The 144179-nt window shown below is 36.4% G+C and overlaps 1 long non-coding RNA gene and 1 pseudogene across 1 annotated transcript; both read right to left on the bottom strand.

Moving 5' to 3' along the window:
• Positions 1 to 13318: 13318 nt before the first annotated feature.
• On the bottom strand, positions 13319 to 14054 carry LOC102961940 (annotated as a pseudogene).
• A 71085-nt stretch (positions 14055 to 85139) lies between these two features.
• On the bottom strand, positions 85140 to 132708 carry LOC122230986. Its single transcript, XR_006208054.1, has 3 exons — positions 132609 to 132708; positions 122909 to 122951; positions 85140 to 85506 (listed from the first exon to the last, which is right to left on the bottom strand). It is a non-coding gene; the product is annotated as an uncharacterized LOC122230986 (long non-coding RNA).
• Between the last annotated feature and the right edge of the window lie 11471 nt (positions 132709 to 144179).

Here is a 144179-nt window from a genome sequence, read left to right as displayed (position 1 = left end):
CACAAAGCTCTTTGCTACATGAAAACCTAAACTCTTGATCTTTGGAGAACTAACCCATGAATTTCACCCTTATCTAAACAGGATTAGGAAGGAATAGTTATTGTCCTCAGGGATGAAACAGAAATAGAATGTTATCAGTGTAACTTCACTCTAGTAGCTTAAACATGTCAGGCAACACAGTACCTTTATGTAGTGTACAAACCTTGTTAATTACTTGCATTATCTTGTTATCCGGGTTTCATAATAGGTAGTGGATAAATTATAATTGGCACATCCTTAAAGACTATAGATTAAGGAATAAACACACTAGAAAAAAATGTATCTCTACTGATTGCCTTCAAAATCCTCAATAGATGTAGTCAAGAAATGACTTAAAAACCTTCCCTCTGACAGTAATGGATCATTTGTCAGTTGTTACTGTAAAGTGATGATAGAGTTATTGTGTAGTGAAGTACTTAGCACCCAATTCTTCTTTTTTTCTTTTTTTTTCAGCTATTTATACCTTGGCAATCATTCTAGGGAAGAATGGGAATTGGCACTGAAACAGAGACTCCTAACGCCTTCAAGGAAAAGTCTATTTTATTCTGAAATCATTTTCAATGACTAGCACATATCCAACAATACATACTGGAGATCAACAATTCTGTGACAAAATTTCATATCTAACAATCTAAGACTAGGATGAACTCCTGCTGGTTTCTTTTCAGGAACCACAACAGAGTAAAAGAAGCCACAGAACTATACTGAGATACTTACTCTTCAAAGCATTTTGCATTGCAACAATATTGTAGTTGTTTTTCAAATACTGACAGGTGAACCTTTAAAATTGCAAATAAAGTTTCTTTTGTAAGTCTGATCCAAACTTTGTCCTTTAGTAAGGAAGTTCTCATTATTTCTTACATACATAGAATTTGTAATAGGGAAAAATTGGTTAGGTTCTTTAATATTATTTTCTTCTAATATTTCTTCAATAATTTTATACATGTATAGTGAAACTTTAATGTTATAAATTTAATTCTCTTATCTATAACATATCACACAATATTATCTAACAGTTAATAATTTGATTTTTTTTCTCATGAGGTAACCTAGGTTTGCAGGTTTGAAATGTACCTCCCAAAACATAATTTAACCACAAGGGTAGACGGATCCAAACACATTCACATAACACATGTATGGGTACATTCAGATCTTCTAAGAAAATAGGGAATGACAATTCCAAATGGGACACAAGCCCTGTATCTCTGAACTGAATCTAAATATCGATGTTTTAAAGTGACTTAAGTTAAATGACAGAACCAAACTTAACACCTATGTAAGCATTCATGTCAACTGAGGATTCCCACTGGCTTATGAAAGATATTTCAGTGAATATGCCATGTTTCACCTGACTCCTAAACACTGAAATTACACTCTAAGGAGATATGGCAGTTCTTTCTCAAGGCCTAAAATTATTTTTTTTTAAATTCTAGGCAAAATGCTAATCTTTTGGGAATTCTCCAAACCAAATGGATTTTAAATTTCAGTACCTAAAAAATTGATATTTAGCCTCAGGGGAAAAAGTACAAACTAAACAAGCTGCCTCTGAATATATACATGTTACTCAGAGACAGAATCTACAAATAACATACTAAAGTCATTTTGCTCAATAAAAGATGGGAAACTTCCCAAATAAAATTAACACAGCTTTGATACCCAAACTTTACAAATATAGCACAAGAAAGAAGATAGTGGAGTAATTTCATTAAAAAATACAGACATGAACACCTTAAAAAATATCATACAACTCTAATCTGAAAATGTACTAAGTAGATAGCACACCATAATCCAATAGAAGAGATTTAAAAATATAGATATGTGCCTCAAAATTAGGAAATCAATTCAGAGAACACATTATCGATATTTCAAAAGTTTAAAAATATATAATTATCTCAATAAATGTTATTAAACAAATACATATTTCAATAAAGTGTTAAGCTTTAATATCAATCCTGGTTATTTTTTAAATCCTTAAGAGGATTAAAAAAGGGAAAAAAAATCTTTAAAATTATGATGCATATCTGGCCAAAATCCAACTGTAGTCTTAACAAATACATATTAAAGTAGTTATAACAAATGGAACAAAGCAAGGTTGCTATCACCACCACTAAGACTAAAAATACTCTAGCCAAAGGAATATATAAAAAAGGGGGAAATGTGATAGAAGTTGTAATTATCCAAAAAGAAGACAAAACTCTCATTATTTGTACATGATGCTATTGTTAACTTAAAAAAAAATCCCACAAAATGATTAAATAACTGATAAAACATATGAGTTTATTATGTTTATTTTTTTTAAATATAGGAATCAGTACATCTTTCATGTACTCAAATAGTCCACTAGAACACTTTTTAGAAATCAATCACAAAATAATATCATAATAACATATAAAACTATTTGCAGTAACTTTAACAAAAAAAATTAATCAGAAACTTAAAAAAGAATAGGGAAATACTATTCCTGAATAGAAGCATAGAATATTTTAAGACCATAATTCTCATCAAAATAATTTAGAGAAAACTTAAGAGGCATTTAACAAAAACTAAAACTTACGTGCTATATATAGAAGAGTGACCAGGATATTTTTGAGACAGAGAAGTGTTGCTTGGCTTCTGTATTTCAAATGACAAAAAACTAATTTTAAACATGAACAAGAGGGGCGCCTGGGTGGCTCAGTCGGTTAAGCGGCCGACTTCGGCTCAGGTCATGATCTCGCAGTCCGTGAGTTCAAGCCCCTCGTCGGGCTCTGTGCTGACAGCTCAGAGCCTGGAGCCTGTTTCAGATTCTGTGTCTCCCTCTCTCTCTGACCCTCCCCCCTTCATGCTCTGTCTCTCTCTGTCTCAAAAATAAATAAACGTTAAAAAAAAAAATTAAAAAAAGAAAAAAAAAACATGAACAAGAAAAAAAATGCCTGCTACTATTACTACTACCCAATACTCTATTGTCACTCCTAGCCAATGCAGGAAGAACAAAAATGAGAAATAAACACTGGAAATAAAGATTAAATTGTGTCACTATTTGTCTATGTTACGATTGTTCTGCTATAAAATCCACAAGAATCATCTGGAAAACTATTATAACTAGTAACATTTTGTAGTATGTTAGTAAGACAAAAATTTGACAGGAAAAGTTTAATAGTTTCCTATACACAAAAGAATAAACCGACAACAGAATATATAATGAGAAGGAAAAAAAAACCCACAAAAGCAAAGAAAACCCATAAATAAAGAAAAATAATCCTTCAAGATGAGTGAAAACAGTAATAGTCTTTTCTGCTAGAAGTAAAATTTTTCATGAAACTCAAGTAAATAAAAGAGTATTTTATTAGCTGGGAATGGAAAAAAATAGATAATGAAATAAAACAGTGATTTCGGAAATGAATCTACATATTAGGAGAATATATTCTATAAAAAGATGAAATTTCAAATCAAAGTGAGGCCATGTAATTAATAAACAGTATTGGATCATTTGGGAAAAAAAGAAAGTAGAGAGCTCTACTTCACATCATGCACTCAAGTAAATTATAGCATATCAAAAATTTCAATGTAAAACATGTATAAAATACTGGAAAAGCTATAGAAAAATATTTGTACAATCTTATAAAAGGAAAGATACAAAGCCTAGGAATAACAAAAAAATGAGATTTGATAAAATTTTAAACAACTATATGTTAAAATGTACCATAAATAAAGTTAAAAGACAATACTATTCAAGGACCGTTTGGCAAACTATAGCCCATGAAATGGCTGCTGATTTGTGTAAATAAAGCTTTACTGGAAGGCGGCAGCACCGACTCATTTACATATTATCTATGGCTGCTGTCCTAGTACAAGAACAGACTTGAGTATTGTCACCAGGCTCAGACAGCCCACAACCCCTAAAATGTTGCCAATCCTTCATCTAGGAGAAAATATTTGTAACATACCCGACAGACAAAAGATTTCTATTTCAACTGACCACTAAAATAAGCTGTCAACCACACAAAGCTGAGTTTACTAATTATAGCACCAAAGGAAAATACTTCCTTGAGAGAGTCTTGGTAGTATCAGAAACTGGCAGTGAAGGGAGGATATGTACAGGGTTTTGAACTCTGGTTTCTAGTGATTAAAGGCAAGTCTTTCAGTAAAGACATCTGACTGTAATAGAAAATAATACCAGTACTAATACTAATAATATAACAATCTTATTAAAGTATAATAGGCATAAGATAAACTACCCATATTTGAAAAAGACAATTTGATGTTTTGACATATGTATACACCTATGATACCATAACCGTAATCAAATAGTGAATAAATATATCCTCCCCAGAAGATTCCTCCTGCTCCTCCCTGCAAAATTCCTTCTCCCTAGTCAGTCACAAGGGATGTCACCGTATTAGTTTAGATCTACATTAATTTGTCTTGGCAATGTTTTGTAGTTTCAAACAGCAGTCTTTTATCATTACCTATGATGTTAGCTGTATGTTTTTCATAGACATTTATCACATTAGAAAGTCCCTTTTACTCCTAATTTTCTCAGAGTTTTTCATCAGGAATAGAACTTGGATTTTATCAAATCTATTTTTTCTGTATCTACTTACATGACCATATGCTACATATAATATCTGAAAGAGCAATCTTATTTGTCAGAAACTATCCTACTGACCATGATCGTCAAAAAAGTGGTAAAATATCGACTTCCTGTAAATGTCAGTAATGAAAAGTCTATTCAGTTCATACAATTTAACTACGACCAATGTCTGTCCATTGAGTCTAAGACAGAGCAATACTACAGTATAAATTTACTCTCTCCTTACTTCAATCATTCATTCCTGTTACAATTTTTAAACGTATTGAAACAAGAAAAGAAAGAGAGGGAGAGATAGAGAGACAAGGGGACAAGGAAATCAGGAGGATGAAAACAATCTAATGAAATATAAGCAATGCACAGAAAAAATTTAAATATCCAATTACATGTGCAAATATGCTCATTATAAATAATTACTTGTTGGAATGTCTTTCTAATTTTTTTATTATGTTTCATAAATCTATTCATTCTCATGCCAACACTGCATTGCTATATTTATTTTCTCTTTTAAATTATTTATTTTAATACAAAGTAACATAAATTCCCTTTATTTGTCCTTCAGAAAAACTTTTGGCTATTTTTCTTGTATATTTTTGTAAATAAGGTTTAAAATTTTTAAGTAATTATGTATTTTACTATATTTTAAATTTATTTTATTTTATTTTATTTTATTTTAATCTTAATTTTTGAGGGTGAATGAGAGTGCACAAGCAGGGGAAAGGCAGAGAGAGAGGGAAAAGAGTCTTAAGCAGACTCACTCAGCTCAGAGCCCAACTCGGGGCTGGATTCAATGACTGACTGAGTCACCCAGGCCCCCCTTCTGTGTTTTAAATTTTAAAATTCCATAATGTGGATGTATGCCATAACCATTTTTATTATTTCCACCAGAGTAGAAATTAAGTATCCATTAGTGGTGGTGAAGTAGATACTTAATCCTATTAGTCACTTTCATTCACTAAGAATTTCCTGCATCTGGGCTTTATTTAAGAGTATCACAACAGTTGAGCGGTGCCTGGGTAGTTCAGTCAGTTAAGCATTGGACCCTTGACTTCGGCTTAGGTCATAATCTCACGGTTTGTGAGTTTGAGCCCCACATTAGGCTCTTTGCTGACAGCGCAGAGCCTGCTTGGGAATCTCTCTCTGCCCTCCCCCTGCTCGTGTGCACTCTCTCTCTCTCAAAATAAATAAACTTAAAAAATATTTTTTAGAAAAAGCATCACAACAGTTGAATGATGGTATCTCTGGGTAGTGATTTTTAGTCTAAGCAAAAGAGGTAAGGCAACCTACTGACTCAGCAAAAACAACAAAGAGCACAACACACAAAGAGCCTAATCACAAATTCATTTTGGCAAGAGAATTCAGTAAATATTCAATAGCCAGGAGTGCAGAAAATAAAATCCAGGTTAATTATACAAACCATCCATAACTCACAGATCTAATACATCTTAAATACCAAATAAATACAACATTAAAAAAATAATATAAAAACTTATATAGAGATAGTTTGAACACCTGAAAGAGATTTGGAAATGTCGAAATGTCTGAAGATGATAGATTTGTTCATTCCCAATCTGTCAATGATTCTACTACATACACTCCTTCCTTCAGAGACTCTCCAGGAATAACTATGTTTCAGTCTTACTTATCAATTACATGGTTTCTAAATCTATATATATCTAGTCTAATATTTCCTGGACTATGCAGGTCATAGTCTATAGAACCTAAAACACTGTTTTATCATCAAACCATCTCTTCCACCTTGCCTGGCATGCTTACTGTTACTGACTCACTCCTTTTACATGGGATAATACTAGTGTTATATCTTTTTTTTTTCAACCACTTCTTTTGTTGTCCTTATCTTTCTCAAATCTTTACCTTTCTATCATTTCCAAAATCATGAGCTGCTTTCAGTCATAAAATAGCAACTATTCAGTGAGCATCTAATACATATTAAGTTTCGAATCTCATCCTGAAAAGTAGACATTATCCTCCACTTACGGAATAAGACACTGAAACGCATGGAAGTTGTTGTTCACCCTTCTCCCCTAAAATCACCTTTAGCTAGTACATGGCTTAGCTGGGATTTAGACCAACATCTGTCCAAACTCATGACGCCCCCAATTTAACTACACTCTATGTTTCCAAACTCTTTTCCAAGCACAAATAAACCAATAACAAAAGCCAGTTTATCTAAATGCTCTTGATACGATCCTTTCCCATGAAAGAAATCCAGCTTATTTTTCAGTCATTATTTACTCATAATTTATACTTTCCCCAAATTGTCCCACTCTTACTTAAGTGCATGTATGTGAATTTTGTGATCTCCACAGTTTGCAAGCAAATATATATCATTCGTTAATTTAACAATATGTGTTGATTTATGTGCTGAGTTCCTGTTATTATTCTCAGTCCCTTTAATTCACAACTCTATTATTTATCTCCTTAATGCAAGTTTTCTTAATATGCCCCAAAACAAGCCTCGAGATCATCTATACTAAGCACTCCAAAAATCATCTGGAATTCAGGAGTATCGTCTCTTTACGGTTGCAGTCCTTGCATGCACGTACTCAGTTTATAGAGATGTGTCCATCCATTCATTGTGTTTATGGTGCCTCCCTTACCCATCACTATGGATGGGATGCCAGCCTAGAGCTCTCCGTGGTACCTGATGCAGTAGTCAATGAGTGAATGCTTATATCTCACTTACCTTAGCTACATGCTCTGGAAAAAAAGGTGAGAATCAGGTCATTCATACATGCAGAGGATGGCTGAACACAGGAAAAAAATGTTTTATCTTAATTATATAGGTGAATGAAGCCAGAAGGTGGCATACTAGAATGTAAAGGACATAGGGTCTTAAATGCATTAGTGTCTATCTACAATCAAGCCTGATATTCTGATCACCAAAACAGGGCAGGATTAGAGGACCACAATACTCAAATGTAAAAATACCCTCCAGTACACATAAGACAGAATCAAGATTGGCACGGAGTTAAAATATGAATGAGGTGGCTACTCTTGGGAGGCTTTCAACAAATGTTCATTAATTGAATAAATGCCTATAAGATTGTTCCTTTTTAGTGTCAATGCTGTGATTCTGTCTATACAGAAATGGGATGGTGTAGAGTTGAAGGGAATTTTGTTCTCCATACATCATCCATGCACTTTATCTCAGACTTACAGTGATTTGATCATATACAACCCAATAAAATTCCTATTGTCGTGTAATAAAATAGCATATTATAAATAACTTTATTAATGTTGTATGATTTATAAAGAAAATGCAATATTCTGGTCTTATTAAATGTAAGCAAATTCACCAAAATATCAATAGGGTATGTAATTAAAAGAAATAGCTGGCTTGCTTGATTTTGTTTATGTTAAGCAATAAAAATAATAAAAATATGAACATAGTCTTATTCTAAGAAATATTAAAATCCTAATAACCGTCTGGTATTTTGCTCATGCTCTAACATATCCTTTTAGTACTTTACTCTTCAGCAAAAATTGCAGTTTCCAAAGACAAAAATCTAATTGCATAGTGTTAAATCTGCTTTCTTCCAAACACTTCAAAAAATGAAAACAAATGAAAATCACTTTAATGTACGTAACTAAAAAGTAGCTGCTTTTGCATTCTCACAAAGCACTATTAATTTCAAACAAAAGTTTTACCTCTTTCTGTTGCTAAACCACCAGTATTTTATTTTGTACTTAACTTATTTTCTTTAATGCACTTTTTGAAATTCAGCATAACATCTTTAAAATAGTAATCATTTTTCTTTATGGTGACTAAAGTTAAAAGCTGCTCCACTGTTGTGCTAATTCTTTTGTTTTTCTCCCCAGCAGCATCAGTGAGCACTGGGCACCAAGCTAGGAAGTTGGTTACAAAAATCACAGTCACGAAAGATCCCATTTATTAAACAATGATTCTAGATTGCAAGGTATCTTCTGATCGCAAATATTGGCTTGCCCAAATATTTATTGCCTTTAGTTAAGATAGTTTTCCATCATAATCTATAAAAATCAGATAAGAACCCACTTGAAATTCTCTTTACTGGACTTAATCAGCTTGGGCAGTTATTATTCAACCATTCTTACTATACTGATAAGTCATGTTAACATTTTCGTAAAAGTGAGGATGATGACTGAGATGCTAAAACAGCCCTGATAAGGCATTGTCTTCCTTTTGAATTAATTGATATAATTGAATATTAGTTTCAGTTGTACAGTATAAAGATTCAATATTTGTGTATATTGCGAAATGATCACCATAATTAGTTAACATCCATCACCATACATACAAGTGTTTTTCCTGTGATGAGAATTTTTAAGATATACTCTCTTAGTAACTTTCAAACATACAATACAGTATTATTAACTATACCCTTTCTTTAGTATATTAACTATACTCTTTCTATAGAGAGACATTCATCCTGAGTGTGTGGTTGAAATAAGGGATACACCAATAACTGCAGTGGAACAACTGGTAAAGCAAGGCTTTAAGGATCCAGCGAATGACAAGTGGGGCAATTTGTCACAGCAGTAAGATGGATCTGGAACAGCCCAGGCCAACAGCCTTGCACACAGCAAGCACTCTATTGTAGCAAGGGCTTTAAGCAGATCAGGAAGTCAAGAGGCAAATGTGAGAGGAGGAAGATCAGCCCCAGGCACAAGTATGGAGTAGATACATTTTTGCTCAGTTTCAGAACTCTACACCTCATTTGTTTCTCCGGATGTTTTGGCGCAACCTTATTCCTGCCTCGGGCATTCAATCCTAAAATGTGCATCTGGTTTCCTCAAATATCCTCAGGGCCACTCTCACCTTACTTCCATTTCATCTTTCTACCTAGAAAATTCAAAGTATATTATCTCCTAACACATATCAAAAAATTGTCTCCTAACCTCTATTTTGCATTCTTTGATTTCACTTATCTACACATGAAAGCAGTTCTATACCACATTCACTCTAAAATGCTAATGGCTGGGGGTAAAAAAAAAAAAAAAAAAAAAGAAAGATTATTCCACTCAGGAAGATTTACATTTTTAAAGCTGTCTGTAACTTAACCAACGTTTTCATGTGAAATTTCAGGAGGCATAGTGTTAAAAGTGAGGATGATTTTTTTTTTTTTAACATTCCAGAGCCATTGCAATGTTTGCTATTCAGATCATTGTTTTCTCCACCTTACTATCAAGGGCTGTTTCTTCTACTGAAAACAGCTGTAATCATAAACCAAATATAATCCCCATCCATACACAGTATAGGAGAGACTATTAATAATTTGTCTGTTGTTCTCAGACACTTATAAATACAAACGTAAAAATATTTGTGCCTGTCTCCTAATACCTTACTCCTCAATGTGATGGTCAACTCCTAGGTACATCATCCATTAGGGATTTACTGAGGAACCTGCAACTTCTACAGGGTTATGTACCCCAGACACATTTTTTTTTAAAAAAGGGATCTAACATAAAGAAACTTAGAGGGGCACCTGGGTGGCTCAGTTGGTTAAGCTTCTGACTTCAATTCCGGTTATGACCTTGCAGTCAACTCCGGTTATGACTGAGCCCTGCATCAGGCTCTGTGCTGACAGACAAGAGCCTGGAGCCTGCTTCAGATTCTGTGTCTCCCTCTCTCTCTGTTCCTCCCCCACTTGCCTCTGTCTCCCCCTCTGTCTCTCTCTCTCTCAAAAATAAAGATTTAAGGGGCGCCTGGGTGGCTCAGTCGGTTAAGCGTCCGGCTTCGGCTCAGGTCATGATCTCGCGGTCTGTGGGTTCGAGCCCCGCGTCAGGCTCTGTGCTGACAGCTCAGAGCCTGGAGCCTGTTTCGGATTCTATGTCTCCCTCTTCCTCTGACCCTCCCCTGTTCATGCTCTCTCTTTCTCTGTCTCAAAAATAAATAAATATTTAAAAAAATAATAATAATAAAAAAAAATAAATAAAGATTTAAAAAAAATTTTTTTATAGGAACTTAGACTATTTTGGTGAAGAAAAAAATGTAAAAGAAAAATTTCACTTAAATGTCAACTTAAGTCATAACAAATATGAATATGTGAACTACTGTGGACTAATAATCTGTGCACAGATTTTCCCTTATATGCTAAAGTGTTCTTGATAGTTTATTATTGACCTTAGGAAAGTTAGAAATTCTAGGATCATGAGGAAGCCTACTTCTTCAATGATGACTCTTTTTCAACTGGCATAACCATTTCTTTATCTTATCCCTGGAAAAATTAACTACTCTTGATTATTTTCAAATGTAGAACAAAATCTAGGAAAATAAGCATCAAGATAAATAATAATATAATGGGTCCAACTCATTAAGTGAAATAAGAATCTGAGGCTATAGAGACTCTAATTAATGGAAATGTACTTCTTTATAGTAAAATGGTAACTAATAAATATAGCATAAATGACGTTAGAAAAGCATCTATGATGGTCAAAACTAATAGGTAAAATTTTGGCGAGGAACTGCTAATTTACATGGTCTCAAAAATGTTTCCCATAAGTTACAAGGGGAAAATTACTAACTTTGCAGTAAAGAACCTGGCCAATTCCACCTTAATTATGTGATCAAAGTCAACAATAATGTTAGGAAAAACCAGCATCATACACCTCCTGATATACACTGAGAACAACATAGTATCTCTTTACTGATACTACTGACAAGAATATGTACCTGAATCTAATCATGATAAAAGATGAAACAAACCTAATAGCAATAACTGGTACTCTTCAAAAATATCAAGGTCAAGTAAGCAAAGAAAAGAGGAGGAACTTTCCCCAATTTATGAAAACTAATGGAACATAAAAATAAATGCAATGCATGATTTAATCCTGGAATAGAAAAAAAATGCATATAAAACATTACCGGAACAATTGACAAAATTTGAGTACAGACTATGGATTAGATAACAATACTGCATCATTGTCAAGTTTTCTGATTTTGACAACTGCAACTTTTGTAAGAGAATGTCCTTGTTCTCAGGAAACACACACTGAAATATTTAGGAAAAAAGACACTGTGCCTACAACTTACTCTCACATGGTTCACATAAAACAATCTCAATTTATATATATGATAAAGTGAGACAAAATGTAAACACTTAGTAAATCTGGGTAAAAGGTATCTGGGAAATGCTGATACTTTTCTTTCAAATTATCTGTATGTTTGAAATTGAATAAAAATATTTTTTTAAAAATTTTCACAAATAAATATCCCAGCCCAGTTGATATCATCAATTCTATCATCAAACGTTTATAAAGGATAAAGTAAATAAAATAAATAGGAAATATCACCAAGCATACAGAAACTTTTCAGCAAACATAACTTATTTTACTAGGTTAATATAATCTTGATATTACAACACTGAAAAAGACATTATAAGAAATTTACTGACTTATATCCCTCGTAAACACAGACACACAAGACTTTACCAAAATACAAGTTGAATCCATCAATATATAGAAAGGATAATACATCATGAGCAAGTAGATTTTATATTAGGAATGCAAGGTTAATTTAACATTCAAAAATCAACATAATTCACCATGTTAGAATAAATTTTTTAAAAATAAGTTCATCTCAATAGGTGCAGGAAAAACATTTGACAAGATTCAATTATATAATCATGATAGAAAAATCTTTAGCAAGCTATCAGTAGAAGGGAAATTCACTGATCTGATAGAGGAAATTCACTGATACACAAAAAAACTATAGCTCCAGACTTTATGATAAAATACAAATCAATCTCAGTGTAGGTTGAACAAAAACTATGGCAGTGTTAAATTTCTTAGTAATATTTTGGAGTTCCTAAGTATCTCCCGCCAGTTAAAAATTACGCCATCTGTTGTAACAATTGATGTTATTAAAGCCAACAGACATAAGAAAAATTCAAATTCTGCCTCAGTTCACTGCTATCTTTCTCCATGAAACCCTAGAGAAAATACATACAAAGAGCATTCAAAAAGAAAAGGAAAATAGTATTTTACTAATTACAACCGCTTTTTATTTTTTATTTTTTTATTTTTTTTTTAACGTTTATTTATTTTTGAGACAGAGAGAGACAGAGCATGAACGGGGGAGGGTCAGAGAGAGAGAGACACAGAATCTGAAACAGGCTCCAGGCTCTGAGCTGTCAGCACAGAGCCCGAGGCGGGGCTTGAACTCACTGACCACGAGATCATGACCTGAGCTGAAGTCAGCCGCTTAACCAACTGAGCCACCCAGGCGCCCCTACAACCGCTTTTTAGATTTAGGTTTCAAAATAAAGAATTTTGGTTAACTGAGATGGTATTTCTCATAAGAAAGTTAAACCCAAAAGTCTTCAATGTAACCAATGATCTTCCTAATTATCCATATTCCCTCCCTATCTCATTCCCTACCACTACCCTTTCCATGTTTAAACCAATAGTCTTGGATAATAAGATGAGAAAATTTACTTGCTCCTTTTGTATTATAGCTGAATAGGCAACTTGCTCTTAAATATATTGATAAGTAGGGTTTTAGAGCGTTTCCAAAGTAGTGATTATCAAACAGGGGTTTTGATATTAAAAGACTATATTAAAAGCCCATATTAAAAGACTTTTGAAGAGTCATGGAATACTGAAAAGTTATTTAAAAATCCAGTTTCAGAGTTTCAACTGACTTTTACATTTTTCTTTTCTTTTTATTTTTGGATGTCTGATCTTATTTATTACTCTTAGAAAAGCTCATTTTTGACTGGACTCAGGCTCAGAGATAGAATCTCTCAGAGAGGATAGTCTCTGTCTCTTGGCAATCTATTTCTGGCATTTTTCTTTGGTCCCCTTCATTGTCTTCACCAAAAGTTTTGCATATTCTGCAGCTTCTTCCTTATTTTTCTTAGTACACTGCTTTTTTTTTTTTTTTCAGAGCAACACTGATATTTGTGATAGAGGAACAACAAGACACTAAACCTTGGGCACTCTTGTTCTTATCTGCTTTGTTTAGGGGCTCTCTCACAACATATCAGAAGACATCATCTTCTCTAGAGAGACTGAAAAGTCTGTGGATTCTGCTAGCTCTTTTGGGCCCAGGCAACAAGGCACAGTAGTATCCATGAGTCCAGGAATATCCTTCTCCCCCTTTCTAACAATGACCAAATTGAGAACACTGAGATTGGCATCCACAACCTCATACAGATCTGTGCTTTCTTTCCCCCAGTCCTCCTTAGTCTGTAGCAGGAATGCCCCTTCTCAGCAGCAGGTGGAAAAGACCATGGGTCAAGACTCCCTGCTTCATGTGGAAGCCTTGTTTGCTATTGCCACCACTGGTTCGGACCATGTAACTCTTCCATTCTTCACCCAGAGCAACAGCAGCACCTTCTGTGGCCATATGCTTCTCATAGAAGGTACGGAGTTTGCATTCATCATCCACTTCAATGAGTTTCTGGCAGCCAGCAGCTGGGAAAGAGATGTTCAGCTTCATCCTAAAGCAGCATACCATCTCCTAGGTGCGACGACAAAGAAGTATCTTTTTTTTTAACTAACCCTACCTACACCCAATGTGGGACTTAAACTACAACCCTGAGATCAAGAGGTGCATGCTCTACCTACTGAGCCAGCAAGGTTCCCCTAGCAAATGGTTCTTTTATATTTTTTTCAAACACTTGAGCCGCCCAAAATGTATCATGCTGGTGCCTCTTTCCCAACTGGCTTTCTCCCAACTTTACAAAAGAAAGACCTACAGCTCATGCATCCCGAACTGTGCTATGGTGAACTTGCTCCAAGTTCTAAGAACCACCAAGGCAGCTGGGGAACAATTCCAAAAGAAGATGCTGATAAAATAAAGAAAATGAATGGAAATGAATGCATTTCCAAAACAGGTAGTTACTGATTATTTGCTTAAAACAAAATGGGGTGGGGGGCAGGAAATGCCCTAAATCTATCAACTGGTAAATCATTAAAAATAATTTTTTTATGGTAGTTGAGTCTGTGATCCTTAGCAGATAAAGAAGAAGTTCAAAGTGACTGTTTTATTCATATCCACTTTTTATGAAGTGCTTTCAATATTTATATTAATAAAAAAGAAAAATAGGATAGAAGTGATACTGAACTATCTCATTCTAATAATATATTATTATTCAGCTAGGGATACATAAATTAACTGAAAAAAGTCCAACATATCATTTAAATGGATTTTTATTTAAAAAAAAATTTAAGTTTATGTTCTTTTGATTATTTTGAACTTGTAATCAGTGCAATGATAATTCAAGATTTTGACCACTTAAACACTTACTAATCATAAGAAAGACAAATTTAATTTATATACATAGTTTTAATGTGTAAAATATATTAGTGCAATCAATCAAGCATAAATACGTTTAACATTAAGGTAAAATTATGTAAGAGGAATAAAAATAACATCACAGGGAAAAATAAGTAAAATTTCTGTTAAAGAATACTCATGTTTATTTTTTAAACAATATAAGTATTTTTTTTTATATTGTGAATTTCAATTTTATTTTTTTATTTTTTTTAATTTATTTTTTAATATATGAAATTTACCGTCAAATTGGTTTCCATACAACACCCAGTGCTCATCCCAAAAGGTGCCCTCCTCAATACCCATCACCCACCCTACCCTCCCTCCCACCCCCCATCAACCCTCAGTTTGTTCTCAGTTTTTAACAGTCTCTTATGCTTTGGCTCTCTCCCACTCTAACCTCTTTTTTTTTTTTTTTTCCTTCCCCTCCCCCATGGGTTTCTGTTACGTTTCTCAGGATCCACATAAGAGTGAAACCATATGGTATCTGTCTTTCTCTGTATGGCTTATTTCACTTAGCATCACACTCTCCAGTTCCATCCACGTTGCTACAAAAGGCCATATTTCATTTTTTCTCATTGCCACGTAGTATTCCATTGTGTATATAAACCACAATTTCTTTATCCATTCATCAGTTGATGGACATTTAGGCTCTTTCCATAATTTGGCTATTGTTGAGAGTGCTGCTATAAACATTGGGGAACAATATAAGTATTAAATTGCTATTGCATTTATTTTTCATTGGACATTTTTAAAAGGATAATACGATAGTTTTCTTTTTAAATGCCAACATTTGCAACATGCTGAAAGCTGCATCTTTATTATTTTTTTTTAACAAACCAAACATATTAATCCTCATCACCTATTTTACCAATCCCACCACCCACATTCCTTCTGGTAACCATCAGTTTGTTCTCTACAGTTAGAAGTCTGTTTCTTGGTTTGTCTCTCTCTTTTTTTTTTCCTTAGATCATTTGTTTTGTTTCTGAAATTCCACATATGAATGAAATCAAATGGTATTTGTCTTTTTCTGACTTATTTCACTTAATATTATACTCTCCAGATACATCCATGTCATTGCAAATGGCAAGTTTTCATTCTTTTTGTGGCTGAATAATATTCCATTGTATCTGTATATACCACCTCTTTATCCATTCATCAATCAATGGACACGGGCTGCTTTTGTATCTTGGCAATTGTAAATTATGCTGCTATAGACATAAGGATGCATGTATCCCTTTGAATTAGTGTTTTTGTATTCTTTAGGCAAATACCTAGTAATGTGATGCTGGATCATAAGGTACGTCTATTTTTAACATTTTGTGGAACCTCCACACTGTTTTACAGAGTGGCTATACCAGTTTGCATTCCCATCAGTTGCCAGATGGTTCCCCTTTCTCCACATTCTCACCAACACCTGTTGTTTCCTGTGTTGTTGATTTTAGCCATTCTGACAGGTTTGTGTTGTGGTTTTGATTTACATTTTCCTGATTTTGAGTGATGATGAGTATCTTTCCATATATCCATTGGTCACCTGGATGTCTTTTTTGGAAAAAAGGGTCTGTTCATTTCTTCTGCCCATTTTTAATTAGACCATTTGTTTTTTGGATGTTGAGTTATATAAGTTATTTATATATTTTGGATACTAACCCTTTATTGGATGTCATTTGCAAGAATCTTCTCCCATTCTATAGGATACCTTTTAGTTTGTTGATTGTTTCCTTTACTGTGCAGAAGCTTTTTATTTTGATGTAGTCCCAATAGTTTATTTTTGCTTTTATTCTCCTTGTCTCAGGAGACATATCTAGAAAAAAGGTTGCTACAGCTGATGTCAGAGAGATTATTGCCTGTTGTCTCTTCTAGGATTTTTATTGGTTCAGGTCTCACATTTAGGTCTATAATCCATTTTGACTGTTTGTGTACAGTGTAAGAAAGTGGTCCAGTTTCGTGCTTCTGCATGTAGCTGTCTAGTTTTCCCAACACCATTTGATGAATAGACTTTTTCCCACTGGATATTATTTCCCACTTTGAATCGCAAAGATTAATTGGCCTTATAATTACGGGTTTATTTCTGGATTTCCTATTCTGTTTCATGAATCTATGTGTCTATTTTGTACCATATACCAAACTGTTTGGTTGCTACAGCTTTGTAATATAACCTGAAGTCTGGAGTTGCGATGCTGCAGCTTTGCTTTTCTTTTTCAAGGCTGATGCAGCTGTTCAGGGTCTTTTGTTGTATTTGTACTCAGCTCATACAAACTCTAGGATTATTTGTTCTAGTTCTATAAAAAAATGCTGTTGGTATTTTGATAGGAATTTCATTACATGTGTAAATTGCTTCGGCCAGTGATAGTTACATCTTAAATGGCAACTTAGGTGTGAAAATATGATTTTTCAAAATTTCTTATAAGGGCTACACAAAAATCTTGAGAATTATTAGTCCAAAAAGTAGCAGGCTAAAATTTGGAGAGACAGATTTTCCTTTTTAAATATGGGAATATCTGTATCTAGAGCTCATCTATAGAAACTCTGAGTAATTAACTGTGAGAATTTATAAGTATTTGTACTCAATAATCAGATCAATATTAAGGGAAGCTTATAGTATTTTTTTTTAAGTCTGGTGTGATTTTTCAAGTGTTTAACAATAGAGAGCATTGCACTAAATAACCACGGAGAGAAAATTTCAACATCCATCAAATATAGGGGAAATTTTAAAGATTTGCAAAGATGAGTCAGCAACTTTCCAGTCATCAACATAGATTAATTTGATACCTTTTGTACAAACAGCATAAAACAAGTAGGAACACTGTCTCCACACCTCTATTCATCATTGACTATGATCGCTGATTCACAACCTCTCAATGAATTCATTAAAATTCCTGCTTTGGGGGCACCTGGGTGGCTCAGTCAGTTGAGTGTCTGACTTCAGCTCAGGTAATGATCTCATGGTCTGTGAGTTTGAGCCCCACATCGGGCTCTGTGCTGACAGCCCCGAGACTGGAGCCTGCTTCAGATTCTGTCTCCCTCTCTACTCCTCCCCCACTCACACTCTGTCTCCTTCTCTCTCTCAAAAATAAACATTAAAAAAATTTTTAATTCCTGTTGTTTTTTTTAAAGAGGGAGGTGTTTAAATAATTTTACACTGCTTTACTTTTCTGATCATCTTTACAGAAATAAGAGTATATCTCACCTGCTAGTTTCCTTAGGTAGAGAAGTGGTAAAGACACACTACAATCTGTTAAAGTTCTACTAGAACACATCCTAGAAAATGTAATAATTTGGGTACAGCAATAAAATGTACACATTGTGAAGTCATTTACAGAATTGGAGAGATCCTTATTCCAATTCATATTAATAAAATTTCATTTTTCAATTACACATATAATCAAGCACTGACAAATTAATATTGAGGGGGGAATTAAAATGAAGAGTGGAATGGGCTCCTTATACCTAGTCTAAAATATTTACCTTATGATTTTCTAGTTAGCTATTTGAATAAGTATCATTTCCTTAGGCTTAACTCATATCTTTTTTATTTAACACTATTATGTTGTGATGATAAATTTAAAAAGTAGACTTTTTTTTCTTTTGGTTCAAACATGTTCATGACAAATAATCCATATGGAAAGAATGTCTTGAGCCCACATATATTATGAATAAGCTTTATAAGAATTGTGCCATGAATATTCAATGCCCCTAAATTAGTAAGTTAGCTATTATGAAGTCAAATACTAAAACAAAAGCTGCTGAATGCTGTCAAATTGGTGTCATCAGCCTGAAGGACCAAAATTAACTTATGTATCACACACATACATTTTTACGTTGTCAAGAAATGACTGAGTATTAACAAAAACACATTTTCATTATGCATATAAGGTAGATCAGAAGTTGATCCTTTGATATTAAGATATTAATGAAGTTATTCTACCTTTGCCTTTGCAAAATTGCTTTGCTAGAAAACTAAATAAGGAAAGAATGTAGATCCCTAGAAAATGGGGGCACTTACTTCTTAAAATTCAACTCTTTCAATCAAATGTCAGTAAATTCTGAAAGCAAAGTTGGGTGGGAGGATCTTTGTTTTTACTTCTCAAAACAATCTCCCTTTGGTTATTCTCTTGGTGCACGCCAATATTGTCACAGTTTATACGCTTCGGGAGCTAAAAGGATCTCATCAGGGGCAATAAATAGCCTTTGAAAGGCAGGCTTCTACTTGGACTGCCTCTCCTAAACTGGAGTTTCTTTCTCTCTCTCTTTCTCTCTCTCTCTCTCTCTCTCTCTCTCTCTCTTTTTCCTTTTGAGAAAGAGAGAGAGGATGCAAGTGAGCAAGGGGAAGAGACAGAAGGAGAGACAGAATCCCACAAGGGGCAGAGAGAGAGACAGAGACAGACAGACAGAGAGACAGAGACAGAGAGATGCAGGGCTCAAACTCACCTGACATAGGGCTTGAACTCACGAACCATGACATCATGACCCGATGATAGAAGTCGGATGCTTAACTGACTGAGCCACACAGGCACCCCTCTTTTTCTCTCTTTAAAAAGAAAAAGTTCATAAATGATTGGCCAACGTTAAAATGCTAATATATTCAAATAACATAAAACATATATTACATATAACATTATGGTAAGAAACAGAAATTTTTTAAAAGAAAAATAAACAATCTTCTAGAAATATACTTCATTGTAGCAAAGAGTTAAACATTGTTTACAATTCCCTAAATTCTAGAATGTGCTTAATTTGAATAATGTTTGATTTCTTGCTCCCATCAAAGTGAATTTTTTCAAGCTTCACAACTGCCCTTCCCTTCTCTGGGAGGGAGCCTATTGATATACTATACTATGTTCTTGGTGACTTTTCACCTGCTTCTTCCATCATTGTTAACATTAACTTCTTTCTACTAAGATCAAGAAGAGTTCATTCCCGCATAAAGTTAGGGATCCAAAGGACAGTCTTAAACATTCAGTTGTTTTACGGCCACTATGTTCAATAATTGATCAGGGATTGCCTGGACTTGGTTGGGTGAGACTAGAGTTGATTGGTACTTCTCAGCATCCTACTCTGCTAATTACAAAGTTGGTTCTCTGAATGGAGCCTAGACATTTCGACTCTCTCCTCAGTCAGAACAGGCCCAGTGGGGCCTTCCCATCTTTAGTCTCAGAGAGCCATCATTCCTCTTTGTGATTCAAGTATTTTAATTTTTTTAATGTTTATTTATTTTTGAAAGACAGAGAGTGCAAGCAGGGGAGAAGCAGAGAGAGAGGTAGACACAGAATCTGAGGCAGGCTCTAGGTTCTGAGCCGTCAGCACAGAGCCCGACATGGGGCTCGAACTCACAAACTGTGAGATCATGACCTGGGCCAAAGTCAGCCGCTTAACCAACTGAGCCACCCAGGGGCCCCAATGATTCAAGTACTTTAATCCCTGTGTCCCAAAGTCTAGGGAAAAAAAAATCCCACGATCCTCATTGGCTCCTTCAAGAAGTCTCTGATCAAATAGGGTTTTCATTGGCCATTCCAGAATTCCAAAGTTTCTCAAGCAGCCATGCAACTGACGAAACCCCAGGACTCTTAATACCTTAAATACATACACATTTTTCAGATATTCTAGCAATGCAGAGTTTTTTCACATTGGCCAGTTCAGCTAGTGTCGCAAACTTAGTATTATTTTTCCAGTTTACTTCTGATCTTTAGAAGTTTGTAGAGAAGGGTGCCTGGGTGGTTCAGGTGGTTGAGCATCTGGCTTCAGCTCAGGTCATGATCTCACCATTCCTGAGTTCAAGCCCCACGTCAGGCTCTGTGGTGACAGCTCAGAGCCTGGAGCCTGTTTCAGATTCTGTGTCTCCCTCTCTGTCTCTGCCCCTCCCCAACTCATGCTCTGTCTCTCTCTCTCAAAAATGAATAAACATTAATTTTTTTAAAAAAAGTATGTAGAGAAATTAAAGTTTTAAAAATATTTTTATTATTATTCCTTTATGATCTAGATCTATTCAGATATAAATGTAAGTAACAAAATAATCCTCAGGAGTAAATTATCTTCTCAATTTTTTTCTCTCCACTAAGAGAAGAAGATTTAAAAAAAAGCAAGGAATTTTGATTTTCTCAGGAAACTGGGACAAATAGTTCAACATAAATTCTATGAAATTAAACCTGCAAAATTTCAATTTTAGTCAGCAAATGTAAGCACTTATCCCTGTGTCTTTACCTACTGCATGATGGCTTTGATTGTAAGAGTTACATGCCAAGGTCCCTAGATTACAGAACAACAATAAAGGCTACCATGAATATTGATCTGCTCAGACCTGAAGGCAATGAAATTTATTTTGCCTACACCAGAAACTTGTTCTCCTCTGCTTTCTGGTGCTGGAAATAGTCTTTCTGGAAATAGTCACCCAAGTGCTCTACCTTAAAAACTTTTATCTCAACCCTACCTAAAAAAAAAAAATTCTTTTCTATACTGAATCTCCAACTCTCCATTAAAAGCTTGTTTGGGTACATTTTGGTCACTCAATATCTCAAAGAAGATAAAAAGGACTGCACATAGTTGTGCTGGTCATTTGAATTAAATTTCACGAGAGATTATTCTTTGAAAATAAGTAAACAATATGCAATTCGGTTAACAAACACAGAACAACTCTGGAAATGGTTAAGCCCAATGCCTCTAATCAGATGAACAGATCAGTGTGACAAGTAATTGAGCTGGAAGTCAATATTTAGGATTTGGGTAAGAGGGGCAGGTAAGACCTAGAGAATGTGAGAATTGCAAGCTGGTATGGGAAAACCGAAAAAAAAAAAGAGAATTGATAAGAGTATATCAGGAAGTACAGGTTCTAATAAGAAGGAGGAATAAGAGACAGCACAGGGTTAAATTTTAGAGTGAAAAGCAAGGCAGAAACCTAGTCATTTGATCATGTCAAATGACAAGTTGTATTAGCAAAATGTTTAGCTGCAGGTAACAGAAAATTCCAATTATTAGAGGCTTAAACAAATGAGTTGCTTTTTCTCACATAAAAGTCAAGATATGAAGAGTTTACCTTCTCCATTCACTAAAACTACCCTTAATCCAGTGTGTTATTTATTGCTCTGCTCTTGTATTACAATACAAGGGCCATCTTGTATTGGCTCTCATTCATACATGTGTTACGCAGTGGTTGACTGTGAGATGCCATTGCAGCTCCAGACAACATGTCCACATTTAAAGCCAGACAAGTGGGTTATGTGTTGTACTTGGTTAATATATCACTTTGGATTGCAAAAACCTTCCCAGAAAACCCTAGCATAAATCCATGTACATCTCATTGGACAGAACTACCATGAGGCAACTCCCTTAGGTATAAGGGAAGGGGGAAAAAGCATGTTCTGCTGTGCTATGTATTTCTTGAACATAAACTAGCCAATACATGCTTGGTAAATAATGCAATAATGTCATTATAAAGGAATATATATCTATTGTTTCATGTAGAACTTTTCTTACGCAAAAGGAGGCCAGACCAGCAGCAATAATACATATTATATTAATTGAACGATGCAGTTTTTCACATTTTAACATTTCTGAAACCAACAAAGTTTATCATTGTTTAGATAAGGTAAACTCATCACAAATTGCCATTGCTTTTGCATACATACGCAAGCTTGGTCATAATAACATATATTATCATATATTCAAAAGAATACTATATTGTTGCTACTACATGCCAAGCAATATAACTAAAGGCATGACAAAGTGCAAAACTCCTCAAAATCAATGGAAGACATTTCAAAACAATCAGGGACTGGTATGACTGATATATCTATTAATCATGTAAAACTATCATTAAGATAGAAACCACCACTTTGTCAGAAATTTAATACTGATTTTGAACAGAGGCTGTTTAACATCTATCTAGTAACACATGATTCAGTGAAGATAAAGTAAAAACTATAAATTAGTCAAAGAGAAAAATATGAGCCTCAAAACTTGTAAGTTAGTTACTTGGAAGAAAACCTCCAAGTTTTTAAGTTTTTAAGAAATGCTACAATGCTCTTAATGGCATAAGCTACTGTATGTGCAAAAATATGGAGGATTTTGCTAAGTTGAAAGTGATACAAAAGAGTTGACCTCCAAATATGAAAAAGTTTTAGCAATTTTTACCAGTTTTCTTTAATTATAATTTTTAGTTTTAGGTATGTACAAGAGTGATTATTTTTACAGTCTTTGACCAAATAAGTCTAAAAGAATTCTTTCAAAGAGTAAACATCATTCTAATTTGAAAATAAACCATTGCTTCATTGCTTAAATAGCATGTATCACTCTTATTAGTACATAAAATAATGGAGTACCTTCTCTTACAGTAAAAGCATCTTAATGAATTTGAAATAATCAGCAGGAAAGTGGGGAGAAAACCTTCAGGTTGGCAACTGTACTGGAATCAGGAACCTTCCTTCATAATTTTAAGAAAATTAAAAATGAGCTCCACATGAGGTAGCCCCTCTCCAGGGGCATTCAACCAAGGCTTGAATGACTCTAGTCCCAAAGGAGGCTGTGCTACCTTCCGTAGTTTTGCCAACAGCAGCCACACTAGCTCAAAGCGTCCCTTCCATTTGCTTTACCCTGCACCTGCTACTTTTGGCCTGGCTGGAGTGTTGCCAGTATCTTTTCTCTGCTGTTTTTGTAAATTTTTAATATTCCCTATGGTAGCTTCTGTTCACTTCTGGTTTTCAGGAATACACTTGATTTGTGACTACTGACCTTGAACCTGCAACCCTACTAAATTCCCTTATTCTTTGTTCATAATTCATTTGTGCATCATTTTGGAATTTCTATATAAACAATCACTTAATCTGCAATGATTAAAGTTTTATCTCTTCAATCCCAACCCTTATAATAGTTGTTTTTTCATTACTATACTAAATAAAACTAAGCATAACTATAATTAAAAGCTGTAAAAGTGTAATTTTGCCTTGTTCCTAAACTCAGTGAGACAGTTTTCATTATTTCACCATGTATAAAGTTTTATTTTTGCATTAGTTTCAATTATTTGATTTCTTCAATTATAAGAAAATTCTTTTCTATTTTTACTGCCTATAAATTTATTTATTTATTTATTTATTTATTTAATAAATGTGTTCAAATATCTTCCTAATGTTTCAGCATCTATAGCAACATTACTCTGTTCATTTCTAATACTGATAATATGTTCCTTTTTTTTTTTTTCCTTCTTTGGTCTCAGTAGACATTTGTCAACTCCTTTAGCCTTTTTAAAGAACAACTTTTTAGCCTCGTTTATTGTTTCTGGTACAGGTTGCCATTCAATTTCTTTAATTTCTGCTCTTTTATCATTTCCTTCTGCTTTCTTCAGATTTTTTTTCTTGTTCTTTTCTCTGAATTCTTTAAATGGATGCTCAGCTAATTACTTTCAGCTTGTTTTCTTTTTCTAACAATGTGCTTTTAAGTCCATAAGCTGCCTCTAAACTCAGCTAGAACTATACCCTACAAGACAAATACAAATGCAGAGAAGGAGGGCTTTTGACTCCAACATTCCTTGAGGATTTGTCTTTGTTTTGTTTTTCTTTTTGATGTCAAAGTCTGCAATGACCTTGACTCCATGCAGTACTAACTTCTCTTTATATTTTCTTGACCCTGCAGTTTGGGACATATTTTTTTGATACAGTTCCTTTTTTTAAATGTGGTGATGCTGGTGTCTCCTGGTCTTCTGACTCACTTCTCTGCCTCCTTTGGGAATTCTCAAGTCACCTCTGCTTGACTTCTAAATGTCAGAGAGCCCAGTGCTCATTCTTAGACTCTTTATTTTTAAAAAATATTTTGTCCCTAGGTTACTTTCTCTAGTCTCATGATTTGGAATATCATCTCTATCCTGATGAGTCCCACACTTTTCTCTCCTATAATCCCATGCCTGTATTTTTTTTCCAGAAAAAAAAATTGGATATATAACAGACATATCCTAAAGAAAAATCTTGATGTCTTTCCACCTACCTCCACTAAGCCTGTTTCTCCCCCATACTGGTAAGTGGTACCACCAGTCTCCCAATTCTTCAGGCCAAAAGCCCATGAATTATCTTTACTCATCTCTTAACAGCATTCACTCCAAAGTATACATGCTCTCACATATGTATACATATACACATGCACACAAACACAAACCTTGTAATGCATTGACAAATCCTATCAATTCAACTTCCAAGGCTCATATGTATATTCCATGGTTCCCACAAGTATCATAGCTCAAGCCATCATTACCTATTGAGTAAAATATCAAAGAGCCTCCTAACTGGTTTCTATGTTCCCTTGCTTGTTTCTCTATAATCCACCCACCAAAAACTCAGAGTGATTTTTATAATATAATGACGTAAGTCAAATTATATTATCGTTCTGTTTAAAACCTTTCAGGGAACACCCACTGCACCAGAATAAAATCTAAATTTCTTCACCTGGATTGGCAGGCCCCATACAACTTGGGCCATGCCTACCTGTCTGACCTATCCAGCCTCACACTTCATTCTCACCCAGTGTGTTCTAGCCTTCTACTGTTCCCTGAACACTCTAGTACCTTCACTAGCTGCTTCCTCTGCCTGAATGCTCTTACCCAAAGACTTTGTGGGGCTAGTTCCTTCTCTTCTTTTAGCTCTTCATTTATGCTACTCTTTCAGAGCAGGAGGCCAACCTAATTTAACCCCAGAGTCACTTGATCATATTAGTCAATTATAATTTTGTGAAAAACACTTCATATCTATCTTATTATATACCTGTTTGCCTGTCTTTTCCCGAATTTAACCATTCTGCAAACAAAGATATTGTCTATCTTTGTTTCCTGCTTTTTCCCCAACATCTAGAAAAGTGCCTGTTACATAATGAGAACTTAATAAATTAATGAAAAAAAACCTGAATCCTTGAGACAAAAACAAACAAACAAACAAAATTAAGATTAGTTCCTAAAGTAGCTCAGAGGAACCACTGGATTAATATAGTTATTTTAATTCCAGAGTGATTTGAAGACTCAGAGTAAACCAGAAAGCTGAAACTTGTGGCCCCTGACACAAAATCACCTTTAGTGACTGCTGTTTGGGAGCACTGCCAAAGGCAATTTAAAAGAAGACCCTGAATCAACCTCAGTTTCCATCATGAAATATCCATAAATGCCCTTCAGCTCCTCCTTTAATTCTTATAAAACATGCAAACAAGAACACTTAAGCTCTCTTTTGGGAAACTGTTAAAAATGACTTAATTAGGAAATTTATTTTTTCTTTCTCTTTTAAAACTTTTTGTGTATGCTCTGGTTTTGTTTCTTCTCTCATTCTATAATAATACTTTTCAGTGGCTGATCTCATTCCTCTGAAAGGTTAAAGTTTCTCTGCTGGGCTGGGGAAAATTAGCCTGGGACAGGGGCATCTAGACAAGAGGTCAGGTGACTTCTGCCCTGAATCTGCTAGGGTGTGAAGGTGTCATCACACTTCATTTGATCTCAGTGCAGAGAACAGCAGGTGGGGCACAGAAAAGTTCCGGAAGCTGCCTTTGGCCAGAATGCCCAGCATGGACTGGCCACCTACACAGTGCAGGGCAGAGTGGGAACAGGAGAAGCCTGACCACTGTGACCACTGCTATTTCTATTTGTCCCTTCCCTTGAAAGGGAAGCTTTAAGAAAACCCTTTGGCTGGAAATGAATAATGATCAAGAATCAACTTAAGAGACTGATTATATGAAATTTTTATTCTTCCTCTGGACCAATTCAAATGAATTAGGACTAAGAAAAAGCTGCCTGAGACTTTTTACTAGGCCTATTGAGTCCTGTCTCCCAAACAGCCATGGCCAGATGGCAATGCAAGTCAGCTGGGTATTTTATTAAAGAAGGCCACTGCCAATGCCATCGGTGCTTTCATGGTAAGCAAGAACCTCTTAAAGTGTTTCAATAGATAGAACCTTTATGCCAATTAAAATTGCATTCAGATGATTATGCTTCCAAAAATTGTTTTTACTAAACTGAATCTCCTCTTTTAGAAGCAGAAATTAAATATGTGAGAGTATCACCAGTTCTTCATTTTTTTACTTACAGAACTGAAGAACTAAAATTATCGACTGTGATCTTTCCAGAGCAAGGTCACTTCTGCCCTTGTTAAATTTTCTCTTTTCACAAGGTCAAGGTCCAGAGTGACTGACCTGCTACAATCTCCAAAGGGCCATAAGCTGTGGAAGCTGCCCAGTGTCCTCCCTCATGCTCTTTGCGCAAGACGTACTAGAAGCCCATTCAAACTGGCTTACATTCCAAAGTGGAAATTCGATGTAATGGTACAGAATTTTATTACTTATTATGGTACAGGACCTCAGGACAAGTAAAGCCAGGGACTTAGACCGGCTCCCAGTCTCTTCACTCTGTTCCACTTTCCTGTCTGCTGAGTTCTTCCCACTCTTTGTCTTTCTGCAAACTGACTTCCTCTGCTTCTCCAGTCACCTGGATGGACACAGAGGCTTATACTGAAGTTTCTTCTACAATTAGGTGTTTATATTTAAGTTTTTATAAGAGCTATCTTCTAGAAACAAACAAACAAACAAAAGAAGAATAATTATAAACCTGAGCTCAGCTATATAATAATAGCAAACACAAGTACTGGGATCCCTCCAGATTATCTAAAATACCACAAAGTTGAGTTAGGGGCTCAGAAGCAGTGGCTTCTAAATCGGGTTCACTTACTTCAGGGATTTTCAAGATGATGAACTGAAATGTTGGAGAAAAATATTGAAACTATAACTTTTATTTTTATCCTATTAATACTTCTATGTTTTTTATGTCACATAATGTACATAGGACCGTTTTAACGAGTTCATTTTGTTTTTCAGGTTAAGGAGTTCTCTTTTTATTACATCTACAGCTTTAATGATAAAGAACTAGAAATTGGACTAACATCTGGCCTGTCCCAAACCACAATGAACAAAGAATCAAGTTCTAAAAATAAAGTACCAACAGTTAATTTTAACGCAGGCATTTTATGGAACACTGACCACTAGTCCTATTATGGATTTTATGCAGAATGCTCAGTGTTCCAAATATCTTTAGAAACTTTATTTTGTAACTTTTCAATCCGTTAATGATCTTCAGTTCCACATTGCTGAACTGGAGACATTCAGTTCTATTGACTTTGAATACTGCCTGTTGTTTCTCTGACATTAAATGCAGACCTGGGACCCCCAACACAATTTTACAGAAGAGCTGCCAATGGTAAACGTCTATAATTTATCTATAAAGAGAAAGAACTTTAAGAAGGCAACAATTGCTATTGATTAATCCCTTCATAATTTGTCTTCAAATTAGAAGTTGTTATGTTTCACATTAAGATGACACATTTGAGTGGGAAAATTGAGGTTATTTTTTTTTTTTTTTGTAATGGAGAAGAGGATTCATTTTCAAAATGGACCTGAAGCAGTCTTGTTGATTAGCATAATAATAGGAAGGCCGTGAAGTCTCAAAGATCATATTAAACTTCTACAATAAAACCAGAAATCAAAGCATTATCAGTCTCTATACTTTGCAAGGAAAAAGGTGAGCCACCAGTTATATGGAATCAATGGGCAAATTAATGTTCCTATAGAACATTCATAGTTTGTGTGCATGAGGGTGTGTGAGTTTTTCTTTTTCTTCATTACTTGACCGTGATCCATGTGAAATGGATCTGTGAGTACATCTGTAACAATATTGCTGGTACTTCAATAAATATAAATAAGACAAATTAAATCAAGTAAAAATTTAATCCAAAAAAAAATGGAATTTGTCCTGCATCCTGAAGGTTTAGCACTTTGTGGGAACTCAATAAATATTAAATCAGGGTCACAAGATTCAAGGCTTATTGAATCATAAGGAAAAACTAATTTCAAAGTCCTAGGCTATCTATAAAGGACCCCCTACTTCCAGGCTCTGAATTCCAATTTTAAGGTCTCTAGCAGGTATGCTTTAACAGATAATGCTTACAGCAGCCTGCATAGGGAGAGATATTATTTGTGAGGTAAAGAAGCATAAAACCTTACAGAATATAATGAATGAAAATCTTGCACCGTACCAGGTAGCAAATAAATGAAGCAGATTAAAGACCCCAGGAATGAAACAACTCATCACATCAATTGCTAAATAATTTTCTTTACTCCCAAATTGTAAAAATAATTTGAAAACTAATCAAATATTAAGCCAAGTTCCAAAAATTTAAGAGGTGAATTTAGGCTCATGTGGGCTAGAATTTCTAGAAGCCAAACCAGTGAGCACAGATTAGCTCAGGACAATCTTTCTCCACACCCTTCTGGAGTTTTCCATGAAAAAAACAGGTTTACCTAATAAACCTAGCTTTTATAATTAGCATTTTTATGTATAAAATTGCTCAAGAACATCTTGCATACTTTCAAGTTGCTTCTAGGCAAGTTCCATAAGGACCTTAAATAAGACCAGTTTCCTATTAAAGAACAGGTACTTAATGATCTGATGTAAAGAAACAATGTCATTTAGTTGATAAGTAACTTGACCATGTCATTTAAATTCTCTGGTCCTCAATTCCCTCACCAATAAAATGGGAATGATAACACTGATGTCAAAAGGTTCATGTGCAGATTAAGAGAGAAAGTAAATGAGGAACCTATATGGCAGAGGCATAGAATAAAGAAATTAAATCTAAAAGAACCCCATATGGTTCTCCAGATAGAACAAAACAGGCCCTAGAAGCCTTGGCTGCTCTGTTGGCCAGCTGCAGAATGCTGGAGTGTATGAGTTCTAAATAGTGCTGGGCTACTGGATTCCTCCTCCAGTTCCCATCATAAACAAAAGTAAGATTTTGGAGGGACTCTGGGATGGCTTCAGAAGCTTCTGTTATGCAGAGCACTCATTCATAAGACTCATACTCAGATATGCTTTACAGCTTCCTAAGGAAGTCAACACCACATTCAGGACTTTGATCCTGAATAATCAAAGAAATGATCCAAAGAAAGGTCTTTGATAGATGAGGCAATTCTGCCCCATCCACAAAGATTTAGATGACCTCAACTATTTTTTAACCCTGAGGACATTTTTTGCCAGTAGAAATTGTCAAGGCCTAGCTTGAAGATGGTTTCTGTCAAACATCTGATGATACCACAGACAAAGGTACGCCTACCTACCACCAAAAATCATAATGTATTCTGCATCTCTTTCTAAACACATCTCAATCTACCTTATGGTATATTTATTTGTATATTTGTGATACTGCTCGTATTAATCAGCTATTGCCATCATAATGCTGGATAAAAACAACCTTAAATCTCAGTGACTTATAACCATAACCACTGATTTATCTCCTTTATGGTTTTTTGGGGTTTTTTTGTTGTTGTTGTTGTTTTTTTACCATTCTCCTATGACCAGCGGCTTCCAGGTGCACATCCCTCTCATGGTGGGTCACAATAGTACAAGAAGGCAAGCCAAACTACACAAACACATTTGAAACCTCTGTTGCATCATGCCCACTGACGTTCCAGTGGTTAAAATAGTCAAGCCCATTCAATGGGGTCATGGTATATATTACACATATACTAGTGAGCACTAGGCACGAAGACAAAGGAGTAAAACATTGGGAACAATTATCCAGTGCCATATTATGCATAGTGTAGGACCAGCTCTATCTTGCCAAATATATGGTGTTCACTTCTATAGTCTAAAAGCCTAATTAAGTACTCAGTTCACAGTTAAATACTGAAAACTCAAAGCAACCCCGTTCTTAACACAGTGCTTGGCATTCAAGAGACACACAACCAGTATTTGCTGAATTCATTTCTCAATGAAAAAGAGTCCATGACTTATATGTAATTTTTGCATAATCCTTTAATGCACATCAGCCACTGAATGGGAACTTCTCTACAGTTTGTGTCCTTCCTGAAGCCAAAATATCTGACCCCAAAACTCAGTCAACACCATTTCAACATCCCAAAACTGTGGACTCTGAAAACCAGGTGGTATCTGGAGTGATTTAAAAAAGACAAGCATCTCTATTAAATGCACTAGAGTTAGTTCAGTCGTTAATTCTGTGATTAGACAAAGCAGCACACTACATAAAGAAGAGAGACCATATTTACTTTTTACCTTTCCTATAAATGGACCTTAGCACCAAGTCAGATCTGCTCCTCTAGAGACCATTCTATTTTGCTTTTCTCATTTTTATTTTAAAATTTCCTTTAGGGAGTAAAGTCTACAATATCTGAAAAGCTGACTTATTTTGATGAGTGGAAAAGAAACTGTTGACTCTTCACCTGCTGACTGTATCCATGGAAAAAGAAGTTTTACTCAATTTCTCAGAGCATTTAGATTACTCACTCTGAGGCTATATCAACAGTGCAAAACTTATTCCTCTGTCTCTTGCCTATATAATGACAGTGAAGTTTCAACTACAAAGGTGCCTCAAGGCCCACTGATTATTTAATCAGCTCCTGGAAAATAATTTCCGTACGTGACAAGGGCATCAACAATCCTCGTGAGTCGGCTGCATTTACTTCATCCTTCACCTTGTCTACTGTCTCCTCGTATTACTCCCCTGCAGGGGCGGATTCAGGCTTTGTGGAGCTTAAGATGTACATAATTGGGGAGAAAGCCCTTTAAAGAAAAAAACTATACAATTACAACATTAGATTAAAATGTTCTTGTAAGTAAGGGACCCTAAAAACTTAAGCTTCATTAGCTTTAGGATTAATCCACCTATGTTTCTCTTATGCAGGATTTCCAGATAAAATACATGATACTCAGTTAAGTTTGAATTTAACTTTGAATTTAAACAACATAAAATTTTTATTATGTATGTACAGTCTTTGAGACATATTTATACTAAAACAATAATTTATTGTTTATATGAAATTCCAATTTTAACTAGATAGCCTCTATTTTTGTTTACTAAGTCTGGCAACTCTGTTTAAAAATGGAAATAAAGGGGGCGTCCGGGTGGCTCAGTCAGTTAAGCATCCGACTTCGGCTCAGGTCATGATTTCACAGTTCGTGGGTTTGAGCCCCACATCAGGCTCTGTGCTGACAGAATAGGGAATATAGTCGATGATGTCATAATAGTGTTGTCTGGTAATGGTAGCTACATTTGTGTGAGCACAGCATAACATATAGTGAAACTGAACCATTATTTTATACACCCGAGACTAATGTAACATTGTGTGTCAACTGTACTCAAAAAACAAACAAAAAAGCCCCTTCCCTACATACCAAGATTCTTTATTTTTGAGATCTAACCGCAGGTAAATTACTAAGGAAGACCTAAAGTCAGTATTAAACATAATTTGAGAATAATCTTATAATCTGAGTTCCTATGCTATTTTTGAATAGGTTTTGGGAAACTGAAAGTGTTTGGTATTTGTTCTCATACTGACCAGAAAACGAAAATTGTCAGATAAATGAGGTAAGGGACTGTGGTTTTATGAACTGTATTATAACTGAAGAATGACGCTTTTCAGGGATGAATCATGTGCATTACAGTTTGTGTATTCAGATACAGATAGTGAACATTTAACTCTGAAAAAACGACACCCAATACATTTCCAAAATTATTAACAGGACCAACAAATTATTGAAATAAATAAAAAGTTCAATACCTACTTCCAAAGTAACAACTTTGAAGAAAATACATACTTTATTTATAAACTCTACTAGTTTTTTTTTAAAGGCTTATCTTCTGTAATTAAAAATTATTTTGTCTTCATATACAAATGGGAAAAATAAAAATACCTATTTCATTGAGGTGCTGTAGGGATTAAATGAAAATGTATTTTTAAAGCACAGCATAATGACGGTGATACAGTGAGCATTCAATAGATGTTTCCTATTATTTTCACTACACATCAAAAAAGTTCCAAAACATATTTAAAAAGGAAATATTCTTTTCTTTCCTTTCTCTTCCTTTTTTCTTATGTCTCTGTCCACATGCTTTATTTTCAATTATTTAAGAGTTGTTAATACAAATTTAGACCATTTTAAATAGAGAAACCAAAAATTTTGTACTTCATGAATATTTTCATAAAGCTCACAAAGTTACCTATCTCAGAATCCTAGTAATAATGTAGCTACATTTCCATTACACAACACTCTCATTGCAATGTGAATCAAGATGATTTCAAAAATTGCTGGTGCTAAATAAGTAAGATATTGTTTAAAAGTGTGACCTTAAAATGAAGTGAAATATATGTCTCCATAACTTTTTTCCATTGCTATTAGCTCTGCCCTCTGCAGAAGCACCCCATCTCTCTTCCATAGAATAGTCTAATATAATCTTCCTTTTGGCAGCTCTCCAAGTATCTAAAAATGTCTTTTCAGTAACTGTCCACATCAAGTCATTTCTTCTCCAGTTTAGTTCACTTTATTTTATAAAATATTGAGAACCTAGAATGTACCAGGAGCAATTCCTCATGCTAAAAACAAAAATTAAAAAATATAACACAAGCCCTGACTGCCAACAGTTCAGTTTAATGGAAAGACAGATTTTACTTTATTTTTTTTATGTTTATTTATTTATTTTGAGGGAGGGGGGGCAGAATGAGAGGGAAAGAATCCCAAGCAGGCCCCACAATGTCAGCATGGAGCCCGACAGGCTGGAACCCATGAACCACGAGATCACGACCTGAGCCAAAACCAAGAGTCAGATGCTTAACTGATGGAGCCACCGGGTGCCCCAGGAAGACCGATTTTAAAAGAGACAAAAATGTAAACAAAATAAAATTATGGAACTAGTGGAGTCTTTGGAATGAAGGGCACCTGGCCTTATCATCCTTCTTAATCACACCTTCTCAACCCTTCACTTTCCTTAGGACCTTCATTTTCACTATCCTCCAGCAGGAGGTTGCTTCTCAACCAGGGTGATTTTGCCTCACAGGGGACATTTGGCAATGTCTACAGATATTTTTTGTTGTCATGCTGGGTCCGAGAGGGGGTGCTGAAGATTCTCCTGGCATCTAGTGGGTAGAGGCCAGAGATACTACTAATCATCTACAATGCACAGGACAGCTGCTCCCTCAAAATATCAACAGTGCCAAAATTGAGAAACCTTGCTTAGCCTTTTTACCACCTTCATAAAATGTGGAATCCTGGTAAAAACACAAAATTCCAGATTGGTCTGACCAGTTTAGCTACAGAGCAACCTTTATATCCCTTAGTCCACAGTTCACACCTGAATTAATTAGCCTAAAATAAAATATTTTTTTGATAGTCACATGGTTGGCTCTTAAGAAAGTGAGAGTCATGGAACACTTGGCTGGCTCAGTCAGTAGAATACGCAGCTCTTGATCTCAGGGGTTGTGAGTTCAAGCCCACACTGGGCCTGGAGCCTACTCTAGAAAAAAAACAAAAAGTTTATACAAAATGAGAGTCAGCTAAAACTACCATGCTAATCAGTTTTTCCCCTATAAATTTTATTTTGTTGGTTTTAACCTATATTCTAGACTACTGATAAGTTTCTAGTCTAAACTTAGCTATTTTCAAGTTTTATATACCTGTTCTTTACATCTTTACCAAAATATTGGCAAAAATATCAAGAAGACTAAGCCTCATATCATTAAACTGCAAATATACCGTGAGAGATTGAAACTGGTCAATTAACACTGCAAAAGACTTTGAATAAGTTATTAGGAGTCACTATATGCCCACGGCATTTACACTAGCTCCCCAAAACAATGCTGAGGGAGTAGACTGTGTTAAACCCACTTATGAGTCAAGGACACTGGGGGTATTGTGAGGCTAAGGGACACGCCCAAGGGCACACGGCAGCAAATGGGAAGGAGAGATTTTGATACCACCTCCCTATGTCTGCGAACTTCATGAATATGCTTTCTATTATAGCATTTTAAATTTTTTTTTTAACGTTTATTTATTTTTGAGACAGAGAGACACAGCATGAACAGGGGAGGGGCAGAGAGAGAGGGAGACACAGAATCGGAAGCAAGCTCCAGGCTCTGAACCATCAGCCCAGAGCCCGACGCGGGGCTCGACTCACGGACCGCGAGATCGTGACCTGAGCTGAAGTCGGACGCTTACCGACTGAGCCACCCAGGCGCCCCATATTATAGCATTTTAAAAAACAACAACATCGGCTAGCTGCCATTACTGAGTACCTACAACAAACTTTTCCCTATTGTAGCTACTCCTCACAACAGTCCCATGAGGCAGATATTATTACATTCACGTTACAGATATGGAGACACCTGTGGCTTAGCAGAGCTGTGATCGGCCCAAAGGCAACTGACCACTTAAGAATCAGACCCAGAATTCATACATCATCCATGTGGCTCTAACACTGCCATTTGCCCCCCACCAGGGGCCACAAATCCACCCCACTACACTGTCAGCTAGCCCTTACCTTCCTTGTGTACACAAAGGTACGTCCTGGAAAAGCTTTGCTAAAGGCTTTCTTAGAACAGCAGTACCCTTTGCTTCTTCTTATTGAGACTCATCATACTCACCTATTTGGGAAGAATTTTCATTTATGGGAGCAATTAGGAAAAACAACCAGAGAAAACTATAGAAGTAGTCAATTCCTCACTTAAAATTATTAAAAATTATAGTATAAGGCACCCGGGTGGCTCAGTCACTTAAACATCCTACTCTTGATTTTGGCTCAGGTCATGATCTTGTGGTTTGTGAGATCGAGCCCCATGTGAGGCTTGTGATTCTCTCTCCTTCCCTCTCTCTCTGCCAGCCTCCCCCCGACCCCTCAAAATAAATAAACCAAAAAATTAAAGTAAAAAAATTAAATTACGGTAAAGGCTACCAATTTCTGTACGTTGCTTAACTTTGGTGAGACTTTACCTCTCCCCAGGAAAAAAAAAAAAGTAAAATATTTTCTGCTTTTAAATGTCCTACACTTACAGCTATGCATTAGAAAAAGGTAAAATTGTTTATGTCTAATTAAAATGATGCCTTAAAAATACAGACCAACATAGGGCCTGGGTGGCTCAGTAAGTTAAACGTGCAACTCTTGGTATGGGCTTAGGTCATGATCTCATGGTTCATGAGACGGAGCCCACGTCAGGCTGCGCACTGACTACACAGTGCCTGCTTGGGACTCTCTCTCTCTCTCTCTCTGCCCCTCCCCTACTCGCTCTTTCTCTCTCGAAATAAATAAACTTAAAAAAATACAGACCAAACATACGTTTAAAAATGAAGTTTAAAAAAGTAGGTAAGCAAATATTGCAAAATACTAATATACTTTAATATACTTGACACAAATATTTTTATTTCTACCTTTACTATGGATGAAACTTCTCATAATGAAAAGTAAAACAAAATACAAAGTTTACAATTTGATAGTGCTTGTTTCCCTCTAGAAAGTAATTTTTCTTTCACATATTTTCATCATTTATTAATGGTAGTTCGATATAATTTACTCCAAAATATTTTTCTCATATGTAATTCTTAAAAATCATTAGATCTCAACTTTTAAAAGATAATCAGAATCCCAATCAAATCCTCACTGCAGTCAAAGCATAAAATCTGTCAGTTTTACTTTCCAGCCTTACTAACCATGCTGCCTTTGAGTAGAGTATTAAATTCATATTTGATTTATTATCAAATGCAGGGTGCTTCAATTTCATTTTAGATCCCTCACATTTAAACAACATTTAACAGAGCTGAAAGCTGCTGCTGAGGTTGACAAGTGTTAGTGTAACAAGTAAATGAGGCAACCGGCATTTTTACACGTATGAATTATTTGGCAGTATTATGAGTCAGTCTTACCCTGAAATGATAATTACTGAGTGAGCTGTAAGTCAAGTGAACTACTCCTGCAGTGAGTTCAGAAAAGAGGTGAGGGGGAAAAAAAAAAGAACCTACCTTTCAGTCTTTTTTAAACCTTTCCAAATCTTGTATTTTCTTTAAAAAGGAAGCACTGCCAAAAATTATTGAAAGAATCAGACACCTTCATAACTATTTCATCATTGTAGGCTTGTCCAGATGGCAGCAAGATGTCTGCGGTTGATTCCCTTGCCTCAAACATGTGAGGCAGAGAGTAAGTTTTCACAGAGCCCTGAAATAGGCACTAGCAGAGAAACAGCTATTAGCCAACAATACACTGTGACTTGATTACTTCCCAAGACCAAATAGCAAATGGAATCTCATTCCAATAGAGTGTCAAAATTACTGTGTGAGCACTAGAGAGCAATGACTCCGTTCTTAACAGGGGAGAGGTGATTTGAAAAAAGCACTTCATGCAAATAATAACCATCATTACTTAAGTGTTCACTATGCTAAAACCCTTTATATACAATAACTGCTATCATCCTCACCACCATTTGTAGTAGCTAATTTTATATATCAATTTGACGGGACAACAAGGTATCCAGATATTTGACCAAACGTTATTCTGCACCTTTTTGTGAGGAAGTGTTTGGAGGATATTAACATTTAAATTGACAGACCGAGCAAAGCAGATTGCTTTCCCTAACGTGGGTGGGCCCCATCCAATCAAAGGCCAAAATAGAACAAAAAAACTGACTGTTCACCAAGTAAGAGAGAATTCCTCTTCCCTGACAGCCTTCAAACTGGCACATTAGCTTTTTCTTGATTTTGGACTCAAATTGAAACACTGGTTTTTCCTGGGTTTTGAGCCTGTCAGCCTTCCAACTAGAACTATACTGTCAGCCCCCCTGGGTCCCCAGCTTGCTGACTGCAGATTAGGGGACTTGTTAGCCTCCATAATCACGTGAGCCAATTATCTATAATAAATTACTATACTCTTAAGTGTATATATACATCCTATTTATTCTGTTTTTCTGGAGAACACGGACAAATATACAATTTTATGGAGTAGTATATTTATCTACATTTTCAGTTAAGAAAACTTAGGTATGGAGAGCATATATATATTACTTTTCCAAGGTTTCTTCCTCTGCTAGAAGCTCCTGAAACACAAGTGTTTTTGTCTGTGTCACTTACTGATCTGTCCTAAGTGCCTAGGATAATGTGTCACATTGCTAAATCTGTTAACTAAGTAAATTCCAGTGGAGAGTGGCAGAGCCCAGGCTTGAAATCCTGTCTGGGTGCTACCCAGATCCATTCTTTTACTTTCTATAATAAACCAGCTTTTAAAATTCCTTGGTAGTTTCTGAAGGCAGGCTTTTAAAGAATAGTCCTTAAAAGAATATTACTAGACTATTTGAGCTCAGTTCTAAAATTATTAATTCCTAAAAGATGATAGAATCAGGACCCAAAAAGATCCCAAAAGGTGGAACAATGGACTCGCAAGATGAAATTTAATTAGAAAAAATGTGGAATCCTTTCTTTCATTCCAAACAGCAACTAAACTTATATGGATGTCAAAGGCTTAGCTTACCAAGAATATAAATAAAAAAGTCCCAGTAGGATTAATTGACAGGGAGCTTGATATAAATCAACACTGAGTAGTGGGTGCCAAAAGAGCTAATGCAGTTCTTGGCTGCATTAATAGAATATTTTGTCCAGATCAAGGGAAATAATAATTCCATTCTATCACCTCTATATCAAACCACATCTAAGCCACACTCTTCAAGAAGGGAGGTAAACTGGAATACATTCAAAGGGAAGTCATCAAAAAAGATGAGAAGAAACAAAGCCATGTTATGCAAAGATTAGTTGAAGAGGCAAAAGATGTTGTCAGAAGAGAAAATTCTACAAATATCTCAGATGCTTTCAAAACTTGTAAGGCTGTCACATCTAAAGATATTAGAATTTTTCCCCTGACTGGCCCCAGAAGATGGACTTTGACCTAATAAATGCAAAGTTAATGCTACAATAAACTACCTCAATTTTCCAAAAGTGAGATGGCTAATATCATGGACATAGTTAAGTTCTTAATTTCTGGTTGACAAATCTATAATTTGTATTTAGTTGGCAGCTAAGCTTTAGATGGATTGTTGAAGTAGAAGCCCCTTATGCTTCCTTCCAGACATAAATGCCATGATGCCCAAGTAGGATACGAAAGGGGAAGAATCAAGGTGCTCAAAATGAATGAAATAGGAGAAAATATTTGCAAACCACATACTTGATAAAGGGTTAGTATTCAAAATATATAAGGAACCTACACAATTTAACAGCAATCAAACAAATAATCCAATTAAAAAATTGTCAAGGGACCTGACAAGATATTCACATGGCCAACAGGTACATGGCAAGGTACACAACATCACTAATCATGTGGGAAATGTACATCAAAATCACAATGAGTTATCGCCTCACACCAATTAGAATGGCTATCGTCAAAAAGAAGAGGTAGAAAGTGTTGGCGAGGATATGGAGAAAAGGGAACGCGCATGTACTGCTGGCTCAAAAGTAGATGGGTGTAACCACATTGGAAAACAGTATGGAGGTTCTGTAAAAAAGTAAAAGTAGAACTACCATACCAGTCAGCAAATTTGACTTTTGGGAATATATACAAAGGTAACAAAAACACTAACTTGAAAAAATATCTGCATTATTTACAATAGCCAAGACATGATAGCAACCTAAGTATCCATGAATAGATGAATAAAAAAGCTGTGGTATATACATACACAATGGAATATTACTCAGCCATGAAAAATGAGAAATTCTATCATTTGCAACATGGATAGAATTTGAAGTCATTGTGCTAAGTGAAATAAGTCAGAGAAAGACAAATACTATATAATCTCACTTATATGTGGAATCTAAAAAGGGAAAAAAAACTCAGAAAAAGAGATCAGATTTGTGGTTGCCAGAGGTGGGTATGGGGGAGGAGGAATCAGAGGAAAGCAGTCAAAAGGTATAAACTTGCAATTAGATAAGTAAGTACTGGAGATGTAATGTACAGCGTTATGACTATAGCTAACACTGCTGTATGATATATAGGTAAGTTGTTAAAAGAGTAAGTCCTAAGTGTTTTCTTCCAAAGAAAAGTGGTTTTATACACACACACACACACACACACACACACACACACACACACACACACACTGGAGTATTATTCAACCATATAAAACAAAGAAACCCTGCCAAATCTAAAAGTATGGATGGACATTGAGAGCACTACGTTAAAAGAAATAAATCAGACAGAAAAAGACAAATATTGTATGATATCACTTACATGTGAAATCTTTAAAAATCAAACTCCTAGAAACAGAGAACAGATTGCAGGTTGCCAGGGGTAAAGGTGCAGTATGGGAGAAGTGGGGGACATGGGGGAAGGTGGTCAAAAAGGGTATATAAACTTCTAGTTATAAGATGAATAAGTCCTGGGAATGTAACATACAGAATGGTGACTATAGTTAATAATACTATATTGTATGTTTGAAAGTTGCTAAGAGTAGATTTTTAAAGTTCTCACCACACACACACATACACAAGTCTAACTATGTAAGGTAGATAGGTATATTAACTAACCTTAGTGTGATAATCATTTTATAATATATATGTATATGAAATCAGGGCATGTACACGTTAAAGTTATACAGTGTTGTATGCCAATTATATCTCAATTAAGCTGGGAGGGAAAAAAAGAACAATAATGCTCCCATCACAAGATTCAAAAAAATAATAGTAAGATGGTCAGGACGAGGAGGAAATAAACCAAAATCTATTGTATACTTAACACTGCCAGCATTGTTTAGGGAGCTTCTAGTTAAATTTTTAAAGGAATCTTCCTAATATGATGTGAAAATTCTTATTTCCACTTCAGAGAGGAAAAGAACTGTAGCTCTGGGAAGTTAAGTAACTCATTCATTGTCATAGATAGGTAGATAGATGAGTATAGTTTCCTATGACTCCAGAGTTCTTTCACCTAAAAGGGAAAACTGGTTTGACTCTTGTCCACACTTTTCAGTTGCTTTTATCAAATCATTAGTGATCCCTTCTAAAGGGAGTTTCTTGGTGCGGATATCTATGCAGCAACAATATCTATGCTGATATCTATGCAATGGAATGTGTTTCCATGGGAGACTGTGAGGGTCCCCTGCTTTAGAGATAACAGTTTGCCTCACACCATTTAGGACCCTCCAGATTTTGATCCACATGCGTATTAAAATAAAAGAGCAATGATACTACAAGAGTATCTGAATATGGCCACCCTTTAAATTATTACATCTAAGTTTTGTATAAAATATAAAAGATTCTATATAACCTATTTCTGATAGTATTATCAAAGGAAGTTTCATTCCAAAGAATTCCCAAGAAGAATATGATTCAGAATCTTCCCCTCTTCAATAATTCTGTTGATTTAATAAGCTACTATATTCAGTTATTCTAAGTTCTAAAAATACCTTCAGACTACATTCAAAACCCTCCAGTGGCTTCCTGCATCCCTTGAAATAAAAGAAAACTGTCTTGAAATGGCCAGCATGGCATTACACAACCATTCTTCTGCCTTCTATGACCTCACCTTTGTCTACTCTCCCCCTTTCTGCTCAATTCCAGTCACACTGGCCTCTTGGCTGGTTGTCAAACAGTTCCTACCTCTGAGCACTTTCAGTTCTACTGCCCACAATGCTCATCCTCAAAGAGCTGAATGGTGAGCTTCCTCACCTTCTTAGGGTCTTGAATCAAATGCCACCTTCTCAATAAAGGCTTCTTTGACAGCCTACATAAAGTTACAACACCTCTACCTTAAACTCCCGATCACCCTTACTTTATGTTTTTCTTCAGAAATTACCATAATTTATATTCTATATCCTTTATTTGTTTTGGTTATTATATCTTCCCCCGCACCAAGCACATTAGTTCCATGAGGATAAGGAACACTTTTATTCACTGCTACACCCAGAGCTATAAATGCTTGTCGAATGAATGAATGAATGAATGAATGAATAAGTAGCAGTAACTTTTATGCAGTAATTATTTTTAATTAATCTCATGTAGCTCTACTACATAAAAATTGTATAACACACTGTATGTATTTACTCTCTCTAAAAACATCTCTGTTAGCATTAGGTAAAGACCCCTCTAAAAAGTGTTTTTAAAACAGTAAAATATCTATTAAAAATGTAGTAGTTTCTCTGAAATTCACGATAAAAAAAATAACAGAAATTTTCTATATGCATAAATAACATGATAACAGAGAAAGATGATGGCTTTCTGTTAAAAACATTGCTAAGAGATAGACAGATTGGGGGCGCCTGGGTGGCTCAGTCGGTTGAGTATCCGACTTTGGCTCAGGTCATGATCTCGTGGTTCATGAGTTCAAGCCCTGCGTCGGGCTCTGTGCTGATGGCTCGGAGCCTGGAGCCTGCTTCAGATTCTGTGTCTCCCTCTCTCTCTGCCCCTCCCCCACTCTCACTTTGTCTCACTCTGTCTCTCAAAAATAAATAAATGTAAAAAAAAAGTGTTAAAAAAAAGATATAGACAGATTGGATAATGCATATTTATTTACACTTCCGGATCATAGTCTTTTCAAAGAATGAAAAATAAAAAATGTCTTCCTACTCACTCCTAACCATTGATGTGTCCTCAGAAATATCTCCACCAACACAATAAACTGCATTTACAAATCCCTCTACATAGAGCCCTGCACCAGGTATGAGGGATATAAGGGAAGCAAGCACATAAAGAAGGTCCTGCCCTGGAAGGGCTTCTGATTGTAACTGACAGAAAAGGAGAGGAGAAATTGATAATGACCAGCTGCTCTCTTAGAATCAGCAGAAATACTGCCAACACTCTTAGAGATGAATGATACCAAGAAATCTGAAAGGTTTTAATTGAATAATTGAGAAGAGATTACAACTGGATAAAACACATTGCATCAGTTATAACTTGTTCTCCATTGTTAGCTATTTTCTCTAGTGCCTCTGAAGGATTAATAAGGTTATCAAGACAGAGTATCACAATTGGTAAGTGTTTTAACCCTTATTGTGACCTGCCTGCCAGCAACTGTGAAACTTTAATAGTATCTAAATTGTTTAGAGATGGAACATGTCACTGATTTATATCCAAGTACCCTATTTGATTCTTTTATTCCCCATGACTAAAGAATTTGACAATATTTTTGATTGGTGTCACTGCAGTGATAATATTTGATGCTGCAGTATTCTGAAGGTCGATTTTACATAATTTTCAGCTCTCTACTTTTAAATCTCTCACTTAGTCATACTTTTAGATCTTCATCTGAAATTCTCACCTTCTCAAGTTCATTTCCTAGTCAATCTAGTTATAGAAAGCAAATGCTTAAAACACGATTCAATAATGCCAAGGCAGACATATTGGATTTAAATTCCATCCGCTTCGACATGGAAATATCAGAAATGCAATTTAGAATCAACACACATTCCTTTGTTCATGAATTTAAGTATGCATTTTTTTCTTACATTTTCAAAGACTAAGTTGAATTATGCCAACAAACTGAACTTTTACTACTTTATGCTGTTTCTTAAAATATGAATCATCTGAGAAAAAGATCATGAGTATTTTACCCCTTTATGACTTGGAATGAGAATCAAAGGTTGACTTTTGTTTAATGTATTCTAGATATCCTGTATCTAGCAAACTACAGTTCCAGGAATTTAAAGATACAACTAAAGCTGTGGGGAGAGAAAAGCCAGCCATTGCTGCTTACCGCCACCTGTCAGGGAACTTTACGCTGCCAGCAGATATCTACCCTCCCCCTATTAACGATGCTTGTAGAGATAAATGCAACATGAGCTACAAAGGTAATAGATACTGCATTTTAGTAAGGTTTTAATGGACATAGACATTTCAACGAAGCTATAATAGGTGACAGCTTAAATTCAGTAGCTAAGAAAACCTTCAATTAAGATTTATAAGGCCAGCTTCTGGAAGCAAATATAAAATGATGGTTGGACACGGTAAAAAAAAGTGAAATGACTGATGGTCCCAGTGGTTTGTAACTAACACTAATTCTAACTTAGGTGATTTAATAAAAACCCCAACTCTGGAGAACTTTGTAGCTCTGTGTCACAGGAGATAGAGAGGAACAACCTTGAAATTGCTCAGTCTGGATCAGAGAGTTAACAAACGCCAGGCTTTTATCCTGGGTGATGAATACCAATATTACAGTGTCCCTCTAGCTTCTGATGATCAGGAACCATTACTCCCAGCAGTAGAAAGGCCCAACAGAGTTCCAGTCTCATCCCCTATAATGTCAAACAGGCCTCAAACCCTGTTCCTTAACCTGTCTCAATCAAAAGCAGGTTCATAAATGCCTATGCAGTCACCTATAAAGATAACATTCCTCTGGATCCAGGTTAGAATCAATGCTGTTAAACTTTATCAATGCTGATAAACACCTAAAGGAGATGACCACAGCCTGGCTCAAAGACCATTTACAGTGCACTGACAACAACATTCGCCATACAAGGAGGTCCATATGCTGCTACAGCTGGGAGGTCACCAGGGAAAACATAATATATAAGCTTTTATTATAATCATGTTGAACAGGCAGCCTTTATTTTAACAGAAAAAGGCTACTATCAAGGGAACAAAGTAACCATAAGAACGAAGCAATAGAAAAATACTGAAAAAAAATCTGTGTACTAATTCCTACTATTATCAAGCTAGTCTAGAATTTTCTTCGTGTTATCTGAGTCATAGAATCTCTTATTTAGAAGGACACTAATAACGATCTAGTTCAAAGGCATTTTCAATCTTAATAAGTCTATGAACTAAAATGACTTAAACCCATTTGTCATCTTATGACTTTCTACTGCCAAGGTACGGTTTCTTTCAAGAAAAGAAACCTCATTTTAGAGGGCTGCAGAGAAGATAGCACAGCTACATAAGACAAAGAATAAGACAAAAAATGTTAAATTATTATTTTTTATTTCACCTCAAAAAGTTATTAGAGTTAGATGTTGGAATTATAGAGCTTAATTTAGGCAGAAATTAGAATGAATAAACAGGGTAACATGTAGGTACTCAATATATTTTCATATGTAAAATTAATATAAAAAGATACATTTTTGTTATGGAAATAATCTGATAATGAAGGCCACATATTTAGCAAATGCTACTGATCCACTTTTTTTTTTAATTTTTTTTTAACGTTTATTAATTTTGAGACAGAGAGAGACAGAGCATGAACAGGGGAGGGGCAGAGAGAGAGGGAGACACAGAATCAGAAGCAGGCTCCAGGCTCTGAGCCATCAGCCCAGAGCCCGACGCGGGGCTCAAACTCACGGACCGTGAGATCGTGACCTGAGCTGAAGTCGGACGCTTAACCGACTGAGCCACCCAGGCGCCCCTGATCCACTTTTTTTTTACTCAACAAATGCAAATTCAACACATTTCCTACCTTACAGTGCCATATACAATCTTCTCTCATAGCAGAACATTGTATCGTAGTTGTTTATTTACAGACTAATTCCTGTGTTAGTCTATAAACTTGCCAAAGGCAGAGATTATTCTTCAACTATTTCTATATTGCAGGACCTGAAGAAGTACCTTTAACATAGCAGGAACATATAAATGTTTTTTGAATGAGTAAGAGATACATGAAAAAATGAACAGAAGTCAGGAACTAGGCTTTCATCCAAACCAAATTACTTCTCAAAGGCCCCACCTCCTGATGATGCCATCACACTGTGGGTTAGAGCTTCAGTATCAATTTACAGGAAACACATTCAATCATGACAGTTGGTAAGACATGAACATAAAAGTATGGTCATAGAGAAAGAAAAATATTTTGATAATGATACAAAAGACATGTAATGAGAGCATTAAGAGCAGCAAACAAGCCCAGGGAAAGGAACATAGAAGATTTTATATATTCTTTTTTATTCATTCAACATATATTTATCAAGTATCGATATACACAGGCACTGTTTAAGATGCTAGAAATGCCATGCTGAACACTAGTTTCTGCTCTTGCGGAGGAGTTGAGATAATATTACCTATGATTTATGAATATTATCTATGAATGTATACTTACAGCCTCTCTTTTTCTCTCCCCCCCCCCCCACTCCCCTCTCTGTCTCTCAATTCCCTCCTTTGGAAATGAGATGGAGATGTGAGAAAGAGAACTAAATTCAAAATTTTTTGTGCCAAAGTCAAAACTTGGGGAAAACATTTTTTTTAATTTATTTTTTTACTTTAATTCCAGTGTGGTTAATATACAACACTCTATTAGTTTCAGGTGTACAATGCAGTGATCCAGCAGATCCATATATCAGTCAGTGCTCATCAGGACAAGGGTACTTCTAATCCTCATCAGCTATTTCATCCACCTCCCTACCCACCTCCCCTCTGGTAACCATCTGTTCTGTATAGTTAATTGTCTGTTTTTCAGTTTGTCTCTTTTCCTTTCCCTTTGTTTTGTTTCTTAAGTTTTACATATGAGTGAAATCATATTGTATTTGTCTTTCTCTGACTGGCTTTTTTCGTGTAGCATTATACTCTCTAGATCCATCTATGTGGGTGCAAATGACAAGATTTCATCCTTTATTATGGCTGGATAATATTCCAGTGTGTGTGTGTGTGTGTGTGTGTGTGTGTGTGTGTGTGTGTGTGTGTCTCATAACTTCTTTATTCATCTATTGATGAATACTTGGGCTACTTCCAGAGTTTGGTTATTATAAATAATGCTGCAATAAACATAGGGGTGTATGTATCCCTTAGAATTAATGTTTTCATATTCTTTGGGTAAATACCCAGTAGTGCAATTACTGAATTGTAGGGCATTTCAACAGTGGCTGCACAAGCTTGTATTCCCACCAGCAGTGCACAAGCGTTCCTTTTTCTACACATCTTCACTAACACTTGCTGTTTCTTGAATTTTTTTTTATTTTAGCCATTTGACAGGTGTGAGGTGATATCTCATTGTGGTTTTGATTTGCATTTAAAATTTGGGGATATCTTGGAGCACCTGGGTGGCTCAGGCAGTTGAACGTCTGACTTCAGCTCACGTCATGATCTCATAGTTCATGGGTATGAGCCCCATGTTGGCTCTGAGTTGACAGCTCAGAGCCTGGAGCCTGCTTCAGATTCTGTGTCTCCCTCTCTCTTGCCCTCCTCTGCTCACACTCTGTCTCTCTCTCTCTCTCTCTCTCTCTCTCTCTCTCTCTCTCTCAAATAAATAAACATCAAAACATTTTAATAAAATAAAATAAAATTTGGTAAAATCTTAAAGACGATCCCTTTTGCTCCATATCTAACCCAATATTTTTTTAAGTTTTTTTTTTTAATTTTATTTATTTTGAGAGGGAAAGAGAGAGCATGTGAGCAAATGTGGGAGGGCAGAGAGAGAGAGGGAGACACAGAATCCCAAGCAGGCTTTGCATTATCAGCATAGAGCTCAATGCAGGGCTAAACCCCACTAACCATGAGATCACAGGTTGAGCCAAAATCAAGATTTGGATGTTTAATCAACTGAGCCATCCCGGTGCCCCTTTAACCCAATATTTTCAGTCTCAGTAGCACTGAGTAGTGTTGTTTCTAAACACTAGACATTAAATCCCACAGGATTATGAAAAGAGAGAGAAGTGGAAATATGTAGATTATTTTCTCAAGGTAGTCTTAGTGATGAACTGAACTGAAGAAAGAAAAGGACGATGCCTTGATTTTTGGCTCCAGTAACCTGGTGGATACCGATGTCATGGTAAGATGGGGACAACTGGGGAGTGGCCTAAGAAAACAATGGTTCCACTGGCTAAGATAAGAAATAAATAGGAAAAGCAGATTTATGACAAGGAAACAATTTTAGTTTCAGGCATGTGAAAGATGAGGTAAATTGATATTTCCATATGGAATGTTCCAGTATACAATCTGGAACAATAGGTGCTCTTGAGCCCATGATACCAACTTAGGGATTTTCTACTTACAGGCTACATTTGAAGCCATTGGGGCAGATAAGATTGCCCAGGAGAAACGAAATGAGAGAAATGAAATGATGTGAGAAATGAAAGTTAGACTTAGGAGATGCCAGTTCTTGGGAATGAACAGAAAGAAGAAAACAAATGAAATTGAAGAGGCTCATTCAGAGAAGTATGGAGTCACTGAAGAAATGTCATGGAAGTTAAGAGAAGACAAACTTCTAAGAACAAAGGCTTGGTTGGCATCACGGAATACTGGGACAAGCCACATAATACAAGAACCCAAAGCATCCGTTTGACTCTTCAATTAAAGGGCCAGTGGTGATTTAAATAAAGAGAGATAGTTGAAGAGAGAGTGAATGATGTTAAAAGAAGTTTGAATTCAAACAGGAGAAAATAAGGGCTATACAGGAGCATTTAATATGAACGTTTTAAAGAGTATCGCTGAAATGTGAAATGCTTTTCAAAGCAAACATTTTAAATATAATTTTCTAGTAATAACTTGGATCTTTTAAATTCCTTATCAGTAGTATTTTTCAAGTTATTTTCATAATTAAATGCATGTTGGAAAATTCTATTTTACATAAGAGGGTTTTCTTTTTCATTCTTTTTTTTCTTCTCTTTGTCAATTTATCATAACACAAGAAGCTTTTGGAAAACAAATCTATCTACTCACAGAAAAGTTGAGGCAGAGTAAATAATGCCAATCATAAAAAAAATTACATATAGTTGCAAACTATCAACTGTGGAAAGATACATAGCTGTAACTAACAGTGATGGACATTTTAGTTCCTAATAGCTGCTGTTGAAGTAGTCCAAAAAAATTTTTTAATGTAAATAACATCTCCTTTAAAGATAAGTTAATATTACAAAGAAGCAGATTTAAAATTCTTTTCCCAGGCTCTGTGCTTAAATTGCCATCACAAGACAATTTTCTACCATAAGCAACTGGCTCAATGCTGACAATTTAAATTACCTTTTCATTTACAGAAGTGTTTGATTTTGTTCTAATTAAAAACCTTCCTTACTTTATAAACTCATTATTTGTTCATTTTGTCTAAGTATATACATTTCTACTTTCATGCTATGGAGTTTTAGTTACTATGCAATTTTTTATCAGATATTACTTACTGTTCAGTTTCAGGCAAAATTAGAGTGAAAGTTAGCAATAATAACAATGAATTAACGAACCATGAAATTGGTGCATCGAAATAAATTGCACTAATTTGGCTTAAGGTTTGAATACTGCCAAATGAATCCTCTTAATACAAACTATAAAATAATAAAAAGCTTCATTTTTGACACTGCTCATAAATATAAGGATTCATTCTTTGGAAATGAAGTGATGTAATAAAATACAATACAAATTGTAGACAAGGAAATGAGGTTTGGTATTTGGGGAAACCTCAAGGAGAGCCAGGACCCTCTAAAAGCAGGTCAGGCCCTTCCAGTTTACCATCAGTGAGGGCAGTGACCCCATAAGGGGAGATCCATCCACTTCCAAGTAAACCCTCAGAAGACACTCACCAAACACACATACAAAAATGCTCACTCGTCCTTGCTGACCATTGTAGAAACAAAGTTTGATTTAAATTGTCACCAAAGTGAAATGCCCTCTCCCTCCTGTGTGTTTGTTTTGAAGGGTGTTAATGAGGCCTCTGGGAAAGTCTGTGGCTGCTGGACCTGTATTTGTCTCACAGATAAATAACTAATTTCATTTCTTCAGGATTACCATGTCTATACTGTTCTAGAATGTGTCATTATTGTAAGATGTACTCTGCATTTTTCAAGAGAATAAAAATGTCTCGTGTAGATATAGCACATTTTTTCCCCTTTAAAAACACATAAAATGTGATGCTGAAACCATCTGTTCCTGCTGCCTTTACTGATTTTAAATCAGCTCTAACCCATTCAGTCTCCTCAGATGTTAAATTACCAGCTACCATTCTATGTCTCCATCCTTCAAGCTAGGGTCATATAATTGATTCCATTTTCAAGCCTGGATTGATATTTAAACCAGTTCAGTCATGTGGGGAATATACTTTAATGTTTAAAAATGATATAATGTGAATTTATCCTAGGCTGTAGGATAAGTTGAACTGATTTCACATAACTCTCCAGAGCATTCCTTCCAGCATTATTAGTAAAGAGAGACTGCTGGGACATCACCTGGGCTTGCCAAATACATGGCACATGATTTATAACAATTCAGCTGCTTCCCAAATATGGCTATGTCTCACACTCACCTGGCAAGCTATTTTAAAAGAGCTCCTAATATACGGGGCTATTTAAAATTGCCCTAGTCTACACCTACTGGTTAAGAATCTCCAGAATTCTGCCTTTTAAAAATATTCACTGAAGATTCCAGTGCTACTAACCCAGAAACAGTCTCTTACTTCTCTAGGCTAATGGGAGAGTATTCTTAGGAACTTGCAAGGAGGAAATGCATCCACATAATCGGAGATCTTGAGGTTATTTTAAAGAACTTTGGAACTAAAATACAAAATTATCATTGAATAGAAGAGGAAACTGAGGACAAAAGAAGCTGAATGACTTTTTTATGTTAATAAACCTAGCTAATAGCCAAATGGATCATTAGAACTCAAGTCTGGTGGGTGAACTGAACTGTCAAAAGCAAATAAGTTAGTTGAAATAACAGCAATAATGGTTGGCTCTCTTGATTTTTTTGGTTATTTTCCAGTTAATGGAGTTCATTGCTCTATATCCAGTTGTCAAGATAATTTTAACTTAAACTGTGAATGAAATCACTTGATAAGAACCCTTCAAGTTAAGGGGTTCCTGGCTGGCTCAGCTGGAAGACCATGTGACTTTTGATCTTGGAGTTGTGAGTTCGAGTCCCATGTAGGGTGTAATTGATTTATTGTAAATAAATCAATACATAAATAAATAAACTGATACAAAAAAGAACTTATTTAACTTTTTCAAGTTAAAACTCAAAATTTTTAAAGGATAAAATGACATTGATAAATTATTGTTTTTTTCTACAGCAATTAAAACTGAATGCTTTTGAAAAAAATTGAAGAACCTCATAAGGTTTTCCATGGTGGTTGTACCTATTTATTTATTTTTTAATGTTTATTTATTTTTGAGACAGAGAGAGACAGCATGAGAAGGGGAAGGGTAGACAGAGACAAACACAGAATCCAAAGCAGGCTTCAGGCTCTGAACTGTTTGCACAGAGCCTGACACAGGGCTCGAACTCATGAGCCATGAGATCATGACCTGAGCTGAAGTTGTACGCTTAACCAACTGAGTCACCCAGGCACCCCGGTGGTTGAACCAATTTAAATATTCGCCAACAGGGCACAAGGGTGCCCTTTTCTCCAAATCTTTGCCAACATATGTCTTTTTGATGATAGCCATTCTAACGGTATGAAGTGATATGTCATAGTAGTTTTGATTTGCATTTTCCTGATGATTAGTGATGATGAGTGCCTTTTCATGTATCTGTGGACCATTTATATGTCTTTTTTGGAAAAACATCTATTCAGCTCCTTGGCTCATTTCTTAAACTGTTTGGGTTTGGGAAGTTGTTGCTGTTGTTGTTTGCTACTGAGTTGTATGAGTTTTTAAAATCACTTGGTACATTATTTTGTACATTAGCCCCTCATCAGATAAATGATTTGCAATTATTTTTTCCCATTCTATAGGTTGCCTTTTCATTTTTTTGATGGTTACTTTTGCTGTGCAAAAGCTTTTTACTTTGATAATAACTAGTCCCACTTACTAATTTTTGGTTTTGTTACTTACGTTTTTGGTGTTATAACCAAAAATTCATTGCCAAAATGATTATCAAGGTGTTTTTCTCCTTTGTTTTCTTCTATGTGTCTTATGGTTTAAAGTCTTCTTTTTAAGTCTTTAATATACTTTGAGTTCATTTCTGTGAGTAATGTAAGATGGATTATCCAGTTTTCCAGCACTATCCTTTCCCCACTGAGTATCGTTGGCTCCTTTGTCAAATATCAGTTGACCATAAATGTGGAGGTTTGTTTGATGGCATAACTTTGTAGTATTATTTGAAATAAGGATGTGTGATGCCTCCGGCTTTGTTCCTTCTCAAGACTGCTTTGGCTATTTGGGGTCTTTGGTGGTTCCATACAGATTTTAGAACTTTTTATATATATTTCTATGAGAAATGTCATTGGAATTTTTACAGCAACTGCAGTGAATCTATAGATGGCTTTGGGTATTTGGGACATTTTAACATCAATCCCACTTCTCAGTATATATCCGAAGGAAATAAAATCCCATATTCACTGCAGCATTATTCACAATGGCTAAGATATGGAAACAATCTAAGTGTCCATTAGTAGATGAATGGGTGAAGAAGATGTGAAAGAGAATATAGATGACATAGATATAGACAGATAGATATAGATAGATAGATATAGATGATATATAATGAAATATTATTCAGCCAGGAAAAAGAAGGAACTTTTGCCATTCTGCCATTTGGGACAACATGGATGGAACTTGATGGTATTATGCTAAGTGAAACAAGTCACAAAGAGAAACACAAATACTGTATGATATCACTTTTACATGAAATGTTTAAAAAACCAAACTCAAAGAAACAGAAAAGATTGGTGGTTGCCAAAGGTGGGAGCAAGGCATGGGGGAAATGGATGAAGATGGTCAAATGGTACAAACTTCCAGTTGTAAGATGAATAAGTCTTGGGGGTATAATGTACAGCATGGTGACTACAGTTAATAATACTGTATATTGTATATTTGAAAGTTGTATATTGTATATTGTATATTTGAAAGTATATTTGAAAGTTGGTAAGAGAGCAGATTTTAAGAGTTCCCACCACACACACAAAAATATAATTATCTGAGGTGATGGATATATTAGTTAACCTTATTTTGTTAATCATTTTGTAATATATACACATATAAAATCACTTCATTATATATTTTAAACCTACACAATGTTATACATCAATTATATCCCAACTGAAGAAAGACTGAGTGCCTCGGGAACATACTGCTATTAGGGTCCTAAAGACAAATCAGGAGTTGACACCAGATGCTCCCTGCTCCTCAACCCTACTTTATAAAGAGTTACTCTGGCTGGCATCTGATTCATCTTCCAACTAATTACCTGTCCTGCTTTTGGCCCACCTCTACCTCACACTATCATGAATTGAACTCAGAGGTAAAAGAGAGATGAGAAAACTAGACAGCATTGTAAGGCGTGACCTTGACCAGAAGTAAAAAAATTTTTCCCAGAGGAAGTGAAAATATATGAGAGTCTTAATATGAGAATATTATTCCCAGCATGCCCTTATACATTTACTTTGGCCAAACAAAAGGAGGTTTGCCCCAGAGCTTGCTACAGCTTTATAGAGGAAAGGAGCTTTGCATGGCACATAATGATGCCGGGACATAGGGAAAAAGGAGGTGAGTGTCAAGTCTCTCCTATTTCATATTGTAAAAAACATGCAATTTTTAAATATATTTTTAAGTAGGCCACCATAAAAGTGCTATATAACTGCTTAAAACTATTAATAGCAAAAAGATCAGTGACTATAATATGAATGTCTTTAACTAAAGAGCAATTCTGCTAATTTTGCTATTAGAATCAAGGACAATTATATACAACCAGGTGTGCTGAAGACTATTTTTTCCTTCAATATCTGAAGGTGTGTATCAAGGGACTTTAATAATGACATATTTTAATGAAGTAAGAAGCTCTAAAATAAGTAAGTGATTTTCACCTGTAATAGCATGGTATGTTGAAACTATATCCAATAACATTCACTTCAAACTATTTCTATGGAAACCTTATACTTCAAATCACAACAAAGTTACTTTTTCTAAAAACATCTCCTTGGGCACTACATGCATTAATTTTCAAATGATTCCTTTTACTTGCCTACTTAGATTCCATCCTATAAACATCATCTGGAGTATGCTGATAAAACATGGCATTGTGTTTTAGACATGTCAAATTTTGCATGATCAAATATAAAAGCACTCAGTACAGTTTTAACCTGTTTAATCATTATTTTATATAATTTAAAAACTTATTACTAGATTTTATACTGCTTTCTGATTTCTCTTTATCTCATATATATTTGCTGGCCCCAAATTATATTATTTCTTTTACTAATGTCTGTATGCACAGCCACTAAAATATAGATGTAAATGTGAAAAAAAAAAAAAAGCATAAAAGGTGTGGTTCTAAGTAGGGCTCGTGTCTCACTCGTATCCAGAACACTCTACCTGCAGTTTCTGCTGCAATGCCTTGCAAACATTAGATGCTCAAATAGATTTATTGAATAAATAACTAAGCTTTCAAACAATGCTCTACCAAAGCTTCAGGAAGAAATTACTTTCCCAGCATGCAAAATAGATAATGACACCCAAAGACCAAAATTCTAGTCCACATAATCCAGAGCCTGGGTCTGTTTATTTCCAAAGCTCGTGCTATTTATGACTTTTCTTTTTTGCCTTGAGGAGATCTTCTTAGTGAATCTAAAATATAAAGCATAAAATATTATTCTTCTTTTACCCTCCTGTATTTTGCTGTGACACAGCCCTCTGTTGTGTCATATTATATAAAGGGTCAACTCAACTGAAATCATCCATGAAATTTCTGTGTATCTTTAGATAAGTCACTTAGTCTATCTGAGCCAGTTCCTTAACTTGTTCTTATTTTTCACCAATGAAATATGATGCTTGAAGTAAACAACCAGTTTTAAAATTCTACAAAAATTATTAAGTAGAGAGGTTAGTGCTACAACTAGGTTAAAAAAATATAAAACAAGCAAACAAGGAGAACTATTTTTATAACATGTCTAGAAATAGAGTCATATTTCTTATCAGGCAGTTTTCAATCACCAATAGTCCAATTACTACTAAGTTTCTTCCAACACAATAAGTAATTTCCCTTTCTTCCTACTCTCAACAGGAAGGAGCTGCCATTAGTTAACAGGGTTTAAAACGTTGCACAAAAATATGGACTTGTTAATACCTTGGTATATATCAAATGAAACGTTTTCACAGAAAGTTATTTTATAGAAAAAAAGAAAAAAGGAAATGGAAAAATGAATATAAATTGTCACTGGATACAAGCATGAATTTAATTCCATTAAATTATGACCCCTCTATGAATATATTTCTAACAAGCAAAGCTTCATTTTGTTGCCACTGTTAAAATCCAAGAATTCACCAAGATCTCATGTGCCCACCACTGGTGCAATAAATAATCAAGTGTGTATTTCATCTCTGCGCATGACTAATTTAAATATATAACAATTTCTAACAAAATAAGAAAAAGTAAAATGATAAGAATGGCCTTTTTTAAAATTTCTCGGTGTCCTCCAAAGAGAAGGCTTCCCTAAGAGCTCATCTTTCTAAAATGTTTTCCTATAGCCTCTGGTTATTTATCCCAAATTACATTAACTAACAGAGGATTTCTATAGGCATACATCATTTCACTGTGTTTCACTTTTATTGTGTGTCAGAGGTATTACATTCTTTACAAATTGTAGGTCTGTGGCAACCCTGCATGAAACAAGTCTATTGACACCATTTTCCCAACAGTATTCACTCACTTCATATCTCTCTGTCACACTTTGGTAATTCTCATAATATTGCAAACTTTTTCAATATTATTATATTTGCCATAGTGATCTGTGACCAGTGATCTTTGATGTTATCTCGTAATTGTTTTGGGGCACCATGAACCGTGCCCATGGAAGACAGCAACCTAACTGATAAACGCTGTGTGTGTTCCGACTGCTCCACTGACCAGCTGTCCCCCATCTCTCTCCCTCTCCTCAGGCATAACTATTCCCTGAAACACAGCAATATTGAAATTAGGACAGTTGATAACCCTACAATGGCCTCTAAGTGTTCAAGTGAAAGGAAGGGTCTCACATCTCTCACTTTAAATCAAAAGCTAAAAAAGATTAAGCTTAGCGAGAAAGGTATGTCAAAAGTGGAGACAGGCCAAAAACTAGGCCTCTTCTGCCAGTGAGCCAAAGTGTGAATGCAAAGGCAGAGTTCTTGAAAGAAATGTAAAAGTGCTACTCCAGTGAACACATGAATGATAACGGGGCAAAACAGCCCATTGCTAATATGGGGGAGGTGTTAGTGGTCTGGATAGAAGATCAAGCCTTAAACCAAAGCCTAATCCAGAGCACGGCCCTAACTCTTAAATTCTATAAAGGCTGAGAGACGTTAAGGAAGCTGTAGAAGAAAAGTTTGAAGTTAGAAGAACTGGCTCATGAGGCTTAAGGAAAGAAGCCATCTCCAGAATATAAAAGTGCAAGGTGAAGCAGCGAGTGATGATGTAGAAGTTGCAGCAAGTTATCCAAAAGATCTGGCTAAGATCATGAATGAAGATGACTATACTAAACAACAGATTCTCGATGTAGATGAAACAGCCTGCTTTTGGAAGAAGATGCCATCTAGGGCTTTCATAGCCAGAGAAGGAAAATCAATATGCGGCTTCAAAAGTTCAAAGGACAGATTTACTCTCTTGTTAGGGGCTAATGTAGCAGAGAAATTTAAGTTGAAGCCAGTGGTCATTTACTATTCCAAAATTCCTAGGGCCCTTAAGAATTACACCAAATCTACTCTGCCTGTGCTCTCTAAGTGGACCAAAGCCTGGATGACAGCACATCTGTTTACAACATGGCTTACTGAATATTTTAAGCTCACTGTTGAGAACTACTGCTCAGAAAAAAAAAAAAAATCCTGTCGAAATATTACTGCTCATTGACAATGTACTTGGTCACCCAAAAATTCCAATGGAGATATACAATGAGACTAATATTTTCACACCTGCTACCAAAACATCTATTCTGAAGCCCAGGGATCAGTGAGTCATTTTGACCTCCCAGTCTTATTATTTAAGAAATACATTTCATAAGGCTATAGTTATTCCTCTGATGGATCTGAACAAAGTAAAGTAAAACTTTCTGGGGCACCTGGATGGTTCAGTCAATTAAGCGTCCGACTCTTGGTTTCGGCTCAGGTCATGATCTCATGGTTCGTGAGTTCAAGCCCCACATCAGGCTCTATGCCGATAGTGTGAACTTGCCTGGGATTCTCTCTATCCCTCTCTGCCCTATCCCTGCTCTCTCTCAAAATAAATAAATAAACAAAAAATTTAAAAAAAATCTTTCCAGAAAGATTCACCATTCTAAGTAGTCATAAAGAACATTTGTGATTCATGGGAAAAGGTCAAAATAACATTCACAGGAGTTTGGAAGAAGTTGATTCCAACCTTCACGGATGACTTCGAGCGGTTCATGACTTCAGTGGAGGAAGTAACTGCAGACATGGTAGAAACAACAAGAAAACTAAAATTAGAAGTGGAGCCTGAACATGTGACTAAATTCTGGCAATCTCATGATAAAACTCCAACAGATGAGGAGTTACTTCTTTTTTTTTATGTTTATTTACTTTTGAGAGAGAGAGAGACAGAGCATGAGCAGGGAAGAAGCAGAGAGAGGCAGAGACACAGAATATAAAGTAGGCTCCAGGCTCTAAGCTGTCAGCACAGAGCCCAATATGGGGCTCAAACCCCAAGTCGTGAGATTACCTGAGCTGAAGTCCAATGCTTAACTGATTGAGCCACCCAGGCAACCCAGTGAGGAGTTATTTCTTATGGAAGAGCAAAGAAAGTGGTTTCTTAAGATGGAAGCTACTCCTGGTGAAGATGATTTAAAAATTACTGAAATGATGAAAAAGGATTTAGAATATTACATACACTTAGTTGATAAAGCAGCAGCAGAGTTTGAGAAGACGGACTCCAATTTCGAAAGACGTTCTATCATAGGTAAAATGCTATCAAACAACACTGTGTGCTCCAGAGAAATCATTCACGAAAGTACAATCAATGGGGCAAACTTCACTGTTGCTGTATTTTAAAGAAGTGCCACAGCCGCCCAGCCTTCCACATCCCCCACCTTGATCAGCAAACAGCCATCAACATCAATGTGAGCCTCTTTACCAGCCAAAAGATTACAACTCAGGGAAAGCTCACATGATAGTGTTTCTAGCAGTAAAGTATTTTTTTACTTAAGGTATGCACATTTTTTAGACGGTGCTACTTTACACTTAATAGACTATAGTATAGTGTAAATATAACTTTTGTATGTACTGGGAAACCAAAACAATTCATTTGGCTGGCTTTATTATGATATTTGCTTATTGCAGTGATCTGGAACCAAAGTCAAAATATTTCAGAGGTATGCCTGTATCTTAAAGTGCCTTCCAAATTGTGACTAAAATGACAATATTGGAGGCTTCCTCAGATTTTCACCTAAAGGGGAAAAATGCCTGGTTGTTATTGTCACTGTTTATATTTTTTCTAATGCATACCAAATTCGTGATGAAACCAATACAGGAAAAGAAGCAACCTGACTGGAGCAGTCCTCACAAACAACAATTAAGAAGAGGGCTGAGGCTCTAAGACCTCATGAATCAGACTAAAACTATTAACACCAAGATGAAGTTTAATCATCAAGTTTTCATGTTAAAAAAAGATTTCAGTCCCAAAGAGCTAAAAAAAAATACATATATATAAAATCCTTAATTAAGTATTTCTTTTATTCACAGTACTTGAAAATGTATTTCTGGTGTTTTGGTTTTTTGTTTTTTTTTTTTAACTTTTATTTATTTTTGAGACAGAGAGAGACAGAGCATGAACAGGGGAGGGGCAGAGAGAGAGGGAGACACAGGATCTGAAACAGGCTCCAGGCTCTGAGAGTCAGCACAGAGCCCGACACGGGGCTGGAACTCACGGACCACGAGATCATGACCTGAGCCGAAGTCGGCCGCTTAACCGACCGAGCCACCCAGGCGCCCCTCTGGTGTTTTGTTGTTTTAATATCATCCCCTTTCTTTCTTAATTTAGGTCCAATGGGGCTAAAAATTTGCTGTTCTTTCAACATGGCAGATGACTTCCTACCTTCTCCCAATTATAGGACATATACGTGGCCTGTTCTTATGAAAAGTTGCATTATCAAATTTATTTTTTTCCTTTTTCTAATAGAAAGTAAGGTAAGTTCAATTTAAGATTCAAACAGTTGTGCAAACACATGTAATGTGGACAACATAACAATGATTCTAAAAGACTAAGCGAGTAGTGGCACCTAATACCTCAAAACGTTCTCTTTCCAGCTGCTGTATAAAGGGTGAAATTCAGCTTACAAAAGAGGCTACCACGTTTGCTGTATGAAAATGTAGGTTTTAAGAAAGTCAAACCTCTAAAAGTCAGGCACTGCTTGTATATGTAATTGCATTTTAGAGAAAGTTGATGGTAATTAGGTAGGTTTTAGTTGTAATGCTGGGAAAACGTATATACAGAGATCATTTGGCTTTTCTGGCCATTCCTTAGGTATTGATTCACTACAACTTTTGATTCAGCATTGAGAGTCCATATAGTAAATTGCTGTTCTTTTTATTCTTTCTGAATTTGTCTGCCTAATCTTTAATTCTTTCTTTCCAACTCCTCTCCATTCAATTATTTAGCTTCTTACTAGCCCATCATCAGCAATTGGGTATCAACTCTTTAATCTCCCTAGGAAACTTTGAGAGATTCTAGCCACAAATGTTTCCACACCCTCACACAGCCTGTCTTTTGTTTACACCCCATATTGTTCATCAAGAAACAAATGTAATCAGAAGGAGAAGACAGATTAATGTGCAAGCACTGGCAATTTCCAAGACTCCAAATTGAAGAATATTTCGGTCTATTGTAGGAAACTTTGAAAATCTCTGTACATTTAAAATCCCTCCTGTGCTGGATATATTGCATAGGGTAGTAGCTGTGGAGTAGACAACTACCAATATAACATGATCTGGGGGGAAAAAGAAGCTGCCATTCCTTCCTATGCATAGTCTGCAGTGATACTGAAACTATTATCCATGGTTGAATGATGTTGATATTTTAACTCAAGAGGCCTGTGTGAAGCATTATTGTTCAAACTCCTGACATCAGAATTCTACCTTCATTTTAAGGCAGAAAGTAGTAATAAAAATGCAACTACCTCACCCAAGAGGACAAGAATCAAGTGTGAATGGAAATACTATCCAAAAAAAGCAGGCAATAGTAACAAGTTAAACTGAAAAAAAATCAATAAAACTCATAACCATAAATAGAGAACATTTTTTAAGCTTTGTCACTAAAGTTGGCTCAATAGTAGCATCAACATTACTTTTGGTTCTCATTAACTCCCCTATATACCCTTCTTTTGTGGATTTGTTCTCTAATAGCATTCTCCACTAAAAGGAACCAGAATTCTGTGGAGGGTAACTGACTCCATGACAAATTTAGAATATCCTAGTAATGCTAGTGAATAGAACAAGTCATGGTTATAAAGGCAATGGGGCCAACTAAAAAGTGATTCTTCCAGCCAAGTAACTTGTACCTTCCTGTATAAGTTCTGGAACAAGATGAACCTGCAAAAGGACATTAGTACTTCAGTACATGATGATGTTCAGATGAGAAAAGCTAATATAAATTGTAAAGATAAATATTTGTAGAAAAAATACAATTAAATAAGATGACCAGGGCTCCTGGATGGCTCAGTCGGTTAGGCCTCTGACTCTGACTCTTGATTTTGGCTTAGGTCATGATTTCATGTTTTGTGAGTTTGAGCCCTGCATGAGTTTGAGCCCTGCATTAGGCTCTGTGCTGTCAGCACAGATTGTTTGGTATTTTCTCTCTCTCCTTCTCTCTCTACCCCTTTCCCACTCATGCTCTCGTGCTCTCTCTCTCTCAAATTAAATACCTAAACTTAGGGGAAAAAAAAAACAACTTAAGAGGCACCTTGGGTGGCTCAGTTCATTGAGCGCATGACTCGGCTCAGGTTATGTTCTTGCTGTTCATGAGTTCAAGCCCCACGTCAGGCTCACGGCTGTCAGCACAGAGCCCATTTCAAATCCTCTGTCCCCCACTCTCTTCCCCTCCCCTTCTCTGCTTACTCATTCTCTCTCTCAAAAATAAATAAATATTAACAAAAAAATTTAAGATGACCTTATCTTAACAGAGGAAGGTCTTGTGTATGTATGCGTGTGTATACATATTTGATATATTTATTCTGTTAATTATAAATTTCTAAAATACAGACCTGTGTTTGCTTTTCCCTGCATAAGCAGAAAAGAAAAAGTAATAATGGATAAATAAGTTTTTTCGAAGGTAGGAATTTATGAAGGACAGAAAAGACTGATCAGTTCTGTTGGTCATATATAACAGGCAGGTGGGAAAAAAAGGGCATTCAACACAATCAGGCCAATGACAAAGTAGAGCTTCAACCATGTGTTCCAAAGTGATTAATAATTTATTTTAATGTTTATTTATGAGAAAGAGAGCAAGTGGGGGAGGGGCAGAGAGAGGGAGACACAGAATCTGAAGCAGGCTCCAGGCTCTGAGCTATCAGCACAGAGCCCGATGCGGGACTCGAACTCATGAACCACAAGACCATGACCTGAGCCGAAGTCAGAGGCTTAGCCGACTGGGCCACCCAGGCTCCCCAAAAGTGATTAATGAAATAAATGTACCCTAAACAAGGATTAAGTCAACTTACTCAATCCTTAATATCCTATGAAATATAACACAAACTAAGTGGCACAATTGATAAGCCACACATGTTTTTAATAAAGTCAGCATCTCATAATGATAAAACAAAGAAGATAGCAGATTTGCAAACAACTAAAACCTATCTCAAAGGTATTAATTAAAAAAAAAAGGATTACTGACCTAACACTGAAATTTTAACAATACAAAAAGAAGTTCAGATTGAAGATCAATAGCTCAGTTTTTAATCACCTTGGGAGAAACAAGGAAAATCTAAGTTCCAACCAAGAACCCAAACTCTGACTGCTCAGAGAAGATATTCTTTGGAGTCAATTAAGAAAACTACAACTCTGGAAGTATATGAAAGTAATATCGCCAAACCTTTAAAAGATATCAAAATAACTAAAGCTATGATACTTGAAAGATTATGCAAACAGAGAACCAATGGAATTACTGATTAAATCACAGAATCGGTTTGCATAGAAATAAAGTAATTAGTTGAGTGATAACTGTGTTTGTTCTTTGCCTCCTATTTAAGGTAATGTGTCAGGGATAATAATTTCATAATTATATTTGAATTTTTTAATAGAATTTAAAATATGTAATCTACTTTTAAAAGCCAAAAATGTTTTAAAATGTTTTATCACATTTATGTATTTAATCCACTAAGCATTAAAGTACAAATAATCATGAATGTGCTTCTCCATGTACAAAAGCCTGTCAGACATAAAAGGACCTTCTATCAGGAAATGGGGTGTGTGCCCATTAGCACCTATTGTCACATTAGCAGAGACCATTTTCTTGATAATAGGAGAGGGCAATATTCTCAGAAAAAACATTCTCAGAAAGGTTTTAATGAAAAATAGAAAGTAAAAGCCAGAGGTATTATCCAAAAGAGGGCAGGTCTGAATAGGACAAGGCAGTATAAATGCTGTTTTTGTCATTGTTTTGGTAAGTCAACCATGTCTGTGATTTCTGACCTGCCACTTAACATTCTACATCCCAGCGCATTTCAAATAATATGGGCAGTATCATTTCACAGGAAAAGCTGGCAATTTGGAGTATAAGAAATCTGGACTTAAATCATCCTCCCATTATTAACTATGCATTCTGGGTCCCATTGTTAAGTAGCCCCAAGCTTCAATTTTTTATCATTAGCACGAACATATTTATATCTGCCATAAAGGTGAACAAGGACTACATACACAAAAGTGCCTAATATACAGTTTAGTGCCTAATATACAGATTAATAAATGTTAGTTATCCTGATTTCATAAGGATGAGGTGGAAATACACATAAATAAGAAGTCTAATCTTCCTGGGTAATAGATGTTTCACCCACAAAGATGATGGTGACCATGAAGACGTGCCTCTCAGGTCTCCCCTATGGAGAGCATAATTGACCTACAGCTCCAGCTACTGCTCTGAAACCCATCACCGCCTTCTAGCAATGCTCCCAGCCAGTGATGGAACAAGACAAGCCTGCTAAGGAAGGCCTACTCCTGAGAGATGGGGAAGCCTTGGCCTGGGGACTCTCCATCAGTCTTGCTCAAATTTACCAGAGCAGTGCTGCAGTCTCAGCCTCTTGCGCCAACCTTCCTTCTTTACTTCTCTCCTTCAGGATCAGAGCTACATCCTAATGGTACAGTCTAATGGTCTCCCAGCCTCTCCTAGCTTCCCTCCCTCCCCATTTTCCCCTAAGAAAACTCTTACATGTCTAACGCTGCCTCAGCATTTGCTTCTCAGAGGATCTGGACTAACACAGGAACCCAGGTTCTTAAATTCAATTAGGACAATAATTTATAGTATTTCAAAGCCTTTAGTAGGTTGAAGAGTTGATTCTTTTCTGAAAGAAAAACCTCACTCACAGGCAGAAACAGAGCCAATACATTTAAGGACTTGAAAGTCCTAACGCTGAAAGACTTTATAAGTCCATTAAAATAACTCATTTATAAAGGCTAATTCTACCATTAGTGAAAATAATGGCAAATGCTTGTGGAAATGTACTTAGAATTCAAGATAATCCATGGTCAAGGCCACTTGGTCTATGCTTTATATCAATCATAAAATGTACTTTCTGAAATATGTGTTTATTTATTAAAACCATGCCCCGAAAGGCCACAGTACAGATCAATAAATCTATAATGGGGTTAAGACTACATGTTCTAAAGGGGCATAATCTTTATTAGTGTATTAACAATGAAATAGTCTCCAGCACCTTAAACTGACACTGAAAAAAAATTTAAATCTTCATCCCCATCCATGGACCAAAAACTTCAAAATTTCTATCACTGAAAAGTGTTCCCATACTATTCTATTTAAATATTTTCTTAGACCCCTTGAAGTCTGCCAATATAAGGCATGTCTACAATTCATTTTCTTAGCTATTCTTTCTATAGTGCCTTCATTCTTATTTCAAATTTTAAAAGATACCTTTGTAATTCTTATAACTATTATGGTAACTCCTTCAGACACTCAAATTCCTAAGAGACCCCAAATTAACCAAACTGAATTAGGAAAAAAAAAATCCCTTTCAAAGCACTCTGTCTGCTAAATTCAATCAGTAGTCTATTTTTTGCTCTCTGGCCGTATACAAACTCAGAGGCCCCTTCCAAAAACAGTCACTGAACATTCAAATACTTTCTGAGCACCTAACCTCACATCAGGACAAAAAGGGAACTATCTTACTTCCAAATTACTCCCATACCATCAGCATTACAACATATCTAAACGCTGGAAGATTATTTTCACTGTAAAGAGTGAGTTCAACCACATAGCCCCAAAATTACTCATTTGTGCTTCTTCCTGACACTTGACGTTTTCCCTTAGCTCAACTTCACATTTCCTTTGTTCATTTACCCACTAGATGCAGCTCTTTGCAAAAGTATTTCTCTTTCAAGCGTCATTTTTAAATATTAGTCTCTTTAGTACTTTAATCATTTTTACTAAAATATCTGGATTCCTGCCATCTGATGACATTTCTATGGAATTAAATTTGCAAAATGATTTTAAAGTATATGCATAAGATATATATTTACATGGGCTCTATCATACGAAGAAATCCATCATCCTTGTCTTATTGTTGTTTGTTTTTCAACTCAACGGTAGTTATCTTTAGGAAAGTCATTACTTAAGTCTGAAAAGCTAGAACTGTCAATTTATTTAATAAACACTTATTCAGTGCTTCCTATTACAAATAATTCCCCTCTATTTAGAGATATTAATTCGTAAAGTCCCTCCAGCAGTCCTATGAGGTAGGGTGTTACTATTATTCTCAATGTTGGGGATGAAGTTAAATAATTTCAAGGTCACACAACCCATAAGTCACAGGCTACGTATGAAACCAGGTAGCCTTGATCCAGATTCAGCAGTTTAGCACAGTTTATGCTGCCCATAGCGTGACTCTAGTGACTGCAACCCGTAAGTTATAGAATTCATTGTTATTGTAAAGAAAAATTCGCTTCTCTATAATTTCCTTGTGTGACAAAGGGGTTTTCTCCAATTTTCCACTGGACCATGATTGATGGTAGCTGCTTGGAGGTCTGTGTTAGGAGGAATTTTGAATATGAGTGTGCACTTAATAGGAAACAGTAGTGAGACTGATCAGGCATGTCTGACATAGTCTCAAGTGAGATCTTCTGTGGTCTCTAGATACGTATTAACCACACCTAAGTTGGATTTTTCCAGTTAAGCCTACAGCATTTTTTCCTTCTAGATCTTAAGAAATGTGAAGTTGTGGGGCACCTGGGTAGCTCAGTCAGTCGAGCGTCCAATTTCAGCTTAGGCCATAACCTCATGGTCCATGAGTCTGAGCCCTGCATCGGGCTTACTGCTATCAGGGCACAGCCCACTTAGGATCCTCTGTCTCCCTCGCTCTCTTCCCCTCCCTCCCCTCCTTCTCTCAAAAATGAATGAACGTTAAAAAAAAATAGAAAAGAAATGCGCAGTTGTTAAAGTAAGACTAAAGGAACTGAGGAGTCACTGGAAACTTTAAATTGAGTTTTTCATTGCAATTGTAGTATGATATTTTAAGGAGTCAAAAATCCTCCTTAAAGAAATCGGTAACTTTGCATACTTAAAAGGCCATGAAATAAGACACTGTCCAGCAACCGAGATTCTTCCTCAATAACCTGGCTTCTGATGTACCATGTGAAACAACACTTGCTCTGGTTGAGGTGATCATGGTCTGTTGGCATCTAGGTTTTGGCTTCCAGATATAACCTAGTGGATTACTTTTTCACAAAACAATCTTGTGGAAAGAAAAGAATACAGTAACTTAAACAATAATAGTCCCCATTCCCTATTTCTCAGCAAATCTTTTTTTTTCCCTCCATCAGTGTATTTTCATTTTCTCTAGTTAAGGGTCTGATAAATTTTTCATTACCTCTAAGATGTTTTTTAAAGTGTGTCATGAACATAAATGGTTACATCCCTAACCAGAAACAAACCACCTAAGTGAAATGAAAATCTAATGTATACATTGTCTAGCTATAGATATTAAATGTGTGAAATTATATAGGTGCTACTGAAAAAAGGATACAGTGAAGATTCATCTTCATGGTGCTCAGGGCTGAGCATGAGGGCAGATAAATAAGCAAAGACTGAAATAAAACACTAGCTGATTAGAAGAGATATGTGCAAGACACTATAATGGACATAGATAAAAGCATATTTAACTTTTTGCCTAGGTCAAGAGAGGATTACATAATTCTTCAATGAAATGACCTTTGGTCTGAGAATTAAAACATATTTCGGATTTTTCAAGTGGACAAGAAATAGGGGAGTCATAGATATTTTTTTAAACATCTTACAAAAAAAAAGCATACTGGAATAAATTAGCATGCCATGAAGCAATTCAATAGAGGGATGGGAATATTGGGAGGGCTAGGAAGAAAAGAAAGCAGAATTGAGTTCATATTCATCATGAGAAGTAGAGATTTTATCCAGAGCATGGTAAGAAGTCATTGGGAAAGAAACATGTGCTGTTGAAATGGCATGGTTACAACTGTATGTTTTCAATATATATTTTATACACAGACATTGTGTCTACCCAAAAGCATGATACAGGATAGAACAAGGGGGAAGTCTGGCGATAAAGAAATCAGTGAGCTAATTATTCAAAAAGAAGAGGATGTGATGAAGGCCTAAACTTCAACAGAAAAACCCAGATTCAATAAATATCTGGGTATATAAAACTTCCATTAATACATGTCAATGGGCTCCAATCTGATTTAGGCATTAGTCCTATTTTGATTCTGCTTTATATACACCTATTTGTAATTTCACATGTTCTTCACAACAGCATTATGAAATTAATATCATAACCTCGATTTTACTGATAAGAAAATGAGATCTGGAGAAGCGGTTCACCCAGTGAAATACTGCTACAAAATAATGAAGCCAAAGGTTAAATCCAAGACTCCAGACTCCATTCTTCTCACCGACCCATAAGGCCATTATTGAAAAACTCTTCATCAAAGTGACTAACAAGTTGACTTTTGTTGTTGTGACTGTATTTGATATTTCAATGACCATTTTTGCCATGTTAAAGTTCAAAATCTATGTTTTACCATATTGTTAGAGACACGACAATCCTTGCAAATATTTAAAATAGCAGTCAAGGACTTAGAATCAGTAACAGAAATGTGAAATATATAATGATGTATTTTTTTACACAGTAAAAGAAAAAAATTCTTAGGTCCATAAATTCTCCTTATAAACCATTAGATAGAAAACTCCCTATTACTTATTTACTTAGAAATAAAAGTTAAATAAAGCTTTCTGTTTTCTAGCTACTTTTTGTTAAGATAAAATTTGCATGCAATGAAATGCACAGATTTGAAGTGTACAGTTCCACAGAAGTCTATTATACAGAGGATATGTCCATACCAACACCCCATCTCTTAATGGGGTATTAATCTCTTTTCCTCTTTATAAGCAGAGAAAAATCATTTTTCTTCATCCCTCATCCATAGAATATCTAGCTACTTTTGTAGGACATATGACTTCACTTCCATTACCTCATTGCAGAGGTAATCATACTTCTCCTGGGACAAGATAAGGTGAGCAGCAACACCTTTATTATTCACTGTGCAGTATTTAATAAGAACCGTATCTCTGGGCCAGAATACTCTGGAGAAAATTAATAAAGGTGAATACTAAAAAAACCAAAAATATGTTAGAAACTCCATAATACATTATTATTTATGCTTTTAACTGTCAATTACCTTTTAAGGTATTTTTATAATAATGCCGATGTCTCTTTTACCTATATATTTACCATTTCTATTTTCTTCTGGCCCGTGTATAGATTCAACTTTTTACCTGGTATTATTTTCTTTCTGCTTGAAGAAATTTAAAAATAAAAAATTCTTGTAGTGTAAGTTGGCTGCCAGTGAATTCTGTCAGCTTAACTTTTCTTCGTCTGAAGAAAAATTATAATTAACTTTCATTTTTGAAAAATACTTCTCTGGGTCTAGAATTTTAGGTTGACAGATTTTTTTTCACTGATCACTTTAACTGAAAAGTCTAACCTACTCTTAACCCCATTCAGTGAAATTGTCCAGTTAATACACTTTCTTCCTCAGAATTCATTCTCTTTTGGAGGTTGTTCTTTTCCTGGCCTCTGGAGTTGTGCCCTAGGCATGTATGGATGCAATCAAAGATTTAAGGGGATGCTTCTGTAGATTTCTAGGTGCTTTTCTTTCTGCAGCTGCCTTCTGTTCACTATTTGACCCCACAAATTTCGGCCATCTTGGTCTCTACAAATTCGGACCTTTCTCTCATCAACCATGCAAAACTGCCAAGCTCCGGTTGGTTTTTCACTACCTGTACAACAGAATGAAAATTGCCTGCAGGCAAAAACTGCCTCCAGTCGATTTGGAAGGCTTACCTTTTTCATGTCCCTTCTCTCAGGGATCATAGTCCTATGCTGCAATATGGAGAAAGAACTATTTTATTTACCCTGACAAGATAGTTCTGTAGCCTATTCCCTCATGGATGAAAACAGACTTGCCTAATATTTTTTTTGAGATTCATCGATGGTTTTGTGTTCATTTTTTAAATCGAGTAGTATTCTATTGTTTCAATATACCAATATGTTCATCCATTCTCTAGTTGGTAAATGTTTTGATTTTTCTTTTTACAGAATTTAGCTACTGGTTTAAAGCTTCTACAAACGTTTGTGCATCAATATTTGTATGGAGATAAATTACCATTTCTCCTGGATGTTTACCTAAAAGTAGAATTATTGTGTTACAGAATAGATATGATTTACTTCATAAGAAACCACACAGCAATTTTCCAATACAGTTATATCATTTTATATTCCCATCAGCAATGTATGAGCAATCTGGTTTCCTCTAAATTTGATATTTACAGTCTTTTTAATTTTAGTCATTCTACTTGGTATAAAATGGTATTTCATTGTGATTTTATTTTGCATTTTCCTAATGACCAGTTAGATTAAGTGTACTTTTATGTGTTGGTTGGCCATCCAAGCATATTCTTTTGTAAAGTGTCTGTTCAAGTCTTCTGCCCATTTTTGAGTTTTCCTTTTAATTGAATTTTTAAGTAAATCTGGGTTTCTTTTTTTTATTATATGTTGAACACTGTATGGAATATGGATTGTATTGACTCCTTAAAAGATCCTTTAAAGGCAGTTGAGATTGTTGTTGGTGCCAGTTAAATTCCTGGTGGCTCTTTTTAATCATGTTAGATTTCATTCTATTCTTTGCAACTATCTTAAGTTTATCCTTAATCCTATCCACACAGTAGTATGTTGTCCTTTCTTCAAACATGGGGCATTTCTGGAGTTTCAAATAGATGCCTAGGGAACTGTGAAAGAGTTCTGAAAGAGTACTCTGGTTACTTTGTAACTCCAACAACTTCTGGTATCTCGCTTCTGCTCTCAGGCTACCAGCAACTACTGTTGGTTAGAACACATAGAAATGTACCCTGTAAATGGGCACCTTAGCCTTTGGCCAAGAACTTAAAATATAACCCTCATGGATGCTCCCTTCTGCAGAACTCCGTCCTATCTAGGACTTTCCAAATATAAGCCATTTCAGCCAACCCAACTCTAACATCTGCCTCCTTTGCTCACTAAAGCCGCTATGCTTTGTTTGGGGTCTATCTTCCTGTGATTTGCTAGGGGATGTGTTCTATTCACACTTTACAAAGAGACCTCTCAAGTTTTTCTCTTATCTCAAAAATCTTGAAAACAGTTGGTTTATACATTTTGCTTAGCCTTACAGTTACAGGCAGGAAGGGAAGTCTGGTACAGGCTGATCCACTATGGCCAGAATGAAGTCATGTAGCTCCATTTAACCCTAACAAAGTGTCAAGAAATCCTATCCTACCATTACCTATCCAACGAGATTATCCTCTTCAAAAGCTACCATAATAATTGGGAGAATTTCTATTTCTCTTCCCATGGCTTTGAGGAGTCTCTGGAAAGAGGTATTAGCAAGAATCTGCCTTCAAATCTCAGATCCACAGTAAAACAAAAAGTAAAATTGCAAAGCATATTAATAAAGTGTTTAATTACATGCAAACATTAGATCTCAGCTAATATGAAAAAAAGTGTGAAGAATATTAAAACTAGATGTAAAACTATTCATTTCATCCCAGACTTTTAAAAAGCCTGAATATAGTAATAAAATGATTTCAAATCAAGTACAAAAATCTTTCATGTCAATCAAAAGCAATCTTATACATGGATCTGACATAAAATCTGTGTGTAACAAGGCATCTGACAGATGTTTGAGGAACTGCAAAAGATATTAAAATGTTATTTTTAGTAAATCCCAATTTAGTTTCAAAATGCATATTATAATCCAGAACAGCAATATATAAGAATTAATAAAATCAAAGGATAGATATGTTCTGTTCTAAAATAGAATGGGTGAGGGAAGTGAGAATGAAAACAACAGGAAGCATCTATTCATTTTACAAATATAATTTCAACAGCATGTTTCTTAATTTAAAGCCATGTTGTATCGTTGCAGTTTATTTTTTTTAATGTTTGTTTATTTTTGAGAGGAACAGTGAGAGGGGGAGGAGCAGAGAGCCCAATATGTTGCTTATACCCATGAATTGCAAGATCATGACTGGAGTCAAAGTTGGATGCTTAACTGACTGAGCCATCCAAGAACCCCAAAAAGATAATTTTATATGTACTAAAACTAGAGAATCTTATGAGAAATTTATTCTTAATTTTACTTACATATATTCATGAATAAATATATTTTCATATTTTCTTACCCACTTTCTATCATCAATTTGTATCTACACAATACCAAAATATCTGTGGATAATGAGAATTCCTTCTTCTTTTTTGTTTTTAATGTTTATTTAATCTTGAGAGAGAGAGAGAGAGAGAATGTGAGCAGGAGAGAGGGAGACACAGAATCTGAAGCAGGCTCCAGGCTCTGAGCTGTCAGCACAGAGTCCAATGCAGGGCTCGAACCCACAAACTGCAAGATCATTACCTGAGCCGAAGTCAGACCCTTAACTGACTGAGCCACCTAGGCACCCCTAGAGTTCCTTCTTCTAATGTCCCCTTTAGGGTTCTTGGGAATCTGAGAAAAGAGCAGTGCTAAAGGGTATGGCTTCCACCCCATTTCCAGATATCCATAATGTCACTTTGGTCTCTTATTTGTGGTTTATCTTGGAAAATTGTGTTGTGAACTCGAACATGTTAATGGCCACATTTAAGAAGCATCGATGAGGATGAGAATGAAAATGAAATTAAAGCACTCAAAACCCCCTTTTACTCACTTATCTCCATTAAGATGTGAATTTTAAAAAAAATTATCTGATGTCTTGAATTCTTCCTCAATAATTATGAGTGTGATGTAAATAGGAATCAGAAAGTAGAAGGAAAAACTTAACAAAATGAGTTGGTAGAGATGATATCTTAAGTTCTTTTTATTTCAAAGATTCTCTGGGGTGCCTGGGTGGCTCAGTTGGTTAAGCATCTGACTCTTGATTTCAGCTCAGGTCATGATCCCACAGTCATGGGATCAAGCCTTCATTCAGTTCTGTGCTGAGCATGGGGCCTGCTTGGGATTCTTTCTCTCTCTTTCTCTCTCTCTCTCTCTCTCTCTCTCTCTCTCTCTCTCTCTCTCCCCCTCTGCCCCTCTCCCCCCCCCCACTCTTCCCTCCCTCTGTCTAAAAAATATAATAAAATAAAGATTCTTTTTTTCTAGGAATGCAAAAAAAATATGTTTCAAAATCAGTTTGATCAGTGGAAGTACCCTTGAAAAGGAAGTAAAGCTGCCTAAAATGATTCCTTTGAAAGTTAGAACAGTCACATGAAGATAAACACTGCAATAAGTTAAAAATACTAGTAACTAATTTTTATTAACATTTTATACATAGGATTTACAAATTACAATACAAAATTATCTGATAATTTCCCTGAGTTATTTGTCTTCAATTCATTTCCTTCTATTCTCTTTGGAACCTACTATGATCATACTTCTGCCCTCATCACTCTACCACAGTGATTTCCAAATTCTAATTCCAATGGCCAACTCTTGGGTCTCATCTTACTTGACCTAGCAGAAGCATTTAATGTCCGTTAAAATACCTGATTCTACAATTACCTTTCAGAACCCTTCATTCCCCTGGCCTCATCCTGTTGATTACTTCTCATTTTCTCCAATTCTCAGAATTAGAATGCCTCAAAAGAACCTCTCCACCTTTCATTCCAAATACTTTCACTCTTTTTGGTGATCTTATCCAATCTTAAATTTAAAATATCAATGTTATGCAACTGCCAAATTTATATCTCTGGCCTATACTATTCAAATTCCTATTTAATTAATTCCACCTAGACTATAATAGACATCTCAAAATGAGCTCTTGATTTTCCCTCCAAAATTGCTTTTCCCTCCATTTTCTCCACCTCAGTTAATGATGTCTTCCAGTTGTTTAGGGCAAAATCTAAGAGTCATCTTTGTCTCTTCTTTCTCTCTGTTCCATTGAATTATATCTATCAAATCCATTTTGCTCCACTTTCAAAATCTATCCAGAACTCTACCATTTGTAATCTCCACTGCTGTCATTCTAGTCCAAGCGGGATTCTTCTTGCCTAGGTTACTACATTATCCTCCTAGCTGGTGTCTGTCCCTCCACCCTTACCCTTGCACAGTCTCTTCTCAACAGGAAGCCACAATAATCCTAGCAAAACTCAAGACAGATCATGCCATTACTCTGCTCACAACTATCCAGTGGCTTCTCATTTCATTTCAAATTAAAGCCAAATTCTTTACAACAGCACATGACTTGCCTTTCCACAATTCTTCTCAAAATTACTTCTTCCAATTCTGCCAGATGGATCTTGCACTTCTTGGAGCATTCCAGGCATGCTTCTGCCTGAGAGTTTTGCCTTTGCTGGGACTCCTAGCCCAGCTGTTCTTTCTTCAGATGTCTACAGACCTCATTCCTACAACCCTTTCTCTCTTTATAGAGGTGCTTTTCATGACTCCCCTATTTAAATTTTCAGTAATATCCTTAACTGTTTAATTTTCTCTATGCACCTACCACTATTTTTCCAAAAAAAAATTGTTTTTACTCTCTTCTTATTGGAATGTCAGCTTCAGAAGGGCAGAAATCTTGTCTATCAATGATTATGACTCCAGGACCTACAAAAATGCCTAGCAGACACTCAATAAATAATTATGGGTGGATAAGCATTTCTTTACCAAAAATAATGTCTTTGAAGTAATTAGCTGTTTAACATTACAGATAATACATGTTGACAAAAACAAACAAACAAACAAAAACTCGACTCAGAATTTTTATCTTATGGCAGAATATAAGAGGCTGGTGAAGAAAAATCTTTGGAAAATTGACTTAAAATGTAATAAGTCTTAAGATAGAAAAAAGAAAATGCCATGTTTCTACTTATTGGATAATTTATATAACAACATGCTAATTATAATTATATCATTGGGGAAAAATAAAGACTATGGATCTTATATAATTGAGGCAGCAAAAAGTATAAAGCTATTTGCCAAAACATTTATTTTTTTAAATATTTATTTATTTACTTTGAGAGAAAAAGAACATGCATGAGTGGAGTAGGGGTAGAGGCAGAGGGAGAGAGGGAGACAGAACCCCAAGCAGGCTCCACACCCTCAGCACAGAGTCCAATATGGGCTAGAACCCACAAATGGTGAGATCATGACCTGAGCCTAAACCGAGACTCAGATGCTCAACCAAATGAGCCACCCAGGGCCCCTTCCAAACCTTTTCTAAAGTAGTTTCTATTTATGGGCAACCTAAATTTCAAATATGTTAAGAATATCAATACTTCTTCATAAACTGATAATAGTAAATATTTCCTATTGAGAAAATTTGCATTGTTCATAAGTTACATTAAAAAGAATTTGTTGGGGAGCCAGGGTGGCTCAGTTAGTTAAGTGTCTGACTCTTGATTTCAGCTCGGGTCATGATCTCATGTTTCATAAGTTAGAGCATTGTTTTGGGCTCTGCCCTGACAGCTCAGATCCTGCTTGGGATTCTCCCTTTCTCCTCTCTCTCTCTGTCCCTCCCTGGCTTGTGCTTTCACTCTGTCTCTAAAAATAAATAAATAAACATTAAAAAATTAAAAGAACTTGTTAATATCCCTGCTTGGAAACAAGCAAACAACAAAATTAATTACATATCCATTCAGAGATAAAAACTTGAGACCCAGAGAGAGAAAAAACAAAACAAAACAACGATCTTCAAGGTCAAAAACTAGCCAATGGCAAATCTGGTATCTTGTATATTCCTTCCATAGTCAACAATACTGTCCCTAAAATCTGTCTCTGTAATGTTTGGATTTCTTTACTCATAATACATTCCATGTTAGCAATTTATTTTAGAAAGAAAAGCTCTCGAATTAGTTTAGCAACATAAATGTCATACACATAGAGATTAAACATACAGAATCTTTAATGTCTTAATATAACAGCTGTTATCCTCATTTTTAGCTGAAGCTCAGGCAAATAAAATACTATTTAAGAATTCAAGGAAAGGGACATGCTTTTTTAAAAAATCTATACTATCTAAAATAAGATACTTACATATGAGCTTCTTAGTTCATTATTTCATACCTCAATCTCACCAGTGCTCCCTGAAGTGTAAATATTCAGTATGTTGGGGGCTATATCTGAATTTTCCAGATAGCTCAGAAATAAAAGACCAAAGTGACCATTGAAAATCTAGAAATTTGGTGGCAGCCATTATCTTTAGCATTTCTCTGTTCTGAGATTTCACAGAACCCTAAAGAAAAAAATAAAAAACTTTAAATGTTCCTCTCGTTCCACTGTAAACCTAATATATCATTTAAAGCTGAAATAGTGTTATACAAATTACAACAAAAAAGAGAAGAGGTTAGAAATCTTTGGCATGGTAGAACTTTTTACAACTGAATTTCTAGGTACTATATATCCAAGTCCTAGCTTAGGAATTATTGCAAAAAAAAAAAAAAAAAAAAAAAAAAAAAACTCATTAATTCAACTTACACCTTACCACACAATAACTAGTATTAGACACTAGAAATACTTAACCTTTACACTGAAGGAATGCAGTACAGAAGACAGATATAAGCAAATATTTATGATCTGTGTGATGAGTGTTATCACATTGACCTGCAAAGGATACTGTAAGATTGTGTAAGACAGACACCCTACCCAGACAGGAAATAGAAGGAACCTTAGGAGAAAGGCAGGCAGGCAGGAAACACTGACCAAATCATCCAAGCAGAGAGGAAAGAAAATTTAGATATGATAATAAGAGGAAGAATGAAGCCACCATTTCCTCAGCACCCAATATCAAAACTTTGGAGTAATATTTTGCTTCTTCTTATCCTTCCCACTTCTTATTCTGGTTATTAAACTATGCTGATTCATTCTCCCTGTTTTTCCACTTCCTCTACATTACCTGGTCCCAAGTTTACTAGATGCTTCCAGCGTGACTGCAAAAGCCCCTTAACTGGTCATTTGGTCTTGATCTGGAGCCAAGGGATCATCTCCTAAACTACTTGATAATAAAAAGAAAATATACATATGTAATAAACATATGTATAATAAGTATAAATTATATATGTATATGACATATACAACAAAATGCTAATTATCACATTGCTGGGAAAAAATAACTATGTTTCTTACATAATTAAGGCAGTGAAAAGTTTAAAGATATTTGCCAAACGTTCTTTTACAGCATTTTCCGTTTATGAGCAACTCAGACTTCAAATATGTTAAGAATATCAATACTTCTTCCTAAAACTGATAATGGTAACAAATACATATTTAGTGTGAAGCTTAAACTTCCAAAATGGAAGAGCAAGGCTTTCCAGTAGATTGATTTTACCCAAACTATTCAGCTTTATTTCCTATTTAACTCCCCAGATCTTCCACTGATGCATGATTATTTTGTCTCTGTCCACAACATGTCTACACCTGCCACTTTGATTTTTTTTTCCACATTGTTTCTACATACATAGCAGCACACATGCACCCACACATATACATACCCATACAGACTCCACTCTATTTTTGTTCAAACCTTAAATGTTCTTCAAGGTCCACTTTAATTTTCAGCTTTTCTGGATTGTCTTTAGCAGCTTTTCCATTCCATTCCAATTCAAATTGCAATCCTCCTTCCGAGAACATTTATAATCTCTTCATCCCAATTTGCTTCTTGTTCATTCAATCCAGATACATTTATTAAATATGCACAATGCATAAGGCACTAAGTTAAGTGCCGTCAAAACATAAATAAGCAAGGTAAACATGATTATTGCTTTCGTGGAGTTAACATTCTTAATTTAAGACTGATGACATACCGTCTCTGCAGCATTTTCCTAAACATGGTGTTTTATATGTACAGTTACTTCACATGTATTCTAGTTTCCTATATGTAAAAACTACATGAAACAGTTATTTTGTATTCTCTATAATAGTTCGTAGGCAGTGTCCATAAAAGGCAGGTGAGTTAAAAAGAAAAAAGAAAGTACATGGAGCTAAATTTAAGATGAAATAGTTTCCTCTTTATTCTTATCTCTTTATACTTCAAGAAAGATTAACAATGGAAAAGGTTGCATTTGAATTCCAGGATTCAAAACAGCATTTTTCATAGATCTCTATTTAAACTTAAAAATAAAGTGACTTTAAAAGCTAATGTGTCCAATAGATGGTCATATCTCTCTAGAGAATATAATCCTTCAGAGGTTTTCCAAAATTTTATTAATATACCTTTTGGGGAATTTGTCAGTCACTCTCTTATTTTTTTTCTAGAATCTAATCAAAAGACTTCCCAATGCATCCTCCTTTGCAATGGAATTATCTTAAAAATAATTCAGAACAAACCAAACTAAATAAATTGTATTGCGCAAAGAGCAAGGGTATCTTTAAGTAAATCATAACTTAAATGTCTGCAAGTGTTATTTTTATAATAGCTTTAGGAACTATGACTAGAATTGACATAAACATGTTATGTGCCCTGGGATGGAGATGTGAAGAATGTTAGATAGTCATCAACAGTAGTCTAGCTCATCAATCAAGTAAAACTAGGTTTCAACCATTGTTCTGAGAAGGGTTTTGTCCTACCTTGACCCTACATTTTCAGACCTGCATTCTCCTAAGTCACAGTTAAAACAGAACATTTAATGTTCATGGCCTTCGGCAAATACTTCAAAAGAGTAATATTATTTGGTCCAATATATTAATTCCTTATCAACTGTATAGAAAGCAGGGAAAGTTAAAACAGTACTGGAACATGGTAGTTTTAGGGTGTTGAAACAATGATAGCTTTAGGTGTTTAAACACACACACACACACACACACACACACACACACACACACTCATTCCCATTCAAAAGAGGAAATAAATGTTGAAACAAAATGGAAAACAATGTATACTGTATTACCCCAATAAGCCCCTCATACATAATGAGCTCATTTATTTGCATATAAGTATATTAGTACTCTTATTCTCTAAGCCACAATAAACTTAAAATACACTTATTTTTAAAAAGAATAACCCTCTCTAATTGAAGAAGATATAAAGAAATGGAAAGACATTCCCTGCTCATGGATTGGAAGAATAAATATTGTCAAAATGTCAATACTACCCAAAGCTATCTACACATTCAATGCAATCCCAATCAAAATTGCACCAGCATTCTTCTCGAAACTAGAACAAGCAATCCTAAAATTTATATGGAACCACAAAAGGCCCCGAATAGCCAAAGTAATTTTGAAGAAGACCAAAGCAGAAGGCATCACAATCCCAGACTTTAGCCTCTACTACAAAGCTGTCATCATCAAGACAGCATGGTATTGGCACAAAAACAGACACATAGACCAATGGAATAGAATAGAAACCCCAGAACTAGACCCACAAACGTATGGCCAACTCATCTTTGACAAAGCAGGAAAGAACATCCAATGGAAAAAAGACAGTCTCTTTAACAAATGGTGCTGGGAGAACTGGACAGCAACATGCAGAAGGTTGAAACTAGACCACTTTCTCACACCATTCACAAAAATAAACTCAAAATGGATAAAGGACCTGAATGTGAAACAGGAAACCATCAAAACTCTAGAGGAGAAAGCAGGAAAGGACCTCTCTGACCTCAGCCGTAGCAATCTCTTACTCGGCACATCCCCAAAGGCAAGGGAATTAAAAGCAAAAGTGAATTACTGGGACCTTATGAAGATAAAAAGCTTCTGCACAGCAAAGGAAACAACCAACAAAACTAAAAGGCAACCAACGGAATGGGAAAAGATATTTGCAAATGACATATCAGACAAAGGGCTAGTATCCAAAATCTATAAAGAGCTCACCAAACTCCACATCCGAAAAACAAATAACCCAGTGAAGAAATGGGCAGAAAACATGAATAGACACTTCTCTAAAGAAGACATCCGGATGGCCAACAGGCACATGAAAAGATGTTCAACGTCGCTCCTCATCAGGGAAATACAAATCAAAACCACACTCAGATATCACCTCACGCCAGTCAGAGTGGCCAAAATGAACAAATCAGGAGACTATAGATGCTGGAGAGGATGTGAAGGAACCCTCTTGCACTGTTGGTGGGAATGCAAATTGGTGCAGCCGCTCTGGAAAGCAGTGTGGACGTTCCTCAGAAAATTAAAAATAGACCTACCCTATGACCCAGCAATAGCACTGCTAGGAATTTATCCAAGGGATACAGGAGTACTGATGCATAGGGGCACTTGTACCCCAATGTTTATAGCGGCACTCTCAACAATAGCCAAATTATGGAAAGAGCCTAAATGTCCATCAACTGATGAATGGATAAAGAAATTGTGGTTTATATACACAATGGAATACTACGTGGCAATGAGAAAGAATGAAATATGGCCTTTTGTAGCAACATGGATGGAACTGGAGAGTGTGATGCTAAGTGAAATAAGCCATACAGAGAAAGACAGATACCATATGGTTTCACTCTTATGTGGATCCTGAGAAACATAACAGAAACCCATGGGGGAGGGGAAGGAAAAAAAAAAAAAAAAGAGGTTAGAGTGGGAGAGAGCCAAAGCATAAGAGACTGTTGGAAACTGAGAACAAACTGCGGGTTGATGGGGGGTGGGAGGGAGGGGAGGGTGGGGGATGGGTATTGAGGGGGGCACCTTTTGGGATGAGCACTGGGTGTTGTATGGAAACCAATTTGACAATAAATTTCATATATTGGAAAAAAAATAAATAAAAAGAATAACCCTCTCAAGCCTCAGCATTCACATTTTACTATGAAGGCACGTGTACCTTCCTTTTTTATTTTCCCCTCTCATTATCAGATTCATGGGACTATCTCGGGCCTGTTGATCTGACACCTCTAGCACTCTGCAGGGCCTGATTTTATGTGTTTGTCCTTCTCTTTATCTCAAAGAAGCCCATTTCTAAAGGAATAGGCAAATTAATTGGTTTTGGCCTCCTCCTAACTAGAATTTAAATGTTTCTCCCATAGCCAACATGATTCTTCTTACATGTCTGATTATCTTTTCTTCCCCATGTGATTTATCTAAGGCTCTTCACTATTATTCATATACTGAAACACACATGCTGTAGCATTTCATAAGGTTCTAGAATGTAAGAGGGAAAACACTGTAAGAGGAAATAATGATCTCGGAGCAAAGTATCAAAAGAATATGCAGCATAAATTCAAGATTATTCCTACTGTATAGAGTTCCAGCATTATTTGTGTATTAAATCACCTGGGATGCACAGCCCAGAATGATTACACAAGTTTCTAAGGGGATTCCAACACCAAGCATTACCAACCACTAACGCAACAAGGATATAACAAACTTGTATGGAGATTGGAAGGAAATATCTAGTTCCTTATTGAAATGAGAGAGATGCTAAGTGAGAAAGCCAGGTAATATGCCAACCTTTCTTCAGCTAGCAGGAGGATCTGAGAAGTAGAGGAAGAGGATGCCATTAGGCAAAATTCCAAAGATTGGTGTTATGGGTTGAATCATGTCCCCCAAAAAGATGCAGTTAAGTCGTAACCCCTATTACCAGAGAATGTGACCTTATTTGGTAACAGAGAGTCCAGAGGGAATCGAGTTAAAATGAGGTTATCAGCCTGGGCCCTGATCCAAAATGACTGTTATCCTTCTAATAAGAGGAAACTGGACACAAAGACACACATGAACAGAAGGGAAATGATGTGAAGACCCACAGGGAAAAGACAGCCAGGTGACTGCGTGTTGCTTCTAGAAGCCAGGGAACACCAAGGTTTGCCTGCAAACTCTAAAGGCTAGAAGAGGCAAGAAAAGACTGCCCCCTAAAGCAGTCACAGAGAACATGGTCCTGCCAACACTTGTTTTCACACTTCAAGACTCCAAAACTGTGAGACCGCCAATTTCTATTGTTTTAATTCACCCAGTGTTTGGCATTTCATTATAGCAACCCTAGGAAACCAGTACAGTTGGGAAGGGGGATTATATTCTGGCAGAGTTCACAGCGGTTGGAGGAAAACTACACAAGGGGTAGGGAAATGCAAACTAACATTAAAGACCACAGTCTCTACATAGTTGGAATTTCTTGGCTTGGCACAGTGTTTTATCAGTGACTAATGATTAGCGATACATTTTCCTTTTCTTCAGAATCGATTGTCTAGTTATTACTAATGCATGACAATGTGCAACAACCAGCCCAGATATTTTTCCTTTTAAAGATGTTCTTTTTGCTATTAGATTGGCATGTGCTTTTCTGAGATGGTTCAAAACACCAAAACAACTGTTTCTAAGTTTTTCATTGTAGAGACCACCACTTCATTCAGCACTTTTGCAGCAAACCCAAACATTTCCATTTCATTGCAGATAGGAAATAACCTATTTTGAAAAGGGTTAATAACAAAACCTAAGCACTGACAATGAAAATGTAAATGATGAAGATACAATCCAGCAACAGTTTGGTTCTTAGATATATATAGTTTGGTTCTTAGATTGACCACTGAATTTTATTTCTATTTCTATTGTCATATAAACATGTATGAGTAAACATATGTGTAAACATATGTTATACATGTTACATATACACATGTACCTATACACATGTATATGTATATATATATACATATACACATATATATTATATATATTACATGAAGTTTCTCTTATTTCCTATTTAAACATTAAAATCTAATACCTTGTGCTATAAAAATAAATTTAAAAATTAAAACACAAAGGGGAAAAAAAGACCATCATACTATGCAATCAATTAACTCTTACTTCGCTGAAACACTAATTTCTTCTCCTAACCTCTTATAATAGTTCAAAGTAACACATCCATTATTCTCAGCCTAGGTAACACCCTTACTGGTTTTACTGGTTCTGTAAGAGGGATGGAAAGACTCACTGATAACCTTCTGCCAAATCCTATGTAACTTATAACCCAAAACCACAACACTGATATTTACAGTATTCTGTATCTTTTATGTAAATCCCATGAGAGCAAGATTCTAAAGGATGTGTGCATAAGAGAATGTTAAATAGTATGTAGAGGGGAAAAAATCTAAGTCAGCATGCGTCAAGAGGCCTGTGTTGGAAATCAAAATCTGCCACTCTCTAGCTACTGGATTTCAGACATATCACAATTTTCCTGAGTGTTTTCTGGTCATTAAGACAAAAGTATTAGTGGTCATTAATACAAAAAGCAATAGTGGATAAACAGCAATTAAAAATTAGCAATTGACCCTTCCTCTTCCTATGCCTACTTTTTAAGTGTTAGAGATTCTTGCATGTCTCTTGCGATCCCATTCTCTTTTTAGATGAAAACACACTCTTTCTGCACATATGTACTGTCAAAGTTTCCATTGTCCTAAGGTATGACAAATTTGTTGACTAAATGTATCAATTAGTGAAAACCAACTATATCTGCAACATAGATCCCTTTCTTCAGAGTCAGACCCATGCACCCAACTTCCAGTCACACAATCCTCACTTGACTGTTTCAGAAAAAGCCAAACTCACAAAGTCTAAAAGAGAGGTCACCTACTCCCCAACTATGCTTCTATTCTCATGTTCTCAATCTTTGTGACTGAGCCCCTATAGAATACCAATCTTTCTATGGGTCTGTACATATGTGGGTGTCTTGAGTTCTTCTGAAGACAATGACATGAATTAGTACTATAATAATTTCATCATTTCCATTCTCAGGCCATCAGCTCTCTCTAGCATATACTTTCTTCTGAGGGACGTCAGTGGGTCCCAACATCAAATATGTTTGAAAAACACCAATATGCAATGTTAAATAAGTTTCTCCACTAGGGGAATTCTTGGTTTTTAATAAATTAATGAGCACCGTGAATGTACAAGGGTGTGGGAGTTGTAATGTGCAGCATTCCTAAATGTATTTGTCCATACAACACTTACCCATCAGATATCTCATGAAGAAAATGCTGGTGAGAGCATATTTTGATTAGCTCTGGTGTAGCAGACCCAGGATATGGCCAGACATTATCTAAGCCGGCCCTTCAACCTTGGACAGAGCTTAAATGCCCAGGGTCTCACTTCATCTCCACCATGCGGATTGGTCTGCACTACAGAAGACTAATTTGCTTTACATTAAATAGTTCCTAATAGCTTTTTGTCAAACCAAGTGAACCCAGTTATTTTCTTTTTAATTCTGTGAGGTATCATTATCTTTATTTTACAAAGAAGCAAATAGGATCAAGAGAGAGCAAACATTTGCTCAAGAAACATAGATATAAACTAACCAAGTTAAGGATTTACATTTTGTCATATCATAACCAGGCCAATCCTCTCTCCCCTGTATTAAAATTCTATGATTTACGATTGTTAGCATGGAAGAAAGATGAGTGAATGACAAACTCTGGGAAAGAGTTCTCATTTGTACTGAGTTAAAGGTAGTTTAAATCAGTGGAAAGTGAAAAAAAAAATCAGCAGAAAGTGGAAATTACCAGAAACTTTCAACTTTCTGAAGATTTTATGTACGTATAGAAGATTAACAAGCAAATTTTAAAATTACATTTTATGACTACATTAGAACAATTTAGAATGAAAATATCAACTATTTTATGTAGCCTTTCAAGTTTATGAAAATAAAGAACTTTTCCCTTACATTACTAATTTTTTAAAAACAGTTTTATGTCACGGAGCCATCTTCAACCCTGACTATTCTGTGCAATAGTAATAATGAGGATGACAATAGCTGACATGTACCCAGGATTTACAATGTGTCACGTACTGTAGTGGAAGCTTCGCAAAGCATTCTCTTACTTAATCCTCACAACCAACCTCTGAAATAAGATGTTATTATTATCCTAGAGGAGCACAGTGAGTCTTGAAGGAGCTGTATCAAAACTTCCCAATCCATGAGCTAGTAGACAGAGCCAGATTCAAACCTCTGACCAACTGGCTAGAGGAAACCAATTCTTAAGGAACATGCCACAGTGTTTTCTGAGTAAAATAAGACTTAATCCATTTAAGACACAGCATTAGAAAGTTAAGAAAAATACCTGAGGCTGGAGCTTGTTACATGCTGTGAATATGTAATGATTCTAGCAAGAAATTTTAAATTAAATAGATCTATGCACTTTAGAAACAGGTTAAACAAAATTCTTCTGAAAGTTCTCCCCCAAGATGAACAATGTCAGGATCATACTACCTGTCTGGTGACATTAAAGAAAACATTACAAAACTCACTCACACAACAGGAAAATGTCATGATGTGATGGCTCGCATCCAGAATTAGCCTGGATTTTCTTGGCCAAAAAGAGGGAAGGGAGTAAATAGAAGAGGATTTTAAAACTACTAGGCTGCCTCTGAGATTAGAGCTACATGCAATGAGCCTGTCTCTCCTGTGCTCCTCTGGCCAAGGCCAGTATAGATTATGGCTCAAAATTCCTCCAAATTCTGCTATTCTATGATTCTACTAGGTAAGTAAACTACTCCCTGGGTGTGAGGTAACAACTCTTCTAGGAGATACATTACTGCTTTAGGTTCCCACATTGCCAATTAGTGTACTAGAGATGAAGTGTAATGCCCTGAAAGAGTTAGTGTTCCAAAGAGCCAACAAGGTGTTTCTTATTCACCTTGAGGGCTGGCTGGTGGAAGTTACCTGTCTAAGAACCAGCACAACATTTTGAAATATGTATCCTGAGAGTAAAGCTGGGTTCACTCACCTTTGTCTAAATCTGCAGCAAACCTACACATGAAAAATGAATTAAACTACCATGTGTTTTTATAAGGCAGTGACATTATCTGAAGGAAACTAATTGGAAAACTTTTATTTTTCTGGAAATTCCCAGAAGATATCATTCATCAAATAGGTTTGTGTCCTGGGCTGTTATATATGGGGCTCTCCAAACAGTGAGCTATTAACTCACAGCCTTATCTCCCTAAACCCACTCATCTTTTTTTCTTTAATCTTGTAATGAAATGTGAAGCTGTGGTGGTTATGTGTACACCCTTCCCCCGATGAACTTGGGGTTCTCTCTAGTCGACATGACTGTCACTCTCATGTAACTGGGACCTTGCTCCTGGGTTCAGTGCCTTGCCCCTACTCTTCCTTGACTTTACCTCTGGTGGACCCATCCCCACTTATGTCATCCCTAAACGCACACATAGGTAAAGGGCACATTTACACTTAAAACTTCAAGACGAGAGAATTTCAAGGGATCCCTGTTAAGAGACATGGTAGTTGCAATATCTGTTTTCAGCTTAGAATTTTTCAGACTCTCAGTTACTTACCGTCTAGGTTATTAGAACACAGGCCATAAAAGCATCAAATGATTTCACCAAGCTCTGCTTGTTGATCATTTCCAAATATTTGTTGAGGAATATCTATGCACTGGCATTGGTGATGCAGCAGTACTCGACAAGGATATGGACCTTCTTACCCCGATCTTCAGGATAAAATGGAGAGACATACTAGTATAAAAATTTCAATATGCTATGTTTAGTAGCATAATCAGGGAAATAAGAGTTTCAAGCAAGTATGCACAGGTAAGGGACTTCTTGCTCTTCTCTTTCCTGGATCTACTTTCATCGGCCCTCATGAGTGTTCATTAAATGCAGTGATCTGTCATCTGGAACAATTTTAAGTGTACTGAGTTACTTAGTAGGTCTCAGCACTGTCTAAAGCACTTAACATATATTACTTCATTTTATCACTCCAAAAACCCAATGAAGCTAGTATTATTACTAAACACTTTAAGCTAAGGGTTTCACCTTAGAGCTAAGGCAAGAAAGTTTACCTAACTTTCCCAAGAACCCACAGTTATTAAGTGGTAGAGACAATATTCCATTCTGGGTAGTCAGGTTCTAAAGCCCACATGCTTAATCACTCCACTCAACTCTCTATTTTCTATACCTTTTTCATTAGAGTAGCCTCTGAACTGTACCAATCAACCACCAAATGCATCCATCTGTTTAATCTGTTTAGCCAACAAACATTTACGAGGGGCTTACCAGGTACAATGCACTGTAAGATCATAAAGACAAAACTACAGAGCTAGTTTCTGCCCTCTAAGAAATTTAAAGTCAACGCTGGGAAACAAATAACGTAGAAGGCAAGGTCAATCCAATTCCATCAGAGACAACATCTAACTACCCCCAACCTGGGGAGGAGACAAGAGCACTTTCTCTCTGTATCCAATATCTTCCACATCTAAAGGGTGACCAGAAGGTAGCCGGTGAAATGTCGTTGGGGCAGAGAGAAGAACGTGTCCATGAGCACGAACAGAGAGATGGTTTGGTATGTTCCTGAAAAGCGATAAGCTGGCAGCTTGCAGAGCCAAACTGTCCTGGAAGTAGGGTGGGAAGTCAAGACGTAGGCCTGGAGAGGAAAGCATATGTCACATCATGAAAGCATGCCTTTTACTCAGAGCAAACAAGGAGTCACTGAAGGTTGATGAATTTTCATCAAAAGAGTGGCAAATCAGAACTAAAATGCTTTAGGAAGAAAATTTTGGCTATCGCTCATTTCCCATCTTTTTAATATCATTAGCTAACCATGTTCTCTATATGAATACATGAAAGAGTGAAGCTTCCTCCCTCTTTCCCTTATTAAGTCTACAGAACTTCACCAATGATTCAGAATAATTGTCCTTGAGGAGGGCTCTTTCTCAAAATTCTGCAATAAAGTATGCTTAATTCTTGCCCCCAAACTCTTTTGCTTGTCTTTTTCCTTTGGCTTCACAAAGCAAAAATGGAACACAAAACTGAGCAGAAGGAGAAAGCCGCTGCTCTGGATGTGATGAATGGCAGCGTTATTATGTTTAATGCTCTTCTCCTGGAATGGGTTGCTTTTTAGAAAAACATTAGTAAATGGCTGATAAAACATGCCAAAAGTCCAAGTATATTTAATTCAGTTCAGTCACCTAACAACTATATATGATTGAAGCTTTTAATGGCATTACAACTTCACCCCTTGACGTTCTTTCTACCTTCAATTTTAAGACATAAACTCCTACACTTTCTTTCAGTTTCAGAAACCACTCCTCTATTGCATTTTAGTTACTATACTTTTTTTCTTTTTTGCTCTTGTATATGAGCCATGTAGAAAAGAGGAGATCAAGTATCTATATGTATATATTTATTTACATCTTAGTAAAACTATAAAACAAATGTCAGTGTATCTATCATCCAGAATAATATATGAGAAAATAAAAACAAGTAAAAATTTTTTAGTGTTTATTTTTTTTTAATGTTTATTTATTTTTGAGACAGAGAGAGACAGAGCATGAATGGGGGAGGGTCAGAGAGAGAGGGAGACACAGAATCCGAAGCAGGCTCCAGGCTCTGAGCTGTCAGCACAGAGCCCGACGCGGGGCTAGAACTCACAGACAGCGAGATCATGACCTGAGCCGAAGTCGGATGCTCAACCGACTGGGCCACCCAGGCGCCCCTAGTGCTTATTTATTTTTGAAGGAGAAAGAGACAGAACGTGAGCAGGGGAGGGGCAGAGAGAGTGGGAGACTCAGAATCCCAAGTGGGCTCCAGGCTCTGAGCTGGAGGCAGAGCCTGAAACAGGGCTTGAACTCACAAGCTTTGAGATCATGACCTGAGCTGAAGTCAAACACTTAACTGACAGAGCGACCAGGCACCCCAAAAAACAACTTTAAAGCCCCTCTTATACTTCTTCCCACATCCCTCTCCCTCTTCCCAGAAGTAGCTACTATTCTAATATTTTTGTTAGTTGATCCTATGTTTTCTGTATTTATGTGGGAATTTCTAAACAACACAGCTTAGTTTCAATCATTTTGAACACAGAATAAATGAAAACAGATTAACAGTCTGCCATGCAGCTCTCCCCAATCAAGCAACAGCGTTCCTATGAAGCTTCAGGGCATTGTCCCTTATCTGTTCAGCAAGATCCCAAAGGAGAGAAGAGTTACCATGAAGAAATTTGTGATAAAGCCTTTGTCAAGTGGAATGAACCCCAAGAAAGTATACAAAACACCTAGAAAGTTCTTAAGAGTTATTTATGCACCAACATGTCCATTTTGCCTGAGGAGAATATAGCATACAATCAGGAGAGGACATCAGATCTTTAGAATTTTACTGACAGGCAGCAGACTGAAAGGGATGCTCAGCTACATACATATGCTGCCTTTGGTGACAAATTAAATATGAAGATGATAGCAAGAGCCCAAACTGTGGAGCTGGGAGCCATGGAGAATTATTCCCAGGCTTTGAAACCTAATGGAGGAAATCCTAATATTTGCCTGGCTAGGTTTCAGAATTTTTATGGGCCAGAAATTCCTCTGAGGCTCCCATTTTATTCCTTTTGAACAAGAATGCTTATACTAGTTACACTATGCCTGCTCAATCATTACATGTTAGGGGTATGAGGGAAAGACAACTTGTTGGTTTTGTTTCACATGTCCATAGATTAGGAGAGGTGGTATTCAGAAAGCTATACTTAAGAAACTATACCCAGAAAACTTGCTTACACCTGGCCCTGGTTTACAGCTAAGATGTTGGATTTTTAAGCTAATGCCATAATAAAATAAGATAGAGCTTTGGGAAGGGGTAACTGTATTTCGCATTTGAGAGGGCCATGAATTCTGGAAACCAGAGGATAAATGATGCAGGCACCACTAAGATCGTCTCTAATAATTCCTGCTTGTTGGTGTCCTTGTGTAGTCCCCTTGAGAAAAGGCTGGTCTTCCTCTCTTCTAATTAATAAAATATGGTGGAAGTAATAGACCGTTACTGTAAAGATTAGGTTATAAAATAACTATGGCCTCCATCTTCAGTTGGTTTCTTCTCTCTCCCTCTTTCTCTGTCTGTCTCTCCATTTCTGTCTCTCAAATTGCCTATGGAAGGGCCCATATGTTGAAAAACCAAGACCCGCCTACAAATATGGGAATGAGCCTGGAAACAGATCAACCCCTCCAATTTGAGCCTTAAGATAAGACCACTGCCTTAGCCAGTAGCTTGACTGAAACCTAACAGGAGACCCTGACACCCAACTAAGCTTCCTCCGTAATATTCCTGATCCACAGAAACTATAAGATACTAAATGTTTATTTTAGGTTGTTAAGTTTTGGGTTAATCTGTAATGAAGAAACAAATAACTAATGCAGATTTCTGTTGTGTGACAATACAAAATTAATATATACTCAGATCCTCAGACAATGAAATGCTTAGTTATCTGATTCCAAAGTCTGGATGGTTTATCAGACAAGACCAATAATTCTATAAGACTAACTCCAAAACTTCTGAGCCAGAAGGGCTGAATAACCAGACTTGATACAAAACTTGGTATCCTCAGTGACAACTGTTTAAAGATAGGGATTATAGCAGTAAAAATAAAATGAAAATTATAATAGTACCTTACATTTATATAGGATTTTAGGGTTTACAGAGAAATTTCACATCAATGACCTAATTTTATTCTCAGAAATAACTCTATGAGTTTGATTATTTTAATTTCAATTTTAAAGATGAATAAAGTAGACAGCAGAAAAGTTAGAGACCGGCTGAAAGTCATCCTCTAATAAGTGGCAAAACTGTCCTTAAACTTCTGCCTTCTGAGTCTATAATCCACGCTTACCATGTCTCTGGAGTCTTTCTCATTGGGTCTAGGTGTAGGGCAGTCTGTGGTTGTATAGACGCAGAAGAATAATTCTAAAATGCCAGATGTTATTTGATATAAATGATAACTAAAACATCTCTGATAATGCACTAGCTTATTTAGGTTAAAATAGCTGATAACTAAATGGTTCTACTGCATAACAAAATTATCAGGCCTTATTAACAAACCAAATCATTATTACATGAGCACTTTATTTCACCATCAGTAGCCTTTATATAAAAGAAAGCAATTTCACATTCAGAGCCATGATGCTTTGTCTCTGACTATAAAATTGGAGGTGTCTAAAGATATGATAAAAATCCAATCACATCTTCTCTCATTTTTTGCCACTAGAGTCATTCTAAAATATTCAGGGCTCCAATTTGCCTCAACTTGCAGAAGGCATGGAAAGTAATTTCCTGTAAAGAAAGAGCACGTGGCAGATTATCTCTATCCCATACATCAAAATAATGTAGCATTCCAATCTTAAGTTAAAATAGACCGAAGAGATCCTGTGGTTTTGTGTAGGAAGGGATTGAAAAATATTCAAGAGAATATACCTCAGGACAAAAAAAAAATTCTCAAAGGAAACTTTCTAAATATCACTGTTAAATTTTGACTCCCAATCATTTCAGAAGACAGGTAAGCAAAAATTTCTTATATTTGTTCTTCATTTCTCCCACTCGCCAAAGACTTTTTATTTTCCATTCACTGGTTAGCAGTACTTGTGAGATAGAAGCATAAATGTAATTTTAATTTTTTAATGATAAATCTAAAGCCATTCTCATAAAACAAAAGTTGGTATTTCACATCTTCTAAGGTATAACTTTTAAGTTTTTCAAATTGAAAAAGTTTACATTTATTAAGAGTTTCAGATGCCTAGTGAAAACTTGAAAATTCATTCAGGTAAGATATTTCTGCTTATTTAGGACTTTTAATGGACAAATTTTTATATTTTTCTTTTGAGTATTTTAAAACTAAAGATATCTGCATAAAAATAGAATCTGCATTTTTAAGACTTCATCTGTTCCTCATTCTTCTTAACTCAAAATTATAATATTCTGTTTACAACATCATAATCCTTTCCATGGAACAAAATCTGATGTAATAAAGGACAATTATGACTTCAAGTGAGCAGTAAGTACAGGCAGCAAATAAATTCTTTCATGAAAAAAGCTTTGTTTACAAAGAATTTCACAGCATTTGATGTAAAAGTCAATATTTTACACCTGTTTTTTTTTTCAGCAGCTATTCAACACATTTTACAATTCTAAGGGCAGTATCTAATGTCTCATTAAATGAATAATATCATTTTAGCATCTTATAAGGAAAACCCTAATGAAATGATCATTCTCCTTCACAACTAAAAAGAGGAAATTCTTGAACTCTTAGCAAAAAGAAGTCTGCTGAAGATGTTGTCTCTTTGGAAATTTTAAAAGGGTCATACATTTAGTTGATTGCTGTTTTGAGCATACGGATTAGACTGGGTTTTTCTGCATATCTTTGTGAAACATGTATCAGATCATGTCAGTAACTTTCTTAAACACTTCGATATCTCCTCTACCACTCTCAAGACAAAGTCTGAATTATTCTGCAAGACAGATGAGCATGTTCAGATTTTGGTCTCTGAATATCCAGCATTGTCTTTCATCTCTGTCTTCCTCCTCCTCCAATCCCCTATCCTATCGACACACAGACTTACCACTTTTTAACATTGCAACCTCTATCACATCTTCAATAGCTTTTTTAAATGTTAATTTATTTGGGGGGGCAGGGCAGAGAGAGAGTGGGGGACAGAGGATCTGAAGCACGATGGACGCTGACAGCAGAGAGCCAGATGCAAGGCTCAAACTCACAAACCATGAGATCATGACTGGAGCTGAAGTTGGACGCTTAACCATCTGAGCCACCCAGGTGCCCCAATAGCTTTTAAAGTTTATTACTTGAGGGGCATCTGGGTGGCTCAGATGGTTAAGCGTCCAACTTCAGCTCCAGTCATGATCTCGCAGTTTGTGAATTTGAGCCCTACATTGGGCTCTGCACTGACGTTGGGCTCTGCTTGTGATTCTCTCTCTCCCACTCTCTCTGCCTTTCTCTCTCTCACTCTCTCCCCCTCTCAAAATAAATAAACTTTTAAAAAAATGATAAAGTTTATTACTTAAGAAGTTATTCTTTCCCTAGCCTCAATTTGGTCACCTGGCAAACACCTTCCAAAACTTAGTGGGAATGCCAAGTTTTTCCTGGTTTCTTTTTTTTTTTAATGTTTATTTATTTTTGAGAGATAGACAGAGTGTGAGTGGGGAAGGGACAGAGAGAGAGGGAAACACAGAATCCAAAGCAGGCTTCGGGCTCTGAGCTGTCAGCACAGAGCCCCTGAATTGTTTCTTGATCTTCAGGCAGTCTCCCTTCTGGATTCCCAGACTTTATTTATTCAGTGATATTATTTAACAGACTGGGTTTGGATTATTTGTTTCTCTACTCATCTCTCTACTAGAAAGTAAGCTCCTTGAGGTCCATGTCTCCAAGATGACAAATAAAAGAAAGATGTTTATTATTTGAACAGATGAAGGATCGAAAGAAGGGAAGATTGTCTGATTTCACGTTGGAATATATCTAATTAATCCTAACTAGAGATCAGACTGGTGACCCAAATTCTGATACAAAGGTAAGGAAAAAATGACACTTTATGATTTTGTATATTTCCTCATATAACTATTAAAATGAGGACTTAATATGTCTTATAAAAGAGAAAGAGTATGTAAAGTTCCTCAAACAGGGCAGACATTACCATAGCTAACATTTAATGGACTCATTTTATGTACCTGGTATGATCAGCATTATTCCATTTGATTGTTAAAGAAACTTTACAAGGTAGATTATCATTAGTCCTATATCCCAGGTAATAAAACGAATGAATGGAAAAAAAGGTTACAGCTAATAATTAAGGAGGAACTGGGGGTAGATGCTCTTGTCTGTTCATCTTGAGCCCAAGTTCTCATTGCTACACTGGAAGTCACCAGATAATTTACAAAATAAAAAGCATCATCTATTGTTTATGTATCATAAAAATGGTTGCATGAATATTGCATTACAAAAGTGACAAAATAAAATTTCCCCAAACAGACTATTAAAGCCACATATTTCTTTAATTAGAAAGATCCACAACAAGTAGCAGGAAGCAAGACAGAACCTCACATATACTGCTGATTATAATGTTACCTAAAACAAGCCTACCTGTCCCTAAGTATTGCCAAGAAAAAACACACATCACGTTACCTGCTACTTAGCCAAGGTCATCGGAATGTTGAGTAAAACACAGAGTTCATTTTCATGACACTTCTTAGATATTCAAATTAAGATATTTAGGTTCAGATAAATATAAACTGTAATTATTATTAGCAATAATATAATTTTGTCTTATAAAAGAAAATGTTTGCTACTTTAACTAGAGTTTGATCCCAAGGATTACTTTGCAACAATCCCATTCAGGTGAATATTTCTTCTAAATGGCTTGCACACAGACAAACCTTCTAAAGTTCAACTCAAATTTATGCATCTCTGACATATATAAACAGACACAAGAGCTGCCATTAGATGACAACCTTAAACATCACTCAGAAATTCCCTGCACACAAATATCCTCGAGGCAGATAAATGGTTTTTGCAGAATTTCTTTTCCAGCAGGAAAACTACAGAGCTTATTTTGCCCCATTATGCTCACAGCATGTAAGTGTGAAGGAGGACCCCGGTGGTCCTCCAAAGTGTGGTCTCCATGTTACAAGCACTAGCATGGCCTGGGAATCTATTAGAAACCTTAATTCTCGGGACTCCCCAAACCTACTGAATCAGAAACTAGGGAGTGAGATCCATTAATCTGTGTTTTAACATGTTCTCCAGGTAAATCTGATACATGCCAAGCTCCAGAACCACTGACTTACCCCCTGCTCTTGTTTTCCAGGTGAGGAAACAGAGTCCTTAGTTTCTATAATTAACCAACTTAATCCGATCTAAACATAATAATTTCTTGTTCAGAAGCCAGTAAGCTCTCCTAGTCTTAATTTTCCTTTCACTGATTACCATAGGAGTCAAGCCTCTAAGCCACAATACAGAGAAGCCATTTGGTTTACTGGATCCCAGTGAATTTAAAGTCTTAAGATCTGAACATACAAATGGAAAACACCAGAGAGAACTTTATTCTTCAATTAAGACGAGACAGCTGCTTCACTAAGAATATACAATTCTTGTAATTGCCCCAGAAATCATCTCTATTATTGATTTATTCAAAATGAACCTATTTTAACTTCCCTATTAAACCCAAAGGAAAGACAAAATTTCCCCTTTCTTAAAACAATCCTTACATTTCACCATTTCCACTGGACACAACCCATCTGGAGGACCCACATACAATGGAGATACAAAAGTGAGAACCTTGACATGTGTGAGAATTACAATGTGTTGGGGTAATGTGGAACATCTGGAGGTTTAGGTTGTCTGGTTTGAGCCCTTACCCCATTTTGGTTCCCAGTTCCAGTATAGTTACAAGCCTATCACTCTCTCTGGATGTTTATATAATCTAAAAATACTTGTTCCCTTTCTGGGAGAGCAAGGCAAAATTTGTCATCATTGAATAACAGCATACCAAGAGCTTCTCCAATGTTCTGTACGGATTTCCACATATGCTTAGGGGTATACTTCCAATGTGGATCTCGAAGGAAGTACAATATGTATGTATATAAAATTTTATTTAAGAACTAAGAGAATGTATCCCTCCACTCATTTGAGGACATGTTTTTTTCTAGAATTAGAGATTATAATTCAAGTCAAAAGCATACATGAAATAGGAGGCCTGATAGCAATTGGCCTACGCGAGATCCTCTTTACAGATTTGCCAACTGCTTCTCTAGTCTCTGCAAACTCCTGTGTCCATGCACAGGTACTGCATGTTCACTGATTATTTCCTATGTTGGTCAGGCTTCTATTTGAAAGACAGTACTTCTTATTCTTAAGAAGATGTCACGTACTGTCATAAGAATTTGTGCTGTGCGTTCTGTGAAGATATTAATGCTTCCGTAGGACTGATCTTTGTCTTCTAATTTCAACCACCTGGTGTATCAATATATTAACTAAACTCTTGCTAAGTCTCCTAAGGCTAATAAACATTTCCTCATCTCCAGGATTTATTTGTTTACAGTACTTTAAATTACTAGAGATCATAAAGAATAACCCTTCATCTCCCTTATTGCTATGACCTTTCAGAATGAAGAGAGCTATAAAATTAAAAACAAAAAAAAAAAGAGAGAGAGAGAAAAAAACACCTCTGCTGCAGCATTTCAAGCCTTTACGACAGTATCTGGCTCGCAGTTTTCTCAACAGCTTGCTGCTTTCCTAATGATCCCTTTTTCAGTTTTATTTCCTCAAATCCATTTATTTTCAGGCCTGCAAGGGCATATCCTCTTCTGTCTCTCCAGATACATAATACAAGTTTCCAGAGATTAAAAACTATCTAATCACAAATTAAGAGAAAAAAATTTAGGAAGAGGTTGCCTGTTGGTAGGGCCTCACCCGAAATCTCTGCCCTGGCACACTCAGAAAGTCAGCAAGAGCAGGGGCTCTCCTTCCCAGATCGACGGTCAGACACAGGCTCATTTCACAGGAATGGCGCATGACAACTCACTCTGGGAACAGAACAGCACATGACAACTCATTCTGGGAACAGGATTTGTTACCATGCTTCTACACAGTATTGAGAACTAACAGCAGTAGCCCGTGTTATCACACTCAGCAAATAACGCATAAAAAGTCATGCTTAATGTGTTAAAAGTTGTTGATAACAGAAAGGAAAGTCATCAAGAGAAAAACCTCAGACCAGTGGTAGACCAGGCTAGCTTTAGAAATATACCATCCCCTAACTATATACAGCAGAGGCGGGGCGGCAGGGGGGGGGGGGGAGAGGTTGTACTTTGTTCATTTGTTTGTGTGTAAGAAAAACATGTTTCTCTTTTACTCACACACAATACTATTGACACCAAATGTGTGGGGTTTTTTCCAGACCAAGCAATCCTCTTTGACATCAGCTGAGTGTCTTACAATTTAATTCCATTCTGACAATAACTGGAGTTAATTCATATACCACAGGTTAAGGGCTCAGTCTCACAAGACAGCCCCCCAGTTCAGATGCCAATAGCAAGTAGGAGGTCCTCAGGTTAACCACAATTTCTACCCAACGTGTCTACATATCAGCTCCCATGACCCTCTCCTTGGATTTCATCATTTGTTAGAATAGCTCACAGAACTGAGAGAAACACTTATATTTATAGTTTATAATATAAGATATGATAAAGGATACAGATAAACTGCCAGATGAAGAGATACAGTGAAGAAGATCTGGAAGGGTCCCAAGTGCAGGAGCTTCTATGCCTGTGGAGTTGGAGTGGGTCACTCTCCCAGCACACAGAAGTATTCACTAACCAGAAAGTTTTCTGAACCCCATACTTTAAGGATTTTTATGAAAGCTTTATTACATAGGAATGATGGGTCATTAATTTAATCTCCAGCCCTCTCCCCTTCCCAGAGGATGGGTGGTGGGCTTAAAGTTCCAAGCTTCTAATCATGGCTTGATCTTTCTGGTAACTTGCCCCCTTCCTAAAGCTATCCAGGAGCCCACCAAGAGGTACCTCATTAGGTTGGGGGAGGGGGGAACATTCCTAGAACTCACAGAATTCCAAGGGATTTGGGAACAGGGATTTAGGTCAGGAACAGAGTCAAAGACCAAATAATAGAAGAAAAAATGTTCCTAATACTCTTATTACTCAAGAAACTATAAAAGTTAGGAGTTCGGTGCCAGGAACCAGAGACAGAGATAGCTCTAGATTTAAAGTATAGGTATAGGTATAGATGCACATTTACAAAGCATTATAATAGATAATACATTTTCTGTTATTTTCCAGTTCACCTATTGAAATAACCACATTTTCTGATCAATGAACTTCTTGTTTTAGATTTCTCTTGTTTTCTACAATATTCCCACTGGCTTCCACTTCTACCAATGGGTCCACAATGTTTGCTGTGGGTTTCCACATTAGGGGAAGACTTTAGAAATGCTTCGGAATGCCGAGTCACTCACAAACACAATAAAGTATTCAATTCACAAAATGAGCCATTCATTATACTGGAGATTCTCACTGTAGACACAATTATTTTCATTCATTTATAAATATTTTTGAGGGCTTATAACATGCTATCCTCTGGACCAAACATTTGGGGGCAAAAAGATGAATTAATCGTGGAATCTACCTTATGCCATTTGCTACATTTTAAAGGATGAGTCAAACTTAATGTGTTTTCCATGCTAATTAGCTTGATTTTTTTTTGTTTCTTTACCTAAAAATAAATACCTTTCCAAAAGAAATATATTTCTAGAACTATTAAAACTGCCCATCTATTTTCAGAAATGAATGGTCCCTCAAAAATGCTCATTTCCAGAATAATCTCCAAATTTTAATCATTTGTACTTTTATTACAGGAATAAATCTCTAGTATCTTTTTAAAAGAAAGTTACAGGTATGGTCAACTGTCCTCTGTAGAAAAGTACTAGTCTTTAATGTCCCACCTCTCTACTTCTATGCTTTCCTTGGCTTTCTCAGTGGCCCCACTAAGTACACTAAGGCAAAGGTGCCTCAAAGCCAGCCCCAGGTGTCCCCCCTCATAGAATCTTCCACCTTTCCCACCATGAGCCAAATTAGTCCAGACCAATTTGAGCTGCCTGCTTAGGGTAGAACACACCATCTGTACTAATGAGGCAATAACTTTTTTTTTTTTAATTTTTTTTTTTTAATGTTTATTTATTTTTGAGACAGAGAGAGACAGAGCATGAGCAGGGGAGGGGCAGAGAGAGAGGGAGACACAGAATCTGAAACAGGCTCCAGGCTCTGAGCTGTCAGCACAGAGCCCGACGTGGGGCTTGAACTCACGAACTGTGAGATCATGACCTGAGCCAAAGTCAGACGCTTAACCGACTGAGCCACCCAGGCGCCCGGAGGCAATAACTTTTAACGTGCAAATGTGTCACTCCTCCCAAATAATTTGTGTGTGTGTGTGTGTGTGTGTGTGTGTGTGTGTGTGTAATTTAAATACATAATTCCTTAAGTGAATGAACTGCTCTATATGGGAAATTAAGTTCTCTGTCATATGAGCAAATGAGATATTTGGGGATAAAGGGTCTTTCAGTATTCAAATTAGATCAGCTTCAGAGGTTCTAAGGATACGCCTCTATTCTCTTCACCTCTCCAACACCTACAATCTTTAAACATCAACTAAAATCTCATCCTTTCCACAGGCTTTTCCCTACCACTTCAGCCCTGAAAATATATAGCACTATGAGCCCCACTCTGCATTATATGAAGACATCATTCTACGTCATTCATTCATTCATTCATTCATTCATTCATTCATTCATTCAAAGCTACTTACTGAGCCCCTGCCGTGTATTAGGCACTGTCTCAGGTGCTGAAGAACACTGATAAATACTGTAATAGGTACGGGAGATTTAATGCTATAATACATGCCTTCAAGAGCTTTCAGTCAGTTAAAACCAACACCAATTAAGCCTATGAAAAATTAGAGAATATGAACCTGTAACCAAACTTTGATCACTATACTTCACAAAAATTCATGTTATAATGAAACTATAGAATTAAGTAGTCTTATTAAAATTTTTACTCACAAATTAAAACATCGTGAGACTAGTTGAAAATTAACCAAAATAACATTGAAGCTGAATACTGCAAACAACAATGCATGTAAACTGCTTAGTACTGTGCCTGGCACACAGTAATCTACCATAGTTGCAGGTGCTGATCCACTTGTGATCAACTGAATCCAAACCTCCAGTTCTAAAATTCCATAGACATTTCTGATAATCACTGTTGCCTTGATGGATAACACCTACCCTATAGCAGAACTCCATCTTCCAAGGGAGAATAACCAAGGTAAACTTTCAGTTTTAATTAATTAATTAATTTGTTAATTAACTAATCTTACACACATTAAGACCATATGCCAGGAGATAGGTTCAAGATGGTAACATAGAAGATCCTGAACTCACTACCTCCCACAGATTGACAAATATATAACTACAAATGGAACAATTTCCTCTGACAAAGACCAGAAAACTGGATGAAGAAAGCCTCTACAACAAAGAACAAAAAGAATAGCACTGAGAGGACTAGGACAGGCAAAGACACCATCTCACCAAAAAACCCCAATGCCAACTACAGTGATCCACAATTAGGAGGGATCTCTCAAAAATATAGAACTTTTGGGGGTAATAACAAAATATGGAACTTTTCCCTAAGGAGTGGGGGGTTTGAGCTCCACATCAGGCATCAATGATCCTGCACCAGAAAGACAAGCACTGTAAATGTCAGGCTTTGAAAACCAACAAACATTACATCCAGGAAAACCAAAGAATTGCAAGACAAGAAAAACATGCTTTTAAAGGGCTCCTGTGCAGACTCGCCCACCCCAGGATCCAACCCAAAACACCAAATTGGAAATAGTCCTCTGACTATATATATGAAGGGCACCCAATTAATCTTGAAGTGACTGCTAGAGAGGTAGGAAATACTGAGACTTTTCCCAGGGCCTGAGACACTGATAGGCACCATAATTTCATCCTCATCTTACTTTGCTAAGGTCACCACCAGAGGGTGCTATTTTGGAACACTCCCTCTAACCTGTTAGAGCTGGTGACCACACTCAGCTAAGAACCCCACCCACCCCTTGCAGCATATCTGCATGTCATGGCCAGGACAGGCATTAGTCCGGCCCAACCTGTGCCTTGACACAGCTGTGATCCATGGCCAGGCTGGACACCAGTCCTAGTCACCCATCATATCCCAGCATGGCCATGTGATGTGGCCAGCAGGAAACCAAGCCCACCCACCCCTGTGCAGCACACATGGCCATGCATCACAAAGAGGCACTAGTCCTGCCCACACACATGCCAGACACATGGTCTACTACAATAGATGGGTGCACACAGCCCACACGAGGGACACCCCTTGAGCACCTAGCTCTGGTGGTCACAGAGGATAGTGCTTCTAGGCTTCACGTGGCATTTCCTTCACACAACTGCTCCTTCAAGACAAGGAGAGGTAGTTGATTTGCCTAATATATGAAAATAAACACAAAGAGGCAAATAAAATGAGAAGACAAGAGAAATATGTCCCAAATGAAAGAACAAGACAAAACATCAGGAAAAGACATTAATGGAATGGAGACACGCAATTTAACGGATAAAGAGTTCAAAGTAATGGTCATAGAGATGCTCAATGAACTCAGAAGAAGAGTAAATGAACACAGTGAGATCCTCAATAGAGAGAAAATATAATAAAATTTCAAACAGAAGTTACAGAGCTGAGGAACACAATAATTGAACTGAAAAATACACTAGAGGAGTTCAAAAGGAGATTGGATGGAGCCAAAGATTGGATCAGTGACCTGGAAGACAAAGCAACAGGACTCACCCTGACAGAGCAGCAAAAATGAAAAGAATTTGTTAAATAAAGATAACTTAAGTGACCTTTGGGACGACATCAAACAGAACAACATTCACATTATAGGAGTCCCAGAAGAAGAGAAAGAAAAATGGTCAAAAGACACATACAGGTCCAGGAAGCCCAGAGAGTCCTAAATAAGATGAGCCCAAAGAAATCCATACCAAGACACCTTATAATTAAAATGGTAAAAGTTAAAGGTAAGGAGAGATTCTGAAAAGCAGCAAGAGAAAAATAACTTACTATATACAGGGAAAATTCATAAGGCTTTCAGCAAATTTTTCAGCAGAAAGTTTGCAAGCCAGAAGAGAACAACACACCATATTCAAAGTGATGAAAGGAAAACACTTTCAACCAAAAATTCTCTACCAACTAAGGTTATCATTCAGAATTGAAAGAAAGATTAAGAGTTGTCCAGATAAGCAAAAGCTAAAAGAGTTCATCACCATGAAACCATCCTTGTAAGAAATGTCAAAGGAGTACAACACCCATTCATTATAAAAACCCTCTATAAAGAAGATCTGGAGGGAACATAATAAAGGCCTTATATGAAAAACCCACATACTCAAAGGGGAAAAACTGAGAGGTTTTCCCCCAAGAAGAGGAACAAGATAAGGACGCCCACTCTCACCAATTTTATTCAACATAGTACTGAAAGTCCTAACTACCACAATTAGACAACATAAAGAAATAGAAGGCATCCAAATTGGTAAGGAAGAAGTAAAACTCTCACTATTTTCAGATTACAAGTGATACTACAGAAATACGAAGGACCATAAGAGACTATTTTTACACCAGCAACCTACAGGAAATTAGGCAACCTACAAGAAATGGATAAATTGCTAATAATATATAATCTTACAAGACTGAATCAGGAAGAAACAGAATTTCTGAACAGACTGGTTACTAGTCAGGAGATTGAATCAGTATTCAAAAACCTCTGAGCAAATAAAAGTCCAGGACCAGAAGGCTTCACTGGTGAATTCTACAAAACATTCAAAGAAGAATCAACGTCTATTCTTCTCAAACTCTTTCAAAAAACTAAAGAGGGGGGAACACTTTTAAACTCACTTTATGAGGCCAGAATTACCTTGATACCAAAACCAGACAAGAACACCACACACACACACACACACACACACACACACACACACACGTGCACACACACGCACACACACATACACAATACAGGCCAATATCACTGATGAACAAAAATGCAAAAACTCCCAGTAAAATATTAGCAAACCAAATTCAACAATACATTAAAGGAATCATACACCATGATCAAGTGTACAGAATATATTCCAGGGATGTAAGAATGGTTCAATATCTGCAAATCAATGTGGTACATCACATTAACAAAATAAAGGACAAAAATCATATGATTATCACAACAGATGCACAAAAAGCATCTAAAAAATTGAATATCCGTTTATGGTAAAAACTCTCAACAGGGGTGCCTGGGTGGCTGAGTCACTTAAATGGCTGACTCTTAATTTCGGTTCAGGTCATGATCTCACGGTTTGTGGGATTAAGCCCCACATCAGGCTCTGCACTCACAGTGCTGGGCCTGCTTGAGATTCTCTCTCTCACTCTCTTTCTGCCCCTCCTCTGCTCTCAATCTCTGTGTGTCTCAAAAATAAACATTTAAAAAAGAACGTTAAAAAAATACTCTCAACAAATTGGGTATAGAGGAAATGCACCTAAAAACAATAAAAGCCATATATGACAAACCCACAGCTAACATACCCAATGGTAAAAAGCTAAAAGCTTTTCCTTTAAGATCAGAAACAAGGCAAGAATGCCCACTTTTATCACTTTTATTCAACACAGTATTGGAAGTCCTAGCCACAGCAATTAGGCAAGAAAAAGAAATTAAAGGCATCCAAATTAAAAAGGAAGAAGTAAAACTGTCACTATTTGCAGATGACAAGATACTATATATAGAAAACCCAAAAGCCTCCAATAAAAAAACTGTGAGAACTAATCAATAAATTCAATAAAGCAGCAAGATACAAAATCAACACCAAGAAATCTGTGGTGTTTCTATACACTAATAACAAATTAACAGAAAGACAAATTTAGGAAATAATCCCATTCACAACTGCATCCAAAAGAGTAAAATGCCTAGAAGTAAATTTAACTGAGGTGAAAGACCTGTACACTGAAAACTAAAATACTGATGAAAAAAATTGAAGACAACACAAACAAATGGAAAAGTAGTCCACACTCATGGATTGAATGAATTAATATTGTTAAAATATTCATAGTACTCAAAGCAATGTACAGATTTAATGCAATCTCTGTAAAATTCCAATGGCATTTTTCACAGAACTAGAATAAATAATTATAAAATGTGTATGACATTAAGAAAGATCCCAAAAAGCAAAAACAATCTTGAGAAAGAACACAGTTGAACATATCACATCCCCTAATTTAAACTATACTACAAAGCTATAGTAATCAAAACAGTATGAAATTAACATAAAAACAGGCATAATGATGAACAGAACAGAATTGAGAGCTCAGAATTAAACTCACACATATATGAACAATTAATTTAAAGGAGCTAGGAGAACACAATGGAAAAGGATAGTCTCTTCAATAAATGGTGATGCAAAAACTGGACAGATGCATGCAAATGAATGAAACTAGTCCACCATCTTATACCACAAACAAAAATTAATTCAAAGTGGATTAAAGACTTGAATATCAGACCTGAAACCATAAAATTCCTAGAAGAAAACACAGGTGGTAAGCTCTTCAATATTAGTCTTAGCAATACATTTGTCCATCTGACTCCAAAGGCAAGGGAAACCAAAACAAAAATAAATAAATGAGATTATATCAAAGTAAAAGCTTTTGTGCAGTTAAAGAAATCATCATCAAAATGAAAAGTCAACCTACTGAATGAGAGGAGATTTTTACAAATCTTATACCCGACAAGGAATTAATATCCAAAATATATAAAGAATTCATACAACTCAGTAACAAAAAACAACTTAATTTTTAAAAAGGCAGAGGATCTGAACAGACATTTTACCAAAACACACATACAGATGGCCAACAGGCACATGAGAAAATATTCAACATCACCAATGATCAGGGAAACAAATAAAAACTACAATGAGATATCACCTCACACCAGTTAGAATGGCTATCATCAAAAAGACAAAAATGATAACAAATATTGGTGAGGATGTACAGAAAAGGGAACCATTGTACACTGTTGGTGGGAATGCAAACTGGTGCAGCCACTACAGAAAATAGTATGGAGATTTCTCAAGAAATTAAGAACAGAACTACCGTATTATCTAGCTGTTCTATTTCTGGGTATTTATCTGAAGAATATATAGATGCTAATTCAAAACAATATATGTACCCCTATGTTTATTGCAGCATTATTTATAAATAGCCAGGAAATGGAAACAACCCGAATGTCCACTGATAGATGAATGGATAAAGAAGATGTGGTATATACATACATATTTAACGGAATACTACTCATCCATAAAAAATGAAATCTTGCCATTTGCAACAACATGGATGGACTTTGAAGGTATTATGCTGAGTGAAGTAATTCAGACAGAAAAATACAAATATCATAACATTTCACTCATCTGTGTAATTAAAACAAATGAACAAACAATACAAAAACAAACTTATAGATAGAGAAACCAGATTGGTGGTCAGCATAGGGGAAGGATGTAGGATGGGGCCTATGTAAAATGGATGAAGGGTGTCAACTGTATGGTAATAAATGGTAACTAGATTTTAGTGGTGGCCATCTTTTTCTGCATAGAGATATCAAATTATAATGTTGTACACCTGACCCTTGAACAATGTGGGAGGAGCTGAAAATCCATGAATAACTTTTGACTCACCAAAAATTTAACTATCAGTAGCCTACTGTTGACTGGAAGTCTTACCAATATCTAGGCTACATGGTTCATCTGCAAGCTTTTAAAATTGTCACAAATCTCCAAGACATGTTCAATATATTTATTGAAAAAAATTCACATATAAGTGGGCCCATGCTGTTCAAGCCCACATTGTTCAAGGGTCAATGTATAATGTTACATACCAATTTTACCTCAATTTAAAAAAAGGTAATCTAAAATAAAATTAAATGGACAAACAAAACATGTTAGGCATTGAGAACATAAAAATAATTAACTACAACCCTGCCCTCAATAATTTCACAGTCTAGCTGGAAAGACATTTAAGGAAACATAATTTCAAATCCTGTAGTTGTCACACTGGTTGTGTTCTGTGAGCACACAGGAGAGAGACCTATCCCTGTTGATAAAGAAATGAGCCAGAGATTTGGTCTCGTGGGCATTCTAGGCAGCTGGACTAATAAAGGTGCAGAAGAATAAGAAAATAAGGCAGAAATGTGCATGAATTGTTCAGACAAATGCTAACAGTAAATCTGGTACTCAGGCTACATGTGACTAAGTTGCCTATAAAAATATATAACCTCTGAAGGCTGGGCAGGTGGGAGAGTGTCAGATTGAAGGGCCCATATGCCATGCTCAGAGACTTAACTAATAGGCAGTAAAAAAACAATTAATAAAATGGGTTTTAAAATTAGAGTATTTCACTCCTTGTTTTCTCAAGTCTTCCCAAATTAATAAGCACAAGGAACAAAAATTCTACTCTTATCTTCAATGAAACTGAAAACATTTGTAGTAGGAAACTAAACTATATAAAGACTGAACTCAGAGGAATGGCTAATAAATTTTCACAGCAAAAGGTCAACTCAAACTGCCAGCGGAAGAGTACATTTACAAGAAGCTAGCTGGTTCCTCCAAGGAATGGAGGAACCAGGTACTACAGAGGTCATGGGGGTGGGTAAAGAACTGCAGACAGCGAGATTGTTTGAAATTTGTATAAAAAGCACATACAAGTTTCCAAACCTTCATTAGGTCTGGCTACTGTGCCATAACCACAGGAAGAGGGAGGTATATATTCTGGAGAATTTGAACCAGAGAAGTTCCTGATTCATACATATATACATAAAACTGCAGATCTTGATGTGGAAGTCACCAGTGAAAAGCCTGGATACCCTACCATCCTCAAGCAAAACCAACATTTCAAATAATCGTTACCCAAATACTCGAACCTCCAATCATCTTTTCAATGTTTACTCTTAAGTAGGTATCAAGAACAATAATGAGCAGACATTTTAGTAAAGTCTTTAACATAAAATGTAGGGACAAACATACCAAGTAACTTAAAAGAAATAAAAGTAATGCAAGGATGAGATGAAATAACCAAACACAGTATAATTAATATCCTTTAAAATGTACAAATATTATAACCAAAAAATAAAAATAGGACATTATAAAAGAAATGAAGAATAGCTCTTAGAAAAATTAAAAATAAAAATAAGAGACTCCAAACCAAAATTTAACTAGAAAAAGGGAGTGAAAGAAATATTTTAGAAGGCTGAAGTAGAAAAATATGGGGAAAAAAGATAGAAAATTAGGGAATCTATCTAGGATATCTAACATACAACAAACCGCAGTTCCAGAAAGAGAAAAGAAGATGTGATGACAATTATAATTTCCCATAAATAAAAGGTACCAGTCACCAGATTGTAAGATTATATGAGCAAATAAAAAGAGTGTTGTTTGCAGCTACCAAGTTTTCAGATGGATTTTATGCCAGGAGGTAATTATTAGGTCATTATTACCCAGCATAAGTCATGCTCTACATTCTAGCTGCTCAGGGTGGAAGGTGGTCCTGCCTTCTGTTTAGGGTCACACATTCTAGGGGCACCTGGGTGGCTCAGCTGGTTAAGCATCCGATTCTCGGTTTCAGCTCAAGTCATGATCTCACCGTTTGTGAGTTCGAGCCCTGCCATGGGCTCCAGGTTTGGAAGTGCAGAGCTTGTTTGGGATTCTTTCTCCCTCTCTCTCTGCCCCTTCAATCATATTCATTCTCTCTCTCTCTCTCTCTCTCTCTCTCTCTCAAATATAAATAAATACATTTTTAAAAAAGAGTCACACATTCTATAATTCACCAGTTTTAAGAGAGTTTGCTCACAAAAATGCACAAGCATTCTTCAAGTCTTTGTTGTATTCTATTAGCCAAGGCAAGATTCACTGCCAAGCTAAGAATCATGTGGGAAAGACTACATAAAGGTATAAGAGGAAGAGGGATTCACTGGGGACATTACTATAATAATATATCCTATTAGACCAAATAGGGTTACTCAGAATTTGGATCTAGACTGAGTAACTTAAAATAAAAAGAACAGTAAAAAAATATTCCATACGATGTTGGCTTGGCTTTCATAAACACGCTAATCTTAGCATTTATACTTATTTTCAACTACATATTTATTTGTGCACTTGCTTTTTAACATCTGTTTCTTGCTTTACATTGTAAGCTCTATGAAGACAAAGACCTACCTCCTTTTTTTTTTTTTTTCAACCTCTATTGGCTCAGGAAGTGGCAAAGTGCCTAGCCATTGTGTTTTGGTTTTGTTTTTATGTTTATTTATTTTTGAGAGAGAGAGAAACATAGTGTGAGCAGGGGAGGGGCAGAGAGAGGGAGACACAGAATCCAAAGCAGGCTCCAGGCTCTGAGCTGTCAGCACAGAGCCCAACACGAGGTTCAAACTCACAAACTGTGAGATCATGACCTCAGCTGAAGTTGGACACTTAACCAACTGAACCACCCAGGCACCCCCTAGCTGTTGCTTTTTATATGAAGTACTGGAATAACAAATGAATGCCCAGAAATGGGCAATTCTAGGGTCCATGATAGCACCAAAGACCTGTAGAGCCCAGGAGGAAGACAGCTATTTAGCTACTTTAGCACATAGGCTGATGTGAAGAGGTCATTTGTGTATCTCACATATACAGAGGTTCACTAAAGGTGCATTCAATATGAATATAACAAAACAAAATGCGATCTCTGATCTTGGTTAGCATTTTTCTCTCCGTCCTATTGAGAAGCTTTCAAAACTGTGTAAATGTTCCTGCATTCACAAACATTTCATTTTAAGAGCAGTTCTCAAATTCTTCAGTCCAGGACCACTTTATACTTGTCAAAATTACCGAGGACTCTGAAGAGCTTTTGTTTATTTGGGTTTTACTTATTGATATTTCTCCTGCTATACAGTTCAGCTGAGAACTTTTAAAATATGTAATCATTTAAAAAATAACAATAACAAACTCATTGCTGTAACATAAATAACAAATGTTCATAAAAAGGAAAAACTACGTTTTCCAAAACCAAACACTTTAGTGAGCAGAGTTGTATTGTTTAACATTTTTGCAATTCTCTGTAGTATCTATCTTAATAGAGAACTAGATGGTCTTTTTTCATTCATGTTGTTGCCACATTATGCATCACAGAGCCTCTGGAAAATCCCAGTGTGTTTATTAAAGAAAGAAAGGAAGGGGTGCCTGGGTGGCTCAGCTGGTTAAGCGTCCAACTCATGATCTCAGCTCATGTCATTAGCTCAGGTCAAGATCCCAGGGTTTGTGAGTTTGAGCCCCACATCAGGCTCTGTGCTGATGGCATGGAGCCTGCTTGGGATTCTGTCTCTCCCTCTCTCTCTGGCCCTCCCAGGCATGCATGCATTCTCTCTCTCTCTCTCTCTCTCTCTCTCTCTCTCTCTCTCTCAAAAATAAGTAAACTTTAAAAGAAAGAATAAAAATTAAAAAGAAAGGGAAAAAAGGCAAATAACATATTAGTATCATTATGAAAACACTTTTGACTTTGTCAGTTCTCTGATACAGAACTGGGTATTTGTCAGGCATCTGGCAAGTCAAAGTAGTAAAAACATTTTCCCGTAAAGTTGGTCATCTTCAAGATAATACAACCTCAAGATACTAGTTAGAACCCAAGAAAATGAATTCAACTGTTGGGATTTCTTAGTACCAAACAAAATACTGTTCTACACGGTCTGTTAATATAAGTTCATTACTTAGTGGAATAAATTGGGCTGTCTTATGGGTTTATCATACATAATGTGATCAGTTTTATAGCTCTTTGAGCAATAGGTAGTGATTGTTTGCATCTCTCCTTTCATTTCTCAAAACTGAAAACAACTCTCCAGGCAGCTCTTTTCTCTTTAGACACAATCATAATCTTATGTTAATTATGAGATAATAACTAAAATTTCTCAAGTGTTTCACATGTTTCAGGAAATGTTCTATGTGCTGTATTGCATTGTTTTATTTAGCCCTCAAAACTAATCTCTGAGGAAGGTCCTATTCTCATAATCATTTTATAGTTGAAAAAATGAAAATCTACCAAGACTAAGTAATCTGTGCGTGGTCATACAACTAGTAAAAAACTAATCTCAAGGTTTTAACTATAGTTCCATATAGCTTCCCTATTCATATCTGCTACTGGTTTTCATGTTAATGACTTTCATTTTAATGGCTTTCAATGACTTTTGAGGCCTCGTCTGGGAAACTAACCTTGTTTTCAGAATCTTGCCAATGTCAAAGTGTGTACCCAATTCTATATCCCCCACGGAATAAGACATTTGGACCACAACACATTCCTGCACTGACTGCTCTGCTTCATTCCGAACAACTTCTTCTAGATCATTCCTAAAACAATGCCACTTTCACTACTGTCATTTCTTTGGTCATTCTTGCCTCTCCTATTTGAATTGTTCAGCATCACTGAAGGCAGATTGAAACCGGCCTGCCAATAATGGTGCAGAATCTTCCAACAGCCTGATTGCCAACATTATCAAGGATCTGGGACAATCCTGTGGCATATGTCACACCTTTACTCTTCTTCTCAGAAATCCTGTCAGTAACAACTTTCTGCAGACCCCTGTGATTTAGAAAACAGTCACTCTATAAACTGTGGAAATGAAGAGCAGATGTGTGCTAGCTGCCCTGGGAAATTCAGAAGTGTCAGTTTAATATCCTGGGTGTTGCTGGCTGAACCTGAAAAGTCAATTCAGGTTATAAAAATTTCAGTAGATTGCCACAAATCCCCGAATGTTCTCTTCAGTTCAGGTAGAGCAAAGGTAATGGGCCACAGGAGTAAAGCAGGGGGAAAAATAATGGATCCCATCTCACTAATTGAGAGCTAGCTCTTGAAAAGGATAATGATACTAAAGTCTCTATTTCCCCCCATAACACCTAATTTTAATACATGACCCATCATACACTCCAGTGTTATCACATGCAAGTCAGACTGGAATGACAGAAATGTTATTTTCTCCCATTATAGCCTTATTTGTGCCAGGTAAGGTACACAATTTTTGCCTCTTGGGTTATAACTCTGTTGCCAAGCATTTTAATTATCAATTATCTGTACTACAAATAGGATGACACTGATTTAACTTTTGAGAAAATTACTATGGCAACTTAATTTAAATAATGGAACAATGTGCTTTTTACCCTCAGAAACTTTTCTTTAGGTTAATCTTTAGAGCATTATACATTGTTTTTTTCAGTTGAATCACTTACTCTGTTAATACGATTCCTTAGAAAACATCCATTCATTACCAAAAGACATAACCACATTATTTCGGCATGAATGTCCCAAAAGAGCCTAGCTTGCATGAAGTATACAGGAAAACGAGAATAGCCAAAGCTATTCTCAGTTCGGTTAAGTATGATTAATTACATGTACTATCACAAAACTGATATTACAGTATTCCAATATAACGCAGTGTTTCAACCGATACCTACACTGAGCTCTTAAAATTGGTTTGTTTATTTATTACACAATCATATAACAAGCATCTACTCTGTAGCTATGTGCCAGATATTGTAGCTAGGAAGATTGATGGGTGTTGTTCCTTTCTCTCCAAGAGTTCACAGTCATATCTAATAGGCCTACATGTAAAGAAATTAAATATAATACAAAGTGATATGTTTTATAGTAACAGAATGTAAAGGTCACATGTATGAGACCACTGATCAAGAATCTAAACCATGCATAGAAAGATTAGGAGTTTCCAACATTTTTAAAAAATATTCTTCTGAACTCAAATCCAGTTCTTTTACCAATTAATATGCTTTATTATAAAACAAAGCCTCACATATTTTCAGTATCATTAATCATTCATAAATGGATACGCTAGCAATCAAAGCAGTATGCCCACTTGAAGAACCTGTCCTAATAATAACATTGTTCTCATTGTCACAACCTGTGAGGAGTTGAGAAGTATCTCCATTTTACATATAGGTAAAGGGCAATGCAATGAGATTAAGTAATTGCCAAACACAGAATTGTACTAAATGTTCTACCTGGGATGGAAATTGATTGCTGAGCCTAAGACTTTCCTGCTTTGCTAGCTAATTGCCCAGCTAACTAACCTGCCCAACAAAGCCATCGGAAATGTGTTCTATGTATATGCTCAAACATGTATTTCAATGATTTAATTAGAAGTAGAGTTGAAATGTTTGAGCCTCACATTTGAGCATCTGAAAGATAATATCACCTTAGTGAGCAAACAGACAGCATAGAGACTCTGGAAGCTAACAATAATAAGATTGGGAACCGCAGCAATTGTACATGTTGCATTTGAAGCCTTACATCACTGACTTCAAAACTCCTTGCTTCCTGGTACGTTCCTGCCATATTTTCTATACGTACATGTCAGTGTGATATAGTCTGAAATAAATTTGCCTTCCAGGCAAGAGAAAAAATAGAATAAGCAGTACTGCAATTACAATTACTTGACTATAAATGGTAAATCCGTTAGTCAAGTAATGTATTACAATGGGAAAATAAACGTTGTAATTTGCATACAGGTAAACAGCTAAGACCACGTGCCCAGAGATGTAAGAGGGCATGGAAGTTAAGGATTTAAGACCTGGAATCATATTTTCTGTGCTCAATCCTAGCCTCTATTACATAACTGTTGTGTAATTTGGGACAATCTTAATCTCTTTGTGTCTTACTTTTACCATTTATAAAACAGGAATAATAATAATCGTGCCCACCTCAAAGTGTTATTATGAGGATAAAATTAGTTAATACGTGCTAAAGCTTAGAACAGTGCCTAGATCAAAATAGTGTTCCATAAATGTGTGCTATTTAACGTCAAATACATTTTTATTACTGCAGTATTATGTGGTCTAATGCTATCTTGTTCAGAAAGAATATGTAATGTAAATTCAGCCTTTAAAATAGTTACGTACACTCCGAATTAATTTTCAGGGAGCACTGCCAATTCTATTTGGCATTCTATTTGAAGAAAAAAAAAAAAGAACATATTTTAGTCAGGATGGTCCTCACAGACTACTGCCTTCCATAATAAAGAGTAATAAATGGTTACACAGTGTCCAATGTCAATCCGGAAAGATTCTAAAATACTGCACTTTGGATATGCTGGACTGGATTCAGCTTTTTAGTGAATCATTTCTAAGGTTCCTACTGTCTTCAATTTCAGGATAAACATCAAAAAAAAAACTGAAATGCAACTGAACTGTACCCAGTTAAGAATGGTTCTTTTGCTGGGAATGCATGCTAGTGCAGCCACTCTGGAAAAGAGTATGGAGGTTCCTCAAAAACTAAAAATAGTACTACCCTACAACCCAGCAATTGCACTACTAGGCATTTATCCAGGGGATACTGGATACTGTGCTGTTTCAAAGGGACACATGCACCCCCATGTTTATAGCAGCACTATCAACAATAGCCAAAGTATGGAAACAGCCCAAATGTCCACCGATGGATGAATGGATAAAGAAGATGTGGTATATATATGTATATATATATACACACACACACACATACATACAATGGAGTATTACTCAGCAATCAAAAAGAATGAAATCTTGCCATTTGCAACTACATGGATGGAACTGGAGGGTATTATGCTAAGTGAAATTAGTCAGTCAGAGAAAGATAGAAATCATATGACTTCACTCATATGAGGACTTTAAAAGACAAAACAGATGAACATAAGGGAAGGGAAACAAAAATAATATAAAAACAGGGAGGGGGACAAAACAGAAGACACTCATAAATATGGAGAACAAACTGAGGGTTACTGGAGGGGTTGTGGGGGGGGATGGGCTAAATGGGTAAGGGGCACTAAGGAATCTACTCCTGAAATCATTGTTGCACTATATGCTAATTTGGATGTAAATTTTAAAAAATAAAAGTAAAAAAAAAAAAAAACAACGGTCCTTTTTCAGTCTTAGAAATAGATGGGAGCAGAGAAAAGAGAGGTAGGTTTATGCATTGTGGCAAGATGATTTCGTTTTACATCTCCCTGTATTTCTTCCTCCAAGCAGGTAAAGAGCATGATTTTCAAGGCCTTCTGCATTTCTGTTCTTGTCAATGTCACTTCTGTCAATGTCCTCACACAGGTAATTAACCTTATCCTGATAAGCAATTTTGTCCCAAGAGCATGCTTTACTAGCCCTCTTATAGCTATTATATCCTGAACAGGAAGTGTGTCCACCTCCATGTTCCCTTCAATACCTGTCAAGGCTCTGCAAATATTATTAGGTAATAACTTCTCATTAGCATTTCCTTTGGCTTTATGATACTAAATTTAATTTTTCCATGACGCCAGCACATAAAATCAAGATATCACTTGCCAGGTCCTAAGTTCCTTATGATTCTAACAGATATAATTTCTGTTATTCTCCATGTCCCTAGCAACTCCCAGGATAAGCTGTACGTAGGGATTTTATCCCTACAAGTGTAGGGAATGGGATACCATTTCCAGGCCCAATAACAAGCCTAAGCCCTGGGAGTGTGACATTTTGTGACATTTCCTTCCAACCCCCTCATTTACCACCATAACACCAACCACCAGGGGCAGGAAACATATTTTAGGACAAAATGGTGAGGACATCAGACAATGATTTAGCAAATGTGCCAAATAGAAACTTGACCTCCAAATTTGGCTTCTACAATTGTTGTTTTCTGTCCATTTCTACCAGCTGTTTTAACTACCCTGTTAATATGTGAGTTACTGGGTTCATGACATTTCCAATCTTTCCAATTTTATAGATGAGATTCAGACTATTTTAAAAATAATCCTTTCTTTTTATTCCTCTAGGGAGTAAAAGAACAAGAACAGAGTTTCAAGAAAAAGAACATAAATTTCACTTTTGGCTTCACTACTTATGCACTGCACATCCTTCGAAGAGTTATTCCATCTCTCTGAGCTTTAAGTGTCTCATCTGCAAAATTTAAATAATACTAATATCTACCTTGCTGGGCTGGTATGAAAATAGAATGGATAATGCATATAGAAAATTATTTGTGGTGCTCCTAGGTGGCTCAGTCAGTTAAGTATCCAACTTCGACTCAGGTCATGATTTCACAATTCATGAGTTCAAGCCCTGTCGGGCTCTGTGCTGACAGCTTGGAGCCTGGAGCCTGCTTCAAATTCTGTGTCTCCCTCTCTCTCTGTTCCTCCCCCACTTGCACTGTCTCTCTTCCTCTCAAAAATAAACAAAGATTTAAAAATTTTTGAAAAAAAAGAAAAAGAACATTATTTGTAAATATGGAAAACGTTCCCCCTCCCACAAAAGGGAAGAATTCTGGTATTGTCCTGAACTGTCTGTGGGAACATCTGAACAGACATGAGTGATGAGCCAAGTACAGCAACTTAAAGTAGTAGGCCTTGACTGTAATGACCCAGACCTGGAAGTGGAGGAATGTAACTATGTACTTATTTCTTCCACTCTATTCACCTCAGGAGAAAAGGAACTATCTGCAAAACCTGTTAGGAAAGACAAAAGGTATTATTCAAAGTGATGCTGTAGAAAACATCTAACAGCAAGAGTAAATGATTTCTTACAAGTGTGTAGGTGTATGTAGGTGAATATAATGCCATTCGGTAAACATATAGATGGATCAGATTTAAAAAAAACATGGAGGGGCACCTGGGTGGCTCAGTCAGTTGAGCGTCTGACTTTGGCCCAGGTCATGACCTCACTTGTGGCTTCAAGCCCTGCGTTGGGTTCTGTGCTGACAGCTCAGAGCCTGGAGCCTGCTTTGGATTCTGTGTCTCCCTCTCTCTCTGCCCCTCCCCTGCTCATGCTCGCTCTCTCTCTCTCTCTCTCTCTCAAAAAAACATTTAAAAAGTTTAAGAAAAAAATATGGAAATATTAATAGTTGTCATCTTTAGGTAGTGGGATTATGACAAACTTTTATTCTTTTTTATATTTCTTCCATCATTTTTCTTTCCATTAATTAGCATGTATTACTTTGGTATTAAGATAAAACATGTTGGGGCACCTGGGTGGCTCAGTCGGTTAAGCATCCAACTTCCGCTCAGGTCATGATCTCTTGGTTTGTGAGTTTGAGCCCCATGTCGGGCTCTTTGCTGAGCCTCTCTCTGCCCCTCTCTCTCTGCCCCTCTCCTGCTCATGCTCTGTCTCTCTCTGTCTCAATAATATATTAAAAACATTTTTTTAAGTTTTTTTTTAAAGATAAAACATGTTATCAGGATGCTTGGGAGATTCACTCAGTTAAGCATCCAACTCTTGATTTCTGCTCAGGTCATGAGCTGAAGGTTCCTGAGATTGAGCTCTGCACTGACAGCAAGGAACCTGCTGGGGATTCTCTCTCTTCCTCCCTCTCTACTCCTTCTCTGTACTTGTGTGTGTTCATGTTCTCTCCTTCTCTCTCAAAATAAATACTTTTTTAAAAAAGTCATCTTAAAATAGAAAGATTATAAAATCTTAACGCTATTTTTGTGTGTATGTGTGTAACTTTAAGTCCTCAAACCCAAATGTTTTGACCCCAGCTTTGCCATCTGCATTTCTTCCCACAATCATTTTATAAACATTCATGTGTCATTCTATCTTTTCTTCTTTTCCATCTCTTCTCACTCCCTAAGCATTTACGTTCCTGGCCTTTGATTCTCTATGATCAGTAAACCACTGTATATGATGTTGCTCCTTTTCACCTCACTACCTACTTCATCTCATGTTTCCATGAGTTTCCAAACCCACCTTTCCTCATCCCCATTCTCCACAACCTGGACATATGCACTATCCCAGTTTCAAATCCTTTAAGAACATACCCATTTCACTGCCTTATCTCCCTCTTTCTGTCTTTCTAAAAACTATTCAAGCATGGGGGAAAAAAATGGGTTTTTTTTTAAGTTTTTTTTTTTAATGTTTACTTATTTTGAGAGAGAGAGAGAGAGAGAGAGAAGAGAAGAGAAGAGAAGAGTGCATGAGCAGGGGAGAGGCAGAGAGAGAGTCTCAAGCATGTGGAACTTGAACCCACAAACCGTGAGATCATGACCTAAGCAGAAATCAAGCCAACATTTAACCAACTGGCCACCCAGGCACCCCTCAAGTTTTAGCTTAAATTCCAGTTAGTTAATATACAGTGTAACTTTAGTTTCAGGTGCAGGATTTAGTGATTCATCTACAACATACGATTTAGTGATTCACACACAAAACCTGGTGCTTATCACAAATGCTCTCACTAATATCCATCACCTATTTAACCCATCCTCCTGCCCAACTCCCCTCTGGTAACCATCAATTTGTTCCCCATTGTTAAGAGTCTGTTTCTTGGCTTGCCTCTTTTTTTTTCCTCTATGTAGTCATTTGTTTTGTTTCTTAAATTCCACATAATAGCAAAATCATATGGTATTTGTCTTTCTCTGGCTGACTTACTTCACTTAGCATAATACTCTACAGCTCCATCTATGTCATTGCAAATGGCAAAATTTCATTCCACCAAAAAATTACTAGAACCGATACATGAATTCACTGAAGTTGCAGGATACACAGTCAAGGTATAGGAATCTGTTGAATTTCTATACACCAATAAGGAAGCAAGCAGAAAAGGAAATCAAGGAATCAATCCCATTTACAATTGCACCAAAACCCACCAAAAATATACCTAGGAATAAACCTGACCAAAAAGGTAAAAGATTGGTACTGTGAAAACTATAAAACACTGATTGAAAGAGACTGAAGATGACACAAAGAAATGGGAAAACATTCTTGCTTATGGATTGGAACAACAAATATTGTAAAAAAAAAAAAAAAAAAAAAAAAGTCTATATTACCCAAAGCAATCTACACATTTAAGGCAATCCCTATCAAAATACCACCAGCATTTTTCACACAACTAGAACATATAATCCTAAAATTTGTATGGAACCACAAAAGACTACAAATAGCCAAAGCAATCTTGAAAAAGAAAAGCAAAACTGGAGGCATCAAAACCCCGGATTTCAAGTTACATTACAAAGCTATAGTGATCAAGACAGTATGGTACTGGCACAAAAACAGACATATAATATGATCAATGGAACAGAAAATTCAAAAATGAACCCAGAACTATATAAGCAATTAATCTTCAACAAAGCAGGAAAAAAATGTTTTTAGAAGACATGAAGACAGCCAATGGACACATGAAAAGATGTTCAACATCGTTCATTATTAGGGAAATGCAAGTCAAAACCATTATGAGATATCACCTTATACCTGATAGAATGGCTATAACCAAAAAGGCCAGAAAAAACAAGAGTTGATAGGGATGTGGAGAAAAAGGATCCCTCATGAACTGCTGAGGGAATGTAAATTGGTATAGCCACTGTGGAAAACAGTATGGAGGCTCCTCAAAAACTTAAAAATAGAATTACCACATGCTTAAGTAATTCTCCTACTGGGTATTTACCCAAAGAAAACAAAAACACTAATCGGAAAAGTTACATGCACTTCTATATTTACTACTGCATCATTTGCAATAGCCAAGATGTGGAAGCAATCCAAGTGTCTCTCCATGGATGAATGGATAAAGAAGATGTGGCATGTGTATACACACACACACACACACACACACACACACTGGAATTTTACTTAATCATTAAAAAAAAAAAGAGAGAGAGAGGATCTTGCTATTTACAACAACATAGATGGACCCAGAAGGTATGACGCTAAGTGAAGTAAGTCCATCAGAGAAAGACAAATGCCACGTGATTTCCACTCACATGTGAAATCTAAGAAACAAATGATCAAACAAACAAAAAAAGAGACAAACAAACAAAAAAAAAATACAGGGAACTCTCAAATACAGGGAACAAAGTGGTGGTGGCCAGAGGAGAGTGGGAGAGGTGAAATAGATAAAGAAGGTCCAGAGAGCACACTTATCTTAATGAGCACTGAGTTTTGTATAGAATGGTTGTGTAGCAGTGAGTCCTGAGAGAGAGTCGGGACACAGAGGCTTTTCTTTCCAAGAGGCAGCTCTTCTCACCAGCACAAGCTCAGCAGGCTAATACCCAAAAGGCTGAGCCCAGAGCACAGAGGGGGGTTGCCTTTTGTACAACTTTTGCTCCTTTGTCTCCATATATGGTAACAAACAGTCTGAATGGGCAGTCTATGTTACAGAGCCTTGAGGAATGTCACACACATGCATGTAGCCAGGTTGCCCTCCCTTGTCTTGAGGCTTCCACCATATTCCTGAGGTGTGTGTGTGTGGGGGGGGGGGGGGGAGGGGGGGGAAGACTCTACCACAGTTGAATCATCATATTACACATCTGAAACTAATACAATACTTTGTGTCATACTTCAATGAAAAAATTGTCATTTTTAAATCGGTTTTTTTGACATATTTGTAACCCGTGGACTCTTATCTCCTCCCATTCCAGTGACCTGACCACCCACTGAAAGTTTTCCAACTGTGTTCATCCACCTACTCATTTCCTTCTAACAGTACATGAAATGTATTTGACTCCTTGCTTTGCTTTTTTCTATGCCCTTTGTATTATCTGGGTTTAATGTCTCAAACCAAGACTTCTACACAGTCTCAAAATTTATGTCCCTGGTCAGTCTTTTTCTACAAACACGAAAATAACGTAACACAAACTTAATTTCACCACAAAATTTCTCTTCCACAAGGATTTGCATTTTGTTGCTATTGCCATCTTAAATACTCCCTCCACTACCTTTCAGCCCTGGCACCATCTCACCTCACACTGCGGGGCTCTGAAGAACATATTTCATGTTTCTGCAGTTAGGTTTTTTTGTGCTTGCTAAGCAAATTTGACTGCAGTTTACCTGGGCTAAAAGACAAAGCTTAATCACAGTTGAACTGATCCTGGAACTCTGAAAGATTTACCTTCTAGGAGCGAAGTGTTTACATTTCAAGGGGGAATAAAACCCTAAACAAACCCTGGGTTGAAATGTCAGAGATAATGGTCTTTTCTTGCCACTAGAGACATATATTTACATTCCAAACAATAAAAACTCAGGATCCTCCTTAAGAAGAATTTGTTTCTAGTAGGGAGCAATGATTTCTCTTCATCTCCCAAGAGGGTATGGCCAATAGCTGTTCCCTCTCTTTAGAAGCCCCAGATTCTTAATTTTAGGCTTCCTCACGTAACGTGCAGTTCCCAGTGTGTAGAATGACATCTGGCCCTCATCCCACTAACCTCAAAAAAGGGAAATTTAGGCATAGAAAACAGGCCCAGTTAAGTAATAAGTAATTATTCTGCCCCAGAAATATCATATCCAATCTTAGGGCAATAGAGGTAAATATGGATATTGAACAGTTATCACATACTAAGTCCATCTAAGTAAACTCATTCCTCTGTTCCTCCCCGGCCGCCTCTCTAGTCCTTTAAAATGTTTCTTAGGGGCACCTGGGTGGCTCGGTTGTGCATCCAACTTTGGCTCAGGTCATGATCTCACAGTCCGTGAGTTTGAGCCCCACGTCAGGCTCTGTGCTGAAAGCTCAGAGCCTGGAGCCTGCTTCGGATTCTGTGTCTCCCCTCTCTCTCTGCTCCTTCCCTGCTCATGCTCTGTCTCTCTCTCTGTCTCAAAAATAAAAACATTTAAAAAAATTTTTAATGTTTCTTAAAAGGCCGTACTATATAGGAGATACATGTATATATATATACATGTTCCTACATCCTGTGTCATCACTAATGCTTAATCTCCATGTGAATGTCTTCCTTCCTCTTTTAAATCAACTCCAATTCCTCTTTGCCATTAAAAATTTGAGAAGTCTACCCTGAGTAAAATCCTTCATGTTGCTCAGTTTATTAGACCATATATTTCAAGAGTCTTATACTAGACTGGTAATTACACAATATACAATGTCAAGTTAAGTCAATTTCAAGGCAGACATCCTTAACCCTGTTTTAAATATAAGGAACCAGAATCTCAGAAAGATGAGGAAAATTGCCCACAGTCAGAGTTAGTAAGGGAAAGGACCATGACTCAGATCCTTGGGTGCTTAATATAGGGCTTGGCCATGTGAGTTTCTTTGACCAATAAAATGTCATGAGAGGTGTCACAAGCCACCTCTCAGCAGAAGTGTGAAGGCACTTTGCATGCTTCCTTCTACCACAAGTCCAGAATTTCCCTGATGGGGCTTTTTCATCAACCCTCAAACTTAGAGAAAAAGATGCAGATATAAGGTGCAGTCGAAAAAACATGATATGCAGGTACCAAACATAAGAAATAAATCTTTGCTAAAGCCACTGAAATTTCCACATCCTTTGTTACTATAATTTATTTTAGTCTAAGCTAACCAGACACAGAAATGGTTACAAAGAATAAAATGCAGCCAGAACAATACCCTAAAATATGTAGTGCCAGATACTGGGCTACTAGAAAGGAAAATTATTTTTGGAGAAAGAAAACAATCTGTGTCACACAGGAGCAAATATCTGGTGGAACTGTCCCCTCCACGAAGCTGAAGGGCAGATAACATACCTGATCATCTTGTGACTTCAAACAAAGAATAGGGAAAAAGAATATTGCTAGCATGAACTGGTTGCTATTGGCTGCTTGTGGCAAGGTGCTACAAGAAGATGAACAGAGGGAAAAAAATGGCCAATTTGCAAGAGAATTGAGAGGTATGGGGAGCCAAAAGAGAGTAGAAATTTCAGGCCTTGAAGAAGTACAAGATGCAAGTTGTCTTTATTTCTAACTGGTAAATAATAAATCTGAAAATAAAGGCTGATTAAAACTCAGTTTCATTTTAAAGACCAAATTAGAGTCTTTTTGTAAAAACGGAAAAAATAGCTATGTATTAATTAAGACGGTAAACAGCAAATTTCTTCTGTTTTACAAAATGGTTCAAGAAAAAAAGACTAAAGGTATGGCTCTCCTATGAACATCCAACAACTACAAGGTGCCTGTTATAGGCAGAATGTTTCCCAAATATGTCCATGTCCCTTCTAATCCCCAGTGAAAATATATATTACCTTACCGAGCAATATGATTAAACTAAGGATTTTAAAATGAGATTTTTCTGAACTATCTGAATGGGACTGATGTAATCACAAAGGTCTTTGTAAGTAAACGGAGACAGGAGATATATCAGAGAAGGAAATGTGATGAGGGAAGCAGAGAGATACAAATGTAATCCTTGAATATGAAAGGGGCCATGAGCCAAAGAATGCAAGGAGCCTCTAGAAGCTGGAAAATGCAAGAAAACAGATTTTCCCCTAGAACCTCCAGGGAAAAAAACACAATCCTGCCAATACCTTGATATCAGCCCAGTGATAACCATTTTGGACTTGTGACCTCTAGACCTGTACAATGACAAACTGGTATTAAGACTATTATTGGGGGGCTCAGTCAGCTGAGCATGACTCTTGATCTCGGCTCAGATCATGATCCCAGGGTCGGGGGATGGAGCCCCACATCTCAAGAGTTTAAGATTCTCTCTCTCTCTCTCTCTCTCTCTCTCTCTCTCTCTCAGGGTGCCTAGGTGGCTCAGTTGGTTAAGGGTCAGACTTCAGCTCCAGGCATGATCTCACCAGCTCTTGAGTTCAAGCCCCACATGGAGGAGTACAGAGCCTGCTTGAGATTCTCTCTTTCCCTCCCTCTCTCTGCTCTTCCCGCACTGGCACATATGTGTACTCTCTGTCTTAAAAAAAAAAAAAAAAAAAAAAAAAAAAAAAAAAAAAAAAAAAAAAAAAAGACTATTAACTATTGTTAAGGATTTTTTTTTAACATTTTTATTTTTTTTAAGCTAGTGCAGAGCCCCCCAACAAGGCAGGCTCGAACTCATGAACGGATGAGATCATGACCTGAGCGAAATCAAGAGTCAGACACTTAACTGAGTCACTCGGGTGGGTGCCCCAAGGATATTTTTTAACCCTAAGTTTTGTAGTAATTCATTATAGTAGCAATAGAAAACTAATACTGTAGCCATAACTAAGTTGAGAAAGACAGGCATGTCTCAAAAGGAGCTGTTGGTATAGCTGTTGATCAACACTGATTTTATCAACAAGTTAATAAAAAGCTGATTCAGTTCTTTTTTTTTTAATGTCTATTTATTTTTGAGAAAGAGAGAGACAGAGCATGAGCAGGAGAGGGGCAAAGAAAGTGGGAGATAAAGAATCTGAAGCAGAGTCCAGCCTCCACACTGTCAGCACAGAACCCAACACAGGGCTCAAACTCACGAACCACGAGATCATGACTTAAGCCAAAATCAGATGATTAACTGACTGAGCCACCCAGGGGCCCCAAAGCTGATTCAGTTCTTAAGAGAACTGCAACACCAAAAGAGTCATGAATCTAGACGAAGAGAGACTGTGACTATTTGATAACTGAGATGTTCCTTTGAGTTCAGTGAGGAGAAAGCCGACTAAGAAAGCTGCTCAGTCCTCAAGCATAGCGTACATACTCTCCAATTACTTCACTAGCATGACAGAAGAACATAAATGAAAACGGAGGGGCCTCCAAGAGAATGGAGTCAAGTGTCCCAAGAGTCATGTAGAGCAATGTACGGGGGCATGAGCGAGAACTATTCCCAACTTCGCGTTAGGGGTCCCCATCACACATCCCAACATGATTTCAGAATTGTTATGGTCAGTGACTTCTTGTGCCTTCCACTCTTTTCTTTTTCAGATGGAGCTATTTGTCATATGCAGTCCCTATTCTTCTACCGACTATGTAGGAGAATATGGGGGGTGAAGGAGTGACTTGTTTTTGTGTGTTTCTTTCTTTTCTAATAAATCTCCCGCTCAAGAAAGACCATACCAGCAGCTGATGTGGAAACTGTCATATAATCCCAGACTTTGAGCCTAATAGGACGGAACTTTTAGATTGTCTCTATTAGAGAAGAACTCTATCATTTCATGTATTTTAGGTGCAGAAGGGAGATGAGTGAACTTTTGTGACCATGTAGTAGGCTAAGACAGAGTTTATTACAGTTTCCAAATATTTTATGCCCCTCCCTGTGGAACAGTTGTACTGCCTTGCCTTGTTGATGTCAGGCATGCTTACGTGACTTGTTTAGACAGTAAAATATGAGTCCAAGTAAAATATGCCACTTCTGAGGAGAAGCTTTAAGAGACACTGTAAATCTAGCGAGTCTCTTCTTTCTCTCTGCCACAAGCCCTGCAACGCTGCACAGAGGGGCTGCTTTGTCAGCTTAGTAGAGACACTGTGAAACTGAGCTGTAGATGATGAATGACCCACGATTAAGATGTAACACAAGCAAGCAATGAAGCTTTGTGGTTGTGTAAACTACTCTAGTTGTGACTGTGGGGTTGGATGTTACTTCAGGTACAATATCCTAAGCTTATGCAGTAGAGGTCAAAGAAAAATGACTGGTGACCACTGTCCCTACTAGAATGACCCAACGCTATTAGATATGTTTGATTACTTCAGTTTAATAAAAGGCTCTGACCAAAGGACAATGTAAAAATTACTCCATGTTCATGTGTGGTTTAGAATGTTTGTGATGGGTGCTAAATTTTGTATTTAAGAACAGCTGCAAGAAACTTCCACATAGTACTAGATGAGCCCAGAGAGAAAGCAATCATTCACTTGGGCAAAAAATTTTTTAATAACAAAAGATGAGATATAATCTGTGCTCCAATCTGGTGAAATGTTAGAGTCACAATTCTTCCATAACAAATGGTAGATGTCCAATATGACACAGAGAAGAAAATAAATGAGGCTTTGACATCACAATCATGTATTTAATGATCATATTGTGTAAAAGGCTAATATCCATGAACCAACATGACTTATTTCCGATAGCGCCATCACATATTTCTAAAGCACAACCACAAAGCTAATCCTTACAACTCGTTCACACAGCAGAAGTCTGGACTTGTAATAATCAAGCTCCATACACATACATGTCAAAACCACGGTGGTGAGTATCTGGCTCAGAGAAGGCAGCGCTATGGATTATATCACAAGGAATGCTTGCTCCCTCACTGAAACACCTGAGTAAAAGTAAAATTATGACGACAGGAACATCAAGTGTGTTCTTAAAAACAAAAAAATTTCCTAAAGTCCCCATAAAGACAATCATGGGAGCCAGGAAGGCAGTCCCATCCTCTCGTTGATGTTGAGGGGGAAGGGGCTGATAAGGGTCTGAGATTGCTGCTGCTGCTGCTGCAGATGAGGCTGGTGCTGCCACTGCTGTTACTAGTGTTTCTGTTTTAGGTCCAGATCTTACTCCTCTACCCACTGTTTCACTGAGCTGCTGCCCATTGTCTACAGGCTTTGTGCTGTGTTTAAACAAAGGCTATGCTTTGAAGAGACTGAATAAGAAGCAAAGTAGCAATGACTTTTGGACTTTGGATTGTATGCTCCTCAAACTCAACAACATGCTTTGAGCACTGTGCACAGAGGCTCGAAGGCATGCCTTTGAAAATGCAAAATGATTTCAATATTGCTCCTATAACTCACCTGAGGAGGTGGTAAGTGTTGAAGCTTGCCTCCAGATGCTCACCTACAGAGAAGAAACTGACAATGAGTAATACAAAAGCTGCCAAGAATAGGAAGCACAAAAGAGAGTGGCTTTTATTAATGACGTATAAACTTAATTAGACCTTCCCTTCCAACTAAATATTAGTAAGAATACTACGCTCAACCTATAATATGCAACAAGATTCCCAAATACTATACTATTACACATTTTTAATACTATGATATGTTGCATAGATAGAAAATATTTTATGGCACTGTGACATGAAAAATACCAATTATTTTAGCTGGTAAAATAGGAGTCACAAACTTAACTGTAGGAATAAGATAATAACTTAAATAAATAACTTAAATACTCTGTGAATAGCAATAATCTGTGGGCCCAATGAAACATACCTGCTGGACAGACTGGTCCAAAGACCCACATTTCCAGCCTGGGCTAGTCTATTTGATCCCCTTCACTCTATAGCCCTCTCTGAGATACCAAAGGAAAACACCAATGAAAGGGAGTTGTTTTAACCTGAAACTATAAAGGAAAAATATGTATTTTGTCATCAAGTACCAAGACTATAGTAAGATTCCTCTTTTACAAATAAATGTATATAATGGGTTAATCTTTTGAAGATATTCTTAAATTTCAACTAGAAACTGAATATTATTTTACAGAACTATTTTGCGGGAAGCATAATGTGATGGGAAGTACACATAACTGGGATTTAAGAGACCCAGATTCTAGGCCTTGGCTCCACTATGTCGCTTTCCAGAGGAAACAGGTGGGGTTTGACTCTGAAAGATAAAATGAAAGACAAAAGTGGCTAATTTTCTTCTTCTTCTTTTCCTTTTTTTAAATTTCAGAGAGAGAGAGGGAAAGCACACGATCAGAGGAGAGGAGCAGTGTGGGAGGGAGAGAGAGAATCCTAAGCAGGCTCCACACTCAGCGTGAAGCTGAACACAGGGCTTGATCCCACGACCCTGGGATCATGACCTGAGCCAAAATCGAGAGTCGGACACTCAACCAACTGAGTCACCCAGGCGCCCCATGACAAATTTTCTTTAATTAGAGGGTTTTTTCCTTTGTTTATTGGGTAATTGTTCATTGAACGGTTACTGCAGCGAGTGAACTTCCATGGGTTGGGGTGGATCAGGGCAGAGGATTCAGGACAATGGACCGATCCAGAGTTAATAGTTTCCTAGGGTCCTATCAAACTCATGAGGAAATTATAAAACTCAGTGTGATTGGGATATAGGTGAGTAAATGGTGAAAATACCTTAGAAAACAAGATTGGTGGTGGCTCTCTTCAAATCTTTGAATGGCTTACAGGAGATGAAGATTTTAAACCTACGTATGTAGTGCCCAGGGACAGATTTCATAGGAAGGTGGGGTATTCAAAGGGGGACTTGAGTAGTCGGCCTCAACTCCATTCATTTCCCACCATGGGCAGTGTACGTCATCATTCACAGGTTCCGAATCTGCGAGTTCACCTACTTGCTAAAATTTATTTGTAGCCCCAAAATCAATGCTCGCACTGATTCCACAGTCATGGTCACTCATTGGCATGTTCACGCAGAGAGCTGTGAAAAACTGAAGTCATCTGCCGCACACGTTCCCAGCTGAAATGGAACAAGGAACCTACGGCCTTTTTGTTTCAGCTCTTTTACTGTAAACAAGTATTCTTTTCTCAGTCTATTTCATGCCACATATTTCATATTTTCATGCTTTATGATGGTGATTTTGCTGTTAAAATGGCTCCCCAAACACAGTACCGAAGTGCTCTCTAGTGTTCCTAAGCACAAGAAGGCTGTGATGTGTCCCATGGAGAAAATACACATATTAAATAACCCTCCTGGGTTATAGTGCTTTTGGCTATGAGTTAAATGTTAATGAATCAACAATACATATTAAATAAGGTATCTTTAAACAGAAACACACAAGCAGAGCCTGGGTGGCTCAGTTGGTTGAGCATCCAACTCTTGATTTTGGCTCAGGTCATGATCTCATGGTTCATGAGTTCAATCCCCGCATCTGGCACAGAGCCTGCTTTGGATTCTCTCTCTCCCTCTCTCTCTTCCCCTCCTCCGGCTCATGCTCTCTCCCTATCTCAAAATAAATAAATAAGTTTAAAAAATTATTAAACAGAAACATACATAAAAGAAAACTATGCAATGACCATTTAACAAAAATGTGACCAGAGGCTGGAAGGAACCTGTCCCTGTATTTCCCTTAGGGGCACTGATTCAGTGTTCAGGGTGACTTTATAAAACATAACTACCACAAATAACAAGAAGTGTTAAATGGCAATTTTATTATCTCTTAAGAATAATGTCATAGAAAGGTTTCATATATCAGATCAAAGAACAGCAAAGAAGCCACACAGTGACCTTTCCAACCTCAAATTCTAATACTTAGTGAAAAATTGATTCAAGCCTCAGATGGGCAGTTAGATTAAATAATTTTCCCCTTTGAGCTCCCCCAAATTCCCTAATTCACCAATTGGTCAGAGGGCTGATTCAGTCTCAGATTCCACTTTTATATAATATGAGTGTTGGAAAAAATAATACCTTGGATTTCTTCCTAGCTCCAAAGTTTCATTATTGAAGAAAAAGATTTTCTTAACATTCTTCTGGAAAAATACACATTTTGTCATTAAGTACCTTGACCATAAAGATTTCTCTTTTAAACATCAAATTCTATTCCATATTTTTCTTACTTTCTACTCAGTATTTCATCTGTACAAATTTTCCTCTATAGAAACTTGCATTTCCTATTTATGATCTTCTTTTTTAAGTTGGTTACTATCTTTAATTCACTGGTATAGGAAAAGACTCTCAAAGTTTTCCTACATATCAAACATTCCATACTTCTAAGGAAGGACCCAAATCTCTTTGCCTTCCCCAGGCTACCTTTGCTCATTCTAAAGAACTAGATTCAGAATGTTGTAATGGATAATGTGCCATGGACCTTGATCTTAAACCAAACAGGTAATAAGCTTACAAAAAACCTACAGAGCATCTCTACCGAAGTGAAAACAGCCTTGGAGTAACAAATCTTATTTTCCTATAACCCTATCTTTAGGACAAGCACCTTAACCTCTTGAGTGGTTCCCTCGAAAAAACTCAGAACACATCTACGACAATTGTGACCACTTTTAAAGCAATTCATAGCTAGGTTGGCAGCAGTAAACCATGAATCTGCCTGAACTGGGTAAGAACACAGTCCATTAAGTGATAACATCTGGACAGCAGCCAGGTTATCCATTTTCCTTATTCCCAAGGGGGTTAAAACACAGATCTGAAATTGTGTAATTATCTGCATAATTTAATATTATACATCTCATACAAAGAAGAAATGGGCTTGTAGGTGTGAGTGCCTTTGAAGAAGACAAAGCAATACACAATGAAGAAAGATGCAAAACAGGAAAGGGAGAAAAAAATACAACAGAGAGGGAATACTGTATCATAATTAATAGGATAGAAGAATAAATACAATAATTTAAATAAAGCAACTCAAATTGGTGCAGCCATGTTTGTCTTCCCCATTAAGCTCTGTATATCTTGGTGATAATGATACCATTAAGTACCTCTGAGTATCTTAATGATAACTACATCATTTGAGATAGTAGGATTTAATCATATGTGGATTCATAAACATGGTGCCTAGATTGTAGAAGCCTGTTAATAAATGTTGAGTTTAACTGAATTGAAGGCTTTTATTATTTTGGTTACTCATATCACTACTTTTCAAAAAATTATGACACTCTCAAAGGAAGCATCAGGGTCTCTTAGATTAGAGCACGTGAGTGGCCTATTGTCAATCCAGAATGCCTTACCAGCCTGGGGTGAATGGAAGGGTGAAAAATACTAGTGAAAATGTAAACAGAAATATACCACCCTTTCTTCCCTAAAATAAGATTTCTTGATTTATCCTTAAATGTGCCAAAATATATTTGCCTTCACCTAGAAGCTTCAACAGATTGCTGAGAGAACATCAGTAAGTTTAATATCTTATTAAGCTAGTATAAAATCTAAGATTGACAGTTATAATTATTTTATTTTGTCATGAAATTATGATAGGAAACCTTTATATTGTGATCATGGACACCAGTAAAGTCCCCTACCTCATCTAAAACTAAGTTGTTTTATATCATGAACAAATTGTAAGGAAAGACTTTATCATCAAATTAATCTATTAATCTTATAAACAAAACTGAAAAGAGGATGATTACGTTGCTGTTCACATCACAGATTCACTTCATTATATTCAACAACAACTACTTATCCAATAGCTACTGTATACTTGGTGAGAGATTAGAAAGACTGGTAAATCATAATTCCTCCCCTCAGAGAGATTACAATCTTTTTGAAAATCTAAACAATTAAGTAGTGTGGATAATATAGTCTCATAAATACTGTACCAGAAGTAAGCATGGCATGTTGGGATGGGGAGGGATGGGTGCAAACATAGGGGAAACATAACCTAGCTTGGAGCAGTTAAAAAAGTAATGACCAGAAATGTTTTCTGTAGACTGCTGAGCCAAATATATTAAGACTATTGTATTTCAATTCTGCAAATTTGAAAATGTCTCACATGAAAGAGGTTGTTTATACACACACACATATACACATACACACACACACAAACATGCACATGCACACACTAGGCATCATAGCAAAGTTATCTTGTAAGACATTCTTTCAGTGCCCCTTGGCTAAACCAAATGTGACCTTTAATGATCCAGGTAAAGGTCTTATCCAGAGAGAATATTTCAAAAATCAACGTCCACTCTGTAAAATATAATTGATCTTCAATCTAGATCGACAGCAAACTCACACTTGCTGGGAAAGCTGATGATACCACTCCTATCAACACCGCTGGCCTTTTCTACTATAAAAAGTGCACCAGTGTACTATTTGCAAGGTCAAGAAAGTAATTTGCAGACTACACAAAAGAAGCATCACTTATAGAGGGAAGGAACAAAAACACCAGTAAAATAATTCCAGAAACTGTCATAGCAGCTTGCATCACCTGATATCTCGTAATCTTGAAAGTGATAATATTTAGATGATCCAGAGAAAGATGCCTCCAATTAATCTATTTACAGGTATCAATGGCCACAGTGCACAAGGTTTTCTATTATCATCCTTTATCCATAATTGGTAATAATATTATGCAAAGAGTTTTTATCCAAGACTATTTAGGCCAAAATGTATTATTCACATTTACAATGACAACACTGTTGATGTTACTGGGATTTATTATGAATATCTCTACTAGACCCTATATGACAGTAATACGACTGCTGTAAAAAAAATGGATTAAGGTCACAGAAATCAATTTCCAGTGCATAGGTGATTCTCAAATTTTGACACAAATCAAATTACTGCAAGACTAATCTAAACAAAGATTGCTCGCCTCTATCTCCAGATTTTCTGATTCAGTAGATCTAGGGTGAGATCCAAGGATCTGCACTTCCAAATTCCCAGGTGAGGTTAATTCTGCTAGTCTGGAGACTAGACTTGAAAATAAGCTACTCTAAAATAATACAACAATTGGGGCACCTGGGTGGCTCAATCTTAAGCATCTTACTTCGGTTCAGGTTATGATCTCTTGGTTTGTGGGTTTGAGCCCCATGCTGGGCTCTGTGTTGACAGCTCAGAGCCTGGAGCCTGTTTCAGATTCTGTGTTTCCCACTCTCTTTGCCCCTCCCCTGCTCACACTCTGTCCCTCTCTCTCAAAATTAAATAATAAAACATTAAACATAAATTAAATAGAATAAAATAACACAACTACTTAAAATTGCTAACAAATTTACAAATGTAGTCTCCAGAGCACATAACTGGCCAAACAGTAAAAGTAAATTAATAAGCTTATTAGGACATCATGAAAAATATTATAATACAGGCATTCCTAGGGCTCCTTAGAAAGACAGAGAAAAGTCATTTATATCACAGTGGGAAGAGTGTCAGAAAACATTCCTAAAGGAAGATGCTGTTAGGGTCATTTTGAAAGAAAGAATTACCGGGGCACCTGGGTGGCTCAGACTTTAAGCATCTGGCTTTGGCTCAGGTCATGGTCTCATGGTTTGTGATGTGAGCTCAAGCACTGCAACAGGTGAGTCCCGCTTCTCTCTCTCTCTCTGCCCCTTGCTCACTTGCACTCTCTCTCTCTCTCAAAAAGAGGAAGGAAGGAAGGAAGGAAAGAAGGAAGGAAGGAAGGATGGATTACTATGTAGGAGAGGAAGAATATTTTAGGTACAGAAAGTAATATATGAGAAGAGTCAGAGACCTCTGGGTTTGAACTTACTTGCATTTATTCTAAGTGTATCCATCATCAAGTTTTGTTATCCCTCAGTAAAATGAGTCTAAAAATAGCACTTTTACTATGTGGATCTGTTTTGTGATTACATGAGATAATATACATAAATGCAAAACTTGATGCCAGGTTCTGAGTATGTGCTCACTAAATGCTGGCTACTGATTGATTAAGATGAAGTGGTTATTGTTGGGTGTTTTGTTTTGTTTTGTTTTGTTTTCTACAAAGCAATAACATATTGCGACCCATGCCAGATGCTATATGTAGATCCTATGACTCATGTGCAAGGCAGTAAACGTTGAAGATAGAGAGTTATAGAATCTATTTTATGTGGAGCTTCCTGTGTGCTTAAGCCAAGTAGTTTGCAAGTGATCACAGAAGTTGTAAAAGTCCATTGAAGGGTTTTAAGCTGGGAAGCTGCAAGATCAGGTATGCATTCTAGAAGGTTCATTTCTGTAGATATATGACAGGTGAATTCATGGAATTTAGGCCATAAGCAGGAAGATCAGTTGGGGAGCCACTGAATAATCCAACCTAAACTCAGGCAACAACAATGATGAACTTGAAGAATAAAAAGTGGATTCAAGGGATACTTGCAATATACAGGAGAGTAAAGATGGCAGTTGGGTAAGATAGAATCATCAAAGACTACTTGCAAGTTTCTCTTAAAATTTAAAAAAGAAACACAAAGAAAACTCAAGGTTTTGATCAAAAATACACTTAAATCTATTTATATGTACATAGTGGGTTACACCAATTCTGCCAATTATCAAAGACACAACAGGAATGCAGAAGGCTAAGAAAAATGAACAAACAGATGTCATTATAAGTTCAGGAACTGCATAGAAATATCAACATTTCTTGTCTTAGAAATAAATCTTTGTAATTATATCTCAAATTCTAGCAACAAAATGAAGTGTTTCACATATCACTGTCAATGAACACTGAGTAACTGTACTTTAAAAAAAAAAAAGCACAAAAGAAAGTAATGTCAGACTTGACCTATCCTCGCACCCATCTTCTTCCTCTTGCCCCCACCAGCCCCAACCCTCACCATCACAATGGATGTCCCTGACATATGGATTTCTGTGTTCAACCATTTTGGCCTATCCCTATTTACAAGGATCATTGAATACTGCAAAAACTCTAGATGGCTTTCTCTTGCAAGGCTTCTTAATCTTTTTTAGGTCTGGGGCATTTTTGATGAGATGATAAAACTTACAGCTAAACTCTCTCCCCAAAGAGGGACTGGGTACAAAATCTGCATTCACAACTAAAGGTGTATAATCCCCATATGTGGAATTACTACTACAGGGAATAGAACATACACACATTACAAAGTGGACACAAGGCCACAGGATAAAACAATACAAAAACAGAAAGACTTTTGTTAAGTAGCTAAATCAAAATCCTCTAGGGCAAAGTTATGTAAGGTCCTAACAATGGATATAAGGGAACCGACTTAGAAAATAAACATCCCAAATGTGTTTTTTAACAACAAAATAAATTGTACACTGATATCAGGCAAGAGACCAAGGAAACACCTTGTAATAACACCGAGGGCAAAATTAAGTAACATGAATCGTAGATAACAGAAATTAGGCTGTGAAGTTTTAATTCTTCCTGTTTTTAGAAAATATGCTCCAAATAAAAGCCATAATTAAAACCTTCATAAAGATTACATTCTAAAGACTTTAATCATTAAGGACTCATTCCAAAGTATGTCTAGGGTAGAAAGAATATTTTAGAAAAGAAATTATCATTAGAAGTGATTCCTTTAGAATAAAATAGATTTACATTCGCTTCATATAACTAGAACCATTTCTATCCAAGTCAACACCACTGGAAAGAACCGAGATAAGAGCTGAGGAAAATTTTCATTAATATTTATTTAACTGTGAAACCCCATCAATCTCTTTCCCATCCCCCTCCTAGAACACCTTCCAGAAGATGACCCAAAAGCTGCTTCATCAATATATCCACTTCTCTCCATCATCCTCAGCACTACCATAGGCCTCTACCTAATTTTTTTTTTAAATATACATTCTCTTCAATAGATCACCACTCTTTTTGAGAGGTTCTATTGGTATAATAAACGTTAGACAGGAATGAATGAGGTAGGTCGTACATATTTCCCTCCACTTCTGTCACTTTATTCTTTACAACATACACATAAGTTTTTTAAGTGCATATCAGATTGTAGTTGAAGCATTGGAAATAGATGTAGGAAATACTAAAAGAGAAAAAGTTAAATTCTCTAGCAAACATTACTTTTCTTGTAGTCAAAGGGAACAGCATTTAGGAAGTAAAAATCTTTATAAAACATTCATTCCTCGTGAATATTCCCAGTTTCTAAATGTGCTCCCCTATCTTCAATGCTATCCCCATAAATACTCTACCAATTCCATACAGAACAGTCTTTCCATCTTTTAATCTCTGTCCTCTTTGAGGAAACTTCCCCACAAAATACAGTTATTGATTTCACTGCAACATTTCATCTCCCACGTCCACAAAGAACTGTTATGGGGTCAGCAAAAGAAGAGCCAAGGTGGCTTTGGTGACCAGGTTCTACAGAGCAGTCAGAACGTGAATGTCAGTCCAGCCCACCTGACATCTCTTCACCAGTGTGGTCTCAGGTAAGTGTACTTGTTTTTCCAGTTGTTAAAAGCAGGTAACATATTAATCTTCATACCTAGCAAAAACCACCCACATGCACACGCACGCGCGTGCGTACACACACACACACACACACACACACACAAACACACACCAATCCCCAAAGTAAAAATGATTATTCCTCAGAGACAGTACAATCCAGATCCGTAAGGAAAAAGAGAAGTATGTTTTTGTCTGATGATTTATATGGCTGCCAGTCTCGTTGTAGTTTTTATTTTATTCTATTTCATTTCATTTCATTTCATTTCATTTCATTTCATTTCATTTCATTTCATTTCATTATGCAGGACAGTGTATGTTCCTTTATTTATACCCCTACTTTCAAACTGTGCCCTCTCTGGCTTGATGAGGATAAAAACAAGGCTATTTTCTTGATTCACAAATGTTTAACATTCTGAAATAATCATTTTAGTCACTTTCAAAGGCCTGATTTAAAATCATGAACAAGGCATCTTTCTTGGTCCCGTTCTCAATTCACGTATGGGTTTAGGGAGTCACAGTGTCTATGTAGGTTTCATTACACTAACATTTTTTTTTAATTTTATCTAGCCATTATATTTAGATACAATGTCATTTCTTGGGATCAGTAACACAATAAACTTAATCTCCCTAGGATGGGCACATTATTTCGGTGTTTCTATATTCATTAGACCCTCCCCAGTTAATGTAAATGTACACATTTTCCAACATTCTCACCTTCTCTGAAGTACTTCATTCTCTCATTAATTGTATTTTCTTTCTGTCATGTGTTTGGAGAATTTGTCATCATCTCCTCTCCCCTCTTCCTCCAACTTTGGAAATCACTTCTGCAAACATTAATTTAAATAAAATGATTGCCAGAATTCTTCTTATGTTCACTAGTCTGTATAGATTAGTGAAATCATATTGGGTTGTGGCAAGGAAAGCAAAAGACAATTCACTTTTTCCAATCTTTTAATTAAAGAAAAGTATATAATTGAGGCTAGCAGGTTAATTATTTGCATGGATAAATGGTAAGAAATAAAAAAACACACTCACTTACTGGTTACTAGAAATTACTATCATAATTCAAATGGCAATAAGGGTAAGACATTTAATTTACAGGGATATTATATGTTTAGGAAAATTACTTTCTCAGTCACAAGCAAATGATTGAAACATAACTTTCAAGTGATATAAATGAAAAGGATATTAATAAATAAGAATCTTTTCAATCATTGTAAAAACTCTGAAATGTCTTTTTTATATGAGCAGATATTTCTTAAAAGTGTAAAAATTCCAAACTATTAATTGTGCTCTTTAATTACATAATATCTTATAATTCAAAATTCTCATATTTTGTGAAAGGAAAAATTGAACACTCTAATCAATTTTACATAAATTCCAACTGTTAGAATTAAATTCTCCAAATATAATGGAAGATAATCATAAAATAACCAAAATAAAAACTTAACCCCCAAATTTTAATTACCACAACTCAATCTTCATGTAAACTATATAGTTACATGACCATTGTTTGAAAGAACAATATTATTGTCAATTTCCAGCTTTTAAACACTAATTACCAAAAACTGACTCATCCCACATAAGCATGAAGATATTCATTTCTACATTAAAAACTTAATTGTTTGGCTTCCTGAATACTTCTATTTTAAAATTATGACTGTAACTGTATATACTAGCATACATTACTAATTCAATAGTGTCCTGAAATCTTCACCAGAAAGAAGAAAAAAGTGTCAAATGTATTTCAAAGCAAAGCTCAACTCTTATTTTTTAAAACAAGTAAGTGAAAAAGAGACATGTAGTCTCTTATATAGTTAGATTCTAATTCATAGTTAGTTATGCCTTTGAGCCCCACCATGTTGCCAGATTGGTTAATTGGGAAATTGCTGAATGATTTTTGCCAGGTGAATAACCAGCAAAACGTATAAAGGACCAGAGGTAAGTTAAATGCTAAGGCAAAACAGGCACTTGAATGGGATTTGTCAATTTGATCCCAGAAATACATAAGCAAAAGAAAAGCAGTTGATTGCAAGGAGCTGGGAAAAGAAAAAGTGTTTATTTCTAACCAAGAAATTCCACAATGGAAGAGTTACTGGACATCAATAAATATGTATCACTTCACTTACACTGGAATGGAAGTACTATACGTTTTTTAAAGGATAGAAAAGGCCAGTCCTGGAAAAATGTAATTAAGTGTGACTGCCCTGAGAAATTGTGTTATGTGTGGTAGTACCAATTCCTCCAAATGGAAGGTGAGCTGTTGTATTGAGGCATCAGTCAGAGCTCTATTATTTTTACACCAAATATGAAAAGTCCTGCTTAATTCTCCTAAAATCGCTGAGGTATCAATGACTATTTCTTATTCAAATCTTTGGGGACTTACTGAGTAAATCTATGTCTACATTATCTAAGCTGCAACTACTTGGGCTACCTGTTCTAGGGCTTTTCTTGTTCTAACACATCCTTCAAGGGCAATTCAAATAGCCTCTGATGTCACTACACTTACTGTAGTCTGCATTTTTAAAGAGTGCTAATAGAAAGATTTGTTTCCTAATATTGTTCTTGATGATGTCCGAAGCTGTGTTGACATTTTAGCTCTAAAGTTCATCAGGAACTTGAAAGAGATTAATCTAACCAAATATTAAAATATAAAGCTAGACCAATTTAAATAGTGAACTACCATCACAAAACTTAAAAGTTGTAGTTTCATTAGTATAAAATATCATGTAGAACTAGTATACCTTATCATAAATAAGACATTGATATAACGTTGACATAAAATAAAGCATCAAAAATCATCAAAGGGAGACTTCTGCTTTCAGAAAGATGAAACTGATATAATTTTACCATTCTTCCCACTAAATAAAACTAAAAAACATGGACTTTACATATAGAACTACATGATAGGACTGAAAGTTTAAGAGAAGAAGGCAGTCCAGCGAGGGACCTTGTGACCTAAGGAACAGCAAAGGTGAATCCCCTGAATTTCCTTCTTGCTTCACGTATTTCACATTTGGAGATGAAGAAGCTAGCAACTCAGAAGCATAAATGGATGAAAACAAAAAAGGCAAAACAAAAGTCTACTCTATCTAGCCAAAGGATTGGAAAGGGGCAGTCTGACAAGAAAGAAAAAGCATTTGGACAATTAAGACACTGCTACAACAAATACAAAAGAAAAAAAAATTATGACCCCACCTCTACTAGTGCCAACTAAACCTGAGTGGGGAGCCTAGAGTTTCACACTCCCCTCGCTGTAAAGAAGCAATAAATACATCACACCCTTCCAGGATGGTGTCAGAGAGAGCTGGATAGAAGGCGTGACATTCATCCTATTAGACAGTAACAAGCTTCTCCTCCAGCCAGAAATATCAGTGGAGACCACATGGGGAGGAAGGATTTCTACTCCCAACTGGAAGTAACAAGGATCCCCTCCAGCTCCCTGCTGGGGTGGTGTCAGAGAAGTCTAGTGGAGAGTCAACTTCCATTACCTCCCAGCAAAAAAAACAAGCATACACCCCATGGTGTCAGTGGAAATCAACTAGGAACAGTAATGAGGCATACTCATTACTTCATTCAAAGAAGTCACAAAGAAAATAAAAAATTTATATGAAATTAATGAAAACAGAAATAAAATAGGGGCATCCGGGTGACTCAGTTGGTTAAGTATCCGGCTCTTGGTTTCAGATCTCATGATCTCATGGCTGATGAGTTCAGTCAAGCCCCACATCAGGCTCCATCGCTGACAGCACAAAGCTTGCTTGTAATTCTCTCTCCCCCTCTCTCTCTGTCCCTCCCCCCACTTGCTCTGTCTCTCTAAATAAATTAAATAAATAAATAAATAAATAAATAAATAAATCTTTAAAGAAAAAAGAAAATAGTAATCAAACATACCAAAATTTGTATTGTACTATATGGCTAAACCAGTACTGAAAGGAAAATTTAAAGAACTAAATGTTTACAAATAGAGAAGAGTTGTAAAGTCTCAAGAATTTTAGTTCCCACCTCAAGAACCTAAATAAATAAATAAATAAATAAATAAATAAATAAATAAATAAAATAAACCTACAGCAAGAAAAAAGAAATTGAAATTGAAAACAGAAAGACAATAGAAAAAAAATCAAGTAAAAAGTTAAATATTTGAAAACATCATCAACATTCACAAAATTCCAGAAAACCTGACAAAAAGAAAATACACCTTACAATACTAGGATTGGAACAGTATAGAACTTGTAGATATCAGAAAGATGATAAGGGAATTCTATACACATCAATATAGAAATGGATCAATTCAATTTCTCAAAAAACAAAGCTACCACAACTCAGACAACATGAAATAGATAATTTGAATAGGTCTAACTAACTATTAAGGAAATTGAACTGATAATTTAAAAACTCCAAAAAGAGAACTCTCCTAGAACACATTATTTCACTGGTTAATTCAACCAAATATTTAAAGAAAAATTAACACCATTTCTATACAAGTTCTTCCAGAAAATAGAAGAGGAAAAAACACTTCTTGATTCAGTTCATGAAGCTATTACTCAGATATAAACCTAGAAAGTCAGTACAAAATAAGAAAACTACAGACCATTATTCCTCACAAATACTACAAACACAAAAATTCTTAACAAAAGTACTAGCAAATATAATCTGGCAATATGTAAAAAGAATCAGACACCATGACCAAATGGGGTTTATTTCAGGGATGCAAGGCTGGTTTAACCTACAAAAATAAATTAATGTAACTCATCACATCAACAGGCAAAAGAAGAAAAACCACATTATTGTATCAATTTATATATAAAAAGCATTTTACAAAACCAGAATTTTTAACATAAAAACTCTTGAGAGGGACACCTGAGTGGCTCAGTTGGTTGAACATCTGACTTAGGCTCAGGTCATGATCTCACAGTTCGTGGGTTTGAGCCCCATGTCAAGCTCTGTGCTGACAGCTCAGAGCCTGGAGCCTGTCTCTCTCTCTCTCTCTCTCTCTCTCTCTCTCTCTCTCTCTCTGTCTCTCTCTCTCTCTCTCTGTCTCTCTCTCTCTGCTTCTCCTCCACTTGTGCTCTCTCTTTCTCAAAAACAAATAAACATTAAAAAAAAAAAACTCTGAGGAAAAAAATTTCCTCAACTTGATAATAAGAATATAGAAAACACCTACTGCTCACATCCTCAATGGTGAAAGACAAAATTAATTTCATCTAAGATCAAGAAGAAGGCAAGAAAGAATGTCTGCTCTCACCATTCTTATTCAATATAGGGTTGGAAGTTTTAGCTAGTAAAATAAGGCATGTAAAAGAAATCAAGGGTATATAGATTGGAAAGAAGAAATAAAACTGTTCCTATTTGCAGATGACATGATTGTCTTCATAGAAAATTCTGAGGAATTTATAAAAACCTCCCAGAATTAATAAGTGAATCCAGTAAGGTTGCAGGATACAAGACAGGTGTTGAAAAATCAATTTTATTTCTATACATTAGAAATAAAAGAAGGGATATTTACTAAAGACCTATGGCTAGAGAAAGAAAGAAGTAAGGAGAAATTCAAGTCAGGAAAGGGAATATGGAGGCTAGTCCTCTAGCAAGATGGCTTAAAAGTAAAAGCATATCATCTGGAAGAGTATGAGAATAAAGAAACCAAGCACAGAGACATGTGCACATATCCTAGTGTAGATCTGTTTCTTAAAGTTATACCAGCTTTTTGTATCTTCTGTCTACTGCTCACCTCCTTACTATTGTCCTCAGCCTCTGGTAGGATACAGGTGCAGTAGTGGAGTAATACGGTATTTAGGGAATAAGTGAATTTTTCTGGTGGAATTTCAGGGACAAATCAAGGACAGTATATGCAAGCTAGTAGCAGTGAATCTCAGGAACACTCTTCTTATCAAAGAAAGGAAACTGGAAAGGTCACAATTCCAGCTGGTGCACGGCAAATGAGAAAATAATAATTGTGTTTATAATTTGCATTCAGATGGCAAATACAAGAAAACATGCCCTAAGGAAATCCTTTCCACATGTTGAATTATTAAAAAATGAAGTAAAATATTGATTCTAGGGCTAGGACAGGGCAAGGTTGAGTCATGTAAGTGTAGGGCTGGTTTCTCTCTTTACTTAAAATTTTGATATTTTGTTCAACTTGGACCTGTTTTGCATTAATTTTGATTGTTTTAACATTTTACATTTAAATACTTTCTCTTTTTTGAATTGTTTTAATGTTTGTTTATTTTTGAGAGAGCTTGAGCACGTGAGCGGGGGAGGGGCAGAGAGGGAAACAGAGCAGGCTCCATGCTGTAAGCACAAAGGCCAGCATAAAGGCCCAGGTGGGGCTCCAACCCACTGTGAGATTACGACTTGAGCTGAAGTCACACACTCAACCAACTGAGCCACCCAGGTGTCCCAAGAATTTATATTATCACAATAAATCCTCACATTTATTAAGTATGCATTAATAACTCCCAGTTATACACATTTGGAAATTTAGGGTCAGTCAAATACATTTTCTAAGGGCAAGAAGTTAGTAAGTGGAGGGGCATGGTTGGAGTCTACATCTATTTGAATTCAAAACTCTACAGGCTTACTTGACCTCTGCTCCACACCTACCTACTCATAGAGACAAGAGGGGATGAGAGTCAACAGGAGTTCAGAGTCAGGGCTTAAATGTAGAAATTTAGTGTTTGATTTCTGAAAATGTCTTTCTTATCCTTAAATGGTGTGCAACTAACCCACGTCCTCAAGTTGCAGACAACAAAAGCTTACGTGAATTTCAATAATTCATAGGTCATGTGTATTCACAAAGCTAAGGGATCATCCAATTACCCAACCACATAGAGACACAAATGTGGAACATAAGGAGAAATAAGAGTACAAGTTCCTAAGGCTTGTTCTGACCCCACCCTGATCAGAGATCTAAAGTGATCAATGTAACATCAGCCAGGGAGAGGTTCCCCAGACTGCCAAAGGCCTCTGAGGTTTGGGGTCTTCATTCTGTCGATTAAAGCACCTGCTAACACTCTGGGTATAGCAGGAAGAATGCAGACGTAGGAACTAGGAGATTGTTATGGGATGCTTTTTCTCTTTATATATTTCATGTCTGGACATAACAGTATAGCACACTGAAAGCCAAATGAGATCCTCTGGGGCTGACCAAATGAGCTCAATAACTCATCACAGTCCCCAAAGACAATTATTTTGTCTTTTCAGTCTATAACCTAAAGGGAGTGCTCCAGTAGAAATGTGAATAATTCTAAATAAAGCTATCCGAGAGCACATCCCTATGGTGCCAAAGGGAATTATTCTAAAGCATTTGTTACAAATACCCAGACAACAATAACAGTTGGTGCCAAAGCATTCTGGTTTTGTAGGGCTGGAGTTTAACTCACATCAGAATTTAGATTAATCACAATGTTAATTGTTAATGTAAACAGGCTTAGGTATCCTAGAATGGAAAGACTAGAGGATATAGCCTTCGTATCATTTCAATTAGACATTGTTTATATACAACAATAAAAGGTTAACCACTCATAATGCTTTGTTTTGGTAGCGAATTATAGGAGCTTAATAAATGTTCACTATCATAACAATAATGTCAATTTTAAAGTTTCTAGAAAATAAATATGTTTGAAATTAAAAGATAGATAGGGTGCTATATATTTTGCCTAAATCTTACTAAAAGATACTGATTCCCAACAGGCCACTTCTCTTTCCAAAAAGATCACCCTTAAAGAAAGATTCCCTTCTTAAATTTACTCTTAGAGGAAGGAATGGGGCAACAGATAAACAAAAAGACATGTAGCAGTGTACCTTGGAGAAGCACTAAATTCAGCCTAACCCCCACCCTCGCACCAATGAAATGCAAGCATTTTAAGGTGGCGTTTTATAAATAAAACACAAATTATAGCAAATATTCAGAGGTATGCCATTTTATCAAGGCCTGGGTACAACTGTTGCTAGGGAAACAGGGCTATAAGGAAAACCCATAGTCCACAGACATGACTAGCAGGGGATTCTGGTAGGAAAGTTGCACTCGGAGCAAAGTTCATAACCCCGGAGAGGGGTCGTTTACACTGTAGTCATTACAAATGGCAACTCTGTGAGTTGGGCAGTGTGCATCCTGCACAGCTGTGACCCTGGACACATGGTATCAGAAAACTAAACCACATGTAACAAGCACAGTTTTTTTAAGACTAAGGTATCTCCATTAGAGAAATGACTTGAGCCAGATAATCCAAGTCTGGCTGACAGGACAAACTATAGGCTCACTTTTTTCAAATCAGTATAAGAACATTAAGCCTTTTTCACAACTGTTAATAGAACTTACCTTAAAACTGCGGTTTCAGCCAGCTTTCATGACTAAAGTCTGTCCAGTTTGATCTCTACTGACCTTTCATCTCTGCTTCAAGTCTCACTTGTGTCACAGCCACCCATCACCTGATACCACGTCCATTCCAATTTAACAACTGCCTCCATCAGCCTGAGAACCCAGCCCACACCAAACCTTCCCCGGAGCAACCAGAGACAAGCAGTAGTGGGAGGAAGAGGAAGGAGACAAAAAATAAATATCAAATGCAATGTTTAGGGGCGCCTGTCCAACTATCAGTGCAGCGGCTGGTTGGGATTCTCTGTCCCTCTGCCCCTCCCCAAACTGCACTGTCTCTGTCTCTCTCAAAATAAATAAATAAACTAAAATAAATAAATAAATAAATGCAATGTTTAGAGATAGTTGAGATAAAAATAAAAATTTTTTATTCAATAGGTGCCAATTTTTTTTTGTTTTTTTAAAGTATCTATATTTCAGGGATGGGAGATTGCCATGCATTTCCTCATGCAAGAGTACAGATTTCAGCAAGAAATAATATTACATGGTGAACGAGCTTCAAAAAAAAAAGTACTTTGAACAGCTGAATAATTCTTACCACTGACACAATATAGGGTATTTCTCAGTGCCCAAAGCAAGGGCATTACAAAGAGGAAGAACAGTACAAGGTGAAGCTATAAGTAAACAGTTAGGTGAAACATACCAGAAGTTTTTTAAGCCTATTTTTTTTTCTCATCACTGATAGCTGTCTACCCAACCCTCAAACCCAAATGCCACCCTAAAAATTTCCCAACCTAGCCTGTTCCTTGAACTTCTGTTCATCTTGAAGTGCTTTTCAGAGCCTGCCTCTATGATCATCTACCACTGAATGCCATGGTCCACAGCACACCTCTGCTCAGACTGGGCTTCCTATCACAGACCTGACAGTCACTAGACCCTAAAAACTGAATATTAGTCTCATGTTTTTCTTCCTCATGTTTTCCTAGAGTTTCCTAGATAATGGGACCTGATTCCTTATAGGACTGCTGTACCCATTCCAATAGGAGGCTCCTTTCTCTCTAGACCACATTAAAGACAAACTGTTCACCATTAACTGCTGCCAAAGTAACCGTCAGTGTCAAGAGGGGGAATTTCCTTGTTTCCTGAAGCTCCCTGAAGTTAGAGTAGCAGAAACACGGAAAGAATTTGAAAAGCATTAAAATGCACTTCTCTCTTTCTTACTCAGTTCAAATGGACTGAAAGAAAGAGAACATTTATTTCCATGACTACTTCAGGTAAAGCCTCAAATCCTCTGGTTTCTCTAAAGTTTTTGCTTTTGTTTGAGAAATCGTACTGTCTTTCATCAATAAACCCATAAGGGTTTTAGAGCTCTGTAGTCCTTGTGAGCAATCCCACAATGATTTAATGTTATCTTCTGGGGTTTTTTCCTTACCTCAACAGCAATTCAGAATGGATTATAATGAATCCATTTTTGTTTCTAGGCCCAATTGCTTCACAAAATATGCTTTTAAAAGAAATCAAAATTATTTCAATGTTACAAAATTTTTTCTACACTTCTGTATAGGCCTGGAAAAAATCTTAAGGGTCCCTATCAGACAATTTTCTGGCCACAAGTAAGTCCATCTCAGAGAAATAAAGGTTTCATCTTCTTATAAAGGCTCACAAAGTGGAGATTCCACAGTCTTCTTCAGTTACCCCAAAATGTTGACAATTTTTAGTGTTGACAAATGCATTCTCATCTGTAGAGACTCATGTTCCAAACCTGTGCTGTTTATTCCTCAATTCTGAAGAGATGTTTCAGATGGATATTCACTTTTAATTCAATTCAATAATCATTTATTGAGCAACTCCTATATTCAGGCACTTTACTAAGCATCAAGGATACAGAAATGAAGGATACAATTCCAATCTTCAGGAAATTTGAAATCAGTTGTCGTTTTTTGAGAGAGAGACAGAGAGAGAGGGAGGGAAGAAGAAAGCGTGTACGTGCAAGTGAATGGGGGAGGGGCAGAGGGTGAGGGAGAGAGAATCTTAAGCAGGTTCAAGGCTCATTCTCACCACAGTGAGATCATGACCTGAGCCAAAATCAAGAGTCAGATGCTTAACCAACTGAGCCACCCAGGCGCCCCAAGAAATTTGAAATCTAATAAGACAGACAGACAGACAGACATGTAGACATTACAATAATGTTTGTTACAAAAGACGCTGGGCAATATTCAAAATATTTAACTGTTAGAACATGGACACCAATCCATCAAAATGGAGACCTACAAATAGAGGAGGATTCTGAAGGACCCTTTCTCAACTCTCATTGCAACTCTCATTTCTCATTGCAGAGAGATAGAAGAAATGTGGGAAAAAGGCAAAGATGCCTGGGAACAGAGGGAGTGACTTGGCAGGTCAAGGCACTGGCTATTTTACTACTGATACAAAAATATTTGTATTTTTGCTATTTTACAACTAGCATGGTCATTCTGGTACATAGAACTTAAAGATCAGCTTCAGAGAAAGGAACCATTCTTTTTTTTTTTTTTTTTAATTTTTTTTTTTAACGTTTATTTTATTTTTGAGACAGAGAGACAGAGCATGAATGGGGGAGAGGCATAGAGACAGGGAGACACAGAATCTGAAACAGGCTCCAGGCTCTGAGGTGTCAGCACAGAGTCCAACGCAGGGCTCGAACTCACGGACCGTGAGATCATGACCTGAGCCGAGGTCAGACGCTTAACCGACTGAGCCACCCAGGCGCCCCCGAAAGGAACCATTCTTAAAGGTAACCATGCATTAGAACCATTAGCCTAGTCCATGGATAATCACTGATGACTTCCTGTGATAGTCCTTAACACCATTTACATATTATTCTGGTTTCCTTCTTCCTACTTTCCTCCTTCCAAGTAGGAATGTACTTTCCACCTCTTTTGAGGCAAAACATAACCATGTGATCTGCTTGTGCCAGGAAAATGTAAGCAGAAGTCATGTGAAAGTGTTAAAAGACTTTAAGAGCCAGCAAAAGATTTGATTAGAGCCACATATCACCAACATACCCACTCAATGAACATGTAGCATAAACTAGAAATGTACTTTGTTGCCTTAAGCTCCTGAAATTCAGGGTTGTTTATAAGTGACATCTACTTAATGTATTCTGATTGATGCAATAACTGAATTTAATTTTGTAGAACAAATCAAATTTGGCCAGAAGGAAAGGGAGGAATGGTAATTCTAAGCAGAGGGATAGCAGGAACAAAGAGTATTTCTGATCAACATGATGACAAAGAATAATTTAAAATACAGGTAGAATTTTGTCATAAAGTAGCTTGTATGGGATTCCAAGAAATATAGACTTAATATTACAGGCAGGATTGAGGAGGTAATGACGAAAAGGGCCTTAACATTCCCCTCAATGTGGTTAACCTTTAGACAGATTTCTTCTTGACTAGGCCCCTGACCTCCCTTTTCTTAGAGCATTTATTTTAGAAAACTTGCAATTGTAAATTATTTCTTTGCTCCTTTGAGATGTAAATTTCTCCAAGCCTCTGGTCAGTTTCAAAGGGAGTATGTCTTTTTCAAGGGCCTAGGAGCCATCTCTTTGAAATGTAATCCTAAAGAAAGATAGTGCTCCTATCCCTCAATCTCTGTGGGAGGGTAGGAGTCTAACCTGGTGGGCCACAATTAGCAAACACAGATGGCCTAATCACACAGACCACCTCCTACTCACATCCTCCAGTACTTTTCCACCAGCTTACCTTACTGCCTATAAACTCTCCTGCCTTCTGTTTTGGCAGAGTTAAATTCAATCTCTCCTCACACTGCAATAGTCTTGAATAAAGTCTTCCTTGTTAGCATCCACTGTGATTTTTCTTTGACAGTAGGAACAAAATGAAGATCATTGCAGCAACCCACATTAGAATGAGTGAATTAACATAACCTGATAACTAGATATGAAGAGAAAGAAGGTATCTGAAATCGCT

This window comes from Panthera tigris, chromosome A1 (genome assembly GCF_018350195.1).
Source record: "Panthera tigris isolate Pti1 chromosome A1, P.tigris_Pti1_mat1.1, whole genome shotgun sequence".
NCBI classification, from domain to species: Eukaryota; Metazoa; Chordata; class Mammalia; order Carnivora; family Felidae; genus Panthera; species Panthera tigris.
The sequence above is the reverse complement of the archived record's forward strand: the minus strand, read 5'-3'. Positions and strand labels throughout refer to the sequence as shown.